This window comes from Carcharodon carcharias, chromosome 2 (assembly GCF_017639515.1).
Source record: "Carcharodon carcharias isolate sCarCar2 chromosome 2, sCarCar2.pri, whole genome shotgun sequence".
In the NCBI taxonomy this organism is placed as follows: Eukaryota; Metazoa; Chordata; class Chondrichthyes; order Lamniformes; family Lamnidae; genus Carcharodon; species Carcharodon carcharias.
In genome coordinates, this window is record NC_054468.1 from 50,451,356 (window position 1) to 50,588,998 (window position 137,643).

A 137,643-nucleotide genomic window follows, 5' to 3' on the forward strand; every position below is an offset into this window, starting at 1 on the left:
TCTATAGATCCTGGGTGTCACTAGGCGCTGATCAGCCAAGGCTTGCTGTGACTCCTAGGCGGCATCTGCGGGAGCCCCTGCTGCCCCTTCTTCATGAGTTTGCTGCTCCTGCCTTTGCGCAGCCAGGTACCTCAGTCGCTCTCTCCTCTGTCTTCTATAGTATCTGTAGGCCATCAGACTTACAGACAAGTCACCAGGGTCCATGACCCTGATGTGGTCCCCCTGCAACATGAAAGAGAGAGAGACATGGTTATCATGGCTGTATTTAGTACCTTTCCTGGCCCTGTGTGACCACCCTTTAATGCTTACCGGAGAGTGCTGGTCACCCCTGGATGCCAGAAATGAGTGCGCTGCATGGCTGCCCTGTCAACTTGCAACATGGGGTCACTGGTCCAAACCAGGATGCTGAGATTGCAAGGGGCTGTGAGCACCTCCAGCAGTGACTGCTCCATGGCCAGCGTTGGCGAGGAGATTGTACAACGTGTGCAGCCCAACTGCTCTGCGGTCCAATAAAACGGTGGCGGACTTGAAGTCTGTGCCAAGGGGGATGGGGGCAGGGATGTAAGATATGGAGCACTTGGTGGCCCTTTGGTGCCAGTGTTGCTTGTATGGACGGCCAGGCTAGGAGCCCGACCCCAATCATATCCACTGTGGCTGTGCCTGATCTGTCTTAGTTGCAGAGGCATGGTCAGTTTATACAGGTGTCCCTAATGCGTGGCCGCTCCCCTCGCTTAACCAGCCCACCCTCCTCGATTGCCTGTGCACAGGATGCAGCACCAAGGCAGCACTTGAACCCACACCCCCCCCCACCCCTCCCCCCAGTCAGCAGTCGCCTCCGATGCTGGCCAGCACTTGCCCCCCAGGCACCCCACCCCCTCAGCAGTCGCCTTCCAGGATTGCCAGCACTTGCCCTCAGACCTCATCCACCCCCCCACCCCCAGCAGTCACCTCCGGGAACAGGCATCAGTTGCCCCTGCCCCTCGAGGCCTGTAAACAATGGGCAAGCTGTGGAGAATGCTGCTGCTCACTCACCTCAGTTCCCCCAAAGTGAAGGCCGCCAAGTGTGCATCGCCTGCGTGCTGTTGTGAAACACATCGGCGTGCATTCCCGTCGAGGTGGACAGGTGATACAGCGGGGTTCCAAGAGCCTGGTGGGATGGCCTTTTACTTACATGTTAATGTGTCACAATTAGCTCCTCACTGACCAATGGCAGGAAACACGGCCCGCCATCAGCAGGCTGAGCGGACGATCTCAACCTGCCTTCACGCCGTCGTGAAGCAAGTCCCACCATGTTTTCCTCGCAAGCCACCTATCACACCCGCTGCCAGTGGGCTCGGAAAATTCCACCCATTATATTGAAGTCCTGCCAGGCCCTGTGTGTCCCCGGTCCTGTCATGTTTTCCCCATGCTCCCTGTAAACATCAGCGGGGGCAATGTACTACAGCTGCAGTCACATAAGGTGTCGTTTCATTGTGCACGGAATGGAAGCCAATTCAAGTGATTCAAACGTAGTTTTGGGAGAGATGACAAGGAGCTGAAAGTTGATGACCCTCGGCTTACACCCCTTACCTCCATATTGCCAGATCTTATTACCATTTTTCCAGAACTGCCAGATCCTTTGACCATCCGCAGTGCTGACAAACTTCACCATCCTTGTTCCCTCCCCTGCTTTTATGTAAGTTAGGAATGAATTAACACTCTGATTCTGCTAGACCTGGAACTCACTCCACTGCTGTCACACCTGTCCTCCAGTACTGTAACAGCGCAGACACTGCTCCAGTGTGTTTCCATAAACCTCCTCATTGAGAAATACCTGAACCCTCTTTATGTTGCTGAGATAACACAGGAACTCAGGGAGCCCAGCACATCAGTGCAAAAGATAAGGCTGAAGGATTTGCTACAATCTTCAGCCAGAAGTGCCGAGTGGATGATCCACCTCGGCCTCTCCTGGAGGCCCCCAGAATGACAGATGCCAGTCTTCAGCCAATTTGATTCACTCCACGTCATATCAAGAAATGGCTGAAGGCACTGGATATTGCAAAGGCTATGAACCCTGGCAATATTCCGGCAATAGTACTAAAGACTTGCGCTCCAGGACTTGCCATGCCCCTAGCCAAGCTGTTCCAGTACAACTACAACACTGGCATTTACCCGGCTATGTAGAAAATTGCTCAGGTATGTCCTGTATAGCAAAAGCAGGCCAATCCAACCCGACTAATTCCTGCCCCATCAGTCTACTCTCAATCTTCAGTAAAGTAATAGAAGGGGTCATCAACAGTGCTATCAAGCGGCACTTTCTTAGCAATAATCTGCTCACTGGCACCCAGTTTGGGTTCCACCAGGGCCACTCAGCTCCTGACCTCACTACAGCCTTGGTTCACACATGAACAAAAGTGCTGAACTCTAAAGGTCAGATGAGAGTGACTGCCCTTGACATTAAGCCCCACATTTGACTGAGTGTGGCATCAAGGAGCCCTAGCAAAACTGGAGTCAATGGGAATCAGGGGGAAAACTCTCCACTGGTTGGAGTCATAACTAGCACAAAGGAAGGTGGTTGTGGTTGCTGGAGCTCAGTCATCTAAGTTTCAGGACATCATTTCAGGAGTTCTTCAAGGGCCTATCCTCGGCCCAACCATCTTCAGCTGCTTCATCAATGACCTTCCTTCCATCATAATGTCCGAAGTGGGGATGTTCGCTGATGATTACACAATGTTTAGCACCATTTGCGACTCCTCAGATACTGAAGCAGTCTACGTCCAAATACAGCAAGACCTGGACAATATCCACGCTTGGGCTGACAAATAGCAAGTAACATTCATGCCACACAAGCATCTGACAAATGTCCATCTCCAACAAGAGAATCCAACCATCACCCCTTGATGTTCAATTGCATTACCATCATTGAATACCCCAATATCAACATCCTGGAGGTTACCATTGACCAGCAACTGAACTGGACTAGCCATATAAATACTGTGGCTACAAGAGCAGGTCAGAGACAAGGAATCCTGTGACAAGTAACTCACCTCCTGACTCCCCTAAGCCTACCCACCATCTACAAGGCACAAGTCAGGGGTTCGATGGAATACTCCCCACTTGCCTGGATAAGTGCAGCTCCCACAGCACTCAAGAAGCTTGACACCATCCAGGACAAAGCAGCCTGCTTGATTGGTACCACATCCACAAACATTCACTCCCTCCATCATCGATGCACAGTAGCAGCAGTGTGTAGCATCTACAAGGCACACTGCAGGAATTCACCAAGGCTCCTTAGACAATCCCTTCCAAACCCACGACCACTACCGTCTAGAAGGTCATGGGCAGCAATAGATGGGAAAACCACCACCTGGAAGTTCCTCTCCAGGCCACTCACCATCCTGACTTGTAAATATACCGTTCATTCACTGTCACTAGGTCAAAATCCTGTAACTCCCTTCCTAACAGCACTGTGGATGTACTTACAACACATGGACTCCAGTGGTTCAAGAAGGCAACACACGACCATCTTCTCAAGAGCAACTACGGATGGGTAATAAATGCTGGTCCAGCCAGCAATATCCACATCCCGTGAATGAATTAAAAAAACTCATCCAAGTTCTACAGAATCCCAGGAATCCCCTCCCATTCTCCTTCAGTGCTATTAAACCCCATGGCCTTTCAGGAGTTATTTGATTCCTGAGAGCCTCTTCCTTGTGCCATCAAGCCCTAGGACTTCCACTAATGTTAAAACCCTAGGAACACTCTCAACCCTAACAAATTCAAAACTCCTTCCTCCTAAACCTCACAGATCCCCAGTGTTACAAAATTGCAAGGCCCACATCTTGTACGCATAAATGTCACATACCTGATGCATACCATCTTCCATCTTGCAGTGTATCCTGTGTTTTAAAAAAGTGGAGTTTAAGACTGAGTTTACGAATAAAGAAACTGGAAATCCTCCAGCACAAAGCAATGCCATGATCCATCATTAAAATAGTGATTATATCCTTCTCCTTATTGAAAACAGAGCTGTTAGTTTATCATAACCTGCTGGTCTGAAAACAGTTTACAAATTTAATTAGCTCGGAAGTATACTGGTGTACTTACAGCAGAGGAAGAACATCTGTTCTGATATTTCATCACTCGTTTTTGTTTTTGAGTTCCAACAGTAATAGCCTATCAAGCCTGAAATGTACATCCAAGTTTTTTTTATTCTTTCATGGGATCCAGGCGTCGCTGGCTAGGCCAGCATTTGTTGCTTATCCCTAATTGCCCTTGGTAAGGTGGTGGTGAGCTGCCTTCATGAACCACTGAAGTTCACCTGGTGTAGGTATGCCTACACCCAGAAGGGAAAAACAGTAAAAACTGGGAAATAAGAATCTTGGTCCGAACTGGTCTTGTATACCTTAAAATGGAACACCAGTAGAGCTGGGAAATAGGAGTACTGGTCTGAACTGTTTTTTTCCCTTCTGGGCAGTACTGTTAGAAAAAGAGTTCCAGGATTTTGACCCAATGACAGTGAAGGAATGGCGATATAGCTCCAAGTCAGGATGGTGTGTGGCTTGGAGGGGTGCTTGCAGGTGGTGGTGTTCCCATGGAGAGAATTTTCATGCCGGCGTGCGGGGATGGGCCCGGCACACTAATGCATAAAATGTCCCGTCACCGCGCGTCATTCAGATCCTTCATCGGCGGGCGTGTGTCGGAGGCGGCTACGCGCCCGCCCAACTGTCAAAGGCCATTAAGAAACCAATTACAGTAACTATCAATGCTGTCAGTCCAACCTTAAGGTTGGTGGGCAGGTGAAGAGCCCAAGCAGCCTTCTCGTTTTTCGGGAAACCTCATCCACGGGCGAGATGAGGTTTCATGAAGGTTTTATTAAATAAATAAATGATTTTTCCACAATTCATAAACATGTCCCAGCTCATGTGACACTGTCACATGAGGGGACATTTGTAAATAATTTTTATTTCTCTTTATTCAAAAATTTCAACATTTACTTAATCTCCCTGAGGCAGCTCCGTGCCTCATGCAAACATGAAAGAGCCCAGGCTCTGACTCTCCCTCTTCCCCCGCCCACACAGGTAATGCTAAGTGCTACCAGCTGTGCGTCACGCTAGGCCAGCCTTAATTGGCCCACCCACGAAAAATGGTGGCACGGAGCCGATCACGGGTGGCGATCGGCCCCACACCCACTCCCAACCGGTCTGTCCAACATGGGGAAAATTCTCCCCGATGTCTCTGCTGCCTTTGCCTTTCTAGGTGGTAGAGGTCGCAGGTTTGGAAGGTACTGTCAAAGTAGCCTTGGCAGTGCATCTTGTATATGGTTGCTACTGTGTGTCAGTAGTAGAGGGAGTGAATGTTTAAGATGGGGTGCTGCTGATTAAATGAACTTGTTCTGGATTATGTAGCGATGTGTTAAAGAAAGGAAAACCTGAAGAACAGCAGTTCAAAAACAGTGTTGAACAGTAAATTCAAGAACAGTAAATTCTTGAAGTGATTACTGATTATTTTTAATTAACAAATGTCAATGTTTCTAATATTTCAACACAACTTAACTCCTGCACTTCCAAAGTGCTATGTGCTTATTAGCAGAATTAGGGATGAGCACATGTTGTTTCATTGTTCAGGTTTTCCTATCATCTGGTCTATTAGTGTTGTATGCACTAATGCAGGCTTTAAATTTTTATATTCTTCTGTAACCCTAGGGAACGATGACCATTTTATAATTTCCATTAAGCAGTCAATAATTAATACATTTAAATGAAAACTCAGCTAAACAAGATTTCAACAAAATTTTATTGAATTACTCCAACGTTGTAACTGTGCAGCAATGAAGATTGTGTTCCAACATTTTCCAGTTACATTAATACTGATGATAGAGTAGTTTCTGCAAACAGCAGCAGCTGAGGATGAGATACAACCATCCAGAGACACTCTGCCTCACTATGGCAAATAAGTTACCTCTAAAAACCTCAATGGTGCTATAGTTATACAATGGTGAAAAACACCAGTTCCGCATTGACAAAATTTAAAAATAGATGTGGGTGTAATTGAGAAAACTAGAACAGGAAAAGACAATGGCTTCAGTATTAACATCAGTCAAATGCATAGATCTGTAACCTTCACCAAAGCTGTAAAATGGCAGCCACAATGGATTAGAGAAATAATATAGGAAGGCAAAGGCTACAACATTCATAGAAAATGTTTCAAAAATAATTAAATTTGAATGCTGGCACTCCCAAATGTGTAAAACCATCTTGCTAACAGGAAATATGAATTCCTGCTACTTTCACCAGCGACCTTTCCCCACCAGGCCATGTCCACCCCATATCATTGCCTCCCCTTCAAGCTGGCTGATGGAGCTGAGGAACATGGTTAGCGTTCGAGTGGATAGGGGAAGAGGCAAAATGGGAAGAGCAGGGAGTATCAGGGGATGAGGAGAAGCAGGAGAGAATGGATGAGGTGGAAAGAGCAGATGGATGAGTAAGGGGTGTAATGGGAAGGTGATGTAGGGGATCAAGTTTGTTTTGATGCAAAGGAAAGAGTTCAATTTTATTTTTCAAATGTTTTTGAAATATTCAAAATCACAAAAATGGGAGCTTCCAAACGTGAAAAAACATTTTCTCAGTTCCTACAGTGAGTTTTTTTTTCCGTCATGCCAATAATAGTAACCAAGTGAAGTAAAAGCAGGATAAAAAATTCTAAGTTAATGTGGATTTAAGAAATTCATCTCCAATTGCTAAGAAAATAACACCATGAAAGTTATCTAAATGATCTAAATCTACTGTTTGAGAGATTAATGAAGGTTACTTTGGTCTGATGGTTGTTCAAGCATAAGATAAAACAACTGCAAGTTTGTTAAACATGCCAAGTTCTTTATATCAACATTGCCCACATACTGACACAAGCCACCCATCATAGGGTTTCTATTATGCAACAACCATGATGTGGATACGTTTTCTTTTAAATGGATCTCTCAGCAAATGGAGATTCCAAAAAGTACCTTCATTATAAATGCACTCAACAACTGTCAAGTACAGCATTATATTATAAATTGGAACTGCTTCAATAATGGTTCCCTTTTGAACTTAATGGGTTATAAGGGGATGCCCAGGAAATAATGTCCATTAATGGATTTGAAAAACATGAAAGAACTCATTTAAATGTTGGTGCATACACAGGCCGATAATTCTAATGCAGATAAAGTGACTTTTCAGTTTGAAAAGTAGTGTATAATATTCTCACAAGCTATTAAAATCTTTTGTAATATACTATCTACTCAAGACAAGGAGCTCATTTTATAATAGCCAACTGTAAGTCATGCACAGATAAAATTTGAGGTTTATTTGATGTTGTAGTATCAGAGGCCCAAACTGAACTTGGATATGAGATTAAAATTAGTTCAATAGCAATCAATTTTTAAAGAGTTTCCATTGACTTAATGTATTGATTTAATTTGAAGTATGAAAACAGTCCCATGTTTTAGAACTCCTAGTCATCCAAATAGCATTGCTGATTTTAGATTTAGACTAACTTAATAGATTTTTATCAAAATAAAGTTGTCTTAATAATATAATATGAGCAGAAATATGATGTGCCAAAACTGGTCACAGCATTGGGAGCGAGCCAGCAATTAAAGTACTTCAATGTAATATTGTGGTGTATTTTTTTTAAGATTCACTTTAGAGATCCTCAGTGTTCCTTTAAATTTAAACTTGATAAGCAGAAAAAAAATGTATGGAGTTGCAAAATATAATTGCCTAAAACAAATTTTACTGATCCTACGGCAAGTGAAAAATTAACAGTATAATTGTTTGTAAAGATGTGAATGGCAACACGATTACAACCTGGAATTTGCATTACTAATTCATTAGTCTCTACATAATTCATTTTAAGGAAGACCATTCAACACTTCAAAGAACTACCTACTTTCTTGAGACCCTCCCGCCATCCTGTCATGGTTACCACTATCTCTTTTCTTCAAATAATGGCAACAATTACTATACCCTGCTCCAATCAACAAATAAGAAGTCTTAGAAATTCCAACAATGTTGTAATCATGAGTTAGTAAGGACAGTGATTGTTTTCTTCAGTGTAATGTAATTCAGTATATCTAACCCTGGTATAATTTCTGATACATTTAGGAAAGCCATGATTTTTCTCAATAATCTTAACTAGTGTCAGCCTATCAAGTCTACAGATGAGTTTGTAACCAACAGTTGTAGGAGTGATTTAAAAGAGTGACCCACTATGAGATTTAGAAGGCAAGGAACCAAGGTCTTGAGTTTTGCAGATTTGTCCAGCATTGCTATCTTTCATCTTGTTGGGCAAAAATATAAAAAACCTCACAAGATAAAATAACTTTTCTTCTCACAAGAAACATTTTTGCTTTCTCCTTTGACCTGATGCCAACCTGTCAAACCTTTCATGCAGTGAGCACACCTTAGTCTTTAACGCACCCAAGAATGACAAGTCGTGATATTCTTTCCTGGTTAACTTCCAAATTTGCTCTGGATGTAAATACCTTTGCATTTATTAGATATGCTAGCTGCTCTTTCACTTTCATGTGACTCTTTTCTAGCCAAACTGGTGCGAGGGTCTCAAGTTTAACAACTGGGGAGTTATTCAATAACACAGCAAGATTGTTGTGTCTATTCCTAAAGCCTTGGTGATAATCATTTAGCTCTCCAGACTTAGACACCATATAATTTACTGCAACAAAAAGATGCCTAGAATAATTTCAGGGTTCAGTGGTGTCAGTGGCAGAACTACAAATTATCGTTTAATCTATGATCCTGTGATACCACAACACTCTTCATAGGTGATAATAAACACGTACTAAAATTGGCAGAGAGCTCCAAAAGAACCGAATTGTGAACAGGAAAGTAAAGAAGAATCGTTAAAAATGCCTCAGTTACACCTACTTTCACATTATATTTCCTTGCCATGATCTTGTGTATATTTATCCCTACCTGCAACCATCAGCACCTATTTCACACGGGCATGATTAAGATCTGATAGTTTATAGCTGTGCAGCAGAACAGACATAATTTAAAATGAAACAGCAACCTTGTTGTTAGGTGTACTGCAAATGAACCCATCTAGAAGTTATTTTGGGGCACAAATTGGTGGAGCTTCAACAAGACCAAATTCCAGCCCACTTTTCACTACCAGTTGCACAATCTATTCAGCAGCAGGCACCCAGAAGTGGAAAATTCATATCGAGAAGTCTTATCTTTAAATCAATAGCCTTATCTGACAACAGATGTTAGCTTAGTCTTTTGTTTTAGTAATGAGGGAGTGGTTACATGGTGGGAATCAAAAATTCTTGAGGCAGGCCTCCTTTGCTTTGTCAGTTAAATAGCTTAGCTTATCATATGGCAAATGGAGGTTACTTTCATTTGAAGAATATGGGATGTTTGCCAAAGAAAGAAAGCTACCTTTTAGAGATGCAAGTTTGTAATGAGCCATTATTCTACTTTAATGAAAGCAATGTTGTAAATTATATCACTACATATGGGGGTCTCAGTATCAACCTTAGACTTTTGAAACTAAAGTTGGCTCTCTAAGGTATTGACATAATTTTTCTGGTAGTTGTTATAATCACTGTGTAGAATCTTGTCCCCTTTAAGAATAATTGCAGGGCAGGCCTATTCCAGGTCCCCACTACACTTACGCCAGTAATGCACCCGCTGGCATGATCTTCTGGGAGATGGCCTCCTATTTGGCTGTGTCCACTGTCCAATTAAGAATTTCTGAGGCTGCAGGCCCAATTATAGGGACTTCAGCCTTGGAAGGATATTATGGACACTTCCCCTGTAGAAGGATGACTGCCAGGGCACCTTCATCTTGTGGTACCCCTTGAAGAGGTTTGTAGTTTGAAACCCCTCTACAGGAGGTTTGTAGTTTTAAAGCCCTCAATAGGATTGTCTGCGGCCACAGCTCACTGATCCATTCAGCTTCGTTGGGGGTTGGGGGGGGGGGGGGGGGGGGGGGGGTGCTGAAAGAGGCCTTGCAGGCCCACTAGTAAGCTGTCTCCAGGCACCTGCCAGGCTTTGGCCAGGAAGATCCCTGCAGCGCCCCCAACCTTCCTACAATTGAACAATTAATTATGCAAAGTGACAGGCTGTGGGGCAAGTAGCCATTGCTGCTTTCACCTCACCTCTGACAGAATTGGCCAGAGAGGGGAACATATTGGTACAATTTTCTGTCATACCTTCCTCCTGGTCTCGTCATCAAGCCACTTCGGCAGGTCAATAAGATTCCAGCCATTGTTTGCTAACAATAAGCACTATCTTTAAATAGAATAACAGCCTGATTCTATGTGTGACAAGAAATAAAATGATGCCATATGAACGACAGAGTGGGAATCTAGAAATTTAGCTTCTGGTTAGGCTTTTTACATGACTTGGATGAGAATGGTCATATACACTTGTGAATACTTTAAGGTTCTTGATTTCGTGGTCTCATACATCATGTGCCATACATATGACTTTGTAAACGTGGGTTTTAATATGAAACCATGGATTTGTTCAAACTTATAAACTAATCAGTAACTGTGAGGCACATCTACATGTCTAAATATTTGGTTAGTGCTAAATACAATAACTCTCCCTTTTATGAACTGCTGTTTAGAGGAGAAAATCCTAAAACTAGTGACTTTTTGTGGAGGATGGATGCATTCTATAAGACAGCCATGTTTCTATGGAGTGCCCATTCAAAACAAAAAACAAAATGAAACGATTATTCTAACAAATGAACCAGAATAAGAGGGAAGGAGGGCAATGGAAGAAATAATGAAGATGTTTTGATATGTTTAAAAAAATCTGCTAAAGTCAGTTAAAAGTAAACTGATTGCACACACCTCTGATATGCTTCTTCAGCTTCTCCAGATGCAGTTTTAAAATAAAAACAAAAAAAAACTGTCAATATATTAAACAATAAAAATTTTCCCTCTTATATCAAATGTATTATTGCATTATAATTGTGTTTTCTATAAATAAAGTAGTTGCACAGTAATGACAGAATCCACAGTTTCTCCCAAACCTTTGAGAGTTTGTAATTTTTGAATCTTTGGAAAAAAGGTTATGGTTTTCATACATAGGTTTCAAGCTTAGTAGGACATTCGCTGATAAAAGTAAATGTATCCCAGGTCTTTAGGGGGTTTCTCTGAAGCACAGACTTTATGGTCATTGTAGATTACCCACCTGAATGGAAGAAATGGAGATGCAATTAATTAATGCAAAAATAAAACAACAATTTATACTTATATAGTGCCTTTAACAGAATAAAATATCTAAAGGCACTTCCCAGGAGCATAATAAAATATTATTATCCACATAAGGAGATATTAGGTCAGATGATGCAGTTGGGTATCCCAGGGCTCAGGGCCTTTGGTAACTGAAGCTGCAGCCAAAAAATGGTTGAACAATTAAAATCAGGTTTGGAGGGCAGAATTCGAGAGGCACAGGTATCTCAGAGGGTTGTGAGGTTGGAGGAGATAACAGAGATGGGGTGGGGTGGCGGTGGTGATGCACGGGTCATGGATAGATCTGAAACAAGGATGAGAATTTTAAAATCAAGATATTGCTTGACTAGGAACCAATGTAGGTCAGTGAGCACAGGGGAACAGGACTTGGCGCGAATTAAGACATGGCCAGCAGAATTTTGGATGACCTCAAGTTTAGAGAGAGTAGAATTTGGGACGCCAGCCAACTATGCATTGGAAGAGTCAAGTCTAAAGCTAATAAAGACTTGAAAACACACACTCTTAATTCAGAGCAATTAATTAAAATAGTATAAAACATTCAAATTTCTTGGTGTACTCAGAGAATGTACATACTATATTATTTTATTGCGCCTATCAATTTTTTTCTCAAATGAAACATTTTTCCATGGCTTTCCAACTAACTAATAAGTAAAACACAAGAGCTATAAACTCTCCACTAAATCCCTCCCCATCTTTACCTCTTTTTTTAATCCAATTGTTATTTTGTTTTAATTTTATGTATTTATTTTTATTTGCTTGTTTATTCAATTTAAAATTAAAAAAATGTTTTATCCGTTTTCCCCAACCCCACTCCCCCCACAGGGCCATCTGTCACTGTCACGAGCACTGACCTTTGTTCTGCTATTAACATATTCTGCTATCTTACTTTTATGCCACTATCAGCACCTTCTTTAGTCTTTAATACTACCATTAACACTCCCTTTGTCTTGTGTCCATGACATCTTTGTCAATCTCTCCTCAGCTCCCACCCATCCCTGACCTTCTATTTTGCTCCACCTGCTCCACTCCCTCTTAAACAGTATAAACTCCATCACATTTCTACTTCTCTTTAGCTCTGAAGAGGAGACATACAAACTCTGTTTCTCCACACATGCTGTCAGATCTGCTGAGTTTTTCCAGCATTTTCTGTTTTTATTTGTAAAGCACATTGTTCCACTAACTCAAGTATTCCTGTTGCAGATTCGTCAACAGAAACAAATTGGGTCTACACTAATCCTCTTTTCAAAACTGGATTGAGGCTAATATAGAACAAAGTTATAAAAGCTTAAATAAATTTAGCAGTTTAAACGTCCCTTTCAAAGAAACTAGCGCTTACCTTCCCTCCTTTTTGATATGGCAGACGTAATGACCAGACATTGTAGATGGTCCCATATGGCTAATAAAGGCAAACAGCTCGTATCCTACAGATTAAAGCAAACCGTGGATCATTAAGTTACATTTCATATGAGCATTTATTGCAGTATAAAATATAGAAAATATCTTTATCAAAAATATTTCCACAGTATCGCTTAGAGTTTGTATTTCTTAAAAGATGTTGGGCACAATTTTCCATTTATGAGACTAAGGGCAGAAACGTCCCAGATTTGCGCCAAGTGTGGTAGCAGTCAGATAAAACGACCTGCAATGACGGGTTTTCACGCTGTTATCCCAAACTCTCATTACTTATGCCTTCCCAGGAAACTGTGGGCAGGCTCTCATTCACCTGCCACGCCTTTACCTCGCTGCTTCATCACGCCAGGCACCACATTTAAAGTGCAGCTGCAGTCAATGCTTCCAGCCCAGGACTGCAGCAACGAAGACATGGCCCTCAAAGGCAAGAAGGCTGCAGCCATTGAGCACCTTTTGGATGCCGTGGAGGCCTGCTGTGACGTCCTCTATCCTGGCTCTGGTCACTCCGGTTTGTTAGGCAATGGCAGTGATGATCAGTGCCAATGTTGCACAAAAGAGGTTGGCCATCCAATGCAGATAGAGGATGAATGATCTCATCTGTACAGCCAGTGTATGGCAACCATTGCATCACTCTAACCTCACTTCCACAAGCCCATCACACATTCACTGGCATCTCACTCACTGCCAGCTCAAGGGACATCACTATCCATTCTCACACACATACCCTCACATGTCCATCTGGCCTCATCTCCTCTGGAGATTGCCTCCTCAGCCCTCACCATCTTGAGGCTATTGTACAGATCAACCTGTGCCCCCCCACACCCCCCTCCCCACCCCCCCACACACACCCTGGGATACTCCTTCCCCAGTACAACCCTCATCCTGTAGCCTCTTCCCTTGCTGAGGCCACTTCTCCCCATTTGGCAAGCAAGACTTAGCCCTGCAGCCATTGAAAAGCCACCCACATGTTGCTGATCTGGTAGGTAGAGACCTGCCCTTGAGCCCCCCCACAAGTGATGTGGAGCTGTCTGTGAAGGCTGACGACTGTCAGTGCTGACCGAAGCAAGGTAGGGAAACAAACCTTGAAGTCCTGAGCGAAATGCAGCCCACCAGGTGCACGTCCCTTATGTGCTGTAGTGAAACACATTGGTGTGTTTTCCCATCGACGTGGACGGACGATCCAATGTGGGGGCAATGTGGCGGCGAGCTGGCCTTATGCTGATGCATTACAATGAGAGTCCCTACGTCCAATGGCGGAGAATGTGACCCGCCATCAGAGGGCTGTGGGGGCGATGGAAAGCTGGTTTCACACTGTCGTGAAACCGATCGCGACACATTGTCCCTCCACACCACCGAGCACGCCCGACTCTGGCGGGCATGGAAAATCCCAGCCTAAGTACAGTGGCAGGTGGTTTTGGTGATGCCCACCTCATTGGCCGGAATGGCGGGAACTCATGCCCGATTCCATGCTTGGAGGGTCATTAATTATGAACCAGTGACTATCAGGCGGAACCTCCTGGATGGTCGGGTGTTGAATCGTCTGCCCGCCGTCGGTTGGTGGGATTGAAGGTCCGGTTAGCATACTTAAAGGCCAGTCCAACACACAATCTCACTCTCCCCAGCCCAGCTGTCTTCTGGACATGTGCAGAGGCGTCTTGCAGCCAGCAGAAGGCAGCCAGGAGCGTCTAGAAGACGACAGCACCATGCTTCACCCACCAGGCCCTCCGGGCCTTGATCAGAGGAGTGCAGGCGCACAGGTAAGTCTCGTATCCCAGCGGTGGCTGCAAGAAATGCAGCAGCCTCACCTCTCCGGCCTGGGCAAGTCATCCTTCAACTCCCCCTAATATCAAACTCTCATTATGGCATCCTGCACTCAAACAGTACTCTCTTCAGGGATCTCACACAACCATTAGCAGGGGACACATATCAACACTCGTTCTCTCACCGAGATGTTCACATCACCACCATCCCATCCATCATGTTGCTCACACTCCATCCTCTGGCCCTTCTGAAGATGTCTCACCACATACGGGGGACATGCATCTCACCCAACCCCTGCTCCATCCCTTCTCATCTCATGCCTTTTTTCCTTCTTCATACAGGCCAAGCAGGCACACAACAGGTGTGAGAGAGCGCAGGCCGGGAGAGGGACATCCAACATCCTCACTGAGTTTGTGGGGGCTGCAGCTGAGCTGGCTGGAGAGAACAGGGATTGCTTCTGTGGGGAAGGGGAAATTGGACTCTCCCACCAACCTAGTACAGATCACAGCTCCATCACCTCATCAAATCCTGCCATTTACAGTGAGTCACATGCAGTCTTATCTAGCTCATGCTCATTAGCTGAAACTCTGTTTTCTATTTAGACACCAGTAAATTGAGGCCCACAAGCCAGTCCACACCAATCCGAAACCCCAGACTATGTCCGAAGAGGAACCTCTGGAAGAACCGTCATGGCGCTTACACACACCCTCCACCAGCTCAGAGACATGTGGATGGGGCACAGCTGTAAATTAAGCTCGGGTTCACTTTCTGGGGAACACCTCACTGACACATCCCCGCAGCAGTCGGAGGCAGGGACAGCCCAGGTCTCCAGCACTCAGAGGGCTGCTGGAGACCAGCCACCCACTCAGTCCGAGTCAGATGATAAGCCTCTGGAAGCGGCTGCCAAATCAATGCTGGAGATGCAAAGACAGGCGGCGGCACAACATCAGGCAGAGATTCAGCACTCACTCAGCAAATTAGAGTGAGCGATGGAGGAGTCCGTCTGTGTTCTGTCTGATGTTGTGGCTCTGACATGCGAGCCGCTCAAAGTCACCATATGACCTTGAGCGACTCGCGTGGTGGTCACCACGGAGACCTAGGTTCAGCAGGCCTTGTTGGATTTGCACTCGACCCTGCACTCGATAACCACATGCTTTGGTGGGCCAAGATGTAGGCGATAAGATGACAAGGCACCTTGACCTCCCTCCAGGTGCACCATCTCCTGCAGGAGTGAGGGCGGGGCCCTCGGGCACCCACAGGGAAGACGAGTGTCAGCTGGACTCCCTGGGGGCATTCTCTCCAGTCCAAGGGTGTGCAGCCACTCACAACCCCCTCTGCCTGTGACCCCACCCACTCCAGCTTCTCAGGTTGCCGAGAGTGCTTCTGTCCCTGAGCAGGTGACCCTTATCAAGCCAGGGATCCCCAGGCCTCGGGCCACCAGTGGACATTTGCCAAGGTCATCACAGACATCAGGACGTAGCAGTCCTGATGATAGCAGACTGCCTCCATCTCTGCTGCAGGTGTCAGGGCTGCAGCCAGGCGGAGCAGTAGAGTTAGGAAAGTTAAGGAAAAAATGATGTCACTTTCGGGTCACGGGTGTGCTAGACATGTAAAGACATTGCACTTTTGTGAATACATTTGATGGTTATGTGGATGTTTTGAGTAACTGAATGCATTAGAATCTTCTTATTTCGAGGTTTAACCTTCCTCCCTCTCAGTGATAGTGTCTCACTGTGAGATTCATATTCCTGTGATGTCAACCTCGGTTGAACTAGTCGCCGCATCCTTGTGTGGTTAAATGTGGTTAAATCTTTATTTGAAGTGTGTAATGTAAGCATTTCTAGCCCTTCTTCCTCAATGAAGACCACGAGTGAGGGCAGCTCATCAGCATTGATATTCTAGCGGCATTTGTGTTTCCACATTGGTAGCAGCCGAAGAAAAGACATACACAGGAGGAGATCCCTAGGCATGTCCACATCTCAGTTGCAGCAGTGTTTGCATCATTAACTCCACATGGCATCGGGTCTTCACGAAGAATGTAGCATACGTGCTATACCAGAGCTCAGGACAAGTGCTGACATGCACGGCACTGCCTGTCACTCATTTGTAAATAGGAGACTCTTCTACAATAAGGTCTAGTGAGTTACCCCCGTTGTCTGGGTCTCTCCTCCTGACCCTCCTGTTCATGCTGTCGCTCTGCTTGACCATGTCCCTCCTGATGGAGCTGCACATGAAGTCGCCTCCCCCTCCTTTGCTTCCTCCATTGCATTAGGACCCTGACAAAGGCAACATTGAGCCTTGGATCCATATCTGCTTTTGCCTTCCCTCTGAAAGGAAACATTAAAGACATTAATGATTCAAGGGGCAAGAAAGCAAAGCTCAGAGGGTGATACGTTTGGAGACTGTAAGGATCTATAGTGTTTCCTGCCCTACTTTCATGGTCGCTGATGCCGCCTTGTCCTTGAGACACTAGCACACACATCAAAGTGACCAAGATGGCATCTCAGGCATGTAATATCCTGAGCCCTGAGTGGGATGCTAAAGTTTAATTGAGATGAGTGATCCACCTAGCTCTGTGTTCCAATCTCTGATATAGCATATTAATGACCAATCACTTTTTAATCATTTATGGGATGTGGGCATCACTGGCTAGGCCAGCATTAATTACCCATTCCTAATTGCCCTTGAGAAGGTGCTGGTGAACTGTCCTCTTGAACCACTGCAGGCCCTGTGGTGTAGGCACACACACAGTGTTGTTGGGAGTGGGGAGGGGATTCCAGGGTTTTGACCCAGCGACAGTGATGGAACAGCACTATATTTCCAAGTCAGGATGGCAGTGCCTTGGTGGGGAACTTCCAGGTAGTGGTATTCCCATGTGTCTGTTGCCCTTGTCCTTCGAGGTGGTAGTGGTCGTGAGTTTGGAAGGTGCTGCCTAAGAAGCCTTGGTGAGGTTCTGCAGTGCATCCTGTAAATGGTACACACTACTGCTACTGTTCATTGGTGGTGGAGCAAGTGAATATTTGTGGAAGGGGTGCTAATCAAGCAGGCTGCTTAGTCCTGGATGGTGTCAAGCTTCTTGAGAGTTGTTGGAGCTGCACTCATCCAGGCAAGTGGAGAGTATTCCATCATAGTCCTGACTTGCGCCTCCTACATGGTGGACAGACTTTGGGGAGTCAGGAAGCGAGTTACTCATCACTGGATTCCCAGCATCTGACCTGCTCTTGTAGCCACTGTATTTATATGGTTAGTCCAGTTCAGTTTCTGGTCAATGGTAACCTCCAGGATGTTGATGGTGGGTAACTCGGCAATGGTAATGCCATTGAATGTCAAGGGGGGATGGTCAGATGGTCTTGTTGGAGATGGTCATTGCCTGACACTTGTGTGGTGCGAACGTTACTTGCCACTTGTCAGCCCAAGCTTGGATATTGTCCAGTCTTGCTGCATTTGGACATGGGCTGCTTCAGTGTCTGAGGAGTCGCAAATGGTGAACAATGTGCAATCATCAGCGAACATCCCCACTTCTGACATTATGATGGAAGGAAGGTCATTGATGAAGCAGCTGAAGATGCTTGTGCCTAGGACACTACCCTGAGGAACACCTGCAGTGATGTCCTGGAACTGAGATGATTGACCTCCAGCAACCACACCATGGTCAATGAATGGATGCCCTTTGGTTCGTCAGGAGGGTCAAATCTGGTGAAGGCCTTCATTGATGGAAAGCCATATATGAAGCAGCTGTGCCTCCTTCACTATTGCCTGCATTCACAAATTCTAAATTCCTATACGTTACTCTTGAGATGCAGCAACTGTGATGTCAGGCCACAGAGTTCTGAGTAGCTTTTTAAATAGTGCAATGAAGCCACAGCCTTTCATCGAAAGGAGGTCTTCCTCCTTTCTTCCCAAGCAGACTCCTGCGGCAAGAAGTTAGAGGGTGACCCCAGTAAGGCCCCTTCGTGTTTGCCCTTCCCCTTCAATGCCACTCCGCAGCCTTCCTTCCCCATTGCCTATCATGTTTTCAGCAACCCCACCCTCGCCTCAGAACCTACCCCTGGTTGAAGTGCCAGTTGCGGAAAGTGTAGGCCTGCATGAGTACCACAGTACAGTGATGTTCTTCGGGTAGGTAGAGAGCAGGAGCAGGCCAACCCTACAGCCCCAGCTGTATGGTGTTCATTGCAACAAGACTGCGCGCAGTGCTGAGGCAGATAGGCTATGTACGTTGTACTCACCTCGATGTTACCAGCAAACTGAAGCCTGACTTGTGCACGCCACCCCTTCTCAAATGGGTTTGAGGCTGACGTAATTTCCCGCTGGCATGAGGCTAGATTGGAATGTGTGACAAGACTCTGGTGAGCAGCTGTTTTAATGTGCATTCATGAGATGTTAATGGATACAGATGGCATTCACGCCACTAGTCAGCAGGATAACCGACCTGCCATAAACCCGCCGTCGGGAGAATTGCAAACTGTTTTTACATCAGTCCATGGATTTCCGACTTTTTGCCTGCTGCTGGATTCTCCACTCCTGCCCACCAAGAAACCTGCTCTGGGCAGGATGGGAAAATACCGCCCATTCTCTTTGTTATCTGATAAGGAAATATGTACAGGTATATGGAAAGAAAGCAAGAGAACGGCACTAAGTGAATTGCTCAGTCAGAGGCTAGTGCAGACATGATGGGCCGAATGGCCTCCTTCTGTGCTGTAACTTTTCTATGGTTCTATGGTTGGGCTGAATGTCCCTTTTCTGCTCTATAGCAATTCTTTTTTTTTTATTCATTCACAGGGTGTGGCTTCACTGGCTGGGCCAGCATTTATTGCCCATCCTTAGTTGCCCTTGAGAAGGTGGTGGTGAGCTGCCTTCTTGAACCACTGCAGTCCATGTGGTGTTGGTACACCCACAGTGCTGTTAGGAAGGGAGTTCCAGGATTTTGACCCAGCGACAGTGAAGGAACAGCAATATATTTCCAAGTCAGGATGGTGAGTGGCTTGGAGGGGAACTTCCAGGTGGTGGCGTTCCCATCTATCTGCTGCTCTTGTCCTAAATGGTAGTGGTTGTGGGTTTGCAAGGTGCTGTTTAAGTGATTCCGAGTTGTATAAAATAATTAAAGTCTACATTACTGAGACAGAGAATGACCTCTAGTAAAAGCATTCATTCTGGAAAATAAAGAGATTTAGTCAGTTGTGCATCATTTAAAAACTTCTTGTGATAAAATTATTGAACAACTCGTAAGTAATTTAGCAGCAGTGTGCTAACTAGTCACATGATTTATACTTTTAAAAATTCTTTTATTGTACATACATTATTCAAGAATTGGTTTGACAATGGTCAGAATCGCTCGTATCACAACATACTCAAAAAGCATGTAATCTAGACATCCAAGTGCTGGAGATAGTGGATGAATTTCTAATATCAAAGGTCAGAACTATGAGGAAAGATTGAAGAAATTTTGGGTTTTCAGCTTGGAATGTATGTGCCTGAGAGGTGACCTTATACAAAAATACAAGGCAGTGAAGGGAATGGAAACAATAAATCTGGAAAATTACTTAATATTGTAAAATAAAAGTAGAAAAAAAGAACATAGTTAAAACAAGTAAGCAGCAAATTCAGAACCGAGATTTGCAAATCCTTCTGCAATTAAAGAGTAATCAACACATGGGAACACAGTACACAAAGTAGTGCAGACAAAAAGCCTGGTATCATTTAAGAAATAATTCGATGTTATAATGGTTGTACCAAGATTTTCCTGACTGCATGGATTAAAATAGGATGAACAGTTTATCCTAAACTGCAATTATCTTGTACTTTGATGTTGATAATTGACTCATCTCCCAGATGTTGTTGGTTATGTCCCCGAGAGGTCAGCAGTATAAATTCAGGAAATATATTTTGATGCTCATGGAAAATCTGAAGTTCTCCACTTTGTTATCAGGAAGCTTTAGAAGTGTGTCATGCTTTTTGAATACCAGTAGGTATTATCCATGTGTTTCAACATCATAGAACATTCCATAAGAGAACCTGCATTATCAAGATCTAAAATGTGTCTTCGCTTACCCAATATCTAGGAAATTGCAACGATCCCAGGTGTTGAACAGTGAATCATCGTTGATTGGATATACCATTGCTTAGAATTTGGGCCTCGCCTACTTTTGGGAGTGTGGGGGGGAGGAGGGCATGGACTTAACTTGCGTTTCCCCCCCCCACCCCACCCATGGCTGGAGGAACAGAGGTCTCCAGGTTCGACCACAGGTCACATTTCAATATTGCCCACAAAGAGCAAGGAACCAACCGTTGAAAAGGAATCCAAGTTTGGGTCATTGCTAGTGTTGCAGTCGTGCTCAAGTAAATGTTGTTGGGGATTACAGCAATTTGTATGTGAAAACCACCTGAAAGAGACAGGCCCTGAATGCCCAGCAGTCAGCTGTATTGTCAGGATCAGAGAGGTACGGCTGATGACCCCTTTTTGAGGTTACTACTAACCTGTTAACACCAGGTGAAGCAAGTGAAAACTGACCCAAATAAAATATCTAGCCTGAGAAAAAAAATGAACTGACACTCAGAGTATGAATAGGTAATGGCATATAAAACAATAGGTTCATGACAAGTTCAGCCCTAACAGCACTGTAGGAGCACCTACAGCACATGGATTGCAGAAGGTCAAGAAAGCAGCTCACCACCACCTTCTTAAGGGAAACTGGGACTGGGTAATAAATGCTGACCCAGCCAGTGACACTCGTATCCCATAAAAGAATAGAAAAAAAAAATCACAGTTTACATGTCAGTCAGATAATCCAGAGATCAATAAATCCACTCCTCAATCAATAAATCTACAAAATGCAGGAAAAACTAAACTGTGATTGGCTGATTATCACTTTTCAATGCAGTCAAATGTCCTGCATTACAAAGAGAAGTCAACAAAAGAAGGTTCTTTATGTGAGGTGGGAAACTCACCTCACAACAAAATGCAAACAAAAATGTTGCCTTTCATTTTAGACAAATGCTACAATGAGAGAAAAGTTTCAAAAGTCAGGCAGATAATTAATGCAAGAAATCAGCATTATGCTTTTATAATAAATATTAAGCTATTTTACTCATAACTATGTTGTAGCTGAATTAATTTTTTAATTTCCTTTGCTTAACTTTGTAAAGTTATGTTTGCTAATTGGCAGCATGTGTTAATGCACTTCAGTGGACTTACTTCCAGGTCCATCCTTGATTCTGGGCCCTACTGGTTCTGCTTCTGCATTTGTATTGACATGTGATTGTGTTTCAACATCCGATGCTGTCTCGCTCTCATCCTCATCATCTACATGTGTGAAGATCCAGTCCAATGCTCTTTCCAGGTTGTTATTCTACAAAAACAGCCACGTAATGATGAATTTTACTTTTATAATTGAATCTACTGAGTCCCAATAAAACCATTTGTGTTACACCATCAGGTTGAAAAGGCACCAGAGTATCACTAATGAAGATACAGTATCCACCATCAATATTGTTCACGCTTAGCTCGGACAACCACCTATATTAGACAGATGCACAAGCCAATGGTTGCCTGCACCAACCAACTGCTGCCACTAGATGGAGCCCAGGACTTAATGAGAGTTCAGTCGAGAAGTCAGGAGCAGAGCCAGCAACAGGCGCCAGAGGTCAGGAGACACCACAGAACAGACTTCAAGGACTGTGGTAAGAACAGAGGCCAGGGGGCAAGGATGGGAGTTGGCAAGGCCAGGAGAAGCAAAGCCGGGAGCAGGAGGGAGAGGGACTGAGGGTGAGGGTGGAAGCACTGAGGCAAAAGTCATGTGAGCCAACAGGCCACAGAATATTATAAACAAAAACAGAATTACCTGGAAAAACTCAGCAGGTCTGGCAGCATCGGCGGAGAAGAAAAGAGTTGACGTTTCGAGTCCTCATGACCCTTCGACAGAACTTGAGTTCGAGTCCAGGAAAGAGCTGAAATATAAGCTGGTTTAAGGTGTGTGTGTGGGGGGCGGAGAGATAGAGAGACAGAGAGGTGGAGGGGGTTGGTGTGGTTGTAGCGACAAACAAGCAGTGATAGAAGCAGAATATCAAAAGATGTCAACAACAATAGTACAATAGAACACATAGGTGTTAAAGATAAAGTTGGTGATATTATCTAAACGAATGTGCTAATTAAGAATGGATGGTAGGGCACTCAAGGTATAGCTCTAGTGGGTTTTTTTTTTTATTTTATATAATGGAAATAGGTGGGAAAAGGAAAATCTTTATAATTTATTGGGAAAAAAAAGAGAAGGGGGAAACAGAAAGGGGGTGGGGATGGGGGAGGGGACTCACGACCTAAAGTTGTTGAATTCAATATTCAGTCCGGAAGGCTGTAAAGTCCCTAGTCGGAAGATGAGGTGTTGTTCCTCCAGTTTGCGTTGGGCTTCACTGGAACAATGCAGCAAGCCAAGGACAGACATGTGGGCAAGAGAGCAGGGTGGAGTGTTAAAATGGCAAGCGACAGGGAGGTTTGGGTCATTCTTGCGGACAGACCGCAGGTGTTCTGCAAAGCGGTCGCCCAGTTTACGTTTGGTCTCTCCAATGTAGAGGAGACCACATTGGGAGCAACGAATGCAGTAGACTAAGTTGGGGGAAATGCAAGTGAAATGCTGCTTCACTTGAAAGGAGTGTTTGGGTCCTTGGACGGTGAGGAGAGAGGAAGAATATTATGTCTGTGGCAAATGATGTTTAAGTGAAACTGACAATGTTAAACGAATATACTGACACTATGTTATTAATGACGTCAGAGTGAAAAAACGTTAAGTGAATTGACGTTAAGTGCAGACGTACTGTTGCATTAGTTACTTAATACGAAATACCTTTTCTTTAGTTTGACATAATGGTTGCTTGTTAAGTAATGTTTGAGCTATGTTGATTTTAGTTTGTTTGTTACAGTAAAAGTCTTAAACTGTGGAATCTTGTCCTTCGATTCTTTAATTCAGTCACTGGGAAATTTATCTCTTTTTAAAACTTATCAATCTTTATGGAAATCTTAATATACAAGCCTAAACAGCAGATGAGCTATTTATTCGACTGTGGGAAATCCATGTTATAGTCAAACACAAACATCTCTTTTTGAATATACAGGTGAAACCATGAGAATACTGTGGCTACTAGGTCAGAGGCTGGAAATTCTGTGGAGAGTAACTCACCTCCTGACTCACCAAAGCCTGTTCACCATCTACAATGCACAAGTCAGGAGTGTGGAGGAGTACTTTCCACTTCCCTGGATGAGTACAGCTCCAACAACACTCAAAAAGCTCAATATCATCCAGGACAAAGCAACCCACTTGATTGGCACCCCATCCACCACCTTAAACATTCACTCCGTCTACCATAAGTATATCGTATCAACAGTGTTTTCCATGTACAAGATGCACTGCAGCAACTCTCCTTTGACAATACCTTCCATACCCACGACCTCTACCACCTAGAAGGACAAGGACAACAGACACATGGGAACACCACCCTCTGCAAATTCACCGCCAAGCTACCTGACTTGAAATTATGTTCTGTTGCTTGATTGTAACTGGGTCAAAAACCTGAAACTCCCTTTCGCACAACACTGTGAGTGTACCTACTCCGGATGGACAGCAGGATGGTCTACATGGCTAAATGTCACATCAACTCTCATTTACTGACTGAACCAACTACTTAAAACACAGATGTTTATGCATGAATAGGAATTAATCCTTTAACACAATTGCCATTTTTCATGGATGACTTTGTTTTACAAGATTATTGAATATTTAACATTTTAGGCACACCAGCAATCTCAGATTACACAGTTAGACAAGGATTGACACCAATTGTGTTAAACAGTTTGCTGTGAAAATATGATGGGAATTCAGACTTACAGTTGCTTTCAATGCATGGATGGCCTGGTTCCTAGGAAATCCCATTGATGCAATGATGGCAACAATCTCTTCTGGTGGTTGGTTTTCCATTGAAGAGGCCCCTCCTGCTAGACCAACCTCATTATGGCTCACCTCATTATATCCTGATAGTGATAGCGGCTCAGCAAAATCTAATAGGGGCAGGGAAGTTTCATTGTAAAAACGAAATATAAGCAAACGCTTTTTCGATTTAAGAACCTATCCTCACTTATGGGGTTTATAATTTTAATAGTGCAGAGTCCATCTTCCAAGTTAATGATAGCTTTGCAACAGATACAGACCACTGAGACATCCTCTGTAACTGTAAATGGTGGCATTTTGGTCCTCGTGTTATACTTTAACACTGTTTATAAAAATCCTTTCAGAAAGTATACAATTGTAATTTAAAATATGGAGCAAAATCCCAAAGAGCGTAAACTCCTGGGGGGGTCGTGATCAACTACATAACATAACTGTGGGCAGCTGCTTTTCCCTAAAATCAGCAAAACAGATACTTATATTAACATTGCCACATTCAGAGAAGATGTCTAGAAATTTCACATCAGCCCATTTTAGTTTTATTCTTGGTAGCTGTGAATACTCCCTGAGTATTCAGCAATACTAAGCATATCACTGAAAAGTTTAAATTGAATTCACTATTAGGCATTTCGTCAGAAAACCTTGAATAATTTGTACTCATATATTGGCTATCAGGCTTCTAAGCTTACCAGGTTCTTCCATGTGTGCTATGATCCAGTTAAAGGCCAGCTCAGCCCCCAAGTTTCCTGTGTAGTATACTGCTTTCCGACATGCCTCTAGTGGAAAACCCATCTCAGCCAACTGCATCACTGCTGATTCATCAATTTCAGGAGCTGTGAAAAAAAAAGGAACAAAAATGGACAATGGCTACAAAAGCAAACTTTGTGCTTTCAGGGAGTGCTATTTATATAGCAAATGGCAGGAAAGCCAAATGTCTGCACATGCATGTAAGAATCTCTCCACATAATATTAGTGTTTGATGCATATTGATTGAAAGATCTGTGCTGATCATTTGTAGAGTATAAGCATTTATAAACCAGGCAAGGTCTGCAAGTAAGATCAAATAATATACAAATTATACCTGGACTAGAATTACATCCACGGGAAAAATGGTTCGGTTATACACATTCCTCATTATTATTGTAAGGAAAGGATTAATCAACCTGGCATTCGGGCTTTGCAAACTGGTTTGAAGTAATAGTATGCTTTAAGATTCGAAGCATAAAACATACTACACATCTACAGGAATTATTTTTTAAATAGAAACACGAAGGCAGTTTTTATGAAAATTGAAACGTAGGGGTTAAAGCAGAGAACTGTCCTTTTATTGGCTAAAATAAAATCAGAAGTACATTTTCTAAAATAGGAGAGTGAAACTGATACATACACTCCATGTAATGGTTCAGCAGACTGCCTGAAAGATAAAAACAAATCATTATTTTACCTCCATTTTCCATCAGCTTTAATCTCCTCCCTTTCAATTTCCTCAAAAACACTGACTGATATTTTGAGTCCACATGCACAAGGTACTCCACAGCACTTCACACAAGTGGCATCAAACTTCAACCTAATCCTGCTCTCATACAGCACTGCCGCAAGCAGAACTTGTTCCCTAACATCAAGAGCAACAACCACTGCAAATCTCCCTCATCACCAATCCAATGGTACCCTGGCCCCAATTGTTGCCTGACTGAGATCAGATAACGCTGCAAGCTCTAGGGATTGAATCTTGGATCTCCCTGGTTTATATAAATCAACACTATACCTGATGGTAGTTACTCACTGAGTCAACGGCAAGCTCTTGAAAACAATATTAAGAAAATGCGCAACTTTATAGAAACCTAGGATAGCTAAAATACTCGAAGAATAATGTGCATACATAAATGCCTTTAATAGAGAAAATGTGCACAAGTGCTTCAGAATGGAAAAACAGATGTTGAGCAATAGAATAGTTTGGAGAGATGGCTAAAAAACATGGTTTAAGGTATAACTTTTAAAAGGAGGCTTTTAAATGAGGAAGTGAAGTAGCAAAGTGGAAGGGTTTAGAGAGAGAGTTTCAGGGGTCAAAAACAACGTGGCAGAAGGCTTTGCCTCCAATGATGGCAGAGAGGATGCACATGAGGCCACAGTACAACTGTTGGCTAGGATATTAGGCTAGAGGAGGCTCTAAAAGTAAGATTGGACAAAGCCAGGGTTGGGCATTGAATGAGAATGAGGATTTTAAATATGATGCACTGAGAAAAAGTGGCTTTGGGGATTGGTAAGGACTGAGGTTTAGGTGAGTGAAGCCTAATGCTTGCTGGGTATAGGGGAGGAGAATATTAGACATGTTGGAGCATAAGTAAATTGGAGGCATGAGGAGAGCATTGTAGAAGTCATGTTTTGAGGTGTCAAGCAATGACTGTGCCTTTGATACAAAAAACATGCCTCATGGAGACCTGTCCATGAAAAATTTTTGCCTACTCCCCAACCCAATAGTTACTTGGTCTCCAGGGGGTACTCTTGGACTCCTGTCCAAGGGAGAAAGAGCAGTGCCCCCTACCTGTGCCTTTTTTCAATGTCACTGTCACTGCTACTGTTTACCTCTGTTACTTGGGCCTGTTCTGGGGCCTCTGATCTCTGACACTGCCTCCCTAACCTTTCCCCATCTCCCAACGCACACCACCAACTACACCCCCACAACTGCTCCATCGAAGAAAGTTTCTTCTGGACACTGAACACATGGGCCTGCAGTGGTTGTTTGACCTGCGGCCCATTCTGGGACATTCTTGTCTACTGGCAGAATGGAGAATGAGAGAGAGAAAATGACTAAGATTAGGGGGAGTAAGAGAGATTCCATAGAAAAAAATTGCATAGAATTTACAGCACGGGAACAGGCAATTCCAACCCAGAGGTCTGTGTTGAGTTTATTATCCTCAAATACTTCAGTACTTCATCTCGTTCTATCAATATATCTTTCTTTCCTCATACCTAGCTTCCCCTTAAATGGCTCCATAGTATTTGCCACAACCACCCCATGAGGCAGTGTGTTTCACCTTCTCACCAGGGAGTAAAGATTGACTGGGGCACAGAAATAGATTGTGGGGGTGGAAAAAGAGATTTGGGGGCTGGGAGACATAAAGTAACAGTGAGGGGAAAAGAAGGACAAGGAAAAGTGAAAGTGCAGAGAAAAGTTGGCATAGAGAGACTACAAGAAAGCCATCTTCAGCCAGAAGTGCCGAATGGATGACCCACCTCGGCCTCCTCTGGAGGTCCCCAGCGTCAGAGATGCCAGTTTTCAGCCAATTCGATTTGCTCCACGTGATATCAAGAAACGGCTGAAGGCACTGGTTATTGCAAAGGCTATGGGCCATGACAATATCCTGGCAATAGTACCGAAGACTTGTGCTCCAGAATTTGCAGCGCCCCTAGCCAGTACAGCTATAACACTGGCATTTACCCAGCTATGTGGAAAATTGCTCAGGTATGTCCTGCCCACAAAAAGCAGAACAAATCCAACATGGCCAATTACCGCCCCATCAGTTTACTCTCAATCATCAGCAAAATGATGGCAGGCATCATTGATAATGCTAACAACCGGCACATACTCAGCAATAATCTGCTCACTAATGCTCAGTTTGGGTTCTGCCAGGGCCACTCAGTTCCTGACCTCATTACAGCCTTGGTTCAAACATGGATAAAAGAGCTGAACTCCCGAGTTGAGGTGAGAGTGACTGCCCTTGACATCAAGGCCGTGTTTGACTGAGTGTGGCATCAAGGAGCCCTAGCAAAACTGGATTCAATGGGAATCAGGGGGAAAACTCTCTAATGGTTGGAGTCATACCAGCAAAAAGAAGATGGTTATGATTGGTGAAGGTCAATCATCTCAGTTTCAGGACAACACTGCAGGAGTTCCTCAGGATAGTGTCCTAGGCCCAACCACCTTCAGCTGCTTCATCAATGACCTTCCTTCCACATAAGGTCAGAAGTGGGGATGTTCACTGATGATTGCACAACGTTCAGCACCATTCTCAATTCCTCAGATATTGAAGAAGTCTGTGCCCATATGCAGCAAGACCTGGACAACATTCAGTCTTAGGCTGAAAAGTGGCAAGCAACATTCATGACAAATAAGTGCCAGGTAATGACCATCACTAACAAAAGAGAATCTAATCAACTCCCCTTGACATTCAATGGCATTACCATTGCTGAATCCCCCACTATCAAGATCCTAAGGACTGCCGTTGACCAGAAACTGAACTAGACTGGCCATATTAATACTGTAGCTACAAGAACAGGTCATAAGCTGGGAATTCTGTGGAGAGTAACTTGCCTCCTGGCTCCCCAAAGCTTGGCCACCATCTACAAGGCACAAGGAATGTGATGGAAGACTCTCCACTTGCTTGGATGAATGCAGCTTCAACAACACTCAAACTCAACAACATCCTGGACAAAGCAGCCTGCTTCATTGACACCTCATCCACCGGTAGCAGCAGTGTATACCATCTACTACATACACCGCACCAACTCACCAAAACTCCGTCAACAGCACCTTCCAAACCCGTGACCTCTACCACCTAGAAGGACAAGGGTAGCAAATGCATGGGAACAACACCACTTCCAAGTTCCCCTCCAAGCCACACACCATCCTGACTTGGAAATATATCGCTGTTCCTTCACTGTCGCTGGGTCAAAATCCTGGAACTCCCTCCCGAACAGCACTGTGGATGTACGTACACAACACAGACTGCAGAGTTCAAGAAGGCGGCTCACTACCACCTTCTCAAGGTCAATTAGGATGGGCAATAAATCATGACCTAGCCAGTCATGCCCACATCCCATGAACAAATTTTAAAAATCTCATAGTTGCTTTAGGAGCAACATCATCAGAGGTTTGGAACAAAGCTGTCTCTTGGTCCTTGTAACATGAGAACATTGAAACAGTGGAGGGAAAATGTATATAAGATGAGGGTAGTTTAAAAATGAATCAATCATCCAAAGTTGCTGTCACTTGTATGCCAAAGAACTGAGGGTTTTGATATAGCAGGAAATAACAGTGGAAAAAATTATTGGTATTTTCACAAATATGCAGGGAGCTACAGAACCCATAGGAATTATTAAAATCACAGTTCTGTTGATACCTCATGAACTCACTACTTTAACTTTATACTTTACTGATAGTTACTATGATAAAGTGCACTAATGAGGAATTCTCAGTGTTAGTTAAAATGAGATTATTCATAGAACTAGTTCCTAAAGATCAGTAACCGGGTTCATTCTGTATGATTTTACATTACCCACTTAGTGAAAAAGCTTAGCGTTTTCATCTACACAGAAATAATCTTTGTAATTTTCATACCATTTCTGGCGAGGTATTTGTTTTAATTTCAGTTCTCTGTATCTCACAAATCCTATGATGCCCTTGCATTTTATTTACTCAAAGAGCAATTTACTACATTTCATGGAGTTGAAAAATTACCATGATGTTCATTTTGTGTCTTTCTAACAATGTGGCTTGTATTAGAAAGTATAAACCGACAACCAAGCTTCTAAAATTGACAATACACATTCTTTTAGTGGGTGGGATTCAATGTGTGGTGACTGTTTCTAGTAAAAAATATACGTGTAATTGGATATTCTTTCCAGGTTCGCATGACCACATCAGAAGTAGCAACTTCACTGTAGTTAAAACATTAAATGGTCTATGTAAAATTCTTGGTGTTATTATGCTAACAAAAAAAATACCATAAGTCTTTCAGCCACTCCACAACTTTGACTAAATTAGAATATTTCATAAAAGATGCCAAAAAAGATCAACTAAGGCACAATTACTCACTGCCAATGTTTTGGCTCTTGTCTTTATTAAATATTGAATTCTGAATCATGGTCAGTTTTTCACGATTATGCGGACTTCTTCATATCAAGTCCAAGGGTTGCAGGCTTGAATGGATATGTTGGACAGCTGGTTTATCCATTCACCACCAGATCTCCTGAACTACATGGGTCCTGCTTTGTCTGCCAAAACTGCTCACTTTCCCAGAATCATCCTGGCTTCTTTTCTCTACTGCAAACCAACTTTATAAACCTCTCTCCTCTGCCTTCTCCACCCGCACATCCAACAAGTATAAGCAGCTTCTGGACTTCTTTGTCACCAAGAATGAGGCTGTCTGATAAGCTGCATTTGCCACTGCCTTCCTTTCCTCTAGCCCAGCAGACCAAACTTCCTCCAAGGATCCCCCCACATCTGCCCTAGCCCTGAACTTGCACCCTTCTCTAGGTTCCCTCCTATCTCTCCGCATCCTTCTCTAGTTTCCTTCCTAGCTCTCCTCATGCACTCTCAGAGATCATCTTATCCACGAGACCCCATGCTGCTCCCTCAACCCTATTCCTACTAAACTGCTAAGCACCCAACTACCACTTTTGGCTCCCATGTTAGCTGATATTGTTAGCAGTTCTCTCTCCTCAGGTACAGTCTCCCTCTCCTTCAAATCATCATCATCCCTCTCCTTAAAAAAACACAACCCCTCAATCCTTGCAAATTACTTCGCCATCTCCAACCTCCCTTTCCCCTCCAAGGTCCTTGAATTTGTTGTCAATTCTTAAGTCCGTGCCCATCTTTCCTGGAACTCCCTCCAGTGAGGTTTCCACCCATACCATAAAACCAAAACAGCTCTATGTGACTGTAACAAAGGTAAACACTCCTGCCTTGCCCTGTCTGCAGCCACTGACATAATTGACCAGGCCATTCTCTAGTGCCCTTCCACTGTCGTCCAGCTGGATGGACTGCACACACCTGGTCCAATTCTTATCTAATTATAAGCAGAGAAACTCCTGCAATGGCGTCTCTTCCAGCTCCCGCATGATATCTCTGGTGTCCCTCAAGAATCTACCTTATGCCCCCTCCTATTTCCCAACTACATGCTGCCCATCATTGACATGATCTCAAAGCACAACATCAGTTTCCACATCTACACTGATGACACCCAACTCTACCCCACAAACACCCATCCTATCCCCTCTACTGTCTCTGTTTCTCATGTTGCTTGTTTGACATCAATAATGAACAAGCAGAAATTTTCTCCAGCTAAATATTGCAAAGACAGAAGCTAATGTCTTCAGCTAAAGTTCCAATCCCTAACCACTGATTCCATCCCTCTTCCTGGCAACTGGTTGAGGCTCAACCAGACTGCTTGCTACCTTGGTGTCATATTCAACCCCATATTTAACTACATATCCAAAGCATCACTAAGGCCACCCATTTCCATTTCCATAACATTGCCTGGTTCTGCCCTTGCTTCAGCTCATTTGCTACTGACAGACCTCATCCAGGTCTATTGACTATTCTAACACACTTCTGGCCAGCCGTCCATGCTCTATCCTAAGTAAACTTGAGATCATCTAAAATTCTGCTGCCTGTGTCCTACCTCACACCTGTGCTCACTCATTGGCTCTAGGTCAAGCAATACCTCAATTTTAAAACTCTCATCCTTGTTTTTAAGCCCTTCAGCAGTCTTGTCCCTTCCTATCTCAGTGCTCTCCTACAGCCCGACAACCTCCAAGACATCTGTGTTCCACTAACTCTGGCCTCTTGACCATCCCTGAATTAATTGTTCTACAATTGGTGGCCATGCCTTCAACTGTACAGGCTCTAAGCTTTGAAATTCCTCCCCAGACCTCTCTCTCCTGCTTTAAGACACTTCTTAAAACCTATCTCTTTAACCAAGCTTTTGGTCATCTGACCTAATATCTTCTAATGTGGCTTGGTGTCATGTTTTGTCTTATAACACTCCTGCGAAGCAGTTGGGACATATTATCACATTAATTGCACTCAGTAAATATAACTTGTTATTTATAGGACTGTTGTTGTGCTAATTGCCTATGCAAATATCAATTCATAGATGAGCCAGAATATTTTGTAGTTTAATTTTGACAACTCCAAAGTTACAGTGTTTAGGCTTCCTCTGAAGCTCTGTACATCAATGCCTGGAATCGCCCCACTTCCTGAACATATGCTCAAACCTAACCCAACAGTGTGGAACTTCAGTGTCCAGGTCAACCCCAGCTGAGCTGCACACCTCATACTCATTTCTTACCAAAACTATTTACTCTTTATTTTCAAATTATCATACTTCTCCAACTCTACCTCCACCAAAACCCTCATTCATGCCTTTGTCAAAACTAGACTCAACTTGTCCACCATTCTTCTTGACAGCCTTTATTAACTCCAGTTCATCTAAAGCTCTGTCATCTACATCTTATCCCACACAAAATTCCACTCACCTATAAATCCTGTCCTTGATAACCTCCATTGGTTTCTCACGCTTCAGAGCAATGACTTCAAATTCCTAATTTATAAATTTGTCTACAATGTCAATCCATGTTCCGCATACAATCTTCCAAATCTGGTCTCCAATACAATCCTCTCTGCTCTACCATCAGGGTACAGCCTTCAATTGTTTTGGATCTTTGAATCCTTCTGCCTTGCTACATCTCTCCACACATCTCTTAAAACCTGTCTCTGCAAGCTTGCCATCTGGATTCTCTCCTACACTGGCTCAGACCTCATCCCCAACTGTGAAGCAACTTGGAATGCTTATTATGTGAAAGGCACTCCATAAGTGTATGGTTTATCTTTTGGTAATAAATATCAAAGGGTCGATCAGTTTGCACTCAGTTGGTTTTATTGAAGCAATTCGTTTGAAATTGGTATAACCCTCACAAAGGATCACGGCAATTTATGGCAAATTACATTCAGCGCAATTGGAGCTTCTCTGATTTTTTTGAGCTTAAAAGCATTGCATTAGCTCACAAAACTGGCCACAGTCCCAGAATTAGTTAAACACTGCTGGGGTTTCCTGCTAATTGCACTTGTTTGCTGGCCAGCTCTAAAAATAAAGCTGTTCTTTAGGCACAATGACACTAATAGGGACCATTTAAAATCTTTTGAATGTGTTTTTCTTAATTTACTTAGATAATGACTGCTGTACCTGAATAAAACTAGCAAATGGCTCTGTATAATGTTTTAGCATAATTTTCAGTCATTTTAAATTGGATTATTCAAAGGTGGTGGATTGATACTGTAACAACGCTTACTTAAGTACACAAGAAAACAAAGCAGGATTAGGCCACGCAGCCCCTCAAGCTGCTCCACCATTCAATAAGATGATGGTTTATTTTCCACTTCCAACTCCACTTTCCCACCCCACCTCCACATCCTTTGATTCACTTGATTCCCTTAAAGTCCAGAAACATATCAATCTCTGTATTGAATATATTCAGCAACTGAACATCCACAGCCCTTTAAGGCAGAGAATTCTAAAGATTCATAAGCCTCTTGAGTGAGGAAATTTCTCCCACATCTCAGTTTTAAATAGCTGACCCCTTATCATGAGACTATGACGCATGTTCTAGACTCTTCAGTCAAAAGAAGCAGTCTCTCAGCATCTGCCCTGTCAAGCCCGCCAAGAAGTCCAATGAGATTACCTCTCATTCTTCTAAATACGATATTATAGGCAATTTTATTTTTGGTGATAAGCACATCTTCAGTACTATTAGTCAAACTGCACCAAGATACTGCTCTTAAATATATCAAGAAACACTTTTTAAAGCAAATTATTTTTCAGAATTATGTTTAAAAGCTCTGGTTCATGGGGGATTTTGCATTCACAATATGAAAATAAATTTGACTGGCATCTCGGGAAAGTAAATATTCTCAAAACAGGCACAATTTTGGCTGTAATGTATGTCCAGATTGTCATTAGCAACCAAAGAGGGAACACTATCCCCAACTGTTGCACAAGCTCGGTTCTCCAGAAATTGGCATATTTTTCAGACAGACAGCCAGGACTTTGGCAGGCGAGGAGATGAAGAAAGCCTAACATAAGGTTCAGGCGGCAAACAACTCCAAAGTTTCCATCAGAAGATGCTTTAAATACAAAGCGACTGGCAGTACTGTACCTCAAATAATTAGTGTCCACTGAAACCATATTTCATTGTATTTCAAAAATCTATGCCACCTCTTGATATCAGGTTTATTTCTTTGCTCTAAGTGAGGTGTTGCTCCTGCAAAAATATTGGAAAAAAAAAGTGTCCGTAGAATGAGTTTTAATACTGGTGTCACAGACAGATTTTATGGACCTCCTTACTGCCTGTGATCATTGTGTTTAGTATGTGAGAGGTTTGTGTTTTCTTACCCTCAGAGTGATTGTCCAAATTTAAATAATTCCATCAGTAAGTTTAAGAGTGAATTTAAAAGTTAGTAAGGTTATTTGTTATCACACATTTGCCCCAGAGGTTTAAAAAAAGGCAATGTCTCACTCACTCGACTCACCCACACTATCATGTGCACAAAGATTAAATACAGATGAGGGAAAAAGCAATACAATTATAATTTATGATTGTCTCTGTCTCTTTCGTAGCAGGCCTGTAGTTTCTTAGATGAGTTGATGCTTTGGTTGAAGTGAAGGTCTTGTAAATCAGTAGATTTTCAATAAGCTGTGAAGCCTCTTGAATTTCCAGGAGGTTGTTTCTCAGGTGAACCTGAAGCTGGAATTGGGGGTGGAAAGTCTCTCTCCCACTTTAAAGGTAGATTTTTTTATTACCTTGGCTGCTTAGTTAACCTGCAGGTGGTTTGATGACTGTCTGATAAAATCTGTCCACAGAATAGCTTCCTGCTGCTTTAAAAGCAGGCAACAAAATGGCTGCCTCAACATGTGTTCTGTTACAAGTCCAAAGACCTTTTCCAAATAAGGTGGGTGGCAGGGTTGATTATACATCCTGTGTGATGATTTACATACCTTGCAAGTTTGAGACAGCTAGTGCCTTTGTATCTGAATGACCCATTCAATTTTAAATTACCCTTTTGAATTAATTTCAGGAAAAGACATCAAGTCAACTTCAGTCCGGAAAGTTCTTTGTGTTCCCTCTCGAGACAAGGAAGTGTTTTAATTCACAAGACATGTCAGGTGATCCTCAGGAGGCCATCTTTTCATAGTTTTTATGGTTTTTAAAAATATAAAGTATAGATGGAAAGCTCATAATATACTGGAACCTGACACTGGTTATAACAGATTTCTTTAAGGTCAGTATCAGCTTTCTTAGCCCTAAATAATCAAGATCATTATACTTTTTGTTGATACTTCTGCTGTAGTTCCATATCTGGGTTTGCATCTTCTGTTGCCTTTTCTGTATTCATTAGTAGCTTCTTCTTAAAAATAGAACTCATATTCTGGGGATTGGTTTCATAGCACATTTAGTGTTCATCCATTTTCTAATATGCAGTTCCAGAACTGTTTCATCTTATAAAACCCAATAACTGTAAAACCTGCCCTTGGGATTAAGAATTTATTGCAGTTTTTATTGTGATGAAATTGAATTCAAAAAGTCAACAGTCAAGCCTTCTTTATATTACAAGAGTAAAGAAAAACATTACATCAAATTGTTATAGTTGGTACTGTGTTTTGTCCAAGATGATAATAATCCTTTCTGCAAAAATGCATATAAATCTCTTTCACAAAAATATAAATAAATTATAAAACATGAGAAAACATTTGCTATTAGAAGGATTTAAAAAGTTGTTATAGAATGAGTTACCTTTGGGTCGATCAGGCATGATGATAGGTGGGGAAATATCAGGAAGTTCCTCTTCTCCTGGCTGTAAACCTGTTGCTCTCAGGTGGGAGACATCTAGGAAATCTGGCATATCTATGGAGACATCTGAAGCACAATAAAGAGAGCTACTGTTGCAGTGTGATTTTAAAAATATATTTGTTCATGGGATGTGGCGTCGCTGGCTCAGCCAGCATTTATTGCCCATCCCTAATTGCACTTGTTCAGGCAACGTTTAAGAGTTAACCACATTGCTATGGGTCTGAAGTCACATGTAGGCCAGACCAGGTAAGGACAGATTTCCTTCCCTAAAGGGCATTAGTGAACTAGATGGGTTTTTACAATAATCGATATGCTTTATGGGGTAAATGATTTGAAAGAACCAGTCATTTTTTTCAAGTTCAAGTGGACTAAATAGCAACAACTAACAATAGTTGGTGGTTAAAACCAGAATATTTCACTTTTCTTCCTGGTAGCAACACATGAAAGACAGCACAGCCATATGTGGTTATCACTGTTGTTAAATTATATTCTAAGCAGATGTAAAAAGGTCTATTTTCCTGATTCTTTTTATAACTTGATATGCATTTTATATATAGGTGCCACTGTCACCTAACACATCTATATAAATGTGATCACAGGTTAATGCTGTAGAACTTAAATTCTATAATCTTAACTTATTGTGCTTTAAGTTAGTCTCGGTAATGGTGACCATGAAACAGGTTGCCACAAAAACCCATCTGGTTTAACATCCTTTCAGGAAAGATACCTGCTGTCCTTACTTGATCTGGCCTATATGTGACTCCAGACCCACAGCAATGTGGTTGACTCTTAAATGTCCTTTGAAATGGCCCAGCAAGCCATTCACCTCCATGGCAGGGGGATAGTGAAAGCAATTGTAATGGTCTTTACTTTCTTATGATAGAGGTAACCTCTTAATGCAAAACAAGACTGAACCTAGGACATTTCAGTACTACAATATGCAGTATGTTCATCCACCTAGATATCAGGGCAGCTCCATTGTGATATTCTTTTAAGTACAAAGTCAATATCTTCATAAAAATATAACTGGACTGTTCTAAATATTACAGATTTCTGGGAGCTTACCTAGTTTCTTTGGTACCCAGTCTATACCGAAAGTAAATTTCTTTATTTGAATAACCAAATATTCAGGAAATGAAGCAAAGTGGATTGTTCTGTAAATTAAAAAAAAATACTTTTCAGTTTTAAATCTCATCACAGGTTAATATATTTTTAAAGTCACTTATTGCTGTTAAACAAAATTTTAGGACATTTTTTACAGAAATTTGAATTTCATATTTGTAACCAAAATTTCCTATTTTGTACAAGCCTGATGCTGTAAAACTCCAATTTTTACCCAAATTTAAAAAGAGATAAGTGAAATAATGTACAGAACATCAGGCTAAAGTTAACTGTGAAAACTTAACACTGAAGTGCAGTCTGCAATAATTTGTTTTGGTTTCACAATGCTCACAGCAGCAGATTCTGTTTTATGAAGCTGATCCACCTTAAATGAAATTAAAGATACCAAGTGCATTCATCATCATTACCCATTTGAAACTGACCGGAACCTAAGGATTTAGCACATGGGCAGATTTATGTAGAAAGCCTGAGCTAACATAGAAACCTTCCTGGTCCAAGTAGGTCAATCTTCATTGGCTGAACATGCTTAGTTACGACACAGGCCCTAATAAAATACTTCAAAGCAAAGCTGGTGGAGGTTTCAACATTTCAATGACTACATGTTTGTCTACAAGACAAACATGGAGACAAATATATTTCCATGGAAAAAATTATGTGGTGAATTGAGATAAACATAAAAAGGTGAAAAGAAATAATTGCATCTGAAGAACAGAAGCTGTAAGAGAAAATTATCAGCATGTCATTATAAATTACTCCTTTTACTCCTCTAATCCTCTACCTTTCAGGTAGATACAGGTGTAATAAAGTATATCCTCATAAGTTATCATTCTCAATTTGTAAACCAAACTATGTCCGCCAAACTATCCAAGTCAGTGGTCATCACCACACACACACACACACACACACGCATTTTGATTTTTAATAAACATTACAAAAGGCCCTCCTCCCAAAAGAGTACCTGCGTTCAGACATATAACGCTGGTATGGTAGTAGTTTCCCAAACTGTGACCTCATACTGCTGAAGTTATTTTCAGTGTCAATATTTATGTATGCCATTGTTTTGTACTGATTGGTAGCTTTGTCTTCAGAGTGCATCCACAGAGGAAGTGCCTTACCTCTGGATGTCAAGGAAATTTAAAAGACCAAAGTCAGATGCATTTTATTCTTAATCTGGCTTGTATATTTCTGGAGAAAAATGTGGAGAAAGCTGTTCAGAGATTTATGCTCACCACAAGAACAAGAACACAAAAACAACTTGCTGCCTTCTCCTGGCAAATATTTCCTTCCATGTTGCTTTCCCTCAGCAAAAGAGACGCACTATTCCACAACAGACAGAAAGGTCCCAATATTAACAGGGAGGCGGGTGGCAAAGTTTAGTGACAATTTTGATGAATTTAATGGTGCGACCTTATTACAATTTTTGGAACCCATTTTCTGGCCACAGCCAATTAGATTGTGAAATTAGCTGTTTGCCGGGTGGGTAGACATGCCCCACCAGGCTGCAGCCAGGGAGAATACAGGAGGGAGGGAGAGAATGTGGGTCAGGGAGGCACCATAGAGATCACAGGCCAGGAAGAGAGTTGGTGCGGGTGGGGATGGAAAGAATACAGGAAACGCAAAGAGTATGCTGAGGTGTTCTGTGTATAAAATAATTGCTGGCATTCTACAAAAATGTTGTGGTGATAAAAGAGATAATTATGTTTATAGTTATAAAGGGGGTGTGGAACAGATCACAGTGGGGGAGTGGAGAACATCAGATTGCGAGCTGTGGGTGGATCATTGAGAAGGTTAATAAGGTAGCTTGGCAGGCTCAGGGTGGGGGAAACACTCCTCCTCTTCCAGGCCCACAGATAGTGCTGGTAAGGCACTTAGCCACTCCATGTAGCCTCCCTTCAGCTGCTGAGATTCCTGAGGCCCAGGAAACTTGACAAGTCAGTTTTAAAACTGAAATCCAGATAAAGGGACACAGTTTGCTGTTCCAACCCACATCGGGCAGCCGAAAACTTAGGTGGGGCGGACCATAAATTTAAATTTCCCAGCTGACCCCTGCAGGCCAGCATTTTGACTGGTGCAGAATGACCTGACGTGCACTCAAATTGACGTCAAGTACAATTTTTCAAACGCCTGTCTCAATTTTGAATTTCCCAGAGTTTCAGATCTTCAGCAAATTGGGTGTATTCCTGAAGCCTGTGTGCAACACGTTAGATGAGTCAGTTCCTGAACCTTGAGGGAAGCCTGTTGTGGAGTTGTCAACCTTTAATAGCTAAATTTAAAAGATGTTACCAACTTCACATGCAATAATTATTGCTGCATGATAAGTATGTTTTGAATGCAGTGATTGATCATAGCGCTCTGTCCTTAAAATGTAAGTGACCATTAAACTGACCAACATTGTATAAGTGTTCAGATGCATTAGGGTACTTTCTTCAGTGGATAAAGGGCTCTTATGCATTCAAAAGTATTGAGAATTAGATATTAATGTGTCATCTGGATCCTGTGATTTGATTTTTACATTGATTTATCATCTGTTAAACCTTTGAAAAATCTGAACAGTTGGTTAGTCATCTGTTTAGTCAATTTCAAAGGCTCTATATTATTCAGCTCTGGAAGGTTTGCTTGTATAGTTGTGCAATGGAATTTCATTATGAATATTTGGGCTGAGTTTTAAACCCCAGTAATAGATTCTGCAGGGGTTGTTAACAGAGCTGTCAAGGGGACTAAGTTTTGTTTGCTTGACGTTTTATGACCATTTAAATGGATTATGTTTGTTTGAAGTGGTTTTTGAATGGCTATTTATTTTCACTGATTTATGAGCTTTTAAGAGGAGTAAGTTTTTTTTCAAGTAGAGTTTGCATAGCTATGTGTTTGACTGGCAGTTTTATAAGTTCCAAAGAGGAGCAATTCTTTTCATGTGGAGTTTGAATGGATGATTATTTATTTTGGTGATTTCATGAGCACTTCAAAGACTTACCAGTTTTATTACATGGCTCAGGGGGTTCTGTCCATGGTGGATACTGCAGAAGTGGTTATGGAGGATGTATGATGGGGGGGATATGAAGGGTGCATGTGGAAGGCATGAAGGATGCATGGAGGGCATGGAGGGGAAATGGGGGTAGGAAGGGGGCAAGGGCAATATGAGGGGGCATAGATGGGACATGGGGGGCCTAACAGTCATGAATAGAACTGGGCCAACATCTCAGTGAACGGAGGTGGGCCTTCTAACCTACTGGCCTTGGCATTCCCCTACCTCCAACCACACTTCTGATCTTTCTCAGGAGGCAGTGACCCCAAATACAGCTCAACCCTAACTCCCCAGGGGGAATCTTGCATGTGCCTGCAAGTTTATATAGAAGGCGGGAATGTAGCCCAGGAAAATAGCCGAACACACGATTCCCGACTCAAAAGGGAAAATCTGGCCCAGAATCTTAGGCACACGGTCTCATTAAAATATTTAAATGAGGGATCCATTTCACGAGAGCAGGCTGGATGCCTACCCATGCCCTGCCTCTATTAAAACTGGAACTGGGGTCGTTCAAGTTTGAATTTTTTTACAATGGGGTCCCACCTGTTTTTAGGGGCCAAAATTACACCAAGGTCCTAGTTCTCCTCGCTTTCTGGAAGAAACATTTCTTCTGGACAAACAACGCTAGGGGTTATTTTTCATTTGCAAATAATTACACAGGTAAGAGGAACAAAACCTATGACCTTTGTCAATACTGTATTACAGTCAAACCAGTCTGTGAGAACTGCGTGATAAAGAATTATCTGTTGGATATGAACTGGAAAATATATTTACATTGTTCACGTACAAGTACGACCAGTGAATGTTTCGTTGCACTGCCTTCGGCATAGCAAATCTGAAGCTTCATAAATGAGTACCAATAGTAAATCCTACCAACAGCCAACTTACTTTATTGCTGCCGACTTTGCTTGGAGTGCACTGCTCCAGAAGTCAGTGACGTTTTCTGGCTCTTGAAAAGCTTGAAGACAGGCACTGAATGGAATCTTGGCACGGACAACTTCTCGTAAAGTCCTCTTTGCTATCTCAGCCTCTCTCCTCCGCATTTCATATGCCAGAAGTTCCTCTGGGGAACAGCATTATGACTTTCTTTTAAATTGTACTGAAAAATTATAAACTATAAAACATTCACAGATAATGTTATTTAATACTTACATAATAATTAGAGGTATCCCCCTTAGAATTAAGGTTTTAGTCTGAAGCACTTCTAATGTCATCCAATTCCATGAGCACAAACCAGTTTCAAGATAGGCTCTCTCAAAGTTATGCATCTTCAGCTATAATAATAAACTATTGTACCATTCTGCATGTATGCACATAGGAAATACTGTGACTGTATGAGGTTTTCTGCCACAACTGGATCTTTGTAGTATAAAGTCATGACCGCTTTGTTAAGGTGTTTTGAATTACAGAAGGGGTACGAGAATTGTTGTGTTCTTGTTCCTTCACATTGAGTGGAGGATGTTAGTTGGGTTGTGAGAGGAGGAGCCCAGTACTGCCCACAGGAAAACAGGAAAAACGTACCAGCATAAAGGAAAGTCACTGGTGCGGTTTTTGCAATTCTTTCAGTGGTCAGTTATGGAATAGCATGAATTCAAGTTATGGAGCCACGGAACATGATTAATCCCATCGTCACCCCACAATCAGTACACAAGATGACTACGTTACACAATACAGTATTCTGCAGTTTTGTTTAGTCTAAGACAAGTTATTGCACTGGCATAAATAAAGCAATTCTTCATATTTGCTATCATGCTCAGAAATCAGACCTATGTTAAAAAATGTTCATATAAAAAAAAATCAATTTGAAGCTCGATTTCAAATTTATTCCAGTTTTAAATCATTAAATGTCTTCTTAAAAAAAAAGCCAAAATAATATTGCTCCATATTTTTTCAAAAACAAAATGCAGCAGTTAGTAAATCCTTCAGCACATTGAGTTCAGTGAGTAGGGAACCCTTCAATCATTTACAGTCCCTCTAGTTTACTTATGGGGTCCCCTAAGCTTGTCATAAGCATCAGGGTATATATACCTTTGTTACTAGCAGCCTCTAGGACAACAGGAAGTTGCATGATATAGTCGACTCTCTGTTTGTACTTGACTTTCCTGGACTGGCAACACTGGACCCGGTCTTCTACCATAAAACGAAAGACTTCACTGGGATCATCTGAGCCATTGCTGTTTCTCTAGGATGCACAGGAGTTCATAAGAGCATTGAATTAAGAAGCTTATTTTCACAAGAATCAGTAGCACATCTAAATGGAAGCAGATTCTTAATCCAAGCATTACAGATCTTTTTTAAAGTAGAAATATAGAATCTTACAGCACAAGATGCTGTAACATTCAGTCCATCATGCTGTGCCAGCTTTGAAAGAGCTGTCCAATTTAGTTCTACATCTCAGCTTTCTCCCCATGAACCTCCAAATTAGTCCTTTTCAAATGCATGTTAAATCCTCTTTTGAATTTTCCTATGGAATCTGTTTCCATCACCCCTCCAGATTTTAACAACCTACTCTGGAATTAAAATCTCCTAATTTCCCCTCTAATTCTTTTGCCAATTACTTTACACCTATGAGTGCTGATTACTAGCCCATCTGCCAAAGGAAACAATTTCTTCCTACTTCCTCTATGAAAATACTCATAATTTTGAATATCTCTATTAGGATTCCGGTAAACCTTCTCTGCTCTCAGGAGAACAATCCCAGCTTCTCTAATCTCTCCACATAACTAAATTTCTTCCTTCTTGGTAACATCCTGGTAAACCTTTCCTGCAGCCTTTCCAAGGCTCTGACATCCTTCTTAAAATGTGGTTCCAAGAACTGTACACGTTAGTTAAACTAAGGTCTAGCACTTGATTTGTAAATGACTTCCTTCTTTTTAAAAAGTGAAGTATCTCATCTGCTTCCTTAACTACATTGTCAACTCACTACCTTCAAATATTTATGAATATGCATTCCCAAAACCCCAAGTCCCTCTGTTCTTGGCATTCCCTTCAAAACAGCACCATTTAGATTTTAAACAAAAACAGAAAATGCTGGAAAAACTCAGCAGGTCTAACAGCATCTGTGGAGAGAAAGACAGAGTTAACGTTTCGAGTCCTTATGACTCTTCTTCATACAGACTCAAAATGTTAACTCTGTCTTTCTTTCCACAGATGCTGTTAGACTGGGTTTTTCCAGCATTTTCTGTTCTTGTTTCAGATTTCCAGATTTCACAATATTTTGCTTTTATCTTAGCCATTTAAACTTTACTGCTTTCCCTTGTGTCCCTCCCAAAGTACATCATTTTTGACTTATTCACATTACATCTACCATGTCTCTTCCCACTTCATCAGTCTGTCTACGTTCTCCTGAAGTCTTCTACTAGGTTGCCAAGTTTTGGATCATCTGCAAATTTAAAATTGTATTCCTTATACTCAAATCCAAGTCATTTATACATAACAAAAAAAAACTCATTCACTCTTCCACTCTGCTCTTTGACTCACCCCCCACTAGTACTCCCTTGGTCTCACCCCACCCCTGTGCCCAGCCTTGGCACGGCTTGTGCTACAGGCAGTGACAGTGTAAAAATAAGGCAAAAGCAGTTTATACTGACTTCAATGTCCAGGAAGAAGTCTACCTTTACCAGGTGCACACCACTTATGTGAACATTCTAAATTCCTGCTGGTGGAGCACTTAATTTGGAAGGGAAGCAAGATTCTGGTGTGTTGGCCTTTTAATAAGCATTCATGAGATGCAAATGGGTTCCCAAACATAATTCTGTGGGACACCTGACCTGCCTTTAAACCGCCATGAAAGTCAGAACAAGATTCCAAACTAATTTCCCACTGTAGGGAAACTGATTTTTGGCCTCCTGCCAAATGTTGCTTCCCCACCTACCACGATTCCCAATGCAAGCAGGAGCAGATGATTTTGCTCTCTCTCTCTCTCTTACACCTACGACAAGTACGTCCCCAAGTTACCACCAATCATTTAATGTGCTTCTATTTTACAAATGAGTTTGTTATGTGGTACAATATCAAATCCCTTTTGAAAGTCCATCTCTGCAACAACTCACTTTCTTTGATTAACCCTCTCTGATACTTCATCAAAGAACTCAATCAGATTAATCAGCCTTTAATGAATCTCCATTGGTTGCCCTAATTAATCCATGCTTCTCCAATTAAATTTGTTGGTAAATATTTAGATTCACTTCTTTAAAAAAAACTGTTTAGATTAATATTTTGGAGAACAACATTTTATCTGCCAAACAGAAAACAGAATGGTAACACTGAAAAACCAATATTGCAATGGTGTGAATTATTCCCAGAACATATGCAGACAAGCGGGTTAAATTTTTGAAAGACAGCCCAAGATACTTACGCCATTTTATATCACATAAGAGCCTTGAAGAACCCAAGTGTGGCAACTGAAACGTGTTTGTTTTATTCAAATGGTTTGTCTTTATTGTGCATTTATATGGTCTTTAAAACATTAGTATAATTGTTCTTTCTTTTTAAAGAAAATAATGTTGTTCATTCTTCAAAATAGTTTCCATCTTATCCAAGTGGTGTGTTCCATTTCAATTACATGTTGTGTCCAAGATCAAGGGGCATGCTTTGAAGGTTAATTTTAAATCAAAATGCTTTTCATTTGAATGTTTTTCCAAGAAATGTTGGAAAATCACAAAAAGGAACCGAAAGCCCAATAAAAACAATGTGGAACAGATAAACCACACTTTATATGAGATTGGAAGTTTGTTTGAGCTCCAGTTTCCAGAAGATTTAATGGAACAAAAGTTCAAGACTGAATTACCGAATGGAAACTGAACTAAAAGCAGTGGTGCATTACAGCTAAAGTTGACATTATTTGTTCTGATTAAGATTAATATTGGACTTGAAACGTTAACTCTGTTTCTCACTTCACAGATGCTGCCAGACCTGCTGACTTTTTCCAGCATTTTCTGTTCTTATTCCAGATTTCCAGCATCCGCAGTATTTTGCTATTATATTATTGATATTATGTTACCCAGTAACAGATCCTATTCTTTCTTTGTTTAATAGAGCAATCTATCAGGAAGAGAGCTGGAAGCATCCATATCAAACCTACTAGAATCAATGTTTGAAACTGAGGAAAGGACAAGTTATTGTTACCAGTTAGTGACTTACAGTTACAAGGTTGATCAAGTGCATGAAGAATTCCAGCGCATCCTGCTGTCGATTTGATGAAAATTCTGGATGTCCTTTTCCAACTAAAGCTTTAAACATTCTGGGCATCATCCCTTGTGGGTGAGGCTGCAATTAAGAAAACAGAGTCAAAAACTTGTTATTTTATCAAATTTCAGCAGCATGAAACAAAGGAAGGTAAATGAGTGGAGATACAGATCAGTCATAATCTAACTGAATGATGGAAGAGGCTCAGGTGGTTGAATGGCTTACACCCATTCCCTCATTCCTGTGATACTTCAATGCAGTAGATTGAAACTCAAGCACCTGAACTGCCCTGCCTACTAGTCAATCATTGTCTAAACCTTAGTCATTTACATATTAACAATGGGCTTTGACATTTACCTCCACAAAGGGAATGTAAAAATATGTATACAAACATTATTTCTGACTTTTTTCCTTCAATGCAAGGGTCTCATCATTTTGTGAGCACATAGGTTCAAGGTCCACCATCGCAGCTGGTAGAATTTGAATTCAATGAATAAATCTGGAATTGAAAGTTAGCTTCAGTAACGTTAACCATGAAACGATCATCGATTATTGTAAAAATCAATCTGGTTTACGAATGTCCTTAATGGGAGGAAATTTGCCGTCCTTACCCGGTCTGGCCTACATGTGACTCCAGACCCACAATGGTTGACACAAAAACAAAGTGCTGGAAAAACTCAGCAGGTCTGACAGCACCTGTGGAGAGAAAGACAGAGTTAACGTTTTGAGTCCATTTGACTCTTTTCAGAGCCCTGAAGAATCATACAAACGCGAAACGTTAACTCTGTCTTTCTCTCCACAGATGCTGTCAGGCCTGCTGAGTTTCTCCAGCACGTTTTGTTTTTGTTTCAGATTACCAGCGTCCGCAGTATTTTCCCTTTATCACAATGGTTGACTCTTAACTACCCTCTGAAGTGGCCTAACAAGCAGCTCAAGGGCAATTAGAGATAGGGAACAAATGCTGAGCTTGCCAGTGATGTCCACATCCCAAGAATGAATAAAGGAAATAAAAATACACCATTTTTCATTGCAAGAGGAGCAGCAGTCCACCTGATCCCTTCCAGGCCTCTGCCATTGTTAATTCAAATTTAACAACCAAATGATGTGAAGAGATGTGAGGCCACATTAATTTCTTGTTGCATCTCCTTCCCTACATTCAGCACTTCCTCCTGATTAGAACCTCACTCCTTGTTGAACTGTGGTCATAAATCTGCAGTTTTTCACTCCAAAGAAATGGCAGAACATGTTCAAGTTCTACATGTCCAGACTGAAGTAGAGTACAAATTTAAATCAGTCATGTAGTATCAGTGAGAGCAACAGCAACCGTTTTTGATGTAACATAATAGTGCAGCAACCTGACAAGGCCCTGACCAAAGGCTCTATGACTGAAGGCATAGACATTGGATTTGGCACAAATCAGAGCCAAAAGATAGAAAGGAATTAAAAAGAAATGGAAACAGGAGTGGAACAATCAAGCACGAACAAGTAAAATCTGAAAAAGAAACAAGAGAGCAAGAGAAAAATAGGAACAGAGTGAATTAGGTGATTTTCACCTGGGCAGACATTGGGGGAAGAATTTTGGGGCTGGCAAGCGGGGGCAGGGCCCGCTCGCCGATGCATAAAAAGATGCACGGTGACATCGGGCGTGCATCCCAAGGTCATCGCGCGTCAATTAGGTTGTCAGTTTTGCGGGCATGCAGCCGAGTTTGCTATATGCCCGCCGAACTGTCAAAGGCCTATTAAGGCCCTTAGGAAAGTAATTAAAGTTGTTAAGAATGCTGTCTGTCCAACCTTAAGGTTGGCGGACAGGTGAAGAGCCCAGACGGCTTTCACATTTTTCATGAAACCTCATCCACAGGCAAGATGAGGTTTCATGAAGGGTTTATTAATTAAATAAAACATTTTGAAAACGTTCATTGACATGTCCCAGCTCATGTGACAGTGTCACATGAGGGGACATGTCTTAAAATATTTTATTTTCTTCATTTAAATTTTTAAACCTTCAACTAATCTCCGAGGCACCTCTGTGCCTCAGGGAGATTTCTGCACTCTTTCCCACACATACGTGAAAGAGCGCACTCCCGACTCAGGGAATCCAACCCCCCCCCCCACCACCTCCCCAGCCACACAGGGAGCACTCAGCGCCTCTGGGCGCGCATCATGCTGGGCGGGCCTTAATTGGCCCACCCACTTAAAATGGCAGCGCGCTAATCGGGTTCGTGCCCACCCCCACACAACCCCCCCGATGGGGGGAAATTTCTGCCCTGGGTATGTAATGGCAGGGTTTACACTACAATGATAGGGTCTACACTACACAATGAGGCCCTTATCATTTTCATGGTCAGAGCTCATTTAACTATTTTGGGCAAGTTGCCAGGAACTCACTGGTGGCGGAAGAGGCCAAGAGAATCTAATGACTCTTGCGTGGTGTGGGTCCTAATATTGATTAGTTGGCAGTGGCCCGAAGGTTTTTGTGAAGTTAGGAGGAGCACTTGTTATCCTCTTGATCCCACAAAACCTATTCTAAAAATTCTGTGCTTTTTCCTGAGCAACCTCAAGCTTGCCTTTTAAAGACTGCTGGTTATGCCGCCTGATGTGTTGTACCAACAGGCGGAGCTTGCACAGAGCATATCTTACCATTGGTACACAAAAAATGACACAGGGTGCTACACAGGGTGGTGTAGGACCCTCATTTAATAAGGTATTTTTGGGTGGGAGCACTGACTGCCCATTTCAAGGCTCACCAGAAAATCACAACAGCGGAACCTCAGGCTGCTAATAAGCAGGCAATTTATTTTTCAGTTTTCAACTACCAACTGTCACATCTTCCATAATTAACAGGCCAGGCTTGAAAAAGGTTTCAATCACCTGTATAATGCAGCATTTTGTGATATGCAGCCATTGTCACCTGTAACAGCCTGAGAGAATTCAGTGGCAAGAAAGTTCAGGGCTGAGGTTACTTTGAGAGCCATTGACTAAGCATGCACCCCCCTCCCAATCCACCCCTGCTCCAACATGCAGCAAGTCCAATCCAGGAGCAATGTTGTAACTCTGGAGAACACAACTTCATCCTGAACCGCTCCACAGAGATTCAAAAAGACTACTCTTGGTCTCTAGAGCCTATGTGCTGGGGATGGCTTCCCCATTACATGCTGCCTTCTGAGTGGCCCAGCCACAAGTGGTGCTGGTGATTGTTCAAGCAAATGTTCCTCCCTTTCATAAGTCTTCAGTAGCTTCTACTCACTAATCCTGCTGGGTCCAACAGGGTGGAGTTCAATTTTAGATTAAAATGCTAAGCAGGTCTGAACAATGGACATTACTTATACATCTAACTTAGTCTGAACAGAAAAATATTCACATTAATATAACAACTGGTGTGAACGGTTGAGGAATGCTGCACTAAATAACCAAACATGATTTTAAATGCCTGCATGCACAGCTCCCTGAGGTGGGTAGCGTTAAAATTAAGGCTTAAGTCTTTAAACAGAATTAAACCTAAACAAAATATAAAAAAGAAAATCAAACACCACACTCCCAGAAGAAATTATAATGTAATTAACCATCCAGTGTTTGAACAGACACGTGAAGCATTAAATTTTACGAATCATTTGCAAGTCAAATTCATTCAAATTGGGACCATCTGGCTGCCCTAGCTGTTGCTGCTGACACATTTGCTATGCCTCATTTGCATAAATAAATCAGGCTGTAGTTGTGCCTGTGATGTATTGGAAAATAACCTTTGCATTTGTTGCACATCTTTGGTATTCGATTTAGAACTACAGGACAGGATTTAATCCAGGAGAATGAAATCATTAATGTAGATATTCTGAAACATTACTGCACCAATCCAAACTGTTATCCATTCATTACATTGATTAAATTACAGTTTTATTCAACTCAAGCATGGCAATAACCACTAACTTCAGTTTCTTGTTAAATGTGCCATTATTGTAAATAAAAAGTCTGGTACACTAATTTAAAGCACCTCAAAATTACAGTGCAAGGCCCATAGTCAAAAGAGTATTTTTATTCTCAATGCATGGCATCAATATAATTAAACAACATACATTGCCAGCTTCTCCCTCCAGCTATTATTGGTCACCAAAGTTTTATTTGCAGAAACTTTACAAAGTTACATTGCTAAATAATCAGTCACCAGCACTCAATGTTTCTTAACATTTCTATAAATCTTCATTAGTTTAGTTCAGATATGTTAAAAAAAACCAGAGATCAACAAATATGGAAGCATAAAGCTGGCGGGAACAGCCATCAATTAAATTATACATCTCTGCACAAGGGAAAAAGTGTCAATTCAATCAAAAACTTCCAAATAAAGTCTGGTCCACAGCAAACAGGGGTTTTCCCCTCAGTGCACTAAGTATGATGGCAGACTTCAAAGTCATAATTTCACCCGCTGGCCGCAATATCGGGTTTGCGCACCATATCGTCTGCTTCCCACCTCATTAAATGTGCGCTCAAAGGGAACATGCCTGATTACTGGCGGGCAGTCTCTGATCCGCCCACTCCACTGAGAGCTCACTGCTTCCTCACTCTGGGCGCTATATTTAAAGTGAAGCTGCGTACAGCGTTCTCAACGTCTGCAGGCCAGGACTGCTCCACTGAAGACATCGCCTTGAGAGCCAAGAAGACAGCAGCCCCCAAATTCAGTGACACCTCACCATAACACCTTTTGGACACATTCGAGGCCCGCTGCAATGTTCTCTACTCCCACTCTGGCAACAGGAGGTCCAACAAGTTCACAAATCCGGCTTGAGAAGCAGGGTCACAGTGGTCAGTGCCAATGCTGCACAGACAAGGTCAGGCACGCAGTACAGAAAGGGGATGAAGGATGAATGATGCCAGGTAAGTCAACCATCTCATCACTCTCAATTCACACACTCACATGCCCATCATATATTCACTGGCATCTCACTCACTGCCAACTCAAGGGACATCACCACACATAACCTCACATCTCCATCTGGGCCCATCTCCTCTAGAGATCGTGTCCTTATCCCGCCAATGGTTCCCTTCACCACCCATACGTGCCAGGCCATCTTATCATCTACCCTGGCTTGCGTCTAGCTCACACTCTCTCGATCTGTCTTTATGCAGAACAAGATTGCACACAATCACAGGGAGCGGTTCCACACTAGGGAAGGAGTGTCAGAACTCAAGGTCCCCTCTCAGTTTGAAAATCGAGCCACTGAGCTGGCCGGAGAGGACGTAGATCGTCCCTGCGGTGATGGTGAGGTTGGCTGCAAACACCCACGTGAGAATCCTGCACCAACTCATCCCTCAGACAACCATACTATGGGTGCATTGTCCTGTTTTAGAGTCACCTACCATGCACTAATTATTTTTTACTTACTTTCACAAGAACTTCAGTTAAGAAGAACCTGAGTGAGCACAGAGTCAACCAGCCAGGCCCTTAACTCAAGCCCCAACACCTTGGATGAGGATCCTGAGGATACCACAGCAGTAGACCTGTCACAGCGCTCACCCACACCCTCCACCAGCGCAGAGACACACACCTTGGTGGGACCTTGTTCTGGAGCGGGCTCGGGGTCACAATCTGGTGAGCACAGCACACAATCTGGTCCACAGCAGGCGGAGGCAGGGACATCCGAGCTTGCCGACACTCAGCATCCGAGTCAGATGATGAGCCTCTGGACTCGGTCCTAAATCAGCTGGGGAGCAACAATCACAGGAACATCAGGGAAGGATGTCAGCTGCATTCCTCAGATTTCATCGGACAATGGAGGGGTACCTCGGTCTCACTCCAGCTGCCCCATCTCCTCAAGGAGTCAGCCAGGGGCCCCGTAGGGAGGTGAACCAGCAGATGGATACCCCTGGGCCATCCATCCAGGTGACTCCAACTAATCCCAATCCCTTCTTCCTGTGACGCCATCACCTCCATCTCCACAGGCCGAGGAGGTTCCACCTACCCCAGAGCAGGACACCAAAGCAGGCCAGGTCCCTCCAGGTTGTGGCCTTCCAGAGAACGCTGGCCAAAGTCATCACAGACAACAGGGTGCAGCAGTCAGCAGGCTGCCTCCACCTCAGCTCTGGATGTCGGGGAGGCACCCAGACTTGGCGGTAAGGTTAGGAAAGTTAAAAAAAAATTAGGAGCACAACAGTATCAGAGGTATTCACAGCATGTTTGTAAAGTACACAAATGTAAATAAAATTGCACCTATCTCACATCTCTTGCATGTGCCTCCTTTTAATGATTAGCTGCACTGAGGTTAATCTGGTGTAATACCACAGTCCGTGCCCCACTTACCGCAGATGTCACCATCATCTATGTAGTGTGCTTCCACATCATAGTGTGCGTCCCTTTTTCAGATTATTCTTGACATCAGTGATGCCGTGAGATGTGTGATGCTAATTGCGAATGGTGATTTTTTGACAGTCAACAGGGCCTTTCAGCATGCTCTGGACCCGCACATTATAGCTTTAGACAGTATTGAGGGAAGCAATGGGATAGGAGCGAGGATGTACTGAAGCTGATGTCTGCTCTTCGTTAGCAACGACTCACGACCTTGAGGGCTTCATGGCGTCTGAGAATTTTGGAGCTCGCAAGGGTTGGGGCCGGCCATGAGGGCACAATGTGTGTCTTAAAGAGGAGGGATTTTAATGTTCTGGCACTCCAACGGTTGAATATTGTCATCTTCAGGTGGTCCAGATGCATGAGGAGAAAAGCAGGCCAGCATGCCTAACTGAGAGTGCCGGATATAAATGCGATAGCGAAGGTGACACAGAGGACTGAGTCATCTTAGAATAGATGCACACCTGTGGAACCTTCTTGACTGCCTTGGCCCAAGTGTCATCTATCAGTTTCACCATCAACATTGCACCCAGTGCATTGTCCCATTGCTAGAGATGGATCTCCTTGAGGAGCTTTGTCAGGTTGAAAGCATACAACTACAAGCCCACTGAGGATATTGGAACAGCTCCTGGCTCTTGTAGGCTGCCTTAGCGATTGGGATGCTGGAGAGATGCTCGAAGAGGCAGTACCTTCTGGTGTCTGATGTCGGGACTCCCCCCCCCTCTAGTTAGCACCTCATCTCAGCAAGGACACATGCTTCCGAGGCTTCATCATCCTTTAAAGGATCAGGACAATGTGAGCTTCATGTGTGACTATCCATTCTCATTGAAGTGTATGGTTGAAATGAGGGGAATAACAATGCTGGTGTTCATGTTGGCCCATGATGGAGGGCACTTGTCCAAGAGGGTACTCACTACAACTCATCATCCTCCTCGTAGAATCTGGGGTCGATGAAGGCCTCACATGCATGCCTGCCACATCTGACCCAAGCTACGGCCTCTTTCCCAAAAGCCTCAGCTTCCTCAAACTCAACACCCTCACCCCCTTCAATGTTCTCATCTGAGGAGATGTGGAGCTCCTTCCATGTCAGTATCTGGCAAGTCCACCCACTTTGCAGCACCAGGTTGTGCAGCGCACAGCAAGACATGATGATTGGTGAGACCCTCTGGGGAGTGTACTGGAGTGCTCCACCAGATCTGTCCAGACATCAGAATCGCATCTTTAAGATGGTCTGCTTCACCAATGTTTGGTAGCAGCATGAGTATCGTTGTACCTTTTCTCTGGAGGATTCTGTGGCCACTGATAGGTATCTTCAGCCACATTCTTTACAGGTACCCTTCGTCACCAAGGAGCCAACCCTGGACCCTGTGTCGGGGATCTGGGATCTACTCAAGATGTATGAGTCATGGAAGCTTTCTGGGTGTCTGGTGCAAACCTGCATGATAAGCTTCTTGTGGTCGCAGACCAGCTGGTTCATTGAGTAGGTGAAAGCCTTTCCTGTTTATGTATTGGAGTGTGTGTTTCCAAGGAACTTTTATAGCCATGAGTGCAGTTGATGGCACCCCACACCTATGGGAATCTGGAAATCTCTGCAAAGTCCACTGCTCTGGCGTCCTGGTGTGCCTGATCTCTGTCAAAGTTGACATAATTGGCAAAAAGGGCATCTGTGACCTCATGTATGCATTTGTGAGTGGATGTTTGAGAGATCCCATAGAGATCCCCTCTAGAGCCCTGGAAGGAGCCACTCACAAAGAAGTTCAGTGCAGCAGTCACTTTCACAGTCAGTGGCAATGGATGCCCTCCCAGTCCCATTGCACCAATTCCTGGAGAAAGTGGCAAATGTGAGTCACCGGATCCCTGGACATGCGGAGGCATTGGTGACACTGTCTCCCACTCACCTGCAGAAAAGACATGCCCATCTTGTGATTGCATGACGTCTCTTTGATCTCAACCCTCCCCATCTTGCGGGCACTTGAGCAGTCTGACATATACCTCCCCTCCCCCTTCCAACACGCTCAAATGCCCCCACAATACCTTTTCCCCAACTAAAGGCTGCAGATGCCTCCCCTGACCGAGTGTGCCAACCACGGCCCAGTAAGATGCCAGAAACCCCCCGGACCAACATGCATGATGTTACAACAATGCCCTGTGCGCAACATCCTGGGCATGACTGAGACTGGACTGACAACCCTGGTACAAGGACAGTCTTTGCAAGCTCAACATTGAAGCACTTCTTCACTCAGCAATTCTCCCATTCTAGCCCAAATTCGCTTATGTCATTTTGTCACCGACTCTCTCCCCATCGTGGCACTGAGGACGCTTCCCCATTGCACCCCTGTCATGTGCCTGAGCGCAATCTTCCCTATTACTACCCCGCAATGGAGGCCCTATCCTCTAGCCCCTTCCCTTGCCTCAGGCCCATTTCCCCACATCCCCAGCGAAGGTCTTACCCTGCAGCATGCTAAAAGCCACCCTGCTGGTCTGGTGGATAGAGACTTGCCTCTGACACCCCCCTGAAAGCAATGTGGTGCTGCCTGCAAAGCCTGGTGTTGAATCTGAATTGCAAGAACACTGCGCAGTGCAAGGTTAACCTCCATAATGTTAAGAGTCCTTAAAAATCTGTTGGAAAGCAATCCCAACAATTATGCCTGGATCCTGTTCAGATAGCCTGTGTCGCTGATTCCAGTGGGCTTTTCTGAGTCAGGGGAAGGTTCTTTATTTCACACTCTAACCACATATGCCTGTACATCCAGGGATGCATCTTATGTATCTGCCTGACCCCAAAGCTATAATACAATGTCCTTTCAAGGGCAGTAGTCGGTGCCCCACATCCTCAACCTTCCTCAAGAAGAGTTCACCAGCCTTTAATTAGGGAACCACTTTCACAATTGCATTAACTTAAAAAAAAAAATTGGGATTCCATTTCGGGATCCAAGCAATGACCCTGGCCTGAACTCTCAGGTGAAGCGCACGTGCACCCTTCAAGATGTAGTATTTCTATTCTCTCTGGGCATACCAGCTGCCAATCCTATTTTGATCTGCTCCTAAGTCCCAAGCCAGGGAGTCCTAACCCTCGCCCCTATCCCCTCCGACTGGCATGGCAAGAGCAGATGTAGCATCTGCTCCTTAGAAAACCCAGCAGAATCCCCAATATCAGCCTGGGACTCAGTACACCTGAGCAATGGTCTATTTTCTGGTCCTTCTACTGTGCTCCTATAGGAGCTCTAGCAAGTGTGTAGTGTAAGAATGGAGTATTTTTGGCTCCAAGTCTGCCCATAAGTTACTTAAAATAATTTTTGAAAGAAATTCCAAGGACTTAATTACCACTTTGGTATAGGAGCCATCACTACTTGGAGTACTCAAAGTAGAATTGCTTGCATCAGGTTCAGCATGAGATGCCTAAAGCTGTGTCAATGTTACACAATACTCTCCTCTTAAGGTTACCAGCATGCAATACTATATGGTGTGAAACTAGTTATTGTTCTTTGCACATCCTCTGTGACATACCTAGGTGTCAAGTTAGCACACAGGCAATAAAATACCTTGTATTCTTCTTTCATCACCTGTTCAATCACCTCAGATTTCATTGGAGGTTTGGAGTACTGGCCTGAGAGAAGTCCATGTCCCAGCTTGGCCCTGCACAAAGTCAGAATGATCAGTTCAATTATCTACAAGAAGCACATGTTCATATCTTGCTGTGTTATGTATAATGCAATTTTCAAATACTGCTTCCAACGCAAAATTATTTTACACAATTTTCATTCCAGGTGAATGCAGTCTTGTTCCAATATTCTGAGGCAGCCACTAATGCTGAGCATCTCTAGGCTGCATCAACCACTAGGTCATATTTTGTATTCCTAAAGAACAAAACAAGTCCTGTGGAGATGTCAAGCTGTGAAATTGGAAGGAAAAAAGTGGAACAAATTCTGGAGTGGTATTGGTACAGGAAAGGAGTAGGTCAGGTGCTCGAGAAACAAATAGGTCATGGCACATCAGGGTGACAAGAGACTGAAACTATGGAACAATATGAAAATATTAATGACCCTCTGGGACTGAAGGAGATACCATTAAATCATGCAAATTGGTCTATATCTGCTCTTAGAGGTGCTCCATCTAGTGGAGTGATCGTGAATTGACAAAGTGAAACAAACAAATGAGTACATTCAGTCATTTAGGTCTAGGGTCAAAATGTGTGATTTTTTATTAGGAAACAGCACACCACTTTGATCACTACCAAGCTTCACATAAATCTGCATTCCAACAATTTTTTTTGGATTTATTTCTGATGTTTTCATCAAAAGTGAAAAGAAAATAAACTTTTGAACACATGAATCAGCCATGACTTGCAAAAAGGAACTGAATAATTATCTGAAGTGAGAAAATTTGCAGAGCTGCAGGGAAAAGGCAGAGTCATGCAACTAGCTGAGTTGCTCTTGCTAAGAACCAACATGGACATGATGGGTTGAATGACCTCCTTCTACATTGTAACTGTTCGATGATTTTCTTAAGCGTGTTTTGCAGCAAATGTCAATTGACCACAGCTGCACTGATGCCTATTATAACATGAGAGAGCTGGCAAAGACAAATTGTGACATTTTCCTCAATCTTGATCAAAAGAATTATGCCCATGTTCTAAATTCATGAGAAGTTACCTTCAAAATTCACTATTTATTCAGCTTTCTTATTGTACAACATTTGCAAAGCCATATTTTGCACAAAACGCCCATGATAAGTTAATGCAACCTTTTTATAATTCATGTTCACATTTTTTTTAAAAACTGCTTAAAATGATTTTTCCACTCTTTATAAGTCCATTCACAACTTTAGTCATGTGTTTAGTACAGAACTTCAATATTGCTGAAAAGAGAGACATGCTGTCAAAGCTTGGTGCCTCACACTTATCGTGACAAACTGTCCTCAATTTCCACGCCACCATCCTCCACATTTGAAGGATCAGCCCCCACCATTTCCACCAGCTCCAGCATAATGCCATCACCAAACACAGCTTCCCCTCCCCTTCCCATCAGTATTCTGAAGGGACCATTCCCTCTGTGACACCTTGGTCCACTCCTTAATCACCCCAACACCTCATCCCCTTCCCACAGCATTTTCCCCTCCAAGTGCAGGAGGTGTAACACCTTCCCTTTTACCTCTTCTCTCCTTACCATCAAAGGCCCTAAACAATCCTTCCAGGTGAAGCAGTGATTTACTTGTACTTCTTTCAAGTTAATATACTGTACTCGCTGTTCACAATGTGGCGTCGTTTACATTGGGGAGACCAAACACAGATTGGGTGATCTCTTTGTAGAACACCTCCACTCTGCAAGCATGACCCTGAGATTCCAGTTGTTTGCCATTTTAATTCACTGCCTTGCTCTCAGGCTCACATTTCTGTCCTCAGCCTGTTGCAGTGTTCTAGTGAAGCTCAATGCAAGCTGAAGGAACAGCACCTCATCTTCTGTCTAGGCACTTTACACCCTTCTGGAATCAGCAATTTCAGACCGTGAACTCTACCCCCACTTTGATATTTTTTTTTTTGCTATGTGCTTTTTTGAATCTTGTTTTTCATGTTTTTGCTTTCGGATGAGCTGTTCTTTATTCGGGCATTCACACTCTGGACAAATACATTGTTTTTTTACTACAACTGTTAACACTCCCTTTGCCTTTTGTTCCGTAACATCTTTGTCATTTAGTTCTCCTGCCCTCTGCCGTATTCCAGACCTTCCCTTTTGTTCTTCCCCCTCCCCACTTTTGATGGCACAAAACCCATCACGTTTCTACCTTCCTTCAGTTCTGAAGAAGTCATATTCAACTCAAAATATTAACTGTTCCTGTCACTACAGATGCTGCCAGACCTGCTGAGTATTTCCAACACTTGGTTTTTATTTCAGATTTCCAACATTCACAGTACTTCATTTCTATTATAACTTCACCGTTATTCATTCCTTAATATTTCTAGCCAAGGATGTTACAAAAATGTGATATTCCAACAGAGCAAGTTGGGTCACTCATCATCTCAAAATCATTTTTTCTGCAGGTTATGGCAAGAATGTTCACGTGCCAGTAGTTGCCATTTAAAAAGATTTTAAAATCTCTGAAGTTCAGAGTGCAAACTGAACTGGCTATCAGTTAGTAAAATCTTTGTAAAAGATGGAAACCTTATTCAGAATAATTTCAAAATATTTCTAGTGATTTATGAGCTCATAAATTGTTCTGTGTTTTGTTTGCCCAATTGATGTGAGCAATGTTGCTCCCAAAAAACACAGGGGCGGGCCCCACATGCCAACACATAAAATAATGCGCAGTGATGCCGGGCGTGTGTCCTGATGTCACTGCGCGTCATTGCGGTCTATCTTCAGTGGGCGCGCGCTGGGGGTGGCTTCGCACCTGCTGAACTGTCAAAGGCCTGTTAAGGCCATTTAAAAACCAATTAACGTCATTGACAGGGCTGCCCATCCAATCTTAAGGCTGGCGGGCAGGCGAAGAGCCCAAGTGGCCTTCGTGTTTTGCATGAAACCTCATCCATGGGTGGGATGAGCTTTCATGCAGGTTTTATTAAATTAATAAATACATTTTTCACATTTCATAAACATGTCCCACCTCATGTGACACTGTTGCATGAAGGGACATGTGTAAATAATTTTTAACTTTATTCATTAAAAATTCTCAGTATGCTCTGAATCTCCCTGAGGCAGCTCCTTGCTTCAGGGAGGTTTCTGCGCTCTTTCACGCGGATGTGCAGGCCCCTCTTCCGCCCGCCCACACGGGTAGCGCTACCAGGCGCACGTCACGCTGGCTGGGCCTTAATTGGCCCACACACATAAAATGGCGGCGTGCAGCCGATCGCAGGCGGCGACCAGCTCCGCGCCCACGCCCGAACGGCTCGCCCGGCAGGCAGTAGATTCTGCCCACAATTACAAAGATGCAAACCCTTGTTTTAAATAAATTATTGATAGTTAACAAATTTATTTGAACGCAGCTGGCCAGGTACAATGTTGTTACAAAATCTAATACTTACATCTGTGTATCAAAATCTTGAGTTGGATCTATGGGGGAATAATCAAGTATTCTTTGGAGGTTTCCAACGTATCTGTAAAACAAGTGCACGGTATTTACATTGTAATAGCTTGGATTTCACTTAGATAATAATGGTGAGACTAACAACACTCACCATTTATAAAAGAAGAAACCTAACAGCAACTTGGGCACCTGCAAACATGGAAATCCAGAGGTTGCTGTCAAAAATACACCACTTCTCCATAGAGTGCACTGTGACAGCCCTCATCAATAGAAATCACTGTACTGATGTAAACCTGGGGTACTTATCCACTAGATCCCCACTAAATACACCAGAAAATGTCAGGATTGGTGCATGGGTAGGGGTTGGTGAAATTTTAACTGCATGATAAGCGACTATTACTGCCAAATAACCTCTCTGATGCTGAAAATGTATTTTTATAAATATAGGAGTTCCATTCCTTTAGAAGTTATTTTGTGTTGGAGATTTAAACATATAAAATTAACATAATTCTATTTACTTCTTCTCTGTCACTTTTTTCATCCCATTATTTTTTCACAATCTTTATTTTGCTTTCTGTACATGATTTAAATCTAATTTACTATTTCTGCTTTAAACTGCATGTCAGTGAGGATTCTTCAATGTGATTGGTTGAAGAGCCTCGCTATTTCTTGACCTTCTTACCCACAGCACAGATGCCCTGTAGAGGACACTGCACTGGGTCAAATGCTGGATAATGGCAAGTTTCCACACAAAAGTCCAAGAAAACTCTGTGGGCAGCTGTTAGCGAGGTGAATTGTGATGCCATTCCTTCAAAGCTGACCACAAAGCCTAGGCCAATATGCTTGTTTTATTGAATACTTATTCCTTCAAGTTCTTCTTTCAAAGTATTTTATACAACTCTATTGTTCAAACTAGAAGATAAAAATTGTGGGGAATTGACCAGTTTTTTTTTATAACCAGGAACAGCGTCATATACTTCCATTTCTAGGTAAAGTATGGGCTAACAGAGATCAGAGAGTCAGTCCAAGGTTCAGAGTGCAGAATCCCCACCAAGTACAGGAGAATGCGTCAGCATGATACATTCAGTTTCCACTGTGCTTATCCTTGTTCTCTCAAACATGTTCAAATAGACATCATTAATGAAATAATCGAATTATTTTAGGTTTTAATATGCTTTTAATGGAAAATGGACCAATATTGAGGGTTTTCTAAGCAATACTGCATTACCAGGTATTTTGCGAATAATCACACACCGGTTCATATGGCCCAAGGATTCACTTACTGGAATGGCAAACAGCAAGAGAAATATCTAAAGCTTAACTATATGCTGCCATCATCATTGAATGTTTGTATCACTGTCTAGCATCATGTCCCCACTTATACTAGTAATGTAAAAACTCCTGATGACCAACATCGATGTAACTTTTATATATTTATGGACATATCACTGTTTTTAAATTAAAAGGCAACAATTTGTTAATAAATATCTGACCATTAAAAATGAGTAGAAAATAGATAGAAAAATTACATGACAAATAATCTTGTTAAAAGGTTGCTCTAAAAATCTGTCTATCTAGGACAGCGTGGTGGCAAACTGGGCTACAGTACTGATGATTAGTGCCATGAAAGAGGGGGAAAAGTAGATTTGATACCTACAAAAGACTACAGCATCTCTTGGCAGAGGGAAACAGGATAATTCACACTTAGCTGGTACCTTTAGCACCTTCAAATTGAGTGCCTACATATCTGTCCTATTTAAAGTAGAGATATAATGTCCTGGCAGTTACAGGACAACAACAACTTACATTTATATCACTCCTTTAACATAGTAAAACATCCCAAGGAACTTTACAGAAGCTTTAACAAATAAAATTGCACACCAAGCCATATAAACAGCTATCAGGGCAGATGACCGAGAGCTTAGTCAAAGAAATAGGTTTTAAGGACCATCTTAAAGGAGGAAAGAGAGGAAGAGAGTCAGGAAGGTTTAGGGAGGGAAATTCAGACCTCAGAAACAAGGCAGCTGTAAGCATCGTCGCCCATGGAGTAGTGATGAAAGTAGAGGTTGCATGACAGGCCAGAATTGAAGGAATGCAGAGAACTTGTGGGGCTTTTAGGTCTGGAGGAGGTTCATAGAGTCATAGAGGTCTACAGCACAGAAAAAGGCCCTTCGGCCCATCGAGTCTGCGCCAGTCAAATAAGTACCTAACTATTCTAATCCCATTTTCCAGCACTAGGCCCACAGCCTTGTATGCCATGGCGTCACAAGTGCACATCCAAATGATTCTTAAATGTTATGAGGGTTTCTGCCTCTACCACCCTTTCAGGCAGTGAGTTCCAGATTCCCACCACCCTCTGGGTGAAAAAATGCTTCCTCACATCCTCTCTAAACCTCATGCCCCTTACTTTAAATTACCCCATGGTTATTGATCTCTCCACCAAGGGGAAAAGTTCCTTCCTATCTATCCTATCTATGCCCCTCATAATTTTATATGCCTCAATCATGTCCCCCCTCAATCTCCTCTGCTCCAGGGAAAATAATCCCAGTCTATCCAATCTCTCCTCATAACTAAAACTCTCCAGCCCAGGCAACATTCTGGTAAATCTCCTCTGCACTCTCTCTAGTGCAATCACATCCTTCCTATAATGCAGATTTCAGACAGTTGTGGTTACAGAAATAGGGAGGGATAAGTCCATGGAGAGATTTGAAAACAAGGATAAGAATTTTAAAATTGAGGCATTGCCAGACTGGGAGCCAACGTAAGTCTGTGAGCTCAGAGATGATGAGTGTATAGGGTTTCACTGAGTTAGGATGTATGGACAGCAGAATTCTGGATGAGTTCAAGTTTATGAATGGTAAAAGGTGGGAGGCTGACCAGGAGAGTGCTTGAATAATCAAGCCTTGAAGTAACTAGGCATAATGAAGGTCTCAGCAGAGGATGGACTGAGGCAAGGGCTGTGTCAGGTGATGCGGTCTTGGTAATGGCATGAATATGTGTTCAGAAGCTCATCTCAGGGTCAAATGCAGCTCCAAGGTTGACAATGGTCTTGTTCAACCTTAGGCAGTTGCCAGAGAGGGCGACGAAGACGGTGGCTAGAGATCAGGATTTGTGGTGCGGACTGAAGACATTGGCTAGAATTTTCTGCCACCGCCAGTGCAGGGTTCATGCGGTAGGGAGCAGAGAATACATCAGGATGAAAAATCGGGATCCTGACAACAGGAAATGGCAGCGGAAACTTGCAGTCCCAACAGTCATGGTGGGATAATGACAGGTCGCCATTCCCACCAAAGGCCATCAGGAACCTAACTAACATACAATAAATATGATTAAAAGAGCACCCGACTAGAATTCTCCTCCCACGGCAAATCATCCACCCGGCCAGCGGGAGTTTACGCTGGTCTGAAACATGGCCAGACCAATATGGTGGTGAGATGGCAAGGACATACCGGGAAGGCACAGGTTGCTCCACTTGGTGTAAGACGCACAGCAACCAGGGCAGGGGGAGTTGCAGTGAGTGGGGTGCTGTTACATGAGGTGGGGAGAGGGCAGACTACACGGGGAGTGCTAGAATATGAGGGTGGGGCAAGAGAGAGGGCAGGGAAGTGTGGGAAGGCTAGGGTTTGGGGGAGATGAAACCAGGTAGTCTTGCAGAAGGTGGCATTTGGGGTAAGGGACCTTAGAGCGGTGCAGGTGCTGTGGGAAAGCAGGGGACAGTGAGGGAGGGGGTGTATTCAGAGGGAGGGGTCTGTGGGGTCAATGGGTGGTTGGAGAGGACATGGAGGTGTACATGGATCCTCAGGTGTGCATGACCACGGTGGGCATAGGTACCATGATAGGCATGGGCTCAGGGAAGGCATGTGAGGGGTAACAGTGATGGGCTGAAGGGTGAAGGGGTTGGGGGTTGTTTAAGGTTGACAGAAGAGAAGGTGAAGGTAACACCAGTGGCGGATGGGGGGGTGGGGTGGTTTAGTGGTGATGGGGGCAGGGTGTGGGTTACAGGAGGAGGATAAAGGGTACTGGAGATGGTCTGTACGCTCACACGCACCATCCTAATGCTAAGGCATAGCACTGAGTCCACACCCTCAATGTCCAGCTCAAGAAATGCTTAGGAGGGGGGGGTCAATGGGTGGGCGGAGATGTACTTTAGTTCAACTGGACAATTGAAGGGAATCGCTAATAAGTCATCCTGACAAGGGAAAAATCTTTCTATAGGATCAGAGAGACGAAAGCAAAGGGAACAATGTGCTCCAGAGGCTCCTTGCACATGGTTCTCAAGCACCTTGGCAAAGAGTGATGCCTTCGTGCACAGGTATGATTCAGAGGGATAGACTCAGCCTGGGACAGCACCGTGAAAGGTTGTCAGGGCGGGGGGGACGGTGCGAAAGTTGCACACATGCATTAACACAAACAGCAGCAGCAAGAAAAACCCAGTGTAGGTCTGTGCACATTGCCATCCTGGTGGATGAGGGGCTCCATGGCGTCCAACATCCGCCTCATGGAGCCCTCCATGCATTCACATGTTAGTGCCATGACACCAGAGAGCACACAGATGGACTCCTCTGCCTCACATGCCACTCTGTTAAGGGCTGCTGACACCTCTGCCTGATGGTCCCCCGCATCTCACTGCATCTCCAGCATCTTGTCCATGGCCACTCCCAGAGGCTCATCATCAGACTCAGACTTAGCAGAGGCCTCTTCTCCAGTATCCTCCGATGCCAGTGATCTTGGCTTTAACTGCCTTCTCCTGCTGTGGACATATGTCTGTGTAGTGACCACCAGAGTGTGAAGCCCAACCTAAATTAGATCTATCAGCCACCAAGGTGTGTGTCTCTGAGCTGGTGGAGGGTGCAGGTGAATTTTGTGATGGCTCTACAGGTGAAAATTTGTTATCCTCGTTCTCTTCAGGGGTGTCACGTGGACTGGAGCTGATTTCAGGCATGGGGTCTGGCCTCACACTCTTACTGCTGGCACCTGTAACGGAAAGAGGATGGAATGAATGACTGCATGGCCTGCCTCCTACGTAGCACAGAGCCTCACCCTCAGGTTCCAACTGACAGAGAATGAGCATGCTTCCTCACTGCATGGCTGGGAGTGGATGACTTCATTGTTGGCACACGGACGGTTACAGTCCTCCTCTGCCAGCTTGGTAGGCCTCGGCTCAAACTGTGTGAGGGGGGCAGACTTCTGGCATGCCCCCTCCTGTCTCCTCCGTTCATGCCTGTTGTGCACTGTCTTCTCCTGTGTAAAGGTAGATGGTTTGTGAACACTTCTGATGCAGGCGCAGGTCGCATCCTGCTAATCCTGTCTAATGAGTGACCTTGTGAACCCCCAAGGCCTGAATATCATGTGCAAGGTGCATGTGAGGGGTTTCATGCAGGACAATGTAGGCCACCTGATTGACACCCCATTCAGCACCCTCGCCATTCAGTTCCTCCACCACTGACCCATTGGAAGCTGTGTGTGCCATATGAAAGATGCACTGCTGCTAGTCCTCAAGGGCACTTTGGCAGCACCCTCCAGACCCGCAAGTTCTGGCAGCATTTGCGAGTTACCCTCAACGCAAATACCACTCCGCAATGGCTGTGCCTTGTGTGTGGCTGGGTGAGCAACCCACAGTTGCCTCCCTACCAGCAGACCATACAGACTGCAATGGGGCTGTACGATAGCATACCAGCACCTTGTGAAGGGCTTTTATGCATGGTCAGCACAGATACTGACATTGCCATTGGCGCCCATGTCCCAGTACCCATTTAGCGAGGTGAGTTTGGGGTGCAGAGGGTTCACTTACCCTGGATTAGATCATTCATTCTTTTTCTGCACTGCAAGGCGCTCCTCCTCTGTACAGATGTGGCACTGACCACCCTGATGAACTCCTCGCAGACGGGTGTGGTGAAATGAGTGGGCCTCATCCTCCCATCCCCAGGAAAAAGAATGTCCCTCCTGTTCTCCAAAGCCTGCAGGAGTGTCTCCAGGGAAGCGTTGCTAAAGCACGGGGCCGGTGCCTGCTGCTTCCTGCAGGTCATTCTGTCTTGCAGAGTCCTTACGCTATTCATGAATGAAACATCCATGTGCCTTTTAAATATGGTGCCCAAATATGACGGTGGTGCATATGGCTACCTGCCTGCTCCACCGCGTGATTCTCCTGGAAACTCCTGGCTGCATAATTAATGAGCCCAACATCACTAGGCTCTGTGGCAGGAGTCCCTCTGACTTCACAGACTCACCACGGGACTTCGGCCCAGGGTGGAAAATCCCAGCCCTTTGATGGCCCGGTGCCGGGATCGTCTGGTCAATGTACCTTTGACTGGCCCGCCACATCCCACCATGGGACCGGAAAATCCCAACCAGTAGCTCATGAGACAAGTAATGTGACAGATTAGAGAAACTGGAGGCATTGAGAAAGAAGAGGCTGAGGTAGAGCTGGTGTTGTCAGCATACATGTGGAACTGATTCTGGATGATGTCATCGAAGGGGCCATATGTAGGTGAGAAATAGGAGGGGGCCAATGTTAGATCCTTGGGAGACTCCAGAGGTAATGGTACAGGAGCAGGAATAGAATCCATTGCAGGTGATTCTCTGGCTACAACTGGATGGATAAGAATGGAACCAGATGAGTATAGTCCCAACCAGCTAGGCAACAGAGGAAAGGCAATGGAGAAGAATGGTGTGCCCATCAAAGGATGCAAACTTGCCAAGAAGAGATAGTTTATCACAATCACAGGCACATAGGATGCCATGTGCGATTTTGGTAAAGGGCTGTTTCAGTACTGTGGCAGGGCAGAAGCCTGATTGTAGGGATCTAAATACAGAGTTCCAGAGGCAAGGATTTGGGAGGCAACAGCATGATCAAGGACTTTGGTAGAAGGGAAACTGGGGATAGAGCAACAGGGAATATCTTATAATGAACATTCTACATAAAATGAAAACTTAAAAAATGTCTCTCTAAACAGCATTGTCTTACACAACTTCTGTATAAAACCCACCTTCTCTGAAAGTCAGGGATGCTGAAGATTATCTGCATAACTGAACTGAGGTAGCAGCTGTTTCCAAGATTCTTGATGCCAGTGTATCCAGAACCATATATTGGCTTCAACTTCATACCAGATTCTTGGACCATCTCCCACTCACTGATCCGTGGCTTGATATCGTCAATGGGATTAACATTTTCTGACTATCAAACAGATGTAATAAATAATCACCTGATAATACACTTTGACAAATCCTTATCCAATCCACTTACATTAACCATTACACAGCTGATATCATACAGATGCATTTCTGTACAATGAATGATTACTATCTTGCCTGTCCTATGCAGCTATATTAAAAAGCAACTCTATCTGCTCCAAATTTCCAATGAATCCACTGTGCCTATATGATCAGTGGTTTCACCAACAAGAACGAAAGAAGAAAATGATCAGTGCTAACAAGAACAATGTGATTGCCACCAACCTTACACCCTCCTAATTTTACAAAGCAGTTTTATAAACTACTTAAATATGTATTTACTATATGTATAAAAGTTTAAAATACTTCTGTGCCAACATGTTGTGCTCATGTGCAATATATCTGTTCACATGCAGTTTTTTGTAAAGAATTTAGTCAGTGGGCAGCAAATCCAGCCAGAGGTTCTCTATAATGAGCAGATACCAGTGCCAAATAGGTCACTTTGACTGTAATCAGGTTGAAAGATGAAGGGATGCACTATTGTCATCTCAACCTTTCTTTTGACTCCATAATAGGGTGGTGGGAATAAGACTCTATTACATCTCCTGATCATTTTAACATTCACCAAAAGGTGACTTTCATTTAGTGCAATTTTCTTTGCTTCAGTATGTTTATTCCCATACTGATTTATCTGATTTTATTCCACTGACTCAGCTTCTATTAGCTGTTGTAAATAAGAAAATGACAGGTCCATTATTTTGACCCTGATTAGAAGCATTTCATTTTATTTCCTCATCAAGTGCGAGTGGTGATATTTTCTACGCACCTTTTGCATTTTCAACATGTCGATACCAAAGTGCATCAAGTGTTCTGCAATATTTGCATCTAGTACTGCTTCCTCTTCATCAAATGAGTATACATCTGCATAGTAAACAAAAATACAACTATGATACAAGATTAGATTTTATTTTAAATTACACTTCTGCAGGTGTGAAAAAATTAAAAGTGCACTGAAAGAAAATACCACTAAAAAGGGCATTCTCCCTATTGCTTCTTTGATGATTGCTGCAATATATTCATACATTATGAGCTTGCACAGTGCACAATTAAGTCATAACAGCACAATCCTTGTGGATTGTGCCTTTGCAGAGAAGGTCTGGTTTCTGTCAAGGTTCATCCCAAGCAGTTGTGTGACACAGGATTCTTTGCTCTACGGGCTGTTCCCAGGGACACACACTGAGACAAACATTAACTGCAACTGGAGGATCATCAACTTGGTGAAAGACTCTCTTTGGTCTGCCCGAAACTTGTTGGTCTTCCAGTCCGAAGAGTTGTCCCCGACCGAGTGTTGCAGACGGGCACATTCCAAGGTCCAGGACCATGCGCTGAGGGATGCACTAAAGCGTGGGGCAGCCGCCGCAAAGGCGCAATGGGGAAAGGTCGCTGTCTAAGGCCTTTCTGCACCGAGGGGCGGGGAAAAGTATAGACCCCTCGGTCTGTACGGCTCACAATGAATGTATGCATTGAATACTAATTGTATTATAATTGTATTGAAGCACCTCAGAGTGCAACATGATGTATGTTGATAACTCCAGTACTATTGCACTGTCTGTAATGACCATGTTGAAATGATTGTAATATTCATTGATTGTATTGAAACACCTCGTGATCCATGTGTAAAAGTTGAATCTGATTGTACTTTTTGTGATGGCTATTTAGAAATGTTTTGTAATGTTCTTCCAGATATTTTATGAATAAAGTATTTTTTCAAAAAAAAAAACACATGAACTAGCCATCTTTGGTGTCTGGTTTCTTTCTCCGTGCTGCTCAATATGTAACAAATTTTAGTGACCAAGATGGGATGGGAGTCCACAAATATCAGCAACGAATGGCAGCAGGGACCATGATGGACAGAACCAGCCAACTCTCAGTGACCTGCCTGCTGGGGCGGCAGAGATTTCAACTGGAATGTGTGGTGCATCACACGGTCATGCTCCCGCAAGGCTGTTTGGAGCAGACTAGGCCTCTGTCACAAATCCCTTGGAACTGGAATCAAAGGAGAAGACTACAGCGCCAGAAAAGGGAGGGAAAAATAGGGTTTTCTATTGATTTTTTGGCATTGTCAGATAGTGTCTGGAACCGTCTCCTCAGTCGAATAGGCTCCTACAGGGTCCTAATGTGCAACTGATTAGTCTTTCATATGGTTAAGAGGACATTTATAGACTGGTTTTGGTTGAGTTTGCTCTACTTAGGCTACCTCAGAGTTATTTTATCATAAATACTCATGTTGAATCTTTTCTGCCTCACAGCAGAGGTGTACAGTTTGAGACCCTGTATCACTGTTACAGATAGCCGCAGTGACAATTTACTGTATCACTGTTGAACTTTGAAACTGGACAACATAGCTGTGCCCATGACATACATCAGAATGCTTGGAACATGCGAGGGGGTTTGAAAGCCATTCAATTCCCATATTGAAAGAAGGGATGTGTTTTTCAGAGCTAATGATATTTTGAAACTTGAAGATGAAAGTGGAGAGGCCAAGATTCAGAATTATGCAATTCTTGAGCACAAGAGGACAATTTTGCAAATGGAGATTGGCCTGGAAGCGTATGGTATGCTAACAAACCTTCTTGCTCCCAACAAGGTAAAAGATGTACTATTCAAAACAGTCATCGTAAGGCTGGAGGAATATTTCAACCCTAAGCCAGTAAAGATAGTAGAAAGCTCAAAATTTTGAACCAGGAATCAGAAAAGAAGTGAAACATTAGTGAGTACATTGTGGCACTGAAGAATTTATCATTACATTACAACTTTGGAACATTCTTACACTGCACATTATGAGACAGATTTGCATGTGGATGGGTGGACAAAATAACTCAATTGAAATTACTGAATGCACAAAATATTACAATTGAGTTAGCATGTAAGACGGTTCATTCATGGAGACGTCAGCATGCTCAGGAATGTTGTCCTATGCAAGTGACTAGTACAGCTTCTTTCTACACACAGAAGGTTTCTGCCAAGTCTAAATTGGAGACACCTAGTCAGAAGAGTTCTAGAAATAACAGATCAGTGACTTGTTACCGCTGTAATGGCAACCATGACACAGGCATGTTAGTACAGAAATTGTAGATGATTTAATTGTTAAAAGAAAGGCCACGATGGCCAGAATAGAAAAGAGAACTCATTCCAGTGTAATGGAAAACAGCAACATCAGCAGGGTGGAGTTCACAATCTTGAAGTTAATTCAAGATGCTTAATTGAAGAGGAGCAAGGGATGTAAAGCATTTAAGCCACTAGCAATCACTCAAATGACAGACACTTTTACACAAAGGTGTTGCTAAATCATCAGCACACTAACATATACGTCTTATGAGAAAAGGTTAGACAGGTTAGGCCGTATCCGGTTGGAGTTTCAAAGAACGAGAGGTGATCTTATTGAAATATATATGATCCAGATTAAAAATAAGGGGTCTCCCATTTAAGATGGGGATGATGAGAACTTTTTTTTTCTCAGAAGTTCACTAGTCTGTGGAATTCTCTTCACCAGAGAGCAATGGAGGCAGGGTCATTGAATATTTTTAAGGCTGAGTTATATAGATTCTTGATTGACAAGTGAGTCAAAGGTTATAGGACGTAGACAGGAAAAAAGAGCTGAGACCACAATTAGATCACCCATGATCTTATCAAATGGTAGAGCAGGCTCAAGGGGCCAAATGGCCTATTCCTGATCCTAATTCGTATGTCGTATGTTTGAGACAACTGCAGATTGCTCAATGTGTAGAGACATGAATGAGAGAAAAGTCAGTGCTGTACCTGAGAGCACAGTTCAGTTGAAAACCTAATCATGTGAGGTGTTTGAAACATGTCAACAAATGGAGTGCATTGTCCAATACAAGGTCAAGTCTCTCAAGCTGCCCATTATTGTACCAAGATATATTAACAAACCAAGGTTAATCAGCAAATACTGGCTTTGTAAGCTGTGATACAAAACCAGTTTATTGCAAGGCTGGTTCCTTATACTCTCAATCCTAGGTTGAAGAGGAGCTAGACTGAAATGGTGAGCTACTGAAAGCTGATCATAGTGATTGGGCAACTCCAATTCTAGTAGTGCCCAACCAGACAAAACCGTAAAGACGATGCAGGGCCTATAAAGTCACAATCAGCCTGTTTGTGGATGATGAGTCGTATCCATTACCAACCTCCCAATATTTGTGTGCAGAGTTAGCAGGATCCAAGCTATTTGCAAATTGGATTTGTCTCATAGCTCAACATGGATTAAGAGAGTCAAGAGGAACTCATGCTAAACATACAAAGGGGTTATACTCCTATGGAAAGCTGCCGTATGGTGTGAAGCCTGCTCCAAAAATTTTTCAAGCTACCATGGATAAGATGCTGCAAGGAATGCTTCATCGTGACTGCAACAGAAGAAGAGAATCTTCAAGAGGTGGATGTAGTGTTAATAAGGTTCAAGTTGAAAAGGGGTAAGTGTGCTTTCATGCAATTGACTTAATGTACCTTGTCTTGAAAATCAATGAAAAGAGGCTACAGCCAGTGAAAGAAAAGATAGAACTATAGTCAATACCCCAAAACCAAAGGATGTATCTTTGCTTTAGATGTTTTCTAGGCATGGCCCAATATTACTCATAATTCCTGTCTCAACTTGAAACTGTGTTACCTTCACTAAATGAGTTGTTGAAAAAAAATGTGAAATAGTAATGATCTAAAGCATAACAAGGTGCTAAAGATGCATATAAGGGAAGATTGACCAGTGAAGCACGACACATTCATTGTGACACAAATCACAACCTGAAGCCAGCTTCAAGATGCTTCAAACTATAGAGTTGGAGCAATGGAGAAACTAGAAAAGTAGGGGGGAAGGGAAGGGTAAAACTCCAAGAAGTATGACTAATGGGAAACAAAGCAGCTTAGCATGTGGGCGGATGGATTCAACTTCATGGAAAATTATGAAAAAACCGAAAAGAAAGGAGAGGCTATTAAAGTCCCCAGAATACAAAATAGGACAGCGTGTTTGGAAAGGGCTAGGAATCTAACTTCAAGCACATCAGATAAAGGGATGACAATGAGAAAGGGGATGGGAAATACAGGACTGAAGGTGTTGTATCGGAATGCATGCAGTATACGACAAGGTAAATGAGCTTGTGGTGCAGATTGAAATTGGCAGGTATGATGTGGTGGGCATCACGGAGACATGGCTGCAAGGGGGTCAGGACTGGGAGCTAGATATCCAAGGATATACATCCTATCGAAAAGATAGGCAGGTTGGCAGAGGGGTTGTAAGTAAGAAATGAAATTAAATCAATAGCAAGAAATGACATACAGTCAGATGATGTTGAATCTGTGTGGGTAGAGCTGAGGAACCACAAAGGTAAAAAAATCATAATGGGAGTTATGTACAGGCCTCCGAACAGTAGTCAGGATGTTGGGCACAAGATACACCAGGAGATAGAAAAGGTGTGTAAGAAAGGCAAGGTTACAGTGATCATGGGGGCTTTCAATATGCAGGTAGACTGGGAAAATCAGGTCGGTAGTGGATCCCAAGAAAAGGAATTTGTGGAATGTCTATGCGATGGCTTTTTGGAGCAGCTTGTGGTGGAGCCCATTAGGGAACAGGCAATTCTAGATTTAGTGATGTGTAATGAGGCAGATTTGATAGGCGAGCTTAAGGTGAAGGAACCCTTAGGAGGAAGTGACCATAATATGATAGAATTTACCCTGCAATTTGAGAGGAAAAAGCTGGAATCAGATGTAATGGTGTTACAGTTGAATAAAGGCAACTACAGAGGCATGAGGGAGCAGCTGGCCAGAATTGATTGAGAGATGAGCCTAGCAGGAAAGACAGTGGAACAGCAATGGCAGGAGTTTCTGGGAGTAATTTGGGAGACACAGCAAAAATTCATCCCTAGGAAGAAGAAGCATACTAAAGGGAGGACGAGGCAACCATGGCTGACAAGGGAAGTCAGGGACAGCATAAAAGCTATAGAGAAAGCATACAATGCGGCAAAGAGCAGTGGGAAACCAGGGGATTGGGAAGCCTACAAAGACCAACAGAGGACAACTAAAAAAGAAATAAGGAGGGAGAAGATTAAATATGAGGGTAAACCAGCCAGCAATATAAAAGAAGATTGCAAGAGTTTTTTTTAGACATATAAAAGGGGAAGAGAGAGCAAAAGTGGACATTGGGCCGCTGGAAAATGATGCTGGAGAAGTAGTAGTAGGGAACAAAGAAATGGCAGAGGACCTGAATAGGTACATTGCGTCAGTCTTCACAGTGGAAGACACAAATAACATCCCAAAGTTCAAGAGAGTCGGGGGGCAGAGGTGAGTATGGTGGCCATTACCAAGTAGAAGGTGCTAGGAAAACTGAAAGGTCTGAAGGTGGATAAATCACCTGGACCAGATGGATTACACCCCAAAGTTCTGAAGGAGATAGTGGAGGCATGAGTGGTGATCTTTCAGGAATCACTCAAGTCAGGGAGGGTCCCAGCGGACTGGAAAATCGCTAATGTAACCTCCCTGTTTAAGAAGGGAGTGAGGCAAAAGACGGGAAATTACAGGCCGATTAGCCTGACCTCAGTCGTTGGTAAGATTTTAGAGTCCATTATTAAGGATGAGATTTCAGAATACTTGGAAGTGCATGGTAAAATAGGGCAATGTCAGCATGGTTTCATCAAGGGGAGGTCATGCCTGACAAATCTGTTAGAATTCTTTGAAGAGGTAACGAGTAGGTTAGACAAAGCAGAGCCAAAGGATGTTATCTACTTGGACTTCCAAAAGGCCTTTGACAAGGTGCCGCACAAGAGGCTGCTCATTAAGATAAGAGCCCATGGTGTTAGAGGCAAGGTACTAGCATTGATAGAAGATTGGCTGTCTGGCAGGAGGCAGAGAGTGGGGATAAGGGGGTCCTTCTCAGGATGGCAGCCGGAGACTAGTGGAGTTCCGCAGGGGACAGTGTTGGGACCACAACTTTTCACTTTATACATTAATGATCTAGATGAAGGAACTGAGGGCATCCTGGCTAAGTTTGCAGATGATACAACGATAGGTGGAGGGACAGGTGGTATTGAGGAGGTGGGAAGGCTGCAGAAGGATTTAGACAGGTTAGGAGAATGGGCAAAGAAGTGGCAGATGGTATACAAAAGTGGGGAAGTGTGAGGTCGTGCACTTTGGTAGGAAGAATAGAGACATAGGCTATTTTCTAAATGGGGAGAAAATTCAGAAATCTGGAGTGCAAAGGGACTTGGGAGTCCTAGTCCAAGATTCTCTTAAGGTTAACTTGCAGGTTGAGTCAGTTGTTAGGAAGGCAAATGCAATGTTGGCATTTATTTCGAGAGGACTAGAATATAAAAGCAGGGATGTGCTGCTGAGGCTTTATAAGGCTCTGGTCAGACCACATTTAGAATATTGAGAGCAATTTTGGGCCCCGTATCTCAGGAAGGATGTGCTGGCCCTGAAGAGGGTCCAGAGGAGGTTCACTAGAATGACCCCAGGAATGAAAGGCTTAACATATGAGGAACATTTGAGGAGTCTGGGTTTATACTCGATGGAGTTTAGAAGGGTGAGGGTGGATCTGATTGAAACTTACAGAATACTAAAAGGCCTGGATAGAGTGGACGTGGGGAAGATGTTTCCATTAGTAGGAGAGACTAGGACCCGAGGGCACAGCCTCAGAGTAAAGGGAAGACCTTTTAGAACAGAGATGAGGAGAAACTTCTTTAGCCAGAGACTGGTGAATCTATGGAATTCATTGCCACAGAAGGCTGTGGAGGCCCGGCCATTGAGTATATTTAAGACCGAGATGGATAGGTTCTTGATTGGCTAGGGGATCAAAGTTTACGGGGAGAAGGCGGGAGAATGGAGTTGAGAAACTTATCAGCCATGATTGAATGGCGGAGCAGACTCAATGAGCCGAATGGCCTAATTTCTGCTCCTATGTCTTATAGTCTTACGGTCTTATGATCAGTCATGTCATGGATGACAGTCAAGAGAAACCCATAGCATTTGTGTCACGGACGCTCACCAAGAGTGGGCACAACTATGCACAGATAGGAAAGGTTTCATTTTCAGAATCAAAAAGATCCACCAGTTTTACTAGGTAGAAATCTCACACTAGTAACAGATCATAAACCCCTAGTAGCTATTCCAACATTGGCAGTGTCAAGGATGCAGTATAACTACAACATACACCTGCTGAGCTTTTGATGAAGGAAGGCAAGGCTGAGGAACACATTTGAGTCTGGTTCTACCAAACTTGACTGTTAAAGTTGAACATAAACAGTTGTCAAAAATGGCAGTAGGAAACAAACAAAAGGGAATGCAGTTTCAAGCAAAATGAGCATCTACATGTTCCAAGCCCCGCTCACAATATGGGAACTGTGGTAGAAGATTGTGGAACCAAAAGATAGTTGGTTGAAAATGATGGAAATTTGAGAAATGTTTATGTGCAGCACATGATTCCTGCAAGGGCTGAATCAAAACACGAGTGCGATCCATTTGATCACAAGCTCATCCCAGAGTTTGAACCAGTTCAGACTCAGTGTCTAAAGTATCAATTTCCGAGAAAGAAACAGGATCTTCTTAAAATACTGAGACAAAACCAAACAGTTCAAACGGTTCTACATCAAGAATTCTAAGGAGATCAGGAAGATTGCATAAACCAGTTAATAAATTTGATTTGTAAATGTAGTTCAAAGAGAAAAAAAGAACCAGTTGTAATTAGGCCAAGTGTGCATATCCATAATGATTTGTTTATTTGCATCTCACTGTTGAAATTGTATAATTAGTGCAATACAAAATAGTTTATTGAAGAGAAACAAAATAATTAGAAGGTTAAGCAGTGTAATGTATTCATATATTATGAGCATGCACAGTGTGCAATGGCATAATAACAACACGTGAATTGGCCATCTTTGGCATCCGTCTTCTTTGTTAGCGCTACTTAATCTGCAACAATTGTTGTCACTTGTCACCAGCCTGACATTCACATCTGCATCTGCGCTGATCCAGGTTTGAAACATTTGTTAAAAACTTTGAGCAGCTTTTTATGACTCCACCACCAAAAATGTCACCGTGAAACCCTCTCCCACTTTAGTGGGATGCCTTACAGCCATTTAGTGCTCGGAGGAGAGACCACATCTAGAGAAGTGTGTGCAATTTTGGACTTATATAAAAAATTATATATAATTGTTTTGGAAGCAGTTCAGAGAAGGTTCACTGGACTCATTCCTGAGATGAAGGGGTTGTCTTATGAAGAAAGATTGAACAGGTTAGGCCTATACCCATTGGAGTTTAGAAGTATGAGAGATGATCTTATTGAAACATAAAAGATCCTGAGGGGACCTGATGGGGTGGATACCTGGAGGATGTTTCCTCTTGTAGGAGAAACTAAAATTAGAGGACACAGTTTAAATATAAGAGGCCTCTTATTTAAGACAGAGATGAGGAGAAATTTTTTCTCCAAAAGGGTTGTTGGTGTATGGAATTCTCTTCTCCAGAAAGGTTGGCGGGCAGGCAAAGAGCCCAGGTGGCCTTCGCATTTATCATGAAACCTCATCTATGGACGGGATGAAGTTTCATGAAGTGTTTATAAATTAAATTATGTTTTTAATTAAAGTACATTGACATGTCCCAGCTCATGTGACACTTCCTTAAAATTTTTAAAAATCACTCTAATCACCCTGAGGCAGCTCTGTGCCTCAGGGAGATTTATGCGCTCTTTCGTGCCCATGCAAAAGAGCGCAGGCCCTGACTCAGCCTCCTCCCCCCGCCTGCACAGGGAGCGCTTCTGGGTGTGTGTCACGCTGAGCAGGCCTTAATTGACCCACCCATGCAAAATGGTGGCACACAGCGGATCGCAGGCGGTGGTAGGCTGCGTGCCCACCTGCATTCGCTCCCGACCAACCCTCCTGACGGGGAGAAAATTCTCCCATTGATATCTGCATTAACTAATGAACATAGGAACAGCAGCAAGCCATCCAATCTCTCAAGATTCTTCTATCATTCAGTGAGACAATGGTTGATCTGTATCTTAACCGCCGACCACTTGCCTTGACTCCATTCCTTTTATACCTTTGCCTAGCAAAATGTATTAACCTCAGACTTAAGATTATGAATTCAACTAACATCTATTGCTTTTTGTGGGACAATATTCAACACTTCTACAACCCTTTGCATGAAGATGTTTGCTCATTTCTCTCCTGAATGACTTGGCTCTGATTTTAAGATTTCTATGCCCTAGTCTCACCAACAGCAGTAAACGTTTCTGTCTGCCTACCTGACAAAAGATCACTGAGCTGAAACATTAATTCTGTTTCTCTCTCCATTGATGCTGCATAACCTGCTGAGTACTCCTAGCATTTTCTGTTTTCATTACTTTGTAAATCCATGTTGATTTCTCTGATCAGCTCAAATTCCTCTAAGGGCTCTGTCACTCTGCCCTTTATTATAGATTTCTATAACTTTCAAACAATGGAGGATTTTAAACAATTTTATTCTTAAGCCTGTTATTTAAATAGAATACACAATGAAGAACATACACAATGCAGCAATTTCACTTGAAGAAAACTTTGAACACTCATCACAACACCATCATTGACTAATGTTTTCTCTTTCAAAGAATAAACTGGCTATTCTTTTGTTCTCAATTTTGTTTCCTGACAATTTCTTTACAGAAATTAAAATCCTTTGCACACTTAACATTGTTTTGCATTGCTGAATGGTCACTCTGTGCAATTTCAATTTTGCATTCAGCAAAAAGAATGAAAAGGCAACTTGCAATTTCAAAATACATATTTCAGAGAGCTCAAAAAGGTCCATTTTACAATCAGTGCCAGAAGATATGAGATTATCATTTAATAGATTAGGCCCTCAAATAATATCTTATTATTGAGGAGGATGAACTAACCTGCACCATCCGGAGTGATGGTTCCCAATTTAACTGCCAAAGGGTAACGTGTCTCACGGTAATGTTCCAGAGCATGTCCATTTCCACCACTGCCATCAAAGAACCATTTTCCACACAATATGGTGCCATCTGTCAGGTTTAGCCAAAGATTCTCTCTCAGGTCACACCAGGCACACTTCCAGCCACTGTAAGAAATTGTGTGAAAGTACAAGAGATGACAAAACACTGTTGTAAATCACAGTGAAGTTTCTTGATTCATAAATTAACTCAATGATTATAAAAAGATCCTTGAAATATGTTCAATAATCTGACAGTGCTGTATCTGTGCAAAGTCCAAGTCCATCAAACACTTTGGAACACTTTTGGAGTCATTTAATTAAAATATATAAAATACAAAATTGATGTATACCATAATGATATTACTCATGAATGATAAAATGATAACAAAGTTATACCCTATCTACCGAGCTCCAGGACAGTGTATCTGGGGGGGTACCCTAAAGATGTTTTGGGTACTTTCCAACTAGGGTTCTAGAGGTTCCCTGAAGGTTCCCAGATAAGGACTGCATGACAATTGCCCAGGAAGCTCAGACTTGCTTTGGGCAATTGCCCTGCGCTGGGAGCCATCCAAAAATGCAAATAGCAAACTTTAGATAGTTCCAACTATCACACAGCAATAGTTACCCAGACAAAGTTAGAAGAATTAAAGCCTCTTCTAACTTTTGGATAACTATAGCACTGATCAACCCTGATCCCCCCACGGGACTCCCCCAGCCCACCCCAATACCCCGCCGACTACCATCTAACCCCCACCCCAGGCCCAACTCCTGACACTACACCGCCCCCCCAACCAGGATCAACTCCCAACTAACCCCCTAGGTCCGACACACGATCACCAACCCCCAGGTCCAATTCCCAACATCCCCCCCCCGACCCAGGTCCAACTACCGACCACCAGCACCCCCCAAACTCCTGACTCCCCACCCACCCCCTCTCCACCCCAAGCGGCCTGACTCCCAACTCCTGACCCTCCCCCCAAATCCTATCCGCTGATCTTATAATCTTACCTTCTCCCTAGCTTGTCAAAGACCTTTAAACTTGGCTGGATCTTTAAACTTACCTGGTTTACTGCACCTAGTGCCATAAAAAAGGGGACTTAGCTTACTTACCTGAGACTGAGTTGCCCACAACTGTTGGCCCCATGAGCACGCTGCACTACACTACACAGATCTCACCTGGCCTGAGTCAGAAGGTTGGGCAAGATAGATCACCTGGACTTCCAGGCAAGTAATTTCGAGCAGAGTGGCAACATGACTCAATTGCCACTCCACTGAAGTTACTGCCCATTATTCTCTTTCACAATCATAACAAGTGCCAATTACTTCACAGACAGTAACCCTCAGTAACAGTTCAGCAGTGATAGCACAGAACTGTCAAGCCTCAAGGAAAAGCTATTGAAGAACTGGTACACTGGCAGTACCACAACTCATCAATGTTGTGCAAAGTTATAGTTAGACAGTGATGGAATATAGTAACATTATTTGGCAGACAATAGTCTACCATCAGAAATTGAAGGCTCAAGCTGCACTCCAGAAATATGAGCACAAATCACTGTCAGTGTTGCCTTTATTTGGATGAGACATTAAACCAAGGCTCCATGTGCCCTCTCACGTGGATACAAAAGAATCTTTGACATTTTTCAAACAAGAGAAGGGAGTTTTCCTGGCCAATCTTTATTTCTCAACCAACATTGTTAAAATAGATTATCTGGTCTTATCTCACTGCCATTTATTGAACCTTGCTATGCTCAAAATGGCTATTACATTATACCTCAAAAGTACTTAATTGGCTCTGAAGCACTTTGTTCTTTGGTCATAAAGCCACGATATCAACAAAAGTTCTTATTTCAGGCAATTGAGTTACAAAACAATGCGAGTAAAGCTACTGAAACAGCAGCTGAGTATTACCAATTTTAAATGGCATCTTATTTTACCTCATCATTTTTCTAAAAAGTCCTTATAAATATATATGATTTTATATCTGAACAATATTCAAAACAAATAAAAATGAAGACTGACTGAGCCAAAGCTATGCATTCATTGTAGGGGAGGTAGTTAACCTGGGTGGGATTCGGACTCCATTGTCCAGTTGTTGAAGATTGTTCTCATGTTTTGAGCCCTTAAGTTCTTCTTCCCATGAATCAGAATCCTGTCTTCTGTATGGAGACCTTGCAGCAAGGGCAGCATCGCATGCTATTGTCACCTGGTGGGATTGGAATGAGCAAAAGAATCAAGTTAAAATAATGACTCAATAAAGTTTCTCAAAATAAAATGAGCAACTTAAATCAAAAAAACTTTAGGAAGTCACCCGGAGACTGCGCTCCAAGATAATATATCAAGGTAACTTTACAAGATCACCACTTTAACAGTGCTGAGCCTTCATGTCCACCGAGACATCTGTACTGTAGTGTTCAGCACCTTTTGGTAATCGATTGACTACTGACTCATTTTAAATATGACAGTTTTCACAGATACTGAGTCAAGTTAAAATGATACCATACTTGCAGGATGGTCTCAGATCTCTGCTATATTTGCTGAGCTCAGTGATATGCTGCAATTAGTTTAGCTTTCCTTAGTGGCAAACAAAAATAAAAATAAAGATCAGAGCTCCCACTTTACAGGAGCCTTGTCGTCATTTTAGAAGTGAGGTTCCAAATTGCTGGAACCTCAATCTTATAACTACACAGTGATATCAATGTTGCATCTAGGGACTTGTGAAGATCATGCCCAATGGTTTATGTCCCTGCAAATCAAATAGCATGATAATAAACACTTCAGATTGAGGTGTAACACTGAGAGGCAATAGCCCTGTAACTTCTGAAAAGCCTCAAATTAACTTTAAAAGTTTATTAAACATCTTTTTAGTGGCTCTGGCAGCTATCTGGCAGCAAATACATGAGCAGAAAAAGGAGCAAGAGTGAAGTTGGGATATAAAAGAGCACAAGAGATGAGTCAGAAGATAAAAGCGCACGGGAAGGAGCAAGAGAGGAGCTGTGAAATAAAACAGTGCAAGAAGGAGTGAGAGAGGAGCCACGAAATTGAGCAGCATGAGAAGGAACGAGATAGGAGCTGGGAGATAAAACAGCACAAGAAGGAGCAAGAGAGGGGCCAGGAGGTAAAAAAGCGCAAGAAGGAGCAAGAGAAGAGCTGGGAGATAAAAGAACGCAAAAAGGAGCAAGAGAGGAGCCCGGAGATAAAACAGAGCAAGAAGGAGCGAGAAAGGAGCCGGGACATGAAACAGCACAAGAAGGAGCGAAAGAGGAGCCCGGAGATAAAACAGTGTGAGAAGGAGCAAGAGCGGAACCCGGAGGTAAAAGGCTGTGGGAAGGAACAAGAGTGGAGCCGCGAGATAATGGAGTGCAGTGCTGCTTATGGGTCTCAGTGGACTGACCAGATTTGGAGAAAATTAAGTGCACCATCTTAGGAAATTAGGTAAGTGATTGCTTGGTGAGTGTTTTACTTGTCTTGCTCATATATCTTCTAAATACTGGTACAATTTATTGGTAACTGTAAGGTTTTCTTCATCATAAGGTTTTTGCAATAGCAGCAGTAAAGCTTATTGGGAGTAGTAGGATGTATTAATTAAAATCAATAAAAATTAAAAAAATGAATAAAAATAACTAAAACTTTAAAATAAAATAATTAAAATAAATGCCTAAAACACAAACTTGCATAATTAAGTAAAATATAACTTTTAGTTGTAGGTGGTACTAGGTTTTAATAATCACAATAAATTGCAGTATATGTAGGAATTATTCTATGTTAATTAAGAATGTAATTAAATTAAAATCACTAAATAACATAAAGAACTATTGCAAGACAGGTGTTATGTTGCAGCTGTGGAATGTAGGATCTTCTGGATGCCAGGGTGATCCAGGGCAAACATGTCTGCAGAAAGTGTAAGCAGCTAAAGGATTTCCAGATCAGGATTATTGATCTGGAACCCAAATTGCAGACATTGCGCAACATAAAGGAGGGGGAGAAATGCCTGAACACTTCGTTCCAAAAGACAGTTGCACCTCTTAGAATACAGTTGTCTGTTTTCGACAGCGGTGAGGGACAGGAGGATGTGACTGAGTGAAGCAGTAAAGGGACCAAGTAAACAGTTGTGGAAGAGACTCAGATTTTGCAATTGTCAACAGGTACAAGGTACTTGCTTTTGGTGTGGATGAAAGTAAAATCTGCAGGGTGGCTGAGCAGACCGGATGTGGCATCATGGTACGAGAAGCCGTTCAAGAAAGGGGAGCAAAAAGGAATGTAGTGGTAGTATGGGACAGTATAGTGAGGGAGGTTGGCACTGTTCTCTGCAGCAAAGGGCAAGAGTCCAGACAACTGTGTGATCTGCACAGTGCCAGAATTCAGGTCATTTGCTCAGGGCTGGAGATGAAATTACAGTCAGAAGGGGAGGATCGAGTTGTCATGGCACATGTAGGTATCAACGACATAGGCAAGAGAAGAGGTTCTGCATAGTGTAACAGAACTATCATATTTTTCCTGATATTACTGTGGAATACTTTAAAGCACGCTTATGTTTGTGTGTCTGTATGTTTGTGTGTGCGTAAATAACTTAAATAAACAGGCTCTTAGACTGCAAGGTTTGAATCAAAGGGGTTAAGTGTAAAAACAGATATTTGAAATGCTAATGGACAAGCTAAGTAAAATGCATTTGCATTTTTAGATAAGGGGAGAGGTTGTTGGCTTTTCAAAGGGACATGGTAAGATGGTTGCAACTGGCAAGATAAATAAGGCAAAGTTCTTATGTTGATTTTCCCAAAATTGCTGGCTATAATGATAACATAAAAGATTTTTATATTCTGGGAAAAGTAAATTCCAAAGACAGATGGAAACAATGTGATTTATAAATTGAAAAGAGGGAAATATATTTAAAGGAGGATGGGAAGCTATATGGGGGTGGCCATGTGAGATCTTGACTGTGTGAAACAGACTTGTGAAGAAGCAGTGTTTGCTTGTTCCAGAGTGCAAGGTTTTTTAGAAGCTTTGGAAGTCCATTGTCCAGAGACAGGAGAAGAGAAGTTATGGAATACCTCCCTTACAGCAACATTGGGTGCTTGTGGTAATCTTGCTAGACGTTTTATAGATTAATAATCTATTTTGGATTGTTGCCTAAAAGGAGTGTGTGGTTCGGAGTCTAATTAAGTATAAATCTTGTGGGAACTGTTATAAAACTAAATGTAACTGTGTAACGAAAATCTTATGTGTTTAAGTTTTATTTTCTTTTGTTAATAAATGTTTTAATTTCATCTTTAAAATCTCTAAAGGTGGTAGTGGACTCATTACTTCTGGCTTTCAGTGCACAAACCTTCTCATAATAAATACAAATTGCAAAATCATTATGGTAGCGTGGCCAAGTTTCCCTTTGGGATTTGGTCAGCCTGGCATATACCACCTGCCATATCATAATAATAGTCAGTACGAAAAGCTAGGCACCAAATTAAGAACCTCAAAAGGTAATAATATCTGGATTACTACCTGAGCTGCATGCAAACTGGCATAGGGCAAGTAAGATTAGGGAAAATAATGCTTGGCTCAAAGACTGGTGTGGGAGAAGTGGGTTTCAGTTCATGGGTATTGGCATCAGTACTGGGGAAAGTGGGGGCCGTTTCATTGGTGAGACCAGTGTTCTAGTAACCGCATAACTAGGGAAGTAGAGAGGGCTTTAAGCTAAATAGAGAGGGTGAGGGATCAAGCTTGGGTAGATGTAGCAAATCAAAGGGTAGAGTTAAGGCAGGAAAAATAAAATAGTGATATGAGAAATAAGGGTCGAATGGCAGGAAGGGAGAGAGAGAAAAAACCTAATAATAGACAACGGTCAAGACTATATGTTACAAAGATAACAAAAAAACAAAACTTAAGGCTCTGTATCTGAATGCATGTAGCATTCATAACAAAGTAAATGAATTGATAGCGTATATTGAAGTAAATAAATATGATCTGTTAGCCACTACTGAGAGGTGGCTGCAGGGTGACAAAGAATAGGTCCTGAATGTTGAGGGGTATGTGACATTCATGCAGAATTGGAAGCCAGGTAACAGTGAAAGGGTAGTACTGTTAATTAAGGATAGCATTGGTGCAATAGTTAGAGATGACCTTCAGAAGATTGGGATGTATAATCGTTTTGGATAAGGATGAGAAATAGTAGGGGAAAGAAGTGACTAATGAAAGTGACCTACAGGCCCCCTAACAGTAACCACAATGTATGACAAAGCATTACAAGAAAAAATATTGAGCACTTATGATAAAGGGGCAGCAATAATCATGGATGATTTTAATGTACGTATGAACTAGAAGAATCAGTTTGGCAGTAGTAGCCTGGATGAGGAGTTCATAGAATGCTTTCAAGATAATTTCTTAAAGCAGCACGTTCTGGAACTGACCAGAGAGCAGGTTATTTTAGACTTGGTATTGTGTAATGTAACAGGATTAATAACCTCAGAGTAAAGACACCCCTAGGTAGCAGCAATCACATGATGATTGAATTTTACATCCATTTGAAAGGGAGAAGAGTGGGTCTAAGACTAGTATTTTAAACTTAAATAAGGATAATTATGTGGGCATGAAAGCTAATGTCACAGGCTTGCTGAAGTAAACTGGGATACTAGCCTAGAGGATAGATCAATAGGGAAGCAGTAGCAGACATTTAAGCAGTTATTTCAGAATACACAGAACAAGTATGTTTCTACGATAAAGAAAAATCCTAAGGGGAGGACCCACCATCCGCATTTAACTAAAGAAATTAAGGAAAGCATCAAACTTAAGAAAAAAGCATATAAACTGTGCAAAGGTGAGAGGCAGGTCAGATGATTGGTCAGAATATAAAGAACTGCAGAGAATGACTAAAAGGTTAATCAGGCGAAAGAAATTAGAGTATGAGAGGAAGCTAGCTAGAAATGTAATAATGGATAGAGTTTCTACAGATACTTAAACAGGAAAAAAGTAAGTAAAGTGAATGTTGGTCCTCTAGACAGCGAGAATGGGGAGTTAATAGTAGATAATAAGGAAATGGCAAAAGAAAGGAAAAGTCTTAAAAGGGTGGCTAAGGAGGTAGTGGATGTGTAGATGTTAATGTTCTAAAATTTGCTAGATTCTGGAAAGGTTCCATCAGACTGGAAAGTTGCAAATATAAGAAGGGAAGGAGGCAAAAAAATAGGAAACTATAGGCCAGTTAGCTTGGTGTCTGTTGTGGGGAAGGTGTTCACTTTCTTCACTAGAGAGGATACAAAACACATTCCAACAATAGCTGCAAATCAGGAGGTGGAAGGGGGTGAGGAACTTGGTGAATTAAACAACTAATAGGGAAGCAGTACTGAGCAAACTGTTGAGCTGCGGGCTGACAAGTGTCCAGGTCCTGATGGACTTCATTCTAGGGTCTTAAAAGGGTGGCTAATGAAGTAGTAGATGTGTTGATATTAATGTTCTAAAATTTGCTAGATTCTGGAAAGGTTCCATCAGACTGGAAAGTAGCAAATATAAGAAGGGAAGGAGGCAGAAAACTGGAAACTATAGGTCAGTTAGCTTGGTGTCTGTCGTGGGGAAGGTGTTTGAATCGAACGTTAAGGAGGTTATAGCTGGGCATTAGAAAAACTCAAGGTAATCGGGAAGAGTCAGCATGGTTTTGTGAAAGGGAAACCATGTCTGACCAATTTATTGGAGTTCTTTGAAGGATTAACATGTGTTGTGGATAAAGGAGAACCTGTGGACGTACTGTACTTGTATTGCCAGAAGGCATTTGATAAGGTGCCACATCATTTTATTGTGGAAAATAAAAACTTATGGTGTAGGGGTAACATATTACCATGGATAGAAGATTGGCTGGCTGACAGAGAACAAATAATATGCATAAATAGGTCTTTTTCTGATTGGTAGGATGTGACGAGTAGAGTCCCGCAGGGGTCTATGCTTGGGCCTCAGCTTTTTACAATTTATATCAATGACTTAGATGAGGGGAGGGAAGGCATGGTAGCTAAATTTGCTGATGACACAAAGATAGGTAGGAAAGTATGATGTGAAGAGGACATAAGGAGGTTGCAGACGGACATTGATAGGTTGAGTGAGCTGGCAAAAATCTGACAGATGGAGTATAACGTGCAAAAATGTGAAGTTGCTCACGTTGGCAGGATAATAAAGCAGAGTATTACTGAAATCAAGAATGACTGCAGAATTCCAAGGTGCAGATACAGAAAGTAATTAAGAAGGCTAATGGAATGCTATCCTTTATTATGGGAGGAATTGAACATAAAAGTAAGGATGTTATGCTTCAGTTATACAGGGCATTGGTGAGGCCACATCTCGAAGACCGTGTGCTGTTTAGGTCTCCTTTTTTAAGGAAAGATGTAATTGCATTGGCAATGGTTCAGAGGAAGTTTACTAGATTGATACTTGGAATGAGCGAGTTGTCTCATGAGGGCTTGTTTCTATTGGAGTTTTGAAGAGTTTGGAGTAATAAGACCTGAATGGTCTCAACAAGGTGGATGAAGAAAGGGTAAGTCTTCTGCGTCAGTCCAGAACTAGGGGGTACCATCTTAAAGTTAAGGGTCACCCTTTTAGGACAGAGATGAGGAGAAATCTTTTCTCTCAGGTGGTTGTGTGACTTTGGAACTCTGCCTTAGAAGGCTGTGGAGGTGAGATCATTGAATATTTTTAAGGCAGAGGTAGATAGATTCTTGTTGGACAAGAGAATCAAAGGTTATCGGGGGTAGATGGGAATGTGGAATTTTAAACAAACAGATCAGCCATGATCTTATTGAATGACGGAGCAGACTTGAGGGGCCGAATGGCCTATTTCTGCTCCTACTTCGTATGTTTGCATGTTCTATCAACAGCTTTCTAGACACCCTGCCTACTGTGGCATGCCTTTTTCAAGATCACTAGTTAACATCCGGATCAAGATCTTCCAGCACATCTGTCAAGTTAAAGACAACCCTGCCTGCAGGGCAAAACTGTGCAGTGCGCAACAGACTTCTGCAATCTTCACTACTTTGGTAGACAAATACTGCAAAATGATCCCTCGCCACATCCTCCCATAACCTGCCCAGGCAACGGAAGCATGATTTGAGCACAAATGTCCTCTCCACCATTTGTCATAGTCACCTGTGTACACGGTTCTACCTTTCCTGTGATGTGTTGGTGGTGATGTGGGAGGCAGTGATGCAGAAGGGTTTCATCAGTACTGGCTACAACGGGTACATTTTGTCTCCTGCAATCCATCAGCCTCCTTGTTCTTTTGCGCTTAACAAGTCAACAATGTTGGAATGACAAAAAAAAATGAAAGTACCCCGAGCACTTCCTCAATACTTTGCATTAACATACAGGATGTGCAGTTGGGCATCATAGCCTATCGTAACATTCATTTAACAGCTCACAGATATGCTATTCCACAGGGCATGTCCCCATTTTTCTAATGGGTGATCTCACTTACATTTTAAATCGAAGCTATACAACTTCTGATTTAACAATTTGTTCTCAGTTAGTTACATACTTCCCAGAATAAAGAAATCTCACACATATTGACATCAATTTAAAACATTTAAAACTACTTCACAATCTACAGATCTTCAGGTACTTGGTTAAGACCACATTCAGAAGATATACAGGAACCTTGTTAAATTTGACTTGTGTATTAAAAACTGTTTCCTTAAATTATACACCACAATTTTGCTGATTTTTAGATCTCTTTTTGAACAAGATTAAGATGCTCAGGCTGAAAGAGTTGTACTCCTTTCCTCAAGCTTCTCTCTCCACTCCAAATGCAAGTAATCTTGAGAATATCAGAGATAAACAATATATTCTGCTGAACACACTCACTGACCAGTGCTGGCAATTCTTCTATGTTCGGCAAAGGAATTTCATAGTGGTCAGGAAATATAACAAGTTTAGCTTCATCTTCATATTCATAATCTTCATTGTTGATGTCTTCATTCTTCTCCAGTTCTGAGAGAGAGAAAAGCAGGAATAAAACTTTAAAAAACAGATCACTGCTGTAGATGCTTACCTGAAGATTAATTTATTCAAACCTGAATTTTTGAGAGAAGGGATTCACCCTCCCTCCACACTTCAAGCAATATATACAAGCTCCATTAGGAATTGAAATATGCAATTTATACATGTGGTTTAAATGTCAATTAGAAGCTGATACAAGATTCAATTATGATTTTGATTTACATTTTGAACTAAAAGTGGATGTCACTTCAGTAAAGAAAGAATTATAACGATAAAGAGATAGAATAAGATAATTAATCTCGTCAGGTTTTATTATCTAAAATATGACATCTCTGATGAGCATTGCAGCTGCTTTATAAATGGAACAAAACTTGAATGAATGCCCACAGGAAATAAACACATATAACAACCTGCAATTTTAAAGTACACGACCATTAAAGATCATCTATAAGTTTCCCTTTCTATATACCTTTGATGACAAATCATATCAAAAGAAACATATACAGTTCCAGAAGCCATGGCTCCTACCATTCTGACTTCAATTTGTAATAAAAAGCTGCACCAGTTCAATATATACAATTCTTCCCTATTTTCCAAATTACAACAATGATTTTTCACAGGGTGGTGACAAATCCAAAGGTGTTTTTTTTTTAATTTGTTCAGGGGAAGTGGACATCTCTGGCTAAGCCAGCATTTATTGCCCATCCCTAATTGGCTTGTTCAGGGGGTATTTAAGAGTCAACCACATTGCTGTGGGTCTGGAGTCACATGTAGGCCAGACCAGATAAGGACGGCAGATTCTTTCCCTAAAGGACATTAGTGAACCAGATGGGTTTTTACAACAATTGGCAATGGTTTCATGGTCATCATCAGACTTTTAATTCCAGATTTTTTTTATTGAATTCAAATTTCACCATCTGGTGTGGTGGGATTCGAACCCCGGTACCCAGAGCATTACCCTGATGCTGGGCTAAACTAAAAGCAAAATACTGCGGATGCTGGAAATCTGAAATAAAAACAGAAGGTGCTGGAAAAACTGAGCAGGTCTGTCAGCAGACCTGAGAGAGGGAGAGAAACAGAGTTAACATTTTGAGTCCACTTTGACCCTTCTTTGTATTCTCTGGTATACTAATCCAGTGAAAATACCACTATGCCATAATGGAGAAAATTAGCATTTGCTTCTGTCTGCAATGACTTACAAATATTAATATTCAACATCTGCTGACCTATAATTAGGCACATGGTTTACACAGGGAGTATTTTGATGCAATTTTGCCAAATTATTAAGATATATCTCAATTCAATACTGCTGCGATCAGAGCTGCGGTCCTTAATTGCTTCAGATATAATGAAAACTGGGAGTATCTTCTCATTTTTCCTTTCCTGCTGTCACTATCAAACTTAAAAGGGAAGTAATAGAGGACTGAATGGGACTGTGGGTTAGCACTCTACTTCAACTTTAGGTCCTTGGCTCAGAACCAGTCCAAGTCAAGTGTTTGGGATGAAATGAGTCAGTTAGCCCCAATCTACTCCTGATTCACATAGCAGAAAACTGTTCATAACTCAATATTAAATTAACTGGATGTGTTATTTATGTGAAGTATATATCGGATGGACAAAGCAACTGTTTTGCACCCCATCCCAATGCAGTTGACCTGAAGCCTGATTTGTTTTCATGATCAAATTAACTTACATATAACTGCCAACCTACCAGCACTCATCATGCTCCAAGAGGCAGCTCATTGAGAAATCAGGAAATACAGTAGACATGACACTACTTAAAGCTGAGGTGCATTTACTGGTTAGTGAAAAATCAAATTTCTGAAGCAGCAGACAGTATTACTTCATCCAGGACCCTAGCATTGTTCCCAGGACGTGGCTGCACTGCAGCAAAAAGCTAAATGGTCTCACAAGGACTGACAAGGTAAGACTCTCTTTCACATCCTTCTTATTCTTTGCATTACCCTGCAACACAGTACTTTGGACCCAGGACTATAAATCTTTCTCACTCCACTTTCTGTGTCGCTAATCTAATCACAAAGGGCAACTTTGGTGGACTTTCTTCTACTTGACCTTACACTTACATTCCCCTTTCGACCACACTTGCTGATGCATCTTCATACCACATACAATATGCTAAGATACCTCAGACTTCTTCAAAACCGTGAATAGTCCCATTCCCGCCAGATGGAAGCCTAAAAATTGGCCTCGAGCCATCAACTGAAACTATTTTGGTCATAATTATTCCTGCAGTCAATTTGTAACAAATCTAAATCTATACCAGACATAGCCCTTTTTTTTTATGCCAGCACTGAATTTGTTTACAGCACAATGCTCATTCAACTAAACAGCTGTCCTTTTTTGTCAGGCTCAGCCAACAAATACACTTTACTGTCATCTGAAGACGTACATATGTTTGAGTGGATGGTAATTAAGCTAAATTAGCCTGCTGACAGCACATTGGCATCATGAACCATCCCTTCATTTCAAAAGGAAGATGCTTTGCAGCCCAGCCCCTAAATTTGAAGTGGCAAGCAATAGACTGTTACTAAATGACAACATACTATTTTTATGAAAATGACGTGTTCATAAGAAAGCTGGACCCATAAAAGGAAACATTACCACAGCAATCAAATATTAATTATGAATCATGTGTGGGAAAACTCCAAGGCTGAAAGATGACATGTCAGCCTGGGCTGAACATTTGTTTTTCTTTAAATATGTGTTACCAAATATGACAAAAATTTCCTTCAAAATAGTAATTTTCATAAAAGTCAGAAGAACCATTGCAATGTTTTATTTAAACCTCCTTTTCCAAAAACATGACCCAACCGAGTTTTTGAAAAATAACATATTTTGATAACTGCTAACTTATATCTGATACAGAATGACATTTTGTGAAAGTCGAGATTAGAATTCCTTAATTAAAGTCTTTTCAACAAATTTGTTCACATTTTTAGAGAAGATGCGCTTCCATAAACTTACTGGGGCCTCAGAGGATCAGATTTTTTTTTAGCGGAAGCTAATTTGTTTCTCTATACCCAGGGATGTTTATTACACATACCTCCAAATCTATATTATCGAAGCTTTGCATATGTACATAGTTCCCGTCTACCACAAGTCAAACTAAATATTATCTCAGGCATCATATTTCTGATTGAGCATCCTGTGTCAGAGAGATATGTACAGGGGAGGGGAAAAAACCTCAAAAACATGCACAACCTACTTTAAACATAACAGACAGGAGACCATTACACTTCTTTGGTTAGAACTGCTCATTTTCAAAAAGTCAAATTATACCTGTGTATGGTTTTGAAAATTGTTTCTACACAAATTGCAAGATTAATCTAAGTACTACAGCCAAGCATGGGAACATGTCCTTGCATTCAGGTTTGGGGCCTGCCTACTTGGAGGCAAGCAGCTGCAGCTGAAGTTTCACATTTCCAACAGGTACAGCTACTGTTCTATGGGGTAAGGCTTATATTTCATTATTTTTTTCATTCATGAGATGTAGGTGTCACTGTCAAGGCTAACATTGATTGTCCATCCCTAATAGCCCTTAAGAAGCTGTTGATAAGCTGTCTACTTGAGCCACTGAAATCCATGTGGTGTAGGTACTCACAAAGTGCTGTTAGGAAGAGGATCTTCTGAACTCCAAAAGAAGGGTCATATTGGACTCAAAACGTTAACTGTTTCTCCCTCTCTCTCAGGTCTGCTGCCAGACCTGGTCAGTTTTTCCAGCACTTTCTGCTTTATTTCAGAATTCCAGCATCCACAGTATTTTGCTTTTAGCTTAACCCACCATCAACATTCTGGAAGTTATCATTGACCAGAAACTGAACTGGACCAGCCATATAAATACAAGAGCAGGTCAGAGGCTGGGGATTCTGTGGTGATTAACTCAACTCCTGTCTCCCCAAGCCTGGCTACCATCTACACAGCACGCATCAGGAGTATGATGGAAATCTCTCCACTTGCTGAATGAGTGTAGCTCCAACGACACTCAAGAAGCTTGACACCATCAGGAGAAAGCAGCCCACCACTACCTTCAACATTTACCCTTTCTCCATAGACGCACAGTGGCAGCAGTGTATACCATATGCAAGATGCATGGCAGCAACTCGCCAAGGATCCTTCAACAGCATCTTCCAAACCCACGACCTCCACCACCTCGAAGCATGGGAACACAACCACCCGCAAGTTTACCTGAAAGTCACACACCATCCTGATTTGGAACCATATCACTATTCCTTCACTGCTGTCACGTCAAAATCCTGGAACTCTTTTTCTAATAGCACTGTGGATGCATCTACACCAGATGAGCTGCAGCGGATCAAGAAGGCACCACCACCACCTTCTCAAGGGCAACTAATGATGAGCAACAAATACTGGCCTTCCAGCAACACTCACCTCCCACAAAGAATGAAAAAAAAATGCTCTGGCTACAACGGGATAGACAATGGCATTCCCACTGAAGTAAACAATGGAGGAAAGGCACTGGGGCAAGAGGAGAGAGTGTTGAAGGCTGCCAAGTGATCAAGGAGGATGATGACAGTCAATGCATCACATTAACCACCACAGGGAATGTTATTTGTGGTGAAGATTAGATCTGTTTCAGTCCTGTGGCAAGGACTAAAAACCTGATTGGAGGTTTTCAAACACAGGATTGCAGGATAGACAAGCATGGAAGTGGGAGGCAACAACACATTCAAAAGAAAAACAATTACCTGGAAAAACTCAGCAGGTCTGGCAGCATCGGCGGAGAAGAAAAGAGTTGACGTTTCGAGTCCTCATGACCCTTCGACAGAACTGGTGGGAATGCCATTGTCTATCCCGTTGTAGCCAGAGCATTTTTTTTCATTCTTTGTGGGAGGTGAGTGTTGCTGGAAGGGTCATGAGGACTCGAAACGTCAACTCTTTTCTTCTCCGCCGATGCTGCCAGACCTGCTGAGTTTTTCCAGGTAATTCTGTTTTTGTTTTGGATTTCCAGCATCCGCAGTTTTTTTGTTTTTAACACATTCAAAAGCTTTGGAAAGGAAAGCGAAGTTACAGACAGGGTGAAAGTTTGCAAGGACAGAGGTTGCATGGTCAGCACTTTACTGGGAATGGAGTAAAGAAAGTGAGAGGTAGGCCTTAAGAGAAATGAGTGAAAGAGGTTAGTTAAGAGCTAGGACAGGGAGGAGCCCAGGGTCAGGTTTGGTGGGAAAGGGAAAATGGAGAAGCAACATAGTGGATTCTCTCAATCTTAATGACAAAGGAATCTATGGATTCCTCACATTTGCTGTTGGAGAATAGGGAAGTAGAGGAAAGCAGTTTAAGGAGATGGTTGGTAACGCTATCTTGGGGGAATAGGCAATTTTGGAAGAAAAGTGCCTGAAAGCACTTGATGATGTGGTCCAGCAAGATCTGATGATGGATGGCTACTCTAATTGTGTACCAGATATACTCAGTCTGCAGTCCTTGGGCTTTATCTTTTATCTTTAATTTATAGGATGTGGGCATCACTGGCTTGACTAGCATTTATTGTCCATTCTTAATTGCCCTTGAGGAGGTGGTGGTGAGCTGCCTTCTTGAACCTCTTCAGTTCCTGTGTTGTAAGTACACCCACTGGAGTTACAGGATTTTTGACCCAACGACAGTGAAAGGATGGTGATATCCATGTCAGGATGGTGAGTGGCATGGAGGAGAACTTCCAGGTCGTGGTGTCCCATGTATCTGCTGCCCTTGTCCTTCTAGATGGAAGTGATCGTGGGTTTGGGAGGTGTTGCCTAAGGAGCCTTGGTGAGTTTCAGCAGTGCATCTTATGGATGGTACAAAGTGCTGCCACTGTTCTTCGGTGGTGGAGGGAGTGAATGTTTGTGGAAGGGGTTACAATCAAACAGGCTGCTTTGTTCTGGATGGAGTGTTGTTGGAAGCTGCACACATCCAGGCAAATGGAGAGTATTCTTTCACACCCCTGACTTAGGCCTTGTAGATGGTGGACAGGCTTTGGGGAGTCAGGAGGTGAGTTACTCACCACAGGATTCCTAGTCTCTGACCTGCTCTTGTAGCCACAGTATTTATATGGCTAGCCCAGTGTAGTTTCTGGTCAATGGTAACCCCCAGGATGTTGATAGTGAGGGATTCAGTGATGATAGTGCCATTGAATGTCAAGGAGCGATGGCTAGATTCTCTCTTGTTGGAGATGATCATTGCTTGGCATTTGTGTGGAGCAAATGTTACTTGCCACTTGTCAGCCCAAGCCCGGACATTGTCCAGGTCTTGCTGCATTTAGACATGGACTGCTTCTGTATCTGAGGAGTCACGAATGGTGCCGAACATTGTGCAATCATCAGCGAACATCCTCGCATCTGACCTTATGATGGAAAGAAGGTCATTGATTAAGCATTGATGGTTGGGCCTAGGATACTATCCTGAGGAACTCCTGCAGTAATGTCCTGGAACTGAAATGATTGACCTCCAACAACCACAACTATCTTCCTTGTGCTAGATATGATTGAAACCAGCGGAGAGTTTCCCCCCTGATTCCCATTGACTCCAGTTTTGCTAGGGCTCCTTGATGCCACACTTGGTCAAATGCAGCCTTGATGTCAAGAGCAGTCACCCTCACCTGACCTCTCGAGTTCAGCTCTTTTGTCCATGTTTGAACCAAGGCTGTAGTGAGGTCAGGAGCTGAGTGACCCTGGCGAAACTCAAACTGAGCATCTGTGAGCAGGTTATTGCTAAGCAAGTGCCATTTGATAGCACTGTTGATTACCCATTCCATCACTTTACTGATGATTGAGAGTAGACTGATGGGGCAGTAACTGGCCAGGTTAGATTTTTCCTGCCTTTTGTGTACAGGCTATACCTGGTGTTATGATCCCCAGCTGAGGTTACCCCTGGACAAGCCTGATCCCAGAGTGGACACTAGCTTGATAGATCCTAACTTTTATTTGTTTGTTTAGATGGAGAGTAGCTACTGAACAGAGTCACAAGAGTCAGCTGATGAACGTTTTACAAAAGAATAAAACATTTATTCAACAAGAAAAAATGAACTATAGTACAATACTTCTTCACCCACAACTATACCTTTACAGAAAAAAACAGATTTGTAAGGGCAACACCAGTCACAAAACCTATCTTATACTTTAACGTACACTGTACATGACCAGTCCATGCAAATCTATGGCATCCTGTGGTCAGACACACCATACTCTGACCTCAAGTGACAGATGCCACCTCAACCAAATGCTATGGATCTCTCCTCAACTCCCCCCAGACACCTATCACACTGTGAGCCAACTAGTCTCACTGAATTCCATCCTTCACATGAGGGTTTCCAACCTCCACTTTCCAAGATCTCACCTTGTAATCTTCTCCCAAACCAACGCTTTCTTTTGGAAGCCTTCCGCAAAGGTTCACCCCAAGGGTTTCAAACTCTCCTTCTGATGTTCCTCTTCCCTGGGTCAACACATGCATTCAAGCTGTCTTCCATGCACTTTCTCTCACATTCAGCCCTAACAGTACACCACTGCTTCACGTGCCCATAGCAAAGAAGTACAGACCTTCTCGTTGAACCTTTTTGCAAGCTATTCTCACTTTAAATCTGAAACATGGAGCTTTTCTCTCTGCACCTCACCCTTAACTGCACTTAACAGGACCTTTTCCCTGGTAAAAGCAAAAAACTGCGGATACTGGAAATCCAAAACAAAAACACCTGGAAAAACTCGGCAGGTCTGGCAGCATCGGCAGAAAAGAGCACAGTTAACGGTTCGAGTGTTCTGTTGAAGGGTTATTCGGATCGAAACGTTAACTGTGCTCCTTTCCGCAGATGCTGCCAGACCTGCTGAGTTTTTCCAGGTAATTTTGTTTTTGTTTCCTTTTCCCTGATTCCTGTCCTTCCTTTGACCACCAGGCCTTCTTTGGACTTTCCCCTCTTCCACTCCCCTAGATTTTGGAGTTTTTCTTTAGCTTGAGACTGGCTTTCTGTTCCCTTTGCTCCAATCTCTCCTGGCAGCAACTTTCAGAACCAACTGCACCCAAACAGCTTCCAAATCAAACTGCTGTCTTTCTTCTTGTGTTTGTGTGTGTGGGAGAAACCTGTCTATTTGGCCCCCCCTGTTGCTCAGCAACAGCGTGGATTTTCTACTCTTGTGTGTTTACCTTCTCTTATAGTTGTAAAAAAACCTCATTAGAAATGCAGTCAACTTTTTATCAATGTACCGTACTTAAACTCTATTTCCTAACACCTGGGAGGTTTTCCACTTTTACCATAGGTAAATACCTATGTTGTAGCTGTACTGGAACAGCTTGGCTAGGGCCATGACAAGCTCTGGAGCACAAGTCTTCAGTACTATTGCCGGAATATTGTCAGGGCCATTAGCCTTTGCACTATCCAGCACGATCAGCCGTTTCTTGATATCTTGTGGAGTGAATCGAATTGGCTGAAAACTGGCACCTGGGATGCTGGGGCCTCTGGAGGAGGCTGAGATGAATCATCCACTCAGCACTTCTGACTGAAGATTGTTGTGAATGCTTCAAGCTTCTTTTGCACTGATGCGTTGGGCTCCTCCATCATTGAGGATGGAGATACTTGTGGAGCCTCCTCCTCCAATGGGTTGTTTAATTGTCCACTGCCATTCATGACTGCATGTGACAGGACTGCAGAGCTTAGATCTGATCCGTTGGTTGTGGAATCACTTAGCTCCATCACTTGCTAACTATGCTGTTTGGCACGCAAGTAGTTCTGTGTTGTAGCTTCACCAGGTTGACACCTCTTTTTTTTTTTAGGTATACCTGGTGCTGCTCCTGGTATGCCCTCCTGCACTCTTCACTGAAACATGGTTGATCCCCTGGCTTGATGGTAATTGTAGAGTGGGGGATATGCTGGACCATGAGGTTACAGATTGTGGCTGGAGTACAATTCTGCTGCTGATGATGACCCACAGCGCCTCATGGATGCCCGGTCTTGAGTTGCTAGATTTGTTCAAAATCTATCCCACTTAACATGGTGGTAGTGCCACACAGCATGATAAAGGGTATCCTCAATGTGGAGGCAGGACTTCATCTCCACAATGATTGTGCGGTGGTGACTCCTACTGATACTGTCATGGACAGATGCATCTGCAGCAGGCAGGTTGGTAAGGATGAGGTCAAGAATGTTTTTCCCTCTAGTTGGTGGAGGAAGCAAAGATGGAAGCTAAAGCAAAGGTCTTGACTAAGATGAGAAAGTGTAATGATTTAAGACCATAAGACATTGGAGCACAAATTAGGCCATTTGGCCCATCGAGTCTGCTCCGCCATTCAATCATGGCTGATAAGTTTCTCAACTCCATTCTCCCGCCTTCTCCCCTTAACCTTTGATCCCCTTACCAATCAAGAACCTATCTATCTTGGTCTTAAAAACACTCAAAGACCTGACCTCCACAGCCTCCTATGGCAATTAATTCCAAGGATTCAACACTCTCTGGCTAAAGAAGTTTCTCCTCATCTCTGTTCTAAAAGGTCTTCCCTTTACTCTGAGGCTGTGCCCTAGTCTCTCCTACTAATGGAAACATATTCCCCACGTCCACTCTATCCAGGCCTTTCAGTATTCTGTAAGTTTCAATCAGATTCCCCCACATCCTTCTAAATTCCATCAAGTATAGACCCAGAGTCCTCAAACGTTCCTCATACGTTAAGCCTTTCATTCCTGGGGTCATTCTTGTGAACCACCTCTGGACCCTCTCCAGGGCCAGCACGTTCTTCCTGAGATACGGGGCCCAAAATTGCTCACAATATTCTAAATGTGGTCTGACCAGAGCTTTATAAAGCCTTAGCAGCACATCCCTGCTTTATATTCTAGTCCTCTCGAAATAAATGCCAACATTACATTTGCCTTCCTAACTACTGACTCAAATTGCAAGTTAACCTTAAGAGAATCCTGGACTAGGACTCCCAAGTCCCTTTGCACTCCAGATTTCTGAATTCTCTCCCCATTTAGAAAATAATCTATGCCTCTATTCTTCCTACCAAAGTGCATGACCTCACACTTCCCCACGTTGTATTCCATCTGCCACTTCTTTGCCCATTCTCCTAACCTGTCCAAATCCTTCTGCAGCCTCCCCACCTCCTCAATACTACCCGTCCATCCACCTATCTTTGTATCATCTGCAAACTTAGCCAGGATGCCCTCAGTTCCTTCACCTAGATCATTAATGTGTAAAGTGAAAAGTTGTGGTCCCAACACTGACCCCTGCGGAACTCCACCAGTCTCCGGCCGCCATCCTGAGGAGGACCCACTTATCCCCACTCTCTGCCTCCTGCCAGACAGCCAATCTTCTATCCATGCTAGTACCTTGCCTCTAACACCATGGGCTCTTATCTTACTGAGCAGACTCTTGTGCGGCACCTTGTCAAAGGCCTTCTGGAAGTCCAAGTAAATAACATCCATTGGCTATCCTTTGTCTAACCTACTCATTACCTCCTCAAAGAATTTCTAACAGATTTATCAGGCATGACATTCCCTTGATGAAACCATGCTGACTTTGCCCTATTTTACCATGCACTTCCAAGGATTCTGAAATCTCATCTTTAATAAAGGACTCTAAAATCTTACCAACGACCAAGGTCAGGTTAATCGGCCTGTAATTTCCCATCTTTTGCCTCACGCCCTTCTTAAACAGGGGCGTTACATTAGTGATTTTCCAGTCCTCTGGGACCCTCACTGACTCGAGTGATTCTTGAAAGATCACCACTAACGCCTCCACTATCTCTTCAGCTATCTCCTTCAGAACTCTGGGATGTTATCCATCTGGTCCAGGTGATTTATCCACCTTCAGACCTTTCAGTTTTCCTAGCACCTCCTCCTTGGTAATGGCCACCATACTCACCTCTGCCCCCTGACTCTCTTGTACTTTGGGGATGTTATTCGTGTCTTCCACCACGAAGACTGATGCAAAGTACCTATTCAGTTCCTCTGCCATTTCTTTGTTCCCCACTACTACTTCTCCAGGGTCATTTTCCAGCGGCCCAATGTCCACTTCTGTCTCTCTCTTACCCTTTATATGTCTAAAAAAACTCTTGCATTCTTCTTTTATATTACTGGCTAGTTTACCCTCATATTTAATCTTCTCCCTCCTTATTTCTTTTTTAGTTGTCCTCTATTGGTTTTTGTAGGCTTCCCAATCCCCTGGTTTCCCACTGCTCTTCGCTGCATTGTATGCTTTCTCTTTAGCTTTTATGCTGTCCCTGACTTCCCTTGTCAGCCACGGTTGCCTCGCCCTCCCTTTAGTATGCTTCTTCTTCCTAGGGATGAATTTTTGCTGTGTCTCCCAAATTACTCCCAGAAACTCCTGCCATTGCTGTTCCACTGTCTTTCCTGCTAGGCTCATCTCTCAGTCAATTCTGGCCAGCTCCTCCCTCATGCCTCTGTAGTTGCCTCTATTCAACTGTAATACCATTACATCTGATTCCAGCTTTTTCCTCTCAAATTGCAAGGTAAATTCTATCATATTATGGTCACTTCCTCCTAAGGGTTCCTTCACCTTAAGCTCCCCTATCAAATCTGCCTCATTACACATCACTAAATCTAGAATTGCCTGTTCCCTAGTGGACTCCACCACAAGCTGCTCCAAAAAGCCATCTCATAGACATTCCACAAATTCCTGTGCTTGGGATCCACTACCAACCTGATTTTCCCAGTCTACCTGCATATTGAAATCCCCCATCATCACTGTAACCTTGCCTTTCTTACACACCTTTTCTATCTCCTGGTGTATCTTGTGCCCAACATCCTGACTACTGTTCGGAGGCCTGTACCTAACTCCCATTTTGGTTTTTTTACCTTTGCGGTTCCTCAGCTCTACCCATACAGATTCAACATCATCTGACCCTATGTCATTTCTTGCTATTGATTTAATTTCATTCCTTATGAACAAAGCAACCCTACCCCTCTGCCAACCTGCCTATCTTTTCGATAGGATGTATATCCTTGGATATCTAGCTCCCAGTCCTGACCCCCTTGCAGCCATGTCTCCGTGATGTCCATCACATCATACCTGCCAATTTCAATCTGCACCACAAGCTCATTTACCTTATGTCGTATACTGCGTGCATTCCGATACAACACCTTCAGTCCTGTATTTCCCATCCCCTTTCTCATTGTCGTCCCTTTACCTGATGTGCTTGAAGTTAGATTCCTAGCCCTTTCCAAACACGCTGTCTTTTTTTTTGTGTTCTGGGGACTTTAACAGCCTCTCCTAGGCTCTCCTTTCTTTTCGGTTTTTTCATAATTTTCCATGAAGTTGAATCCACCTCCCCACATGCTAACCTGCTGCTTTGTTTCCCATTAGTCATACTTCTTGGAGTTTTACCCTTCCCTCCCCCCCACACTTTCTAGTTTAAAGTCCTGTTGAGCACCCTATTTACCCTTTTCTCTAGAACATTGGTCCCAGATTGGTTCAGGTGGAGACCATCCCAATGGTACAGATCCCTCCTGTTCCAATATTGATGCCAGTGCCCCATGAATTGGAATCCCTCTTTCCCGCACCACTCCTTTAGCCACGTGTTTATTTCCCTTATTCTTGCGACTGATTTTACTCAGGATAGGGGATCAAAGATAGATGCAGTCATATGTTTTTGCCTGTTTTCTTAGAGGGACAAAGTTGATTTACACACGATTTTTGTTTATGGCAGAATTACAAAAATATCGTGAGAACATATCATCTCCTTTGCTGTAACAACCCAATAATGATGACTCTTCTTTCCCAAAGTGACCAAATATTTTTCTCTTTAAGATGCTATCAAAAGTTTGGATTTTGCACCATTTATTTTAGCTCATCCGTGGTTGTTTTTGAAATATGTGCAACCTCTGATGCAGATAATTTTAGTAATGAAAAGGAAAATCAACTTGCTTAAGCTCTGCAAGCGGTTTGTGGCCATAAATGTGCTAAGTAGGGGACAATCACTTCCTTTCTGAGAGATGAAAGGAGAGAAACAAAAATTGCTGTTAATCAGACCTTCTCTGACTGGTGGAAAATTTAAAAATCAGCATGAGCAGAGGCCAGCTAAATATCCAAGGATATATATCCTATCGAAAAGATAGGCAGATTGGCAGAGGGGTAGGGTTGCTTTGTTCATAAGAAATGAAATTAAATCAACAGCAAGAAATTACATAGGGTCAGATGATATGGAATCTGTATGGGTAGAGCTGAGGAACCGCAAAGGTAAAAAAACCATAATGGGAGTTAGGTACAGGCCTCCGAACAATAGTCAGGATGTGGGGCACAAGATACACCAGGAGATAGAAAAGGCGTGTAAGAAAGGCAAGGTTACAGTGATAATGGGGGATTTCAATATGCAGGTAGACTGGGAAAATCAGGTTGGTAGTGCATGGCATAAAAGATTAGAAGGGGTATAAAGATAGAACTCAAATTCAAAATAAAAATTATTCTAAGACGCATCCTTCTGCCTTGGATTTGGTCAGTAGATAGACTATATCTGGTATTTGCTTAACACTTGTTTAATACTCCCTATAAACAGGTTACAGAGTAGGCACATTGCTCCTAGGCATGATTCCAACCTATTTCTCGAGAGTCTAACACATAACTGACTGATGTTAGTAGTACATCATCATCTACGTCCTACATTAGCATATTCCAACAGTTAACTCTTTATACTACACCTCACTCAAGTACACTAATAACCGACATGAAACTATATCTTTAACTCTTTATATTGTATTTCTGTAACTCCCTTTTTACAACCACAGATTCTACGCGACTCCAAATCCTACTCTTCCCCTTTCCAAGTCACAGTGCTGAGGGATTCAATCTCCCACAGTATTCACGGCCCTTAGGAAGATATTTTGATGACGAAGATTTTCTTCTGGATCTGGTGGGACATCATCATCTGCAGAATAGGACAATACTTTAGCAGCATTTCTGGGAAGCAGACTAAGTTGCATGATGATTGAACTGCAAGGACAATGATGGCTTTCCAACAAAAGACTGACTCAAGAGACAATACTGAAGAGAATCAACCTTTGGACCCTTTGGGATTGTATTAGAAGAATTCAGGACACTGCGCCCTCTAGGCACTCAGGGAAAGAGCTTCAGAAGAGGAATGATCTTCAACTCCAGGGAAGATTGTCACAGCTCTATGGGGTTTAGTGGATGGTGTCTCTGTGAAAGAAAGGAACTCACTGCTGTATGGAAGACTGAAAGGCATTGTAAATCCGAGATTTCAATGAACTTGGACAATAAAGGAAAAAATGACCAAATTCCCGTAAGACTGTCAGGAAAAGAAGAGATGATTTCCCAATAAGGTTTCGGGAGGACTGTCTAATTTCTGTAGGCAGTGATAAGAGAGCCACATTTCTCTCAGTACAAGGTTGCTCCACTATGGGCAATGGGAAGAATTGCTGAGAATATGGAGACAAGATAGCCTCATCTTCTGTAATGAGACCAATTTCCTGTAGATAATCAACTCAGGGACAAGATTACAGTACAGGATTCTGCAGCTTCAGAAGTGCTAAAGATTCTGCCTCAGCTTCTGTTCTGACCTCCAACTCTGGAGGGAAGAAGACTTTCAGCTGGGACTGAAGTATGGGAGGCAATTGACTTTCACCCTTGGAAGGTACCAGCGCTTCAGCAGTGTGATCCTCTATGGAATCTGACCTGGACTCAGGCGAGGCGTTCTCTGTGGAAGATTCTTCATGGACAACAGGAGATAAAGTAGGCAATGCATCATGAGATTCAGTGGAACTCAGATCTGAATGTTGCTCAGCCACTAAAACACAGCTGACTCCTTTAAAATGACAACAGAGACATCATTTGGTGCGTCCATCAACTGGGAAGACAAATCATCCTCTAGCCTCAATTTCCAGATCACTCAGTACTGCAAGGAATTCTTCTTCACCACTTTCTAGGATGAGCCAATTCAGGTCCAGCAGGTGTTCACAGGGATGGTCACCATCTGCTGCAGTGCCTTCTGTATGTCACCTCTGGCCTTATTTCATGAAGGACTGAGAGGTTCATAACTTCAACATCTGCCTGGGGTCTAGTGGATGGTGTCTCTGTAAAAGAAAGGAACTCACCGCTGATTGTATAAACTTCCTCAGCTTCTGAAGGCTGAATTTCTGTGTTTCTCAATAAAAGATTGAAGATTGTTGCATGAAAGACAGTGAGTCACTCAAATGATGAGCATCATCTGATTTTTCTAAGATTCATAGAAGTATGCCATTATCGCCCTGAATAAGGATGTGCATTGATTGTGAAGAACATAGGGAGAATCAACAATCTGTCACCCCTTGTAGCTAAGAGGCGTAATAATCCTGCCTTTGATTGGAAGGTCTATGCTGCCTGGACCTTGTATTTCGATGTCTGATGGATAAAGGGTCATTGGCTGAAGCCAGTCAAGGTCATCTGCTACTATGTTAACAGCAGCAGCAGTATCAATTTTAAAAGCAGTATCAAAGCCTTGAACTGTAACCAACCAATAGTCTGGGTTAAGGCTAAGACTATCTATCTCAATTACTAGGGGACATAGATTTAAGGTGAGAGGAGAAAACTAAAGAGGACTTGTGTGGGGCAAGTTTTTTTATGCAGAGGGTAGTGAGCATCTGGAATTCGCTGCCAGAGGAGGTGGTGGAAGCAGGTACGAAAGTGGTGTTTAAGAGGCAGCTTGACAAATACATGAATAGGATGGGAATAGAGGGATATGGACCCCGGAAGTGCAAAATGTTTTAATTGATGGGCAATATGATCGGTGCAGGCTTGGAGGGCCGAAGGGCCTGTTCCTGTGCTGTACTTTTCTTTGTTCTTTGTACTTCCCCTAGGAACTCTGTAATTTTGTCTTTTTCTTGTCTTTCCATTTCTTGGATGGAATGTATTTCATGAATACTTTCTGGTCTTTGACTTTGATTAAAATTGTTGGATTTGCAGAGACACTTGAAATGTCCAGTTTTGCAACCCTGCTGGGCAGTCCTGGCATCCAGGCTGGGTTTTCATGCCACAGTGCAAGCATCTCAAAATGGCTGTCAGCATGGATTTTCCCGCTGTTTTGTCTGCTTTGGCAAGCTTTTTTGTAGGTGGGGCCATTGCCTGTGAGCTTACCCAATCTACGGAGTCAGGTGAAGCTTCAGAATCACGCCGAATTATAGCCCAATTAAATGCTCTAAGTTTGGCCTGCCTCATAAACTGAATCACTTAATCCAAAGTAAGATCAGCTTTGGTCTGCAGAAAGTCGGAGAGTTTTTCATCCTGGACATACATGACTCTGCAGATCACAAATTAGCTTGTCCTTCAGCACCCCATATGCTCAGGAACTGACCTATATCGCACTAGGCAATATAAGTCGGTTAGAAATAATTCAATCAATTCTCCGGGTCATTGCAACCACTGGTTAAAGCATGCTCGTAAAATTACTAAGTTTTTCTTCAGGCTAAAATAGGTGTCAAAGGCTTTAAGAATGGACACAAAGTCTGCAGTGGACTCCTGCATCCCTTGTTTGAGGAGAACGTCATCTGCTACTGAAACCACTGCATAAAGAAAGGAACTAACTTGAAGCTTTTGTTCCTTTTTGTGAAGGCCTGATGATGCTCAGTACCAGAGAAAATGAAGTTTCCATAACTCCCACTGCTGGCCTCTCTGAGGGCCCTCAAGGCAGTCAAATGGACGGGGCAGGTGCTCACCAGGTGCAGTCATCGTTATTTCTCTCCAGTGTGCCTCCTTCTTCCCTTGATTTTTTACAGCCTGATTTCAAAGGTTTTTTCACTCTGTGGTTCCTTCAATAACACCAATGTGTTTTTTAACATCGATATCGCCACTGCTGCCACTATGTTCTGAGATGTGTCCTTCTACCTTGGACTCTAGACGTGGGATTTGGTCAGTAGACAGACTGTAGACATACTCTGGTATCTGCTTAACACTTGTTTATTAGTACTCCATCTAAACAGGTTACAGACATTTTTGTTCCTAGGCATGATTCCAACCTCTCTCTCAAGGCAGTGTAACACATGACTGACTGATTTCAGTAGTACATCACCTACATCATACATTAGTACATCCCATCTGTTAACCCTTTATAATACAAAATTGCAAAACCCGCTTTTGTTAAATTGCTATTCAGATCAATAATCTAAAAGACTGCGCATTAATCAGTTGCAGCTTACCAAATATTATCCGAGGAGATTTTCTTTTCAGTAGCCCTCCACCAGAAGCTCCAGTAGCTTTCTGTAGTTTTGAAATCAAGAAAAAAACCTTGTTAGGTTTAAGTCAATTTCCATAAAGAGGTTTGTAATTGTTTTCCTTTTCAGTACTTAACATTAAAGCTACATCAAAAGGCAGCTAAAGCCGAACATGGTCAGTTTAAGTATTCAATAAGGTTCCAATATTTGTTAAGTATCATTCTAGACTGCAGCACATACACACACTAATGTGCATCATACTTGCATAGGAAACAGTAACAACAGATAAGGAGCATAAGAATCAGGTACAAAAGAATCAGGCTGATAATAAGGATTTTTCAAGAACATAAGAAAACAGCATAAAAGCACAAGCAGTTGATTCTTAAGTGTTCAAAATGACTTCAGGAACATTTCTGTTAAGAGGCTTAGCCCTGTGTTACGAGCCTGAAGCTCGAGTTCGCTGGGTTTTGCAGATAGAGGGCATAGTGGTGTAGTTGTTGTGTTATTGGACTAATAATCCAGTGATCTGAACTAATAACTCTGCAGAACACGAGTACAAATCCTACTAGGGCAGTTTGAGAATTTGAATTCAGTTTTAACAATCTGGAATAAAAAGCTGCTATTAGTGAAAGTGACCATGTAGCTAATGGATCGCCGGAAAAACCCAAATGATTCATTAATTTCTTTCAGCAAAAGATATCTGCTGTCCTTACCCATTCTGGCCTATCTGACTCCAGTCCAATATCAATGTGATTGACTCTTACCTGCCCTCTGAAATGGCCTATAGCAAGTTACTCAACTGCGGATCAAGAGGAAGGAAGCGCCACTTACTCAGAGCAACTAGAAATAGTCTTGTCAGAAAGTATTCTAGACTTGAATGGGTCCATGTATCAGAAGGCAAGAGAATGTACTATTAGAGGTAAATAATGCTGTCATCACTATTAAAAGTTCACTTGATGTGCTTATAGAACGACAGCCTTTTTCAACACAGGAGGAGGCTGTTCATCCCATCACACAAGTGATGGTTCCTTGAAAGAGTCCTAATTCCCTAACTCTTTCCAATTTTTCTTATTCAAATAACCATCTTTCCCTTTTAAATGTTATTAATAATTATGTTTCCACCATTATTTTTGTAGGGCATACGACATGCTTATAACTTCTCAAGTACACTTTTATAATGGGATTCTCTTATGTCAACTTGTCACTTGGCAATTGTTCAATTTTTCCACTAGGTGACTTTGAGACAAAATTCAGGAAAGTTTTCTCAAGGTCCTAGCCAACACCATCAAAATCGCATTTATTTGTTTATGTTATTGTTACTCGTACGACCTTACTATTGTAAAAATTGATTGTCATTTCAACTGATGACTACAATTGATTTTAACTCCTGATGTGTAATGTCACAAGAGATTGACTCGAATATATAGTAAACGCTAGATATTAAGTGTAAAATTGAACTTCCGCTGAGAAGCTGAATTCACTGCAATAGTAAGGTTTGATTCCATGCCTCCAGTGGGAAGCCATGTTAGTAAGTTGCATCAGTTAGTGACAAGACTTTATCCCACCCAGATTCTCTGACCTGCATTCCCTGAAACCATAATTGTGAGCGCAGGATTATGCCTTTCATTTCCAGAACTAAATTTAATAAGCAAACAGAAAAAAGTTAATTCTCTTTCGTTCTGATCTGTAACAACTCTGTCCCACAGTCATTTTCCTCCTTCAGCTTCTCTTCTCAATTCTCTATATCTTTGCATCATCTGCCATAAGTAACCCTCATAAGGGCTCTCATTCCTCAATTTACAGGAGTGTCATTTTCAGAGTCCTCACCTGCTGTTCCTCCCATCACTAGAAAAGCCTCCTAAATCTAGTTAATATGTCATTGCCACATCTGTTAAGCAAGCCTCACTATGCTTTATAATGATATATCATTATCTAATCATATTATGTGAGGTCAATGAATGTTCTTTCTCCACTAGAAAATGAATGCTCTTGTCATAAATTTGGTACTCAAAACTCAAAGGATAAGCTTCACTGCACACTAAGCTAACAATGACAAATTTCAATGGTAGTCAGGCTGCCCTGAGGTCTAATGGTAAAGGCAATATCATCTTTAGAGCTAAATGTAACAGACTAAGAGGTCCTAGCTATCAGTTCCAGCCTGAGCTGCATTAGCTGACCTTAACATCTTTTGACAAAAGGGAAGAATTATTATCTGGTGCATTTCTGGCAAGCATATACAGGAAGAACTCTGGACAAGAAGAGGACCAGACTTGGCTGTGAACCTTGCTACTGTTGAATAGCTGCCAATGAACTGTGTCTCGGTTCCTGCAATAAGAATTGTTACTTGCATGAGATACCAGAGGTCAGCCAGCACGTATGAAACTGTATCCCAGCAAGGAATCAATGGTTTCAGGACAAGAAGGAAGAAAAATGAGAAAAAAGGAAAACTGAAAAGATAAATAAATAATTTCTAATAATACTGTTGAAATATAACTGTAGCCTAAGCAAGTTATTCAAAGTTCAAAGGTTAATACTGTACAGCCTAAAATGGATCAAACATGAGAACACTGAAACTTCCAGGAACTGATCAAGGTCACAGCTGGTACGTTACAACATTACAACGTGTGGTAAATAAGGTTGAGCTGCAAGTGCAAGGAGCAACGTGGAATATGGTGTTGTGGTGAGAGCAGAGAGCTGGCTCAAAAAGGACCAAACTGGGTACTAGATATTCCTTGATACAAAGTATTCAGGAAAGATAGAGATAGAAAGAAAGAAGGGCTGGTGGCTGTAATGACTAAAGAGAATATTATTGCGCTGCAGGGAGGAGGTCAAAGACTTAATCAATATGGTATGAGTTAAGAAATGGATCCAGAAGTCCTGCCCCCATTTCTAGCAGATCCCATTTTCACCAGTAGGAGAAAGAGGGTGGGTGTGAAGTGTCAAATCTGAATTATGAATTGGCTGGGCCATTTAAACTCAGTGCACAGGACAAGCAGATCTGAATTTCCATCAAGGAATAGCCTCAGCCCACAGTGTGTGTTCCACGACTTTATGGGGGAGGTGTAAATGCTCGTGAAGAGTGGATAAGGTATGTGGAACTTTTATGCTGTCGAGTTATTTTAATCGCCTGCACTTTAGATTTTGAAAAAAATGTCTCCCTGTGTTTGAGTGTGAAAAAATCTATTTCTAGCAGTTTCAATAGGTGTTGGTTGACATAACCCTAAGTGCCAACATTATAGCATTATTACTGCTTGACTGCTTCCACAACCTGTCATTACCACAGTGGGAGGCTGTAACCTGACAATTTGATTGATGGTTCCAAGAGGTTATTAAACAATTAGCTGTCTTCGATGTGGTGTTATTAATACAAATGGTTGTTTCTTTAAGGCATTAAGTACTTGAGGGGATTTAAATCTATTGAATGCATTTTCATGAATAAGAGGGTTTTTTTTTGTATAGTGAAGACTGTAAAAGATGCCTGGAACTTTATTTTATTTCATGAGGTTTGATTCCATGAGGTCTGCCCATGGTGAATGTTGGATGAGTTGGCATGAAGAGTGTCAGGGCAAATGTTGCTTTTCGGGCATAGGTTGGCATGAGTTGGCACTGTTAGCCGAAGGGGGAAAAGGTGCCATGGTGATGAATGGCAGGTCATGAGCTGGCACTAAGTTGGAATAGGGACTATAAGGGGCCATGAGGATGAATGGGGGGGTCAAGAGTTCACATGGAGGATATGGGGGGCCAGTGGGGGCGGGTGGGGGCATTGGTGGGCATGGTTGACATGGAAGGGGCATTGGTAGGAGGGAGTGGTGAGGGCTAGAGAGCCTAACATTTAGCAACGCAACTAGGATGAAGTCCCAGAGAACCAAGACAGCCCTTTTAACCAGCCAGCCTTGGCACTCTGCAGCCCCTCTCCATCTGGAGGCTGCAAGCCCAACATGAACCCACACCTGCACCCCATCCCAAGAGAATTACGCCACTTGGGGCACCTCTCCCCTCCCACCAAGGTAAACGCACCGAGCCAGGAAATTTCCCGACTGAAATGACCAACCTCTAAGATGAAAAGCCATTGTATTGAATTAATAATGCTCATTCTTGCTCTTATGTGTGTTACAGTAAAAGATTTTTTTAAACTGTGAAATCTTGTTCCGTGGTCTTTTCAGTTAATAATTGGGAATTCAAATCTCTTTTTAAAGGTTATTCGTCTTCATAGAGATGGTAACAATATCAAATTCATCTAGATGAGTTTCCAGTTTGTAATTTCTGTTGGCTAATAATCCCCTCATAGATTCCTGGTACCCATCACTGGAAGTGTACTTTGCCACTTGACATCTCAGTACTGTGCCGCTTTCTCAAACCTCCTCAGTTGTTTCTCCATTTTTTCATCTCAGCTTTTGCTGGTCCCTATCCATTAATAAGTCATTATTTTCCTACTGTGGACTTCAGTCTCCCTAATTAGTTTACCCAATCTCCCTGTGTTAATCTCTGCCTTTCATAGATTGTGTTCCAACAGGCAATGCTTTTTTTTTTTCTTCCTAGTATTATTCTTCACTTTCCCCAATATCTTCTAGTTCTTTTTTCCAAGTTTCTCCTCTCTGCCACTCTCTAGTACTAAGTTATCAAGTCTTTGATATACTTTGTCTTATTTTTTCATGCCACTCTGCTTCTACTCTTGTCTTCAAAATTTGGTCTTCAATCTTTCTTGTGCTTTGCCATACCTTTCAGTATCCGGCTAACAACCCTACCCCTTCAGGCATCTTCAAATTCTGGAAGCACCTCATACACTCTTAATGCTATCATCCAAGCTGAGTGCATCTGTTTCACGTACTACCCAGTTCTACATAGCAGCCTATTCTTCATTTTATCAAAAACTATTTCAAAATCAGGAAACACAATATCCACTAGACATCCATCATGCACCAACTCCATGATCTCTTCAAAAAAATCCAAGCAAGTTCACGGGATAGGACTTCCCATCTCTGAAGTCATGTTGGGATTCCCTAACCTCTGGTTTCTAGATGATTATATAATGCATCCTTAATTAGGAGCTTTAAACCAAATATCAACAGATCAATTTTTTGAAACACGCATAGAGTGAAATCTTACCTGTTAAAATGGTGCCTATACTGAATTTGAAAATATGTTAATAATTAAGTTGAAGAAAATAATTTAATTTACTTAAATATTAAGATTTGTTTAAAAAGGAAAAATAAAGTTTGCTCTCTATATCGATGAACTATTTGGTTTAAAGAGAAATTTTAAAATTATGGGTCAGCTAAAATGACACAATACAGCATGGCCTACATGTAAAACATTCAACCTAATCTAAGAAATAACATCATTGTTTTGTGAAGTTTGGATTACCAAAGATCCTAGAACAGCCAGTTCCTAGCATGCAAATCAATACAATTACATTCACCATCTGTCACAGCACTAACTTTTCAATGTCATTTTCACATAAGCATCTTAGTTTTAATCAAAGTTTTTTAAAGATAATTCTGAAATGTGTCCATGACCAGTGATTTTTAAACCAACATTAAGTATCAAAAATAAACTTTCTTGGCTGGTACAGGTACCATTCTTACCTCCTTTATGGTTCGTTTCAGATGCATGTAGACACATTGCCCAGTTTTGCGATAATGTCTCTCTACATGTTCCCTTCCAAACCCAAGAAAAGTACTCATACACACATAAAGGCCACCTTCAGATTCCTGCAATTTAAACAAAATACACAATTAGTTTAATGTTAAGGCCAACAGAAAATAAATTAGAAAGTTAAAGTTTGGACCAGCAAGGCAAATAACTTCAGTATCATATACAAGCTAAATTTTAAGTTACAATTCAACTAAAATAGCACTTTGCAAAACTGTTGTAAAAATTGCATTAAACCACAGATTTTTTCAGTTTCCTAGCTAGTAAAAAACATATATTCCCCCGTAACCACCATTAATACCTTTCTGTGAGCATTGAACCAATGTCATTTAATGAGCTGATAAGAGAAGCTTTAATATGCAAAGTCAGTATTGCAAGGTTGAGTTAACCCAGCACATATTTCTAACACCCTCCTCCTGTGATCCCCAGCATCACAGATGCCAGTCTTCAGCCAATTTGATTCACCCAATGTGATAGCAAGAAACTGCTGAAGGCACTGGATACAGCTAAGGCCAAGGGCCCTGACAATTTTCAGGCAGCAATACTGAAGACTTTTATTCAAGAACTAGCAGCGCCCCTAGCCAAGCAGTTTCAGTATGGCTACAACACTGGAGTCTACCCAACGGTGTGGAAAATTGCCCAGAAAGTCATGTCCACAAAAAGGACAAATCCAACCCGGTCATCAATCTACCCTCAATCACCAGCAAAGTGATGGAAGGTGTCATCAACAGTACTATCAAGAAGCACTTACACAGCAATAACCTGCTCAGGTTGTGTTCTGCCAAAGCCACTTGGCTTCTGATCTCATTACAGCCTTGGTTCAAACAGGGACAAAAGAGCTGAACTCAAGAGGTAAGGTAAGAGTGACTGTCCTTGACATCAAGACATCATTTGACCAAGCATGGCATTATGAAGCCCTAGCAAAACTGGAGTAAATGGGAATCGGGGGAAAAACTCTCCACTAGTTGGAATCATACCTGGCTCAAAGGAGGATGGTTGCAGTTGTGGGAAGCCAATCCTCCTAGTCCCAGGACATCACTGCAGGAGTTCCTCAGAGTAGTGTCCTAGGTCCAACCATCTTCAGCTGCTTCATCAATGACTTTCCCTCCATCAGAAGGTCAGAAGTAGGGATGTTAGCTGATAACTGTACATTGCTCAGTAACATTCGCAACTTCTCAGATACTGAAGCTGTCTGTGGCCAAATGTGGCAAGACCTAACTGTACATTGCTCAGTAACATTTGCAACTTCTCAGATACTGAAGCTGTCTGTGGCCAAATGCGGCAAGACCTGGACAACATTCAAGCTTGAACTGATAAGCGCAAGTAACATTCAACATACAAGTGCCAGGCAATGACATTCAATGGCATTACCATCACTGAATCCCCCAATATTAACATGCTGGGGATTACCATTGACCAGGAACTGAACTGGACCAGCCATATAAATACTCTTGCCAGAAGAGCAGGTCAGAGGCTGGGAATTCTGTAGCGAGTAACTCATCTCCTGTCTCCCAAGGTTTGTCCAGCAACTACAAGACACCTCAGGAGTGTGATGGAATACTCTCCGCTTGTTTGAATGAGTGCAACCCCAACATCACTCAAGAAGTGACATCAAACAGGATAAAGCAGCCGGCTTGATTGACATCCCATCCACCAATTAAACATTCACTCCCTCCCGCATCGATGCATAGTGGTGGCAGTGTGTACAACATACAAGGTGCACTTCAGGAACTCGCCAAGCCTCCTTCAACAGCACCTTCTAAACCCTTGAACTCTACTACCTAGGAGGACAAAGGCAGCAAATGCATGGGAACACCACCGCCGGCGAGTTCTCCTCCAAGCCACAGACCATCCTAACTTGGAACTACATCACTGTTCCTTCACTGCCACTGGATCAAAATTCTGGAACTCCTTTCCTAACATGACCATGGGTGTATCAACACCAGATGGACTGCAGCGGTTCAAGAAGGTAGCACAGCACCACCTTCTCAAGGGCAATTAGTGATGGACAACAAATTTTGGCCTCGCCAGTGATGGCCACCCCAATAAAAAGAATAAAAACAAATATAGCTCTATTAAAGAACTGACAATGGGGCTAATGTTTTTGCAGACTGTTGATACTTAAAACATTAATTTTAAATATGTTCCTAGTTAGTATCTTCAGAAAATACTTTCACTATTGTTGCACAGTAACTTAGAATCTTTAAATGGTCACAAGTCAAAAGTAGTAAATATGTAGGATCTTATATTGTAGGTGAAATGCTAAAGAATTCCTACATATCATTGGGTCACCCTCCAGAAATGCCTTAATCGCATGCACATTCAGTGTTGCAAAACGTTTTCTGGGTTTCTTTTTATGTGAATCACCTAGCTAAATCTTTTATTATTTATATAAAATCTATCCGTAGCTATATAAAACTGGTACATCTAATGCAGGTTTCCTTTTTGTCACATTTCAGAATCAAAAGCTGCATAATTCAGATTACATGTGACATTTCACTTCTTAAAAATTAGAAAAAATGAACACAGTTGCTTGGCATGTAGAGAAAAAGCTTCCTGTAATAAATAACATCAGAGTCACAAACTCCTAATTAGTGGTGAGTAGAGGGATAAATTTGAACTATCTCTGTAATCTTCTGCAGTCTCACAGCCCTCTGAGATATCTGTCCTCCTCCAATTCTGACTTCTTGAGCATCTGCAATTTTATTTGTTTCATCATTGATGGCTGCGCCTTCAGCTGCTGAAGCCACAGGCTCCTAGAATTCTCTCCCTAAACTTCTCTGCCTCTCTTTTCCTTCTTTAAAATGCTCCTTAAAACCCAGCTCCTTGGTCAAGAATTTGGCTATCAGCCCTAATATCTCCTTAGTGGCTTGGTGTCAAATTTGCCTTTATTAACACCACTGTGAAGCGCCTTGGGGTTTTTTTATTAAGTTAAAGATGCTATATAAATATAAGTTGTTGTTGTCCCCACAAACATAGCAGATGTTTTACCCTACATACTTAATCACTCTTTTCATAAATTTACATAGTGGTCACTTGATGTCATTAGGTTTTGCAGTATTCAGGAGATTCATTTCCATTTTGCAGCACAATCATAATATTATATTATCTCTCCTTAGAAAATATATATTTCAACTGTGAGCAATGTCAGGAAAGATATATGTTTAGCATATGAAGCCATCACACTTTTTCCCCAAATTTTATTGTACTTCAAAGCATGTAAAATATTTTATGGCATTTGTACTATTTAATATCAATTCTTACTTTTGGTTTGATTCTGAAAATTTCTATTTTCGAGTCTATTTGTTCAGTGTTTGTAGTGTGTTTGGCTCAATGCAATCACCTTCGTAGCCAATTAGAAATAGTTTCCAAATCATATTTGATACAATCGTCCAAACCTTACTTCTTGGTGCCACACAGTTGTACCAAATTTTTCCACTACAAGTTCCTACATCCCCATTTATAACAAAAATGTGTAAACTTGTCACTTTTGTAATAAGGTTCAATTAATTTTGTGCAAATAAAAACATTTCTTGAGAATATGTCATCTCTGCTCTAAAGCTTTTCAAAGGTTTAACAATAAAAACACTATGGAATTCTTTAAGACTTCCCACTGTAAAGCCACAGGAATGTATATTAAATTCATGTGATTTGTCGTCAGTTCTTTGCTACAACAAACATAATTATACATTCAATATTTTTTCTCTAGTGATTGGAATTATGAATCATACAAAAAGGATCAGTGGGTTTGTAATGGACATCCCACCAAGGTCCCTGCGCTCCTCAAATTCTGGCATCTGATTTCCATTGCCCAACTACAGGTGACCATGCCTTCAGTTGCCTAAACCCCAAGGTCTAGAATTCCCTCCGCAAGCTTCTTTGTCTCTTTATCTCTCTTTCTTTAAAAGGCTCTTTAAAACCTTATTCCATGGCTACGCTTTTGGTTATTTATTCCAACATCTCCTTACTTGGCTCAGCATCAAATTTTGTTTGATAACACTTCTGTTCAGCAATTTAAGACAATTTACTATGTCAAAGGCACTATATTTATGCAAGTCGGTGTTGTTGATGCTCATATGAGACTCCTCCCACTTTAGGTCATCCAAGCTTATTGGTGTGTCCTTCATGTAATTGTCTAGCTTCCTTTCACTATTTGTCTAAACTACTCTTTATAGTAGCAAATTTCACATGCTAACCACTCTCGAATAAAGAAGTTTCTTCTGAATACTGACTGGATTATTAGTTACTATCTTTTTTATGAGCCCTAGTTTTGGACTCCCTCACAGGTAGAAACATCCTTCCTATGTACGCAAATAGTGAAAGAATGTTACCGTGCTGTTTGAAAAATGTGCCCATCCCACTAGAAGCAGCAAAGAAAATGTTCAATCAGTGTTACCAGACAAATCATTACAGGATTGGATTTTATACAGAGATGTGAATACTTTCCATACACTTTATAGCCACTTGATGGAGTGCAACACACGTTCTATATTTTCACTGTGATCACATTACGCCTCAAATAAAAGAAACACAAGATCTAACAACTAAAAATACCACATACAAAGTTATTTTTATTTCGAAATAAATAATTGTTAATTAATTCCAATAATTTTTCTTTTTTGTAAATTAATTGGTAAACAGAAAATCTTCAGAGCAAAAAAAAGAGATACGACACCCGAGCCCCAAACTCTCTGTATATAAATAACTTGTCTCAGGCACTGTTGATGAACGCCAAACAGCTGAGTCACCTTTTACCACATTTTAACTCTTCTAACAAAATTAAATAAAGTACTATTTACTTCCATGCCAGACTTTCGAAAATTTAAACACAAGTTTAAAAGTTCTGAAACTTATTTTCCTTCACCTTTGGTTTCTTTTCCCTTTCTTTCCTGAAGCAATTTTAACAACTTTAAACATTCCCTCACTTTTCATTTGCCCTTCAGAGCATGCTTAACTTGAAGATTACTCGTCTAAATATAACTGACAGATTAGAATACGAGTTGCCTGCCGGCACTGCCTTCCTCCTCATTTCGGTTTAACTTGTCGGGTTCACACCCCCACTGATATAATGTCATGCCCCAGGTTTCCTTTCTGTTATATTCTAGCCCCGATAGATTGCTGCCTTGGTGGCCTCGCGGTGACTCCTGCAGTCTCTCTCTCGCTCTCCACTGCTTTGTCTAACAGCGTTTCGGGAAGCAAAGCTGTCCTGATCCTATCAGCAAGTTCCCAAACCCAGATGAGCATCGCAAGTTCGTGCAGTCATTCACGTGTCAACAGAAAACTTCCAGTCTTTAAACAAGAAATCCTCCATGCGCGCATCCCCCTTCCCCAAAAAAGGAGAGCCGCCTACTTACTGGGGAGTCAAAGGAGAAGGCGCATTCGCTCTTGTAAACCCTGTCCCCTGATCTAGGGACTCGGATGGTTGGCATGTAGGGGACCAGCAGTTCTCCGATGTCTGCAGCCATGTTGACATTCCTAACCCAGAATGCTGTTCAGGGCAGACATTGATTGTGAAGTGAGCTGGAGCTGGGCGACCAGAGACTGCAGGACGGCAGACTATTTTTAAACCAGTGCAACCTCGCAGCCCTCCCTCCAGCCATCGGACCTGCTGACGCTTCTGCTTGAAAAAACGTGACACTGGGGGAGAAATTAGTTAGATCAGAGGCTCGACAATAAAAGCCTAAATACTGACAATGTCAGTGTTACAACAAATCTGTTCTGCACACCCCCTCCCCACACCATGTGTTGCTCCTGAATTAATCATCCGGGAGATATGGGCTAAACAAAGGTGCCAATATTGCAAGTGTTCATACTGAGATTTACCTCCTTAAGAAATGAGATCCAAGAGATTATTGCTAGAAGATAGCACAGCTGAACTAATATAAAAAGAAAAATACTGCAGTTGCTGGAAATCTGAAATAAAAAGAGAAAATACTGGAACTTTTCAGGAGGTCAGGCAGTATCTATGGAGAGAAACAAAGATACCCTTCTACATTCTGCACAGAGAAGCTATTGGCTCCATGACCCACCCATACAGGTTCCACATGGATCAGGAGAATACAATGAAGGCATTATTTTAGGAAGGTGGATTTTGGGACAATAAGGAAACAGTTAATGGAATACACTGAGAGGGATGAATGATGAAGAAGTGGCGCGGTGCAAAAACATAAAGTAAATCTACACTCTGGATAAGAAGCATGATAGTAATGTGAGCAAACAGAAGAGGTAATACAAAGACCATTGGCAGTCCTCAAATCTAAGCCTTCTGGTTCAGTGGTAAACAGAGAAAAATATAAGGATAGCATGAATACTTCAAATACTGGTTGGATAGGGAAATTTGAGAATTAGTTTAGGACCCCAGAGAACATAAGAAAAAACTTTCTGTAAGTATATCTGGATAAGTCGTGTGTAAATATGGTATCAAGCAATCAGAAAATGGGAGATAGCTTGAACTATTTATTTGCATTGTTCACAGAATTTTTTTGCAAAAAGACAACTAAGCTTTGCATTTCCCATAAATATGGTAGGATCATTCTGGCACACCTTCCAATATCTAATTTAAGCATTCCATGGACAGTAGCCTGAGAGCAAGTTTATCTGTTTGGTCTCCTGTCAAGGGAATTGTGCATGGCATAGGGACAGCTAAAAGCAAAACGTCATCTGTTTGATAGATCACATAGAAAAGATTGGTATTACATATTTGTAGATCTTTTGATGGAAAGGCACGGTGTTACCAACCAACAGAAAAGAAAATGATGATTCTAAATATAACCAAATGTAGCTATTCCAAAATCTTGCATTTTTAATTCATTAATGGGATTTGAGCATCACTAGCTGGGCCAGCATTTATTGCCCATCTCTAATGGCCCTTGACGAGGTGGTGGTGAGCTGTCTTCTTGAACTGCTGCAGTCCATGTGGTGTAGGTACACCCACAGTGCTGTTAGGGAGGTAGTTCCAGGATTTTGACCCAGCGACAGTGAAGGAACAGTGATTATATTTCCATGTCAGGATAGTGTGTGACTTGGAGGGGAACTAGCAGGTTTTGGCTTTTCCATGAGCCTGGTGACCTTGTTCTCCCAGTCAGTAGAGGTTGCAAATTTGGAGGGTGCTGTCAAAGGGGCCTTGGCAAAGTGCTGCAGTGCATTTGTGGATGGTACATATTGCTGTCACTGTGCGCCTGTCATGGAGGAGTGAATGTTTAATGTGTTTGTGGGGTGTTAATCAAGCAGACCATTTTGACCTGGTATCAAGCTTCTCAAGTGTTGTTAGAGCTGCAGTCAAGCAAGTGGGGAGTTTTCCACCACACACCTGAGTTGTGCTTTGTAGATGGGTGATAGGCTTTAGGGGAGTCAAGAGGTGAGTTACTTGCTACAGGATTCCCAGCCTCTGACCTGCTCTTGTAGCCACAGTTTTAACATGGCTAATTGAGTTGTTTCCAATCAATGGTAATCTCCAGGATGTTAATGATGGGGGATGGTAATGTAGCTGAATATCAAGGGTAGATTGTTGAATTCTCTCTCATTGAAGACGGTCATTGCCTGGCACTTGCATGGTGCGAACGTTACCTGCCGCTTATCGGCCCAAGCCTCAATGTTCACTAGGTCTTGCTGCATCTGTGAACACACAACTTTATTATCTGTAGAGTTGCAAATGACACTGAGCACTGTGCAATCATAAGCAAATATCCCCATTTCTGACCTATCATGCAAAGAAGATCATTGATGAAGCAGCTGAAGATAGTTTGGCCCAGGACACTATCCTGAGGAATTCATGCAACCACAGTGTCCTGGGGCTGAAATGATTGGCTTTCAATAGCCACAACCATCTTCCTTTTGCTAGGGGGGCTTTATTGACCCCCTTAATCACATTTTGATTTAAAGTTGTAAGTTCCCTTTAAATTTTGTCTTTAGTTTTACAGCTGACCTGAATTAGGGGCTGTGCTTGATTTGTCCTTCATTTTGTTGATTTGGTTTAATTGGTTTCACCTGAAAGATTATTTTTTTGATTTGGTTTGATTGGTTTAACTCAAAAGATTCATTTTGTTGATTTGGTTTGACTGGTTTAACTCAAAAGATTCATTTTGTTAATTTGGTTTGATTGGTTTAACTCACAAGACCCCTTTTGCTAGGTGTGACTCCATCTAGTGAAGAGATTTCCTGCTCCTTCCCATTGACTTCAGCTTTGCTAGAGCTTATTGATGCCACACTTGGTCAAATGTTGCTTTGATGTCAAGGATAGTTACTTTCACTGTTGCCTCTGGAATTCAGCTCTTTTGTTTGGACAAACGTTGTAATGAGGTCTGGAGCCAAGTGGGCCTGACAGAACCTGAACTGAACATTGATGAGCAGGCTATTGATGAGTGATTACCATTTAAGTGTACTGTCGATGATGTGCTGGGATTGGGGCTGTCCATGCAGCCTCCATCTCCTGATAGTTGTTTATTTGTCCAATTGTTTAATTGGACTTTGCTGATGACTGAGAGTAGGCAGATGGGATGGTAATTGATCAGATTGGATTTGTCCTGCTTTTTGTAGACAGGACATGCCTGGACACTTTTTCTCTTTGTTGGTTAGATGCCAGTGTTGCAGCTCTACTGGACAAATGTGCCTATGAGTGTTGTTAGTTCTGGAGCACAAGTCTTCAGCACTACAGCTGGGATGTTGTTAGGGCTCATGCTTGCTGTGTCCAGTGCACTCAGCTGTTTCCTGCTATCAAATGGGTGAATAGAATTGGCTGAAGAATGGCATCTAGGCTGCTGGGGACCTCAAGAGGAAGCTGAAATGGACCATCCACTCAGCATTTCAGGATGAAGATGATTTGTCTTTTTCACTAACATACTGGGCTCCACTAATGATTGTGGCGCCTCCTCCTCCAGTTTAATTGTCTAATTGGTTTCGTGAACTTCTAAATGTATCTTTGCTGCAAGTAATTTCCACGTCAAATCTGTTCAAGTATCTGTACTGATTCATGTGTTTATAATTTTTCTATTTAATCTCACAAAGTGTATCAATTGTCATGAGATTTGGATTGCAAAAGGGATTCTATAGTTTGAGTAACTTTACTGCAAAGTGCAACTAGTTTTTTCTGACAATTCTGATGATGGTATTATCATCTATTAAATACATTTAATATGTTCAAAGGATACAGCATAGAATGCTACAGAAACAGTTTTGATTCAACCGCTAAATGTACAACTGCAACAACTTAAAATAGTATAATTCCTTTATTGTCAATGTAGTAAGGTGTTCCAAAGTGCATCACAGGAGTGATTATCAAACAAAAATTGACACCGAGCAACGTTAGAAAATATTAGGATAAATGACCAAAACCTTGGTCAAAGGAATAGCTTTCAAATACATGTTAAAGGAAAAAGAGAAGTGACGTGGTTTAGAAAGGAACTTCAGAGCTTAGGTCTTAGGCAGTTGAAGGTACAGCTACCATTGGTAGAATGATTAAAATCAGGGATGAGCAAAAGGCCAGAATTGGAGAAACATAAGAGATCTCAGAGGGTTGTAAAGTCTGGGCAGGTCACAGAGATAGACAGGGGCAAGACAAGAAAGGCATTTGATAATGATGATGAGAATTTTAAAACTGAGGCAATGACAGACCATGAGCCAATGTAGGTCAGCAAGCACATGTGTGATGGTTGAAAGAGACTTGGTGTGAGTTAGAATACAGGCAGCAAGTTCATGGAAGGTGGAAGTTGAGAGGCTAGCCAGAAAATCATTGAAAAAGTCAATTCTAGAGGTAACAAAGTCACGGATGAGGGTTTCAGCAGCAGAGAAATTGGGTAATGTGCCAGAGGTCTTGGTGATGCAGTGGATATGTGGCTGGAAGCTCAACTTGGGATCATATTTGACACCAAGATTGTAAGCAGTGGTTTGGTTCAGCCACACACAACAAGGTGGATGAGTTTGGTGGCTAAGGAACAGGGTTTGTGGCAAGCACAGAAAGAAACAGCTTTGATATTTGCTAATATGCAACCAAAATATGATAGAATTCTTCATCAAGATCGAGGGTGACGTAGTTGATTCTGAGACTAGGGTCCTGAATCTTAATAAAGGAAACTACGATGGTATGAGGTGCGAGTTGGCTATGATGGATTGGGAAACTTAAAGGGATGACGGTAGATAGGCAATGGCAAACATTCAAAGAGCACATGGATGAACTGCAACAATTGTTTATTCCTGTCTGGCGCAAAAGCAAAACAGGAAAGGTGGCCAAACCATGGCTTACAAGGGAAATTAGAGATAGTATTAGATCCAAGGAAGAGGCATACAAATTGGCCAGAAAAAACAACAGACCTGAGGATTGGGAGCAGTTTAGAAATCAGCAAAGGAGGACCAAAGGATTGATTAAGAAGGGGAAAATAGTGTATGAGAGTAAGCTTGCAGGGAACATAAAAACTGACTGTAAAAGTTTCAATAGGTATGTGAAGAGAAAAAGATTGGTGAAGACAAATGTAGGTCTCTTACAGTCAGAAACAGGGGAATTTATAATGGGGAACAAAGAAGTGGCTGACCAACTAAATACATACTTTGTTTCTGTCTTCACAAAGGAGGACACAAATAACAGACCAGAAATGTTGGGGAACACAGGGTTTAGTAAGAGGGAGGAACTGAAAGAAATCAGTATCCGTAGGGAAATGATGTTGGGGAAATTGATGGGATTGAAGGCCGATAAATCCCCAGGATCTGATCATCTACATCCCAGAGTACTTAAGGAAGTGGCCCTAGAAATAGTGGATGCATTGGTGGTCATCTTCTGAGATTCTATAGACTCTGGAACAGTTCCTACAGATTGGAGGGTAGCTAATGTAACCCCACTATTTAAAAAGGGAGGTAGAGAGAAAATGGGGAATTATAGACCAGTCAGCCTGACATCGGTAGTGGGGAAAATTCTAGAGTCCATTATAAAAGATTTAATAGCTGAGCACTTGGTAAACAGTGGCAGAATCAGACAGAGTCAGCATGGATTTATGAAAGGGAAATCTACTGGAATTTTTCGAGGATATAACTGGTAGAGTTGATGAGGGGGAGCCAGTGGATGTGGTTTATTTGGGCTTTCGGAAGGCTTACGACAAAGTCCCCCATAAGAGATTGGCATGTAAAGTTAAAGCGCATGGTATTGGGGATAGTGTATTGAGATGGATAGAAAACTGGTTGGCAAACAGGAAACAAAGAGTAGGAATAAACAGGTCTTTTTCCAAATGGCAGTCAGTGACTAGTGGGGTACCGCAGGGATCGGTGCTAGGACCCCAGCTATTCACATTTTATATTAATGATATAGATCAGGGAACTAAATGTAATATCTCCAAATTTGCAGATGACACAAAGCTGGGTGGGAGGGTGAGCTGTGAGGAGGATGCAGAGATGCTTCGGTGTGATTTGGACAAATGCATGGCAGATGCAATATAATGTGGATAAATATGAGGTTATCCCACTTTGGTAGCAAAAACAGGAAGGCAGATTATTATCTGAATGGCTATAAATTGAGAGAGGGGAATGTGCAATGAGACCTGGGTGTCCTCGTACACCAGTTACTGAAGGTAAACATGCAGGTGCAGCAGGCGGTAAAGAAGGCAAATGGTATGTTGGCCTTCATAGCCAGAGGATTTGACTACAGGAGCAGGGATGCCTTGCTGCAATTATACAGGTGAGACCACACCTGGAATATTGTGTGCAGTTTTGGTCTCCTTTTCTGAGAAAGGGTGTTCTTGCAATAGAGTTCTTGCAGTGAAGGTTTATCAGACTGATTCCTGGGAGGGCGGGACTGACATATGAGGAGAGATTGAGTCGGTTAGGATTTTATTCGCTGGAGTTCAGAAGAATGAGTGGGGATCTTGTAGAAACCTATAAATTTTAACAGGACTAGACAGGGTAGATGCAGGAAGGATGTTCCCGATGGTGGGGGGTCCAAAACCAGGGGTCACAGTCTGAGGATATGGAGTATACCATTTAGGACTGAGATGAGGAGAAATTTCTTCACCCAGAGAGTGGTGAGCCTGTGGAATTTACTACAACAGAAAGTAGTTGAGGCCAAAACATTGTATGTTTTCAAGAAGGAGTTAGATATAGTTCTTGGGGCGAAAGGGATCAAAGGATATGGTGAGAAAGCGGGAGCAGGCTATTGAGTTGGATGATCAGTCTTGATCATAATGAATGATGGAGCAGGCTTGAAGGGCCGAATGGCCTACTCCTCTTATTTTCTATGTATGTTTCTATGTATGATATTTAGTTGGAAGAAATTTCTGCTTATCCAGTATGGATGTTAGACAAGCAGTGAGCCAAATTAGAGACATCGGAGAAGTTGAGAGAGGAGGTACATGACAGAACTGGGTGTTGTCAGCGTACGTGTGGAACCTGACATAATTTTGGATGATGTCTCTGAAGATGTAGGTAAGAAAAGTGTTGACTAATTCGTTATCATTTAGATTCAGATACAGTCTACTGATGATTCAAAGTAATTTTTTACACTATAACAATTGAATTATCTAATCGTTTGAACTTAAAGTGTCAACTATTAATCTGTTCTGAGTCAGAACAAGAGAGCAGTAAGTATTAGTAGGATAATTTGATACTGTAGCAAATTGACATTATTTTGATTGTCCCCACTGTGGCAGCAAATCCCTAGAACATTTACAATTTCATTGTCTAGCAGTGTTATTGGCATAATTATCCTAGTTAACACTGATGATGATGTGGACATCAGTTTTTATTTTATATAATGGAGATTAGAAACCTTTAGCTGCTATTGTAACCAATAAGTAGTACACAATTGCATATTGCAGCTATTACAAGATTATTGAAGTTTAAACTCACAAACAAAATAAATTATGGCTGCATAAGAACAAATCTGTTTATCTCATCATAAACAGCACCTGGGAAAGTCATTATCGGTTGTTTTTTTTAAACCACTGCAGTGGAAGGATAATTTGGTACTATATGGTGAAGGCCAGGGTGACTCACCAAACTTGAGTGCTGTGCACTGCAAAATCAAGTTTCCATAAGGGTAGTTGATTCACTGCTGCCTCAATCTAGAAGTAGCAGCAGCAAAAAGGAAAAATTGAGAACTTGTTGACAATAAAACTGGTAAGACTTCAGAAAAGTCTATATATTTGCATTAAAGCAATGTTGGGAAAAACTATGCAGCAGTTTGCCAATATGATTTATGGACAAAAGTCACAACATCAAGAACACTGAAAAGTCCATTAGCTGCAAATGAAGTCTTGCAAACAGCTGGGAATGAATAAAATCTACACCTACCAAAAAACAAATAAGAACACAAAATAATTACTTATGAAGGAGGCCAATTTGTCGATTTAGTTCATATTTCCATAAAAACTTAGTTATTTCCCACAGACTCTAGAATGACTCCAGGTTTTTTTCTCCTTTTTGCAACCTAAACTGGCATTAATAAAACCTAAATTAAGACCTATTTTGCACTAAAAATTTGAAGTGGATCTTAAGAGGCTTCCACTTGAAGTCAACCTGGTAGCACAGCATGTTGGTATGTCAGTTCATTGGATACCAAGCCATAAAGCAATGTCATGAGAGGCACTGAGCAAAGGAAGATGTTTCCCTACATAGACAGAGGGAATGCCAGACAGGACTCATTAAATCAATGCTTAAATGTTGGTTATTAAATTATACCGGCAATGTACATGTTCCCCAGCACAGCTCCAATTTTAATTTCTTCCTATGCTAGAAAATTTTCTTGTGAGCTCAAATGGTTAGCCATTAATTTTATGTCCCATGTGTGAAAAACAATCAAAATTAATTATTAAGAAATAAATCTTGGCTTCCTTAAAATTACTGTTTTACGAAAGTCATTGGCAATCATTTGATTGCGAGGGGAATGGTAACTAGCAAAACTAAATTCCAACTCTATTGCAATTTATATGTCAGTGAAGAAAATAATGTCACTTTAAAACGTGTCTGCTATTGCTATTGTTGGCTAAAATTTAATATTTATCAGTGAAACATAAAGAATTCTGTAAAATGCAGTTTTGGCTGAGAAAACACATGTTTTTTTGTATTCGCTCATGGGATGTGGGCGTCACTAGCTAGGCTAGCATTTATTGTCCATCACTAATTGCCCTTCAGAAGGTGATGAGCTGCCTTCTTGAACCGCTGTAGGCCATCTGGCGTAGGTGCACTCACAGTGCTGTTAGGGAGGGAGTTTCAGGATTTTTACCCAGTGATAGTGAAGGAACGGCGATATATTTCCAAGTCCAGGTGGTGAGTGGCTTGGAGGGTAACGTCCAGGTGGTGGTGTTCCCTTGCCTCTACTGCCTTTGTCCTTCCAGATGGTAGCAGTTATGGGTTTGGAAGATGCCATCTAAGGAGCCTTGGTGAATTCCTGCAGTGCATCTTGTAGATGATACACACTGCTGCTACTGTGCATCGGTGGTGGAGGGAGTGAATGTGGATGGGCTTTCACTCAAGCGGGCTACTTTATCCTGGATGGTGTCAAGCTTCTTGATTATTGTTGGAACTGCACTCATCCAGGCAAGTGGAGAGTATTCCATCACACTCCTGACTTGTGCCTTGAAATGGTGGACTAACTTTGGGGAATCAGGAGGTGAGTTACTCGCTGCAGGATTCTGAGCCTCTGACCTGCTCTTGTGGCCACAGTATTTATATGGCTAGTCCAGTTTAGTTTTTGGTCAAGGGTAACCCCCAGGATGTTGACAGTGGGAGATTCAGCGATGGTAATGCCATTGAATGCCAAGAGGCGATGGTTAAATTCTCTCTTGCTGGAGATGGTCATTGCCTGGCACTTGTGTAGCACAAATGTTACTTGCCACTTGTCATCCCAAGCCTGGATATTGTCTAAGCCTTGCATTTAGACATAGACTGCTTCAGTATCTGAGGAGTCATGAATGGTGCTGAACATTGTGCAATCATCAGCGAACATCCCCACCTCTGACCTTGTGATAGAAGGAAGGTCATTGATGAAGCAGCTGAAGATGGGTCTAGGGCTCTACCCTGAGGAACTCCTGGAACTGAGATGACTGACCTCTAACAACTACAACCATCTTCCTTTGTGCTAGATACAACTCCAACCAGCGGAGAGTTTCCCCCTAATTCCCATTGACTCCAATTTTGCTTGAGCTCCTTGATGCCACTCGGTCAAATGCGGCCTTGATGTCAAGGGCAGTTTTTCTCTCCTCACCTCTGGAGTTAAGCTCTCTAGTCCATGTTTGAACCTGGGCTGTAATGACGTCAGGAGCTGAGTGGCTGGCAGAACCCAAACTGAGCATCAATGAGCAAGCTCCATTTGATAGCACCATTGATGACCCCTTCTATTACTTTGCAGATGATCAAAAGTAGACTGATGGGGCGGTAATTGGATTGGATTTGTCCTGTTTTTGAGTACAGGACATACCTGGGCAACTTTCCACATTACTGGGTAGGTGCCAGTATTGTAGCTGTACTGGAACAGCTTGGCTAGGGGTATGCCAAGTTCTGGAGCACAGGATTTCAGTACGATTGCAGGAATTTTGTCAGAGCCCATGGCCTTTGCAGTATCCAGTGCCTTCACCTGTTTCTTGATATCATGTGGAGTGAATCAAATTGGCTGAACGCTGGCATCTGTGATGCTGGAGACCTCCGGACAAGGCTGAGATGGATCATCCACTCGGCACTCCTGGCTGTAGATTGTTGCAAATGCTTCAGCCTTATCTTTTGCACTGATGTGCTGTGCCCCCCCATCATTGAGGATGGGGATAATTGTGGAGCTCCTCCTCCAGTGAGTTGTTTGATGAACTGGATGTAGCAGGGCTGCAGAGCTTAGATCTAAACCACTGGTTGTGGAATCCCTTAGCTCTGTCTATCACTTGCTGCTTATGCTGTTTGGCATGCAAGTAGCCCTGTGTTATAGCTTCACTAGGTTGACACCTCATTTTTAGGTATGCCTGATGCTGCTCCTGATGAGCCGTCCTACACTCTTCATTGAACCAAGATTGATCCCCTGGTTTGATGGTAATGGTAGAATGGGGGATATGCTGGACCATGAGGTTACAGATTGTGGTTGAGTACAATTCTGCTGCTGCTGATGCTTCACAGTGCCTCATGGTTGCCCAGTCTTGATTGCTAGATCTGTTCAAAATCTATCCCATTTAGCATGATGGTGGTGCCAATCAACACAATGGAGAGTATCCTCAATGTGAAGATGGGGTTTCGTCTCCACAATGGCTGTGCGGTGGTCACTCCTACCGATACGGTCATGGACAGATGCATCTGTGGGAGGCAAGTTGTTGAGGATGAGGTCAAGTATGTTTTTCACTTTTGTTGGTTCCCTCACCAACTGCCGCAGACCTGGTCTAGCAGCTATGACCTTTAGAACTCAGCCAGCTTGTTCTGTGGTGGCACTACTGTGCCCCTCTTGGTGATGGGCATTGAAGTTTGCCCAGGCTGTTTTCTCATATTCCTAAATTTCTGTCTAAATGCCTCAAGAACTGACTCATGCACTCAAAATACCTTTTTTTAACCACGTCATAGTTCACTGACATCTCTTCTGACAGCAAAGCATAAATCTCATGTGCTCTACCCACCAACCTGGGTTGTAACAACAATGTCCAGTTTTCCAGTAACCATTTCATCTGTTTAGCTATATTCTCAAATGAAATAAAGAATGCTTCCACATCTCTTTCCTCAAACTTTGGAAGAGCTTGTACAAATTTAAACATCTCCCCACTGGGTTTTAGGTGAAAGGGTTTTTCCTCATCAGAACTTTCCTCAGAATCAGAGATCTCTTTTTTAACTTCCAGCTTTTTAAGCTGGTATGCCCTTTTTCTTTCCATCTCTCATTCCCCTGCCTCTCTTTCTTTACCCTTCTCTCTTGCCTGGAATTCCAATTCCAGCTTCCTTTCATTATCCTGCCTTTCTGCTAGCTCCCTTTGAAATGCCCTTTCACTTTCTTTTTCTGCCCTTTTTCTTCCGCCTCTGCTCAAGTATTTTGATTTCCTTTGCTTGTTCAAGTTCAAGCTTCTTCATTTCTACCTGAAGTCTCACTACCTCCAGCTGTGACTCACTAGTGTCAGGTATCACTTCCAACTGTAAATGCTGTGCTACACCTTCAATCATATCTGCTTTCTTTGCGCCTGCAGGTAACCCCAATTATAATTTATCTGCCAATTCCATTAACAACTTTATTTACTTTTTGTAAACCAGCCAAAGTTATAACTTAAAATCCCAGACAAGTTTTAGCAACTGCCAAAGCCATATTGTGGTCTCACCACTTCAAAAAACCTCACACCAACTCCTGGGGAAGAATCTTCCCCATGTCTGGTGGGCCGGTCGGGAGCAGGTAGGCGTGGACCCGATCGCCGATCGTTAATTAAAGTCCGCCCAGCATACTTCACAACTCCCGTGCATAGTGGGAGCGGGCGGGCGATGGCGGGTGCGCTCAGCCCTCTGGGTCCAATGGCGACCTGTAAAAAGGAAAGGCTGCTCACAATGGCCAGGAGAAGGGCCCTGCAGAGGGACAATGTTGATGACGCAAGCCTGGAGGGGAGGCGATTGGGGCAGGCCAGTGTGCCCCTTGTTTTTCAGACGAGTGCCTAGCTGCCCTCCTGGAGGAGGTGGCAGCGCAGCGGGAGGCCCTACTTCCAACGGATGGGAGGCAGAGCGCACCACCCCTCCGCGCGCCCCCCCCCCCCCCACCTGCGAGGGAGGAGGTGGCCGCGAGTGTCAGCTCCCATGATGTGATGTGGCACAATGGGCCCAGTGCCGCAAAAGGTTCAGTGACCTCCTGCGCTTGGGAAGGGCGAGCATCATGTTGCCTCAAGTCACTTAATGCAGCCGTCACCCTTTCCTCCAAACCACCACCAGCCCCCCCCCCCCCAACCACCACCACCCCCAGCATCTCAGAGTACAGTAACGGCATTAAATCCCTCACAGCACGTATCCCTCACTGGGTGTGCCAGCAGAGATTTCCCATGCCCAGTTTACCCTGAGAGGATTGAGCTAGGATGGGTTCGTCATCCACCCAGCATGAGTAACACTGACACCCAGAGTATAGAATGTGAGTGAAAGTCAAGGGTCTGCACTTAGGCAGAGTGCTGAAACTGGGAAGCATGTCGAAGTCAGAGTGCTAACATGCTGGGAGGGGAGCTTCCAGGTGGTGGGGCACCAATCCATCTGCTGGCCTTTGCGCTCCACATGCTTGTGCCTCCTTGCTTAGCAAAGTGACACCTTGTGGTGCCACATGTGAAGGACGCAGCATTTGGGCAATGCCGGGGGGGGCGGTGGCGGGGGCAGGGGTGGTGACAGTCAGCCCTGGCTTGTTTGGGTGAGTGTGCGGCAGCTGCGGGGTGACGAAGAACTGGAGTCCTGCAATGTCCCACTTTGGCTGGGGTGGCAGGGATGCGATGGGAATTCAGCTGCAGGCTGGATTAATCAATGCTCCTCTCTCCTTTGCAGGAAAAGACTGCGCACAATACGTCGGAACGAATGCGGACTGGCAGAGGGCAGGCCCAGTTGGCCAGTCTTACAGCTTTCGAGCAGCAAGCCATGGATCTGGAGAGGCGCTATGCTCCCGGGTCCCCGGTGGTGGTGAGGCTGGGGGGCCACGGTGAGGTATGTTTGGCGAGCACTCAGCTCACCATGTGGGTCACAGAAGCCATGGCACTGCTGAATGCTCTGTGATTGAACTTAGCAACATGGGTTTACCATTGATTCTGAAAGGATGAGCACATAATGATCTGAGGGAGTAGCATGCAAGTTGACATTGTCTGTACTATTACTAATCAAATGTCCTTTTTCTTCCTTTCAGCATCACCGAAGCAGGGCCAGGAGGAGGAGGCAGAGGGCCCACCTCACATCCCTGAAGCCTCCGAGCAAATGCACTCTCCAGCATCACACCATCACGGCCAGGTAGGCACCGGCGCAGATACTAGCACCTCAGTGGGAATTAGACATTCGGCTAGTATCCCGGGGCACACTGGTGAGAGCACTTCACACTTGCTTGAACTGCGGGCAGAGACAAAGGGTGCCCAGGGCACCGGCAGTCGGAGAACTGCTGGGGACCAGGTAAATGCTTGGTCGGTGGCTAATGATGGGCCTCTGGAGTTGTCCATGAGGCAGCAAACGCTGGAAGTGCAGCAAGGTATCCAGGAGTATCTGGCGGAGATACATGAGGCTATGCATGGCATGGTACCTGTGCTGGAGGAGTCCATGTGGAGCATCATCGATGCAATGAGCCTCATGGCTGAGCGCCATACTTCCTCCATGGACAGAGTGGTGACTCGTAAAGAGGCTCCTCCAGGAAAACAATCAGGTCCTCCTGGGGTTGTGCTTGGACCTGCAAGCTCTCACAGTGGCATTGGCCACAGCTGGTCAGTGTCAGTATAGGAGATGGTCTGGGCACCAAGTATCCCAGCTCGATGCCCATCCATCTATGGTGAGCAGGGAAGTTCAAAGCAACCTCACGTCGGCACAGCAGCTGCCTGTCATCTCTGCAGGCTCCTCTCAGGGCGCTCCGGATGAGCGCAGCAGCTCCTCTGCCCCTCTTTCAGTGACCATGGCATCCAATGAGGCTGCAGCGACTGGGGAGATGCCAGCTGTGGAACTGGCCGCTCCCTCCCAGGCGGGGCCATCAAATGCTCCACGGGCCGGGGACATTCACCAAGGTCATTGAGGCCAACAAGACAGCACAGTGAGTAGGCTGTCTCAGATACCAGTGCCAGTAAGGGACAGCATCTAGACGTAGCACCTATAAGTGTAAATTTAAGGCACCTTAGGCACACCACGGGTTGCTCACTGGTGCTTTTATATTGGCCCACAGTACTTAGTCAAAGACTTGGTATGATTTCCAACACCGTTTTTGTTTTGCTTTATGAATTTACTTTTGTTTACTCAATAAATTTTGACATGTTGCGATGCCTCAGGGTGATTCCTTACTTCTGCATGTGTATGGGAAGCCATGATAAGAGTGAGTTGTTTAACACTGAGATTTATTGACAAGGCCCTTAGTTAATGTTACTATCCAGGCTGATTTAGCAGTCATGTATCGAGTGTGGAGCCTGCAGCCCTGGCATGTGTTGAAGGTCCATCTGTGGTGGGCTAGCTGAATGTTCTTGCCTCCCTGGAGTATGCCCGGGTCAGCGTCTACCCCCTCAGCATTTCCCTGTGCATGCTCATCCTCGGACTCACTGCTGGACTCATCGTTTGCATCCGGAGCAACTGCGTCTGCATCTTCGTTGTCCACTGCATCCCCCCTTTCCAGCACCAGATTTTGGAGAGTGCAACATGCAACCACTATCAGCGACACACGATATGGGGGGTACTGGAGTGCGCCCCCTGAGCCTTCCAGGCATCGGAAGCACATCTTGAGAAGACCGATGGTTCTCTCCACCATAGCCCTTGTGGAGGCGTGGCTCCTATTGTATCGCTGATCAGCCTCTGTCCTTGGATGACGGAGAGGCATCATGAGCCACCTTCTGAGGGGATAGCCCTTGTCACCCAGCAGCCAGCCATCCAGCCATGCTGGAGCACTGAAGAGCCTCGGCACTGGGAGTGTCTGAATATGTAAGCATGGTGGGAGCTGCCTGGGTACCTTGCACAGACTTGCAGAATCTGCATTCTGCGATCACACACTATCTGCACGTTCATGGAGTGGAAGCTCTTCCTGTTGATGAAGGCACCGGGCTCACCTTCTGGCGCCTTGATGGCCACATGTGTACAGTCTATAGCACACTGGACGTGGGGGAAGCCAGCAATCGCTGCAAAGCCTCTGGCTCGCTCTGTCTGACTGGCATTGTCCCAGCGGTAGTGGATGAAAGTCAATGCACGCCTGAATAGACCGTCTGTCCCTGCTTGACACAAGTGTGGACAGCTGATTGGGAGACTCCGCAGAGATCACCCACCAACCCCTGGAAGGAGCCAGAGGCATAGACGTTGAGGGCAGCTGTGACCTTTAGAGCCACTGGCATGGGATGCCCACTCACACAGTTTGTGGAGATCTCAGGGCCTATCATCTGACAGATGGAGGTGACTGTCTCCCTTGAGAGATGGAGCCTCCTTCGGCACTGGACCTCAGACATATTGAGGTAGCTGCTTTGCCGCCTGTATACCCTGGCAGCAGGATAGTGGTGTCTTCTGCGGCCCCTTCCGTCTTGGACTTCCTGTTGGCCCTGCACCCCGTGTGCCTGTGCCTTTCCTTCCAAAGGTCGCTCCCCTGGAGGCTGAATGTGGACTCCTGGCCTCCTTCCCCTTCTGGCCCTCCCTCCCCCCTCAGAGGAAGTACCTCAGTGGAGAGCACAACTCCCATTCCCAGGCTAAGGGAAGGCTCTCTGAAAGCTGCAGGCCCCAGAAATGATGTTTACTGTAGAGTCTTGACCAAGGCCTTTCCTCCTGTCCTAGCAGCTGGTATAAGTTTTGAAGTCTTCCTGCTCACTCAGGGAAGTATAAATTATTTTCACACCTAAATACCTGAAACATTATATTCGCGACCCCACTCACCCCTCTTATCCCACCCGTGGATGAGATTTATACAAATGTCTCCTATCCACTTGCCCGTTATGCCCGTGCGTCCTGCAAAAATTCGAGATCAATTGCTGTCTCAGGGGCCTTAACTGGCCCGTTAATTGATGGCAGGTGCACATCCGTACTTATAGTGTGCCTGCCTTCTGAAATATCGCGGTGATGCCAGGACGCTCGCCCGATGTTACCGAGCATCATCTTATGTGCAGGCGTGCGGGGCCCACCCCTGCCCACCAACGGGAAAATTCTGACCCTGAATTCAAAGTGCTTTTTGTACTCATAACCTTAAGATTCACCAACTCCAACCCAATCAAGGAATTTCAGATATATCCCGCAAAGTGCCCCCAACTATGTTATGGCACAGCTGATGTTAAATGCTGAGTTGTTCAAATCCCACAGAGAAGCTTGAAACAACTGCCACAACTTGTTTTGCAATTTGTATAAATTTTGAGATGCGTGCCTTGAATTCAGCAGTAATAAGACAATCAAGTCTTATAACTTTTACAAAACTAGATTTAACATTTATTAACAAGAAAAATTATTTTTAAGCACACACGTATTTCTACAAATTACTACTATAATAACTTCTAAATCCCCTAATTAATTTAAGTCCCAGTTACACTTCCATTAAGGCAATAATTAAACACATAGGGCAGAATTTTGCCGTCGGCGAGCAGGGGGCGGGGCCTGCTCGTCAATGCATGAAATGACACGGGATGATGTGGGGGGAACCCCCGATGTCATCCAGGCCCATTTAAATTTTCAGGAAGGCAGGCCCACTGCAAAATCAGCTGCGGGTCCGCTGACCTGTCAATGGCCAATTGAGGCCATTGACAGGATCAGTTATATAACTAAAGGACCTGCCCACACAACCTTAAGGTTGGGGGGCAGGCCAAGAGCCCCGGCGGGTAATAGCAAAAACGTGAAACTTCATCCACCGGTGGAATGAGGTTTCATGTAGGCTTTAAAAAATTTAATAAACTTATTATGTAAATTATGAACACGTCCCATCTCATTGTCACATGAGGTGGACATGTTAAGGAAATTTTTTTTTCTACTTTAATATTTTTAAAAGTGTCAGTAATCTCCCTGAGGCAGCACTTAGCCTCAGGGAGATGTGAGCTCTTTCCTGCGCATGCAGGAAAGAGCGCACTCTCGCTTTTGGGGAATCCCCCACCCGCACAGGAAGCGCATAGCGCTTCCCGCCAGATGTCATGCTGGGCGGGCCTTAATTGGCTCACTCACGTAAAATGGCAGCAGGGCCCACTTCTCCGGCAGGGATTGGCTCCCCGCCCACCAGAGATTGGGTCAGGCCCACTCGCCTGACAGGCAGAAAATTCTGTCCATAGATTTTACAAGACCCAGGCAAGGTGACACACGACACCTGAACCAGTCGAATTCGAAGTGAGCTTTCTTAACTTCAGTTCTTTGAAGACAGCAGCTTGAGGCATAAATGCTAAAGACTTGTTAGATCTTGAGATGTCTACCCTTACACATAGCCTTTGCTCCTTTATACATATTTTCCCCTTTGAATGCAAATTCCCATTGTTTCACCATGTCTTTGGACTTCACCTTTCTGATAATAAAAATCTCTCATTGTACTAAGTTTTACGAGTGATCTTTGGGAAAAATAAACACACTGGGTAAAATTTTTAGCTCGGCGGGCGGCGCGTGCCCAACCCAATCAAATGCAAAATGACGTGTGATGACGTTGGGCAAGCGTCCCGACACCATCGTGTATTCGTGCAATATTTCAGTCGGTGGAGGCACACTGGAGTCAGCAGTGTGTCCGCCAACAATTAAAAGGCCTATTAAGGCTATTAAAAAGTTAATTAAAAGAGAATTTTCACTGCCTGTCCAATCTTGCGGTTGGCGGGCCGGTGAAAAGGCCAAGTGGCCTTTGCACATTTTTGGAAACCTCATCCACAGGTGGGATGAGGTTTCCAAAAGCAAATAAAAATAAAATAAACACTTTATTTTTTCATTAATAACATGTCCCTCCTCAGTCACATGTGGGATAAATTTTATTACACCTATAACATTTTTTTAAAAATCGGTTCATCTCCCCGAGGCAGCTCTGTGCCTCGGAGATTTGCAAATGGCACTTGTGCATGCACAAAGTTTGCGCTCGCCCCATTGGCACTCCCCTCCCCCTCCCCCACCGTTCACACAGGCAGTGCTGAAGCTCGCGTTTCACTCTGGGCGGGCCTTAATTGGCCCGCCAGCATGAAATCACCTTCCAGCCCAATCGCGGCAGTGGTCAGCTTCCCGCCTGCCCCCACCGAGCCCACCCGACATGGGTGAAATTCTGCCCACTGTTTCTGAACTCCACCTGGTTAGGGATAATATTTCACTCCCTCTTTTGAAAATGATCTAGTCTGGTTTTTTTAAAAAATGCAAATTTTCCCTTGACACCTATGTTTACCTACTTAACATTTCAAACCTAGCTCATCTCGTACCACATCAAAGCCTTCAGACCAGCTTCCTTTATTCCAATTAAGTCTCTCACACACACACATGCATACACAGATGCCACTATTTTACAATAAATTCCAATAATATTATGAGAATTATTATAACTCCCTGACACCTGCCGGTGGGACAGGACATACCCAGGGATGGTGACCTTGTCACCAAGGTATGAGTATGACAATGTCAGACGGTTGCTTGACTAGTCTGTGAGACAGCTCTCCCAATTTTGCCACTAGCCCCCAGATGTTAGTAAGGAGGACCTTGCAGGGTCAACAGGACTGAGATTGCCATTGTCATTTCCAATGCCTAGGTTGATGCCAGATGGTCCATCCAGTTCCATTCCTTTTAGACTTATTAGTGGCTTGACACAATTGAGTGGCCTGCCAAGCCATTTCAGAGGGCATTTAAGAGTCAACCACATTGTTATGGGCCTGGAGTCACATGTAAGCCAGACCAGGTAAGGACAGCAGATTTCCTTCCCTAAAGGACATTCATGAACCAGATGGCTTCATGGTCATCATTAGACTTTTAATTCCAGGTTTTTATTGTATTCAAATTTCACCATCTGCCATGGTGGGATTCGAACCCTGGTCCTCAAAGGCATTACCCTGCGTCTCTGAATTACTAGTGGTGTTACCCTGTGACAATACCACCACAGTCACCACCTCCCCGCCTCTGTTTTCAAGAACAAACTATATGCAAATCAAAATTAAGTTGTATCGTACCAAATGTGACCTAATGCTTTTAGTTTGTGTTTGCAGCTGTTTTGGGTGTACTCAAGACATCGTCTGGTGATAGTGTGAAGTACTTTTGTGTCATAGCACCATAAAATTTGACAGCACAGGAAACCATTTGATTTTTTGGGGTCTTGCCAACTCCCTGATGTAACAACCTATTATAGGGGAGACAAAAGAAACTGGAGCTCTAGTTATCAGAGCAAAGAAAATTATGAGATCTGTTATTATTCAAAATTGAAAGGCTTTGACAAAATAGATCAGGAAAGCAAAGCAATTTCCAATGGTTGGTTAATTGGTAACTAAAGGGCTGATGAAAAACCATTAACACTGCTTCTCATTCAAAATACAGATACTGCCTGAACTGCTGAATATTTCCAACATTTTTGTTTTTACATTCAGTCTCATTCCCTTGCATTTTCCCTATATAAGTTATTTTTTATCTTTTTCAAATGGCGTGTTTCTTTTTTTCTGGTAGAGCATTCCATAACATAACAATCCTTCATATCAAAAAAAATCTTAAACACTCCCTTTAATTTTTTTGTGGTGATGTTAAATTTATTCCCTTTGATTAGCAGTCACCAAACATTATAAATATCTTTTCCTGATCTGCTTTGTCAAAGCCTCTCATAATTTTGAGCACTAGTATGATGACCCATGTGCTTCTGGGGGAAAAAGGCTCTGCTTTTTGTTGGGGTGATGGTGCCTTTAAAAGCTAGGTAGCTTGGTGTCTTGTTAAGGTGTCTTGATTAAAAAGCAGCCTGCTGCAAGTAACTGATCATGTGACCAAGCTGCCTGGGAGACAGTAGGAAATAAAGTGTCAACAAGAAGTAAATTATAGGGGCAAATAGATTTTTGGGGGCGTCGTTCTGTGTTGAAGCAGTTTAGGTTTTAGTTTAGAACCATCTGGTTGCAGAGCAGGAAACATCTCTTTCTAGCAGAGTTCAGTTGAAATTTTGTGTGCTGACTAAAAGAGTTTAATAATATGATCATAATATAGAGTGTAGTTATTAGCATTCATGTTCTTTGATTTTTGTGTAGTAAAATTATTTTGTTTTAAACCGTGAACCTTATGGCTTCATCCTTTTAGTATACACTGTTCTTGGGTTCTAAAAAAAAGTTATTCGTCTCTACCAAGATCATAACACTATCAGATCGCACACAACAATTGGCAAATAGCCAATGTCGAACAACAGTGGGAAGCGTTTAAAACAATGCTCAACAGAGTGCAAGAAAAATATATTCCGCTAAAAGGGAAGGACAGACTAAACACTAGTGAGACTCCATGGATGGAGATGAATAAGACAGAAGGGAACAATTGAGGTTTAGGAAAGAGGCAGACATTAAGTACATAAAAAGCAGAGGAGTGCATGATGAGAGAGAATGCAATGGGGGAGACCAAGAGGAGCTATGATATTAAATTATCAAGGAACATATGACAAAATGTGTTTTTAAACTATTTTACAGGCACATTAATAAAAAAGAAAGGCTGGGAATAGGACCTTTACTAAATAGACAGGATGGTACTACAGGTAACGATAGAGAGATGGCTGAAATGTTAAATAATTATTTTGCTTTGGTATTTAACATGGACGTAGAATAGGTAGGCATGACATTGAATGATGAGGTGAACAATGAGATAAGTGCATTTGAAATAAAATGTAGGTGATGTATTGAATAAACTAATCAAACTCAAAAGAGGATAAAGCTCCTGATCTGAATGGAGTTGTATTTTAAAAGAATCTAGGGAAGGGATAACAGAGGCATTACTACACGTATTTAATAATTTGTTATAAAAAGGTATAATGCTAAAAGGCTTAAGATAGCTAATGTAATTCCTAAATTTACAAATGGGGGCAGAAAATGTCCATGTAATTATAGACAGGTCAACTTAACATTGGTGGCAGGAAAAATAATGGAATCTCTACTAAATGAGTAAAATAGAAGTACATTTAGAAACAAAAAATAACAATAATGAATAGTCAGTATGGATTTCAAAAGTTCAGAAAATGTGGAGTCAAGAGGAAAATGGCAGAAGGTTTTGCCAGCTGGATTCAAGACAGAAAGTAGAGTGGGAGTAAGGGGTAGGTATTCAGAGTGGCAGAAGGTGGGAAGTGGTGTTTCACAAAGTTCAGTTTTTGCCCCTCTGCCTTTCATAATTTACATTAATGATTTGGACTTTGGAATCAAAAACATAATTTCTAAATTTGGGGATAACACCGAATTAGGGAGCACGTCAATACTGAGGAGGATTGCACCAAATCACAGGAAGATATCAATAAGTTTGCAGAATGGGCAAAATAATTGGAATGAAACTAGATGGACCACCGGCATCGACCTAGGCACCGGAACCAACTATGTCAATTGCAGCCCTGTCGACTCTGCAAAGTCCTCCTTACTAACATCTGGGGGCTAGTGTCAAAATTGGGAGAGCTGTTACAGAGGTGGAAATACTGTAGGGTGTCTTAGTGAGGGAGTGGATGTGTAGTCAGAAGCTCACCTCAGGATCAGATGTGACATGGAGTTTGTAAACAGTCTGATTAAGTCTTAGACAGTTGCCAGGGAAAAAAGGGCCATCATAGCATAACCATTATCTTTTTAATTATACTTCATGTCAGTGGCTTTAAAAAAAAACACACAAAATACACTTTGCTTTTTTGATAAAACTGTTCATATGTAATTTTTTTCACTGTTTCTGTGAAAAAGTGGTAAAAATGCTAAAATGGGGGCCTTACTTTAAAATAAAGCTGAATATTGATGATGACAATCCCTTGTTTTGGTTGAGAAAGGTGGGTTTGGAAGCTATCAAGCTATTCCCTGTCAATACAACCCGCAGGGCAGAGAGTCAAAATTATTATAATTTTTGCATTTCACTCAACAAGATCATAAAGATTTTAAAAAAGCAATACATGGAGGCCTTAATGGTGGAACAAGCCTTTTAGAAAAACTCATGGGAACCTAAATTTTATAAATAGGAACATAGAATACAAAAGCAGAACCAATGCCAAACCTTTACAAACAATTGGTTAGGCTGCAATTAAAATGCTCTTACTTTAGAAAAACATCAAGCTCATGGAGAGAGTGTAAAAGAGATCCACAGAGGTATGAATGAAGGTGGGAGACTTTAAATATGAATGCAGACTAGAGAAACTGGGTTCCTATTAGTGCAAAGAAAATTATGATTACATAGAATATATGACTAAGAAACAAGACATTCAGCCCAACCAGTCCATGCCAGGGTTTATACTCTACTTGAGCCTCCTCCCATCTTTCGTCATCCAAGTCTATCACTGTAACTCCAATTTCCTTCTCCCTCATATGCATATCTAGCTTCCCCTTAAATGTATCTATACTATTGGCTTCAACCACTACCTGT

General features: G+C 42.5%; 1 protein-coding gene across 3 annotated transcripts; it reads right to left on the minus strand.

The window, feature by feature from the left end:
* Window positions 1-11,013: 11,013 nt before the first annotated feature.
* usp13 (ubiquitin specific peptidase 13) lies at window positions 11,014-115,115 on the minus strand. Of its 3 annotated transcripts, none has more exons than XM_041216023.1 (21): window positions 114,927-115,115; window positions 109,506-109,631; window positions 103,906-103,966; window positions 86,641-86,762; window positions 78,875-79,017; window positions 76,756-76,940; window positions 66,655-66,749; window positions 65,645-65,832; window positions 58,657-58,728; window positions 55,181-55,274; window positions 45,263-45,388; window positions 42,149-42,302; window positions 41,009-41,183; window positions 37,042-37,130; window positions 35,920-36,042; window positions 25,736-25,762; window positions 25,038-25,181; window positions 24,292-24,461; window positions 21,612-21,765; window positions 12,585-12,669; window positions 11,014-11,186 (listed from the first exon to the last, which is right to left on the minus strand). In XM_041216023.1, exons 1-21 carry the CDS (start codon window positions 115,035-115,037, stop codon window positions 11,093-11,095), a joined length of 2,538 nt encoding a protein of 845 aa, XP_041071957.1. In that variant the 5' UTR covers window positions 115,038-115,115; the 3' UTR covers window positions 11,014-11,092. The 3 variants fall into 3 exon arrangements, with proteins under 3 accessions (XP_041071957.1, XP_041071976.1, XP_041071966.1); XM_041216042.1 differs by lacking the exon at window positions 114,927-115,115 and adding an exon at window positions 114,437-114,522; XM_041216032.1 differs by lacking the exon at window positions 25,736-25,762.
* Between the last annotated feature and the right edge of the window lie 22,528 nt (window positions 115,116-137,643).

Coding starts and splice junctions, on each gene's coding strand:
- usp13 (XM_041216023.1), bottom strand. CDS start 115,037: ATGGCTGCAGACATCGGAGAACTGCTGGTCCCCTACATGCCAACCATC. Junction 66,750..76,755: donor CATCACTCCGGATGGTGCAG/GTTAGTTCATCC, acceptor TTTACTATGCAG/ATGTATACTCATTTGATGAA. Junction 42,303..45,262: donor ACTTGATCAACCTTGTAACT/GTAAGTCACTAA, acceptor TGTGCATCCTAG/AGAAACAGCAATGGCTCAGA.